General features: G+C 41.2%; 2 protein-coding genes across 4 annotated transcripts; both read left to right on the top strand.

The window, feature by feature from the left end:
- Window positions 1–15,034: 15,034 nt before the first annotated feature.
- Window positions 15,035–47,244, top strand: LOC147608046 (short-chain dehydrogenase TIC 32, chloroplastic-like). 3 transcript variants are annotated; one of them, XM_086789669.1, is made up of 8 exons: window positions 15,035–15,263; window positions 15,454–15,685; window positions 15,782–15,861; window positions 15,937–16,090; window positions 16,193–16,271; window positions 16,518–16,599; window positions 18,236–18,282; window positions 46,022–46,147. In XM_086789669.1, exons 1-8 carry the CDS (start codon window positions 15,143–15,145, stop codon window positions 46,130–46,132), a joined length of 906 nt encoding a protein of 301 aa, XP_086645795.1. In that variant the 5' UTR covers window positions 15,035–15,142; the 3' UTR covers window positions 46,133–46,147. The 3 variants fall into 3 exon arrangements, with proteins under 3 accessions (XP_086645795.1, XP_086645794.1, XP_086645796.1); XM_086789668.1 differs by lacking the exon at window positions 46,022–46,147 and adding an exon at window positions 46,910–47,244 and having other exon boundaries at window positions 15,036–15,263; XM_086789670.1 differs by having other exon boundaries at window positions 15,036–15,263; window positions 46,033–46,110.
- Window positions 47,245–90,842: 43,598 nt separating this feature from the next.
- LOC147608045 (uncharacterized) lies at window positions 90,843–94,372 on the top strand. The gene is made up of 2 exons (XM_086790173.1): window positions 90,843–92,002; window positions 93,503–94,372. Exons 1-2 carry the CDS (start codon window positions 90,971–90,973, stop codon window positions 94,061–94,063), a joined length of 1,593 nt encoding a protein of 530 aa, XP_086646299.1. The 5' UTR covers window positions 90,843–90,970; the 3' UTR covers window positions 94,064–94,372.
- The last annotated feature ends 23,128 nt before the right edge of the window (window positions 94,373–117,500 follow it).

The following is a 117,500-nucleotide window of genomic DNA, read 5'->3' as shown; positions in this document are numbered from 1 at the left end:
TGCTTTCCGTGAATGAGAGAGAGTTTTGGAAGAGAGACAGAGTGGGCCTTAACATCTTTGGAATTGTTGCCCACCAGGGAGGCAGTCTTGCTTCCTCCATTCTTTTTACATACTCTTCATAATGTGCGAGTAACTTTTCCCTTAGCCATTGTTACATGAACAGTGTTGTGGTGGGTTGAAAAGTGGATATGGGTGAGCGTGTTGAGTGTCTTGCTTTCAATCTTATCTACAGAAGAAGGAAGGGGGAGAGCTAATCAATAAGTAGCATTTGGCATAGGCTTGCTCATGAAAGGAAGGGGTTGCACTAGTGCTAGCACACCCCCCCAACTTTGTGCACACAAGGAATTGAATGTGATTATGTACACACAGTCATGGGGTGTGTTAGGCCCCTAACTGTGTGCATATAAGGACCTCTCTTAGCCACCAAATAGACATGCGATGGGGTGAGATGGGGGTGCAATTACATGCTGGGGAAGTGATGGGGGTACAATGCAATGAGAAGCATATGGGATGCACTGGCACACCCCCTGCACACATGGTGGGATTGACTATTTGAACAACTATATGGGGGTTCTATTCATGGTGCACATAATGCACACAATGTAGATGATGCCCATGATGTAGATGATGCACACAATGCCCATGATGCACATAATGCCCATGATGCCCCTCCACATATTTTAAGAGAAGAGAGCCAATGCACCCCCCTTGGCTATGGCTTTCAATGTGCCCCTATGAACAACACACAATGGGACTATTTGCCCATGATGCACACGATGCACATGATGAACACAATGCCCATGATGATCCTCTACATGTTTTAAGAGAAGAAAGAGAGGGGGTGTGTTGGTACACCCCCTTGGAACTATGGCTTTCAACGTGCCCATATGAGCAACACATGGTGGGATTGTTTACCCATGATGCTAATGTTGCTCCTGGAGGGAAATCAAACCCGTCCACTGGCTGGGGGGGTACAGTGGGCTACTTAAAAATAACTAAAAAAAAGTGATTATTTCTTAATCATCTACTAATCCTAATTAGTTAGATAATGGGCTCATAAACTTGATGGATTCTAGGCTAGGCTCTGATACCATGTTAAAATTACAGCAATGTGATGAGCTATGGTGGATCAAATGCTAGAATCAACATCATTAACAAAGAGATTAGATGATAATTAAGATGTGATTAGTGAGCAATTAACTGATAGCTTAATGTAGGCATGGATAATCAAAAACTAGCAAATTCTCATTAGGCCAATGCCTCAATTTATAGAGCTTACATTCAAGCATCCAATCCCACTGATTTCTCCTTGATTCTCTCCACCTCTTTTGCTTGATTCTCTCCACCTCTCTCCCAGAATATCTCCACACCTCCTAAATCTCCTCATGCTACCCTTTATTCTCTCCCAGACACCTTTTCACAGGTTCTCTCACATTTACAGATTCTCTTTTACAGCCTCTAGCCAAGGGCTTGTTCCCGCACACACCCTATTCACTTGTATATTTCAACAGTATGTCCCCCCCAACACCTCTGCTAAGAGTTCGCATTTTTCTTGAGATGGTGGTGTCAGTGCTATCCGTTTTGGGCAACCTGGGCTTGCTCGGTTCTCTCTTCTGATGCTAAGTTCAACCGGCCCTTAAAGTAAGGCTCCTTTACTCCTTCTCTATTGCGTGTTCCTCAAGGCTCCTTTATTGCGTGTGCCCCTTTGCTCGTACTTTCTCCTTTACTCGTTCTCTGCTGCATGTAACCTCTATCACCCTTACCCACATTGCTAGCAACTACGTCTCTAGACATGGACTTGGAATATCTAATACTATTGTAATGTGTCTTCCCTTTATTGCCCTTGTTGCATGTGCCTCTGCCGCCCTTACCCACATTACCTACACTATTAACAACTACATCTTTAAAGCACGATGGAGTTTGGGAGCTACCATGTGGCAATCTAATAAGGAATTATAGATAGATATAAGCACATTAAGAATCAATGTATAATTAGAATTATTAGAAACACATTTATTTTTTATTATCATGATTCCTTTAATATTTTATGAAGACTACCATCATTTGTGACCTTGATGGGATGGCTCTTGTCGTCGTTTTAATGGCCCGCTTATACACAACAATTATTGTTTGGTGGGCCCTTTTAAAGGCACACATCCACCCCAGTGTTCAATGAAAACCCACAAATAGCAATGACACTACAAAATTTGTGGTTTCACTTGTGAATATTCAAATATTAATTTTTAAAATCTTCAAATTTATATACATTTTAGTTATAATTTAGCAAGAAAGTTTGCAATGCTAACCACTCTGTTGGTTAACATGGTTTCACCCGCCCAACCTACTATGCTTTATAATCTTACCTACTCGAACAAGCACGTATCTTTTATAAGATGATGCTGCAACACATAAAGCGACCTTACCATGTGCTTAATGATAAATAAAGAAAGTCTACAGACTCTGTGATATACTTTCTTCAAACTAGTAATAGAGTTTGGACTATTTTTAAGTTTGGTCGACCTAGTCTAAAAACTTGTTACTTATATATAGGACACTTTTGATAATAAGCAATTTGTTAACCCCATTTTGGGTTAACTAGATGCTCTCCACCACACATGAGCGTTAGTAATAAGTGTCATAAAAAGGCACTCTAAAAGTTATAACTAGACAAAGCTAGCCACATGACCAAGCTCACTTAGTAAACCTGTGGGTTTTGGGCACCCAAGGACTAGTTATATATAAACTATTTTTTATAATGAAAGGAGACAATTCCCCATTGAGCTAATGGAGTTCTCTGGTTATGCTTGCTCTTATCTATGTGTGTGTGTGTGTGAGAGAGAGAGAGAGTTGAGAGTAGAAGCTAGAGTGATTCTTAGTGTGTGTTCCTTCCTATTGTTTGTGTGAGAGAGAGTAAATAGTGAGAGGAATGCGAGTCCTTTGTAGGAGGTGCAACAACCTCCTTAGTGACGCCTCGTGATAGCTTAGAAGAGAGATCTTAATGGAGAGGATCTAGCAACCGCTAGTTGGGTTTGGATATCTTCAAGAGACCTGAGATGCTCCAAGGCAAGGTAAGTTTCCCATGACTGTTGTTTTTGCTTTCCGTGAATGAGAGAGAGTTCTAGAAGAGAGATAGAGTGGGCCTTAACATCTTTGGAATTGTTGCCCAGGGAGGCAGTCTTGCTTCCTCCATGCTTTTTACATACTCTTGATAATGTGCGACTAACTTTTCCCTTAGCCATTGTTACGTGAATAGTGTTGTGGTGGGTTGAAAAGTGGATATGGGTGAGCGTGTTGAGTGTCTTGCTTTCAATCTTATCTACAGTAGAAGGAAGGGGGAGAGCCAATCAATAAGTAGTATTTGGCATAGGCTTGCTCATAAAAGGAAGGGGTTGCACACATCCCCCCCCAACTTTGTGCACACAAGGAATTGAATGTGATTATGTACACATAGTCACGGGGTGTGTTAGGCCCCTAACTGTGTGTATATAAGGACCTCTCTTAGCCACCAATAGACATGCGATGGGGTGAGATGGGGGTGAAATTACATGCTGGGGAAGTGATGGGGGTACAATGCAATGAGAAGCATATGGGATGCACTGGAACACCCCCTGCACATGGTGGGATTGACTATTTGAACAACTATATGGGGGTTCTATTCATGGTGCACATAATGCACACAATGCAGATGATGCCCATGATGTAGATGATGCACACAATGCCCATGATGCACACAATGCCCACGATGCCCCTCCACATATTTTAAGAGAAGAAAGCCAATGCACCCCCCTTGGCTATGGCTTTCAACGTGCCCCTATGAACAACACACAATGGGACTATTTGCCCATGATGCACACGATGCACATGATGAACACAATGCCCATGATGATCCTCTACATGTTTTAAGAGAAGAAAGAGAGGGGGTGTGTTGGTACACCCCCTTGGAACTATAGCTTTCAACGTGTCCATATGAGCAACACATGGTGGGATTGTTTACCCATGATGCCCATGATGCACACGATGCATATATGATGCACATGATGTCCCTCCACATGTTTCAAGAGAAGAAAGAGAGGGGGTACGCTAACACACCTCTGTTGGTTAGGGTTTTCAATGTGCCCACCATGTCCACTATTCCTAGCCTTAAGCAAGTATATACACAAAGTCTATGACTTTGGAGTCAAGCGGCACAAGGTAAGGATGCTTCACATATTCCAACTTCGTCTTACAAAAGATATGATTTTATTTCATATATGTGTGTCACATACGTGAAACAATGTTAATTGGAATGGAAATCAACCCGCGAAGGCCGGGTCTGGGCCACGCGAGAAGGGGAGGAGGCAAGGCCCAAAAACTACATTTCTTTAAAAGCCTTATAAAGGTTAACATAAAGGCCTTCAAGTGCCCAATATAGAGCTTAAATGCATATCCATACTAATGAATAAGATAATCCAAAAGCTTTCTTAGAGTTTCTTGGTCTTCATCTCCTCTTTTTGTTGCCTTCTAAACTTGCAAAGCATTTAATTGACTATCATGACTCATGTAAGCCCATTTCACTCTCTACTACTTAAGCAAACAAAACCCAAAATTCCATTTCCTAAAATGTAATTGGGTTAAAAAATCCCATGTTGTTTCTTACCTTCTCTTGTTGAGTGCTTTTTTTAAGGTTTACTACATTTACTTGCCTAGAAATTTCTTAAAACAACTCATAAGAAAATGACCTTACATTGAGATATGGATAAATTGATTGAAAAATATATGACAAGGCAACAATAAGAGGTGTGATGAAGACCAAGAAACTCCAAGAAAGTTTTTGGATTATCTTATTCATTAGTATGGATATGCATTTGAGCTCTATATTGGGCGATTGAAGGCCTTTATGTCAACATTTTTAAGGCTTTAAAAAGAAATGTAGTTTTTTGGCCTTGCTAGCTTGGCCTTAGGAACCTCTCCTCAATTCAAAGCAGGAACTCATCTCATCTCTCTCTCTCTCTCTCTCTCTCTCTCTCTCACACACACACACACACACGCGCGCGCGCGCGCATGTGCATGCAAGTAGCATAGGGGCTCACATATCAAATTTGAAAGCTCAAGCTATCCACGTGGCACATGCACAAGAATAGTAGTAAAATTTCAAGAATAAAATGCAATTGTGCAGGGTTTCTACCTTCTTCATAACCAATTTAATACATGAAACACACACAATTTCTTCCTCAAGTGACCTGTTGAATCTCTTTTCCACAATCTAGTGCCTTTTTGAGATCTTTACTTGGTTTTGTCAACGGAGGTGTAATAACGGCACATAAAAATTCATACGGTTTACATGCATCTATAGGGTTGGTTGGCTCCATTCCACAACTTCAAGTAATCCATTTTGCTTCTAACTTTTGATAGTATACTCACAAAACATATTTAGCTTAAACAAACATTGATGCTTTGCCTTTGAAATTTTCTCAAATTAGATAGCCTTAAAAGAATACACACATACACATACACATATGTATGTATGCACGCATACACATACACATGCAATTTACTTGCACATAGTATATGTGTGTATGTATATGTACATGTATACATGTATACACACACACATATACATACATACATACATACATATATTTATACGTAAATTCCTCTTATACACATATGTATGTATGCACGCATACACATACACATGCAATTTACATGCACATAGTATATGTGTGTATGTATATGTACATGTATACATGTATACACACACATATACATACATACATATATTTATACGTAAATTCCTCTTATACACACACACACACACACACACACATACATTATATATATATATATATATATAAAAGAGGAATTTACGTATAAATATATGTATGTATGTATGTATACATAAATTCCTCTTATACACACACACACACACACACACACACACATACATAAATACCTTTATATATATATATTCAATTTATTATAATTTAAACACATTATACTCTTTTTATAGTAAATATATAACTATATATATATTCATATACATATTTATTATATAATACATATATATTTATATGTACTTATAAGTCTACTATATATGTATCTATATGGATATTTGTTGTATACTTAGTATATATACATTTTTATTATAAAATAATTAAATATTTATTATATAATAAATAGATATAAATTATATAAAGTATGTATAATATGTAGGTAGATGTTTATTATGTAAATAAATAGATGTTATATACATCGATATAAAAAGTTTTTATTTACATACTATGCATAAATATATATTTATTATATATTATATAAATATATATGTACTTATTTTATAAATATATATATTTATTATATAATAAATAAAAATATATTTTTTAAATTTTAAAATAATTATAGTTTTAATAAAACTATTTATTTATTTACGTCATAAACATATAGATTTATTCTCTCTCTCTCTCTATATATATGTGTGTGTGTGTGTGTGTGTGTGTGTGTAGATAAATACACCCATATACATATATATATACAAATTGTTTTATATTTATTTTATAATAAATATATATTTACTATATAATAAATATATATTTATCATCTAATAAATATATATTTATATTCAATTTATTATAATTTAAACACATCATGTTCTTTCTATAATAAAAAGAGCACTTAATGCATGTACGGGCTATGTTGGATGCCTTAAGAGCCGACAACTTGTATGCAAAGGAGAGCAAGTGTACATTTATGGCACAAAAGGTTGAGTATCTTGGATGCGTTGTCATGTATGTGGGCATGTACATGCATGGCAATCGGCTTTTAAGGTAGTTAACAACAATATGCATGCAAATTTTGGCTTCCCATACATGGTGTAAGCATGAGCTTGAAGTTTGACATGACTCCATTATCACATACTCCATCCATGTGGATTGTGGTTGTACATATCAATGGTTTCGAGGACGAAACCTCTTGGGTGGGGATGGTTTGTAACAAATAGTCTCATATGAATAATGGGCCCAAGGCCAATGGACCATGCCCATGGAAAATATTAATGATAGTGTGAAAGGGGTGGTCATATATATATATATACCAACATTGACCATAATTGGGGACAACTTTGATACTAATTGAAATATAAGACATTACTCTCTTTTCTCTCTAAACATAGGTTAATCTCCTTAATCTAGATTAATCTAAGACTAATCTAGACTAATCCAAAGCTAAGCAAGATGTTACTTTCTTTCAATATGTATTTAATATATAAATATATATTTATTATATAATAAATAAAAATATTTTTTAATTTTAAATAATTAAAAATTTAATATAATATTTATTTATTTACTCATAAACATATAAACTTATTCTATGTTAAATATGTATAGATGTGTGTGCGTGTTTGTGTACCCACACACACATATATATACACATTCTTTTATATACAAATAAATATATAATTATAATAAATTCACATGCAATTTTTTCAAACACTTTTTTGCAAAGCCACCCAAGTAGCCCTTCCTATTACCTTGTATAGTTAGTGTTCACACTTAGCCGACCATAACTTAAAAATGGTCCATGTCCACTATTCCTAGCCTTAAGCAAGTATATACACAAAGTCTATGACTTTGGAGTCAAGCGGCACAAGGTAAGGATGCTTCACATATTCCAACTTTGTCTTACAAAAGATATGATTTTATTTCATATATGTGTGTCACATACGTGAAACAATGTTAATTGGAATAGTTGACATACCCCTCTTCCTAATGGTGACCATGTCTTTGTGTCACCAAGCTTGGGGGATGAATATTCTATCGGTTTCAAAGATATGTTGATAGTCAAAGATGCAATCGGTGGTAAGGGACTAATCCACTTACTTCTTCGAGGAATGCTGGAGATAGATTTTTATTGGCCCTTTAGATATAAGCGTAGATACTCTCCATTTTGGGTTGACTAGATACTCCCCACCACACATGAGCTGTAGTAATAAGTGTCATAAAAAGGAACTCTAGAAGTTATAACTTTTATCAAAAAGCTAGTCATGAACAAGCTCACTTAGTAAACTTATAAGTTTTGGGCACCCGAGTCATATATAAACTATTTTTTATAATGAAAGGAGACAATGCCCCATTCAGCTAATGGAGTTCTCTAGTTATTCTTGCTCTTATCTATGTGTGTGAGACGACAGAGATAGTTGAGAGTAGAAGCTAGAGTGATTCTTAGTGCATCTTCCTTCATATTCTTTGTGTGTGAGAGAGTAAATAGTGTGCTTATATATAAAAGCATGGATAGGTAAGATTCTATGAAATGATATGGATGTAGAGATGGAATCTCTTTAGAGAAGAATGAAACTTGGGTTTCGATTTCATTGTCACTAACAAAGAAATCTATTGGTTACAAATGGATTTACAATAAGGTAAGATTCTATGGAATGATATGGATGCAGAGGTGTAATCTCTTGAGAAGAATGGAACTTGGGATTGCCACCTACTAGGGGTAGTTTGGAGCTCATATATGTGTCCATCTTCTGTATATACCCGTATTTGTGTGTACGCATTTGTGTTCTTATGTGAGCTACCTCTCCAAAAGAACTATGTATATGTAAGTGTGTGTGTGATCTCTGTTCTACAATTGGTATCAAAGCTAGCTGCTCTCGCTTCTGCCATGCATTAAATACGTTGTAGTAGCTACCTAACATTGACATCAACTACTACTAATAGTGTTGCCTAAACATGTGCTATTAACACCTCCACAACCTAATGATGACCTACTCAACACCGGGCCCACATTCACTTCGTTGACCATAGCGCCTTTGCCGCCACTTCATTTTTTTGGCTGACACGCTCGCATAGCATTAAGCCTTTATTTTAAGGCTTGCTAAGCCTTAATATAATAAGGCTTTAATAAGCCTTACGCTTGCTGCGCAATATCGTGCCTATGATTTTAATATATTTACTTTATGTTCCAAAAAAAAATCACCATCTCAGCCAACTGCCACTTGTGCACTACCATCATCGCCCATTTCAACAACATCATTACCCTCAGCCACACAGAACGTCGCCTATACTTAACAAAAAAATGGGGTTTTAAAAATTTGGAGCTTTTAATATATCGTGCCTATGATTTTAATATATTTACTTTATGTTCCAAAAAAAAATCACCCTCTCAGCCAACTGCCACTTGTGCACTACCATCATCGCCCATTTCAACAACATCATTACCCTCACCCACACAGAACATCGCCTATACTTAACAAAAAAAAATGGGGTTTTTAAAATTTGGAGCTTTTACAAATTCAGGTAAAAATCATCAAATTGAGGCTACGTGAACTCCAAAAACTAGGGCTTTTTAGAATCAGGGTAAAATCTACCTAATTAAAGCCTTTGCAAGTTTTAAAATTTAGGCTTTTTCGACATTGGGCTAAATTTTACAAAATTTAAGCCTCCCACAGTGGGGGGGGTTTCACATAAGTAGACTAAAGTATGTAGTTGCTATGGTGGGTGGAGCTCAGTGGGGGGGGGGGTTCACGAGTAGACTAAAGTATGTAGTTGCTCTATGGGTGGAGCTCCCACAAATCAAGCCTAGAAGGGAAGTTTTGAGACGTAGGTACCTTGATACCCTAGACGTATGAGCCTCTAGTTATGCTTGAATGTAAAGCCAAGGGTGTGCTTAGTTTAGCCTCTGAACCATGCTCAAACTTAATCCTTTAAGTTGGCATGGGAAACACGTATAGTAGGAGACATGGTACAATCCAGAGGCCATCATAGAGCATGATGAAGGTTATCATAGGTCACTCCACCTTTGCTCTAAAGGGGAGTTTGTTGGATTTTTCAGAGTTCGTATTCGTATGTGTGTCCATCTTCTGTATGTACCCATGCTTGTGCACTTGTTTGTGTTCACGTGTGAACTGCCCCTAAAAGGACTATGTATATGTGTGTGTCCACCCTTTGTGTGTGTGTGACCTTGTTTATATGTAAGTGTGTGAATAGCTAGGAGACTTCGATTAGCTAGGATGGCACCTCATCTCAATCCACAAGGATAGGTTCCACATGGTGTTCTTTAGATACTCCCCAAGAAGACACGATCGACCCTCAATCATGCTTTTATGGCATGCTTTTCCTTTCTTCCCGTACTTCTTGGAACCTGACTAGGTGTGAACACACCTTTATATCTAGATAAGATAAGTGCGTGCCATGTGGCATTAGTCGATTGTAGTGTGTAATTTGATTAAGTCAAAAGAGAAGGATCTAAACCTACAGAAGCAAGGTTCTAAACCTACAGAAGCATGTACTCATTTTGAAGTAATACATCACATCATTTGAAGCATGTTCTCACATCAAAAGATAAGGTTCTAAACCTACAGAAGCATGTACTCAATTTGAAGCAATGCATCACATCTTTCTCTCTCTCTCTCTCTCTCTCTCTCTCTCTCTCTCTCTCTCTCTCTCTCTCACCACCCTCCATAGCTGTAAGTGTAAAAACCCTAGATTTCTACACCACCAACAAAGAATGTTATTGCGCGTACCAATGGATTCACAGCAAGGTAAAGCACAACTAGGATGGCACTACTAACAGGTACAAGGCAAGACTTGTAGCAAGAGGGTATGCATAAAGGTATGGTCAAGATTATGAAGAAACATATGCGCTAATAGAGCTAAAATGATTATCGTAAGGTTTGCCATTTTACTTATATGAAGCATTGTTGGAATTGATATCAAATGGATGTTAAATAATAATTTTTACATGGAGATCTCCAAGAGGAAGTGTTTATGTATCATCCGGAAATATAGGTCATTAAGGGTAAAGAGCAGCTTGTTTGTAGGTTGAAAAATAGTTTGTATTGAATCAATTAGGAAACCAAGGGGTTGGTATAGGATTGGTTCCTACTTTACTAAAATGGGGTTTAATTATAATCATTCTTTCTGCTAAGACATCAGATTGTCTTTGTTCTTTTGTACGTAGGTGACTTGATTATTTTTGAGGTGTACGAGTCGCATGATGTATGGTTTATCTCTCAACAAAAGTATGCAGATTCTATCTTAAAGAAGTTTAATATGGCAGATTGTAATCCTATTGGCAGATTAAAGAAGTTTAACATGGGAGATTGTAATCCTATTGGCAGATTAAAGAAGTTTAACATGGGAGATTGTAATCCTATGGTAGATCAAAGAAGTTTAACATCCTATGGCACATTGAAGAAGTTTAACATCACATATTATAATCCTGTGGGGCAGATTGTAATCCTATGCAAACTCCCATGAAAACAAACATGAAACTTTAAAGGTGTGAAGATGAAAGTTCAGTGAGAAGCTTTATAGGTAATTGTTTGGCTCACTCATGTATCTTACTCTTCCTAGGCCAATAGGTGCATTATCATATTTCATGCAAGCACCAAAATCAGTATCATTGGAAAGCAACTAAAAGGGTTTTGAGATACCTTAATGGCACAAGAGGCTGTACGATGTCTAGCAAGATTCTTATGTACTCTCGAATGCCTCAAAAACCATAGTGTAGACACTACTACCATAGTAAGAAGTTGGTTGAAAAACACAATGGGGGGGCTGCTGTTCACTCGCATTTCCATGTGTGCCGATGGCCAGTGGTGGCCACAATCCATGGGCATGCCATTGCAAGCTTGGTCACTTGGTCTCGGTGCTTGGTGGTTCGTTGAATTTAAATCCTCTAAAATAGGGCTTAGAACCCGTGCGCAAGCCATTGATGGCCCTCAGCACTATGTCCATGCCTTCTTTAATGCTTGTGAGACGAGGGGATTGATTGCGCAGAGCATCATAAAGCTTTGGAGAGCTGACTACCTTATGAGAGGCCTCCAAATCCATGGACAGCTTGCCCTCTAACATCCATTTTGTTCTTATCATACTATGAAGATGAGTACTAAAGGGAGGTTAGCAAAAGTCTTACATGAAGGTCTTTCCCCTATTATGCATAACCCACTCATTTATATAGATCCAATGTATAACCTTCCTATAATAACTATGTTTTTATGATATCATACTCTCAATTGATCCTTTGTGTAGTTGTAGTAGCAAAAAGGATGTATTTAATAAGGAAAATGAAGTTTTCTTTATATACCAATTAAATGGAAATGATTTCTCATATAAAGGAAAATGACTTCTCAACTTGCAAGGCATTCAATATACACATTAAATGGAAATGATTTCTCATATAAAGGAAAATGACTTCTCAACTTGCAAAGCATTCAATATACACATTTAATGGACATGACTTCTCATATATGAAAGGAAAATAATTTCTCAACTTTTAAGGCATTTAATTTAATATCACGATTGATGTAAGCCCAATCTACATATAACTCATATAAAGGGGAATGACTTCTCAACTTGCAAGAGGCATTTAATTGAATATCATGATTGATGTGAGCCCATTCCAGCCTTTATATACTCATAATAAAGGTAAATTACTTCTCAACTTGTAAAGCATCCCACCCTTATATACTCTTTATATACTTATAGAAAGTAAAATGACATCTCAACTTGCAAAGCATTTAATTGAATATCATGACTCGTGTAAGCCCATTCCACTCTCTACTACTTAAGCAAACGAGCAAACCCAAAATTCCATTTCCTAAAATGTAATTAGGTTAAAAAATCCCATGTTGTTTCTATTGTCAGTAAACCTTCTCTTGATGAGTGATTTTTTAAAGGTTTACTACATTTACTTGCCTAGAAAACAACTCATAAGAAAATGACCTTACATTGAGATATGGCTAAATTGATTGATACATATGTGAGAAGGCAACAACAAGAGGAGATGAAGACCAACAAACTCCAAGAAGGTTTTTGGAGTATCTTATTCATTAGTATGGATATGCATTTAAGCTCTATATTGGGTGCTTGAAGGCCTTTATGTCAACCTTTTTAAGGCTTTAAAAGAAATGTAATTTTTGGGCCTTGTTAGCTTGGCCTTAGGAACCTCTCCTCAATTCAAAGCAATAGCTTATCTCATCTCTCTCTCTCTCTCTCTCTCTCTCTCTCTCACACACACACACACACACACACACACACACACACACACACACACACACACACACACACACAGGTAGCATAGGGGCTCACGTATCAAATTTGAAGGCTCAAGCTATTCACGTGGCACATGCACAAAAATAGGAGTAAAATTTCAAGAATAAAATGCAATCGTGGAGGGTTTCTACCTTCTTCATAACCAATTTAATACATGAAACATATAGGATTTCTTCCTCAAGTGACTTGTTGAATCTCTTTTCCACAATCTAGTGCCTTTTTGAGATCTTTACTTGGTTTTGTCAAGGGCGGTGCAATAACAACACATAAAAATTCATAGGGTTTACATATATTTATTATATGAAATATGTATAATATGTAAATAGATGTTTATTATGTAAATAAATAGATGTTATATACATTGATATAAAAAGTTTTTATTTACATACTACACATGAATATATATATATATTATATATTATATAAATGTAAATGTATTTATTTTATAAATATATAATAAAAATATATATTTTAAATAGTTAAAATTTTAATATAAATACTTATTTATTTACATCATAAACATATAAATTTATTGTATGTTAAATATGTATATATATGTATGTGGGTGTGGGTGTGGGTGTGTGTGTGTATACATAAATACACCCACACACATGTATATATACACATTCTTTTTATAGTTATTATATAATAAATATATGCTTATCATATAATAAATATATATTTATCATTATATATATATATATATATATATATATATATAATTTAAACACATTATGCTCTTTTTATATCAAAAATACATATTTATTATATATTAAATATATATTCATATACACATTTATTATATAATACATATATATTTATATATACTTATTATAAATCTACTATATATATCTATATAGATATTTATTATATACTTAATATATATACATTATTTATTTTAAAATAATTAAATATTTATTATATAATAAATAGATATTTATTATATAAATAAATATGTATGATATGTAAATAGATGTTATATACATTGATATAAAAAGTTTTTGCACATTCACTTCCAGGTTCTCTATCTTGGCCCATGTGCCTAAAATGATGGCCCAAGCATCGATAGCTTGGAAACGACACCAAAAAGGATCTTTGAGGGGGAATCTTCCTCAATTTATAGTTTCTATTTTATGATGAGTCATGGGTTCTCTACTTGGTCTTTTCCTGGGTATGTAGTCCATTGTGTTTCAAATTATTGGTCAACTTGTAACCAAAGGGCATCCCATTTTGCTCTCACATCATCTATCACAAGGATCTCCTTTCCATCATGAGAGTACACATAAACAATGAATGTCCTTCTTATTTATTTACACCATAAACATATAAATTTATTCTATGTTAAATATGTATATTTATGTATGTATGTATATGTGTATATATATATGTAAATACATCCACACACACATATATATACACATTCTTTTTATATTTATCATATAATAAATATATATTTATCATTATATATATAATAGATATTTATTATTAAAAAATATAATATATAAATAGATGTTTATTATATAAATAAATAGATGTTATATACATTGATATAAAAAGTTTTTTATTTACGTTCTACCCATAACTACATATTTATCTATGTTAAATATGTATATGCCCACAAAGAGATATATATATACATAAATTTTTATATACAAATAAATATATATTTATTACATGATAAATATATATTTATAATATTGCATATTTCAATTGAACCATACAATGATATAGGCTTTCTAGCCTTATCTCACTTTACACATCATCATCCATGTGGCACTCCCTTTTCCACTCATTTGGTCAATACTCACCCGGTCAATATTACATGTGGCATTCTTATCTTACCACAATATCTTGCACCTGTAGCTTGCTTTTCCACATACACCCTTTTTTCACACACTTTTTTGGAAAACCACCCAAGCAGCGCGCAGATGGAAATAGGGGAGGCTACCACGTGGCACCTTTCCCGAAGAAGAAATATTAAAGAAGATCCATGAAATTAAACCCCAGTCTAGGGGGTGGGTAGTGTGTTACGAGGGACCTGACGTGGCATGTATGTATTGTACCATTTTGACACACTCGTACGCGGAACCTGTTGAGTTACCGTGGCTATGGCGTGGCTTCTGGGGCGATCATCTCCTTCCCGCCCTTCTTCGGGCTTCTCGTCATCTTCCACAGCTGAGGAGGTTACCCATGGCATCGACGCTTCCAACCTCACAGCCATTGTCACAGGTCAGCAACATGAGCAACGTGTGTGTGTGTGAGAGAGAGAGAGAGAGAGAGAGCTTTTCACTGTAGAAACGCAGAAGATCTGCAGAATGGAGATGGAGATTACTTGATCTTTGTTGCAGATTTCCATTACACTGTAGCAGATATTTACATGCAGATATTCATTTTTCTTAATGGTGTTCTCCTTTTCTAGGAGCAAGTAGTGGTGTGGGAGAAGAGACGGCTCGCGTGCTGGCCATGCGCGGCGTACAGGTAGTGATGGCCGTTAGGACGGTTTCATCTGGTGAGGCAGTGAAGGAGAGCATTCTTCAAGAGGCCAGCAATGCATCCTTGCATGTGCTGCAGCTTGACCTCAGCTCCATGGCATCCGTACGAAAATTTGCAAGCGAGTTCAAATCCTTGCATCTACCTCTCAACATCTTAATGTAAGTATGGAGCTTGCATAAGTGTGCTCTTACTCTGGCTACTATCTCCATATGCTTGACTTGCACTAAATGGCTCACATAAAGTTTTTTGTACAGCAATAATGCAGGAGTCATGGCATGCCCATATCAGCTTTCCACTGATGGCATCGAGCTGCAGTTTGCCACCAATCACATCGGTATGGCACGCTGCCTGCCGCTAAAGTTGCTTGAAGCAGTATTTATTTTTGATCTGATTGCCATCTTCCATGCAGGTCATTTTCTTCTCACAAATCTTGTCTTAGATAACATGAAACGGACTGCCCAGGAGAGTGGCATCGAAGGCAGAATTGTGATCGTCTCATCTGACGCACATAGATTATCATATCGTGGGGGTATTTGCTTCGACAAGCTTAATGAAAAATCAGGGTCTGCTCTCCCTAGTAGCTTTATGTTGAAGCTTTCATTTGTGAGTGCTTTCTTCAAGGCTCTATATCCTTTGATTATTATATCCATGGTATAATTTTGCAGCTATGTGGCATTCTTAGCCTACGGTCAATCAAAGCTTGCAAATGTTTTGCATGCAAAGGAGCTTGCAAAGAAACTTCAGGTACTCTGAAAGGCAATCTATGTGGAGACTGAATGTATTATGGAGATTCACAAAATGTAGATGCATCATAAGTAGCACGTGTATGGGTACTACATGTGCTGTGCGAGTAACACACATGTGAGTCGTACATGTGTACGTGCCAATTTGATTGAGGGTAATCAATAATGTCTTGTGAACAGGCAATTTATTCATTGTCATTTTTAATCCTAGCATTGGCAATCTTACCTCCGCCTATGTTACTTGTAGGAAGAAGGGGTCTGCATCACTGTGAATGCTCTTCATCCTGGTGCCATCTTGACCAAGCTTCAGAGGCACACTCAAATCATAAGTGAGTCAACCTTTATTTGTATGCTCGCTGCCAGTTGACAAGATGTTGGTGAAGCTAATGTTACATTGTTGATATTTATTTGCATTTTGATTGATTAGAAGTCACACTGATTAAGCAATGACTAAGCTAAGCTGTATTGATTTCCTCTTTGCTACCTCTCCAAATTCCCTCCCCTTATAATTCAATGTGCTTACTTCAAAATGCCCCTAATTCTGGTGACCTCCTTGAATAGATGACCTTTTTATGCTTAAGGTATTGAGCATTGGCTACCTTTCTATGCTCAAGGGAGTGAACATTAGCCTAGAATTCTAGTGCAATACTCTTCAAAAAATGCAAGACCTTCGAAACGTTTCGGTACATGGGCAAAACTCTCGGTGAAAGTTTGTTTTGCCAAACTTTGGGCAAAGTTTTTTTCTTCTTTCTTTTATCTTTATCTTGCATGCTTGCTTTTGATTCCACTTGCTATTTTTACTGCTAATGGGTCATTTTCTTGTACTGGTCCTTGTATGACCTTCTACTTCCCTGTTCTTTTCCTCTACTTTGGTGCAGCCAGCTGCCACAAGTTCTCCTCACCTCCTTGTCCCTATCTTTTCCTCATCTTCTTATTCTCTTCTTCTTGCTCTTCCTCCTCACCTTCACCTTGACCTGTTTCTTTTCCTTTTCCTTTTTTGCAGTTCCATTCTCCTTCTTTCTTCTTTTTCCTTCCTTATTGTCTTTAAGCTCTTCCTCTTCAATTCTGTTGTCCCTCTTGTCTTCCTTCTCTTTTCTAACTTGTCTAATCTTTCTTCTGATCTTCAAGTTAACTAAAAATGTAGTAGATGAAACCTTTGAAACAAAACCTCAAAAATCTTGAATCTGAAGAACCTAGAAATGTTTCTTGTGATTGTGTTACAAACTTAATGAAGAGAGTAGAGAGGAGGGAGATCAGCTAATCTACTGAATGTATTAATTGCAAAATTAATCATGAATATATACAATGATGATAACTTAGATCTGGCCTGTTGAATGATGTGTGTTAAACTACCAATGCATGCCTATGTGCTGTTCAAGCTCGTGTAACAATGTTGCTTTGGGAGCGAAGGCATCCCTGCACATGCGAAATCATCAACGTAACATAGTGGAAATTCTAGAAGATAGGAAACATAGGCAGCTGTAGGGTGCAGTCTCCGGGATGACCGATAGACGTGGCTATATAAAGCCAGCATTTTGTAAACATTGTATGGGGGTGTCCTTCGTTTTCAGCCATGGGAGAGGCTGCCACTTCCCTTTTGTTTCTTTAGTATTGTACTTTTGACCTCCTCAAGTTTTGTAGCGGGCTACAAGGGAAGGTTTTTATTTTAAACTAAAGAAGGATGAATTTATGGGAAAAGGAAATTTTTTTAATCAACTCCTAAAGAAGAGCAAGTCAGTCTCAAAGAAAAAACGATAAACAAGAATATTTCACATACTGGGCGTTGTAATGTTTGATATTATTATCATGTGCATCTTTAAATCGATCCATGTATTTTAGCTTTTGTTTAAGACTTTCTAATGGCATTATTTTGAACATACTTTTGCTATAATGACTATGTCGTGAAATTTGAATAGGAGTGGGTGGCACTACAATATTTGATATACCATTTGTTATATTTTGCAGCTAAGCTACATCCCTTCACTAAGTATTTTTGGAAGACCATCCCTCAGGTTAATCTCCCTTTTTCAAAAGTTGTGGTTGTTTTTGACCTACTCTCTTTGTGAGTTGTTGTAGAAATGTCTCGTGAAATTATGATGCTAATCTCATGGACTTTTACTTTTGGGTAGAGAGAGAAAGAAAGATTTATTAACATCTACGAAAGATCTGCAAGGTCAAAAGATGTTACATGTGATCCATGAGTAAATTGGATGTCGACAACATGAAAAATAAAGAAACTAACCACTGAAAGAGAATAGAGGGCCACCAAACAATCTAGGCCGCAGGTTTATAATATAGTAGACATATGTGTCCAAACTCATAATGTGTGATCCTCCTCATGGACCGAGGACATGAGTGAGAGAGAGAGACTATGTTGTCTTTTGAGATTGAATACTGCCTACAAGCCCCAATTACTCTTATACTTATGTCTATACAAGAGTGAAAAAGTGACAATTGTTATGTGAGTACGTCATGACACTATTAAACAACATATGCGTAAATGTTGCCAGTGACTCGGAATTGTCCTATACTCGAAGAATCTTTGGTGTGGGTTTCGACGGGAGTAGTCACAGTCAATCCTGGGATGAAGGCTCGCGAGGTGGGCGCGGATTCTGTCCTCCATGTGTTACCACTCTATCTGAGCTTGAGAGTAAGCATACTCTGAACTCCATCAGTCACGATGTAGATATCTACAAGAGGGGATACCTGGTGACTCTAGTGGGAGAGCCCTCATTGGGGAGGTGGCGATCATCTCTTCCCCCCCCCCCCCCCCCCCCCCGCCCCGCCGCGAGAAAAGATCCTTTCATTAGTTATAAAAAAAAAGCCGTAGGGCTACAAAAGATCCTCTCCTGCTCACAAGAGAAAACAGAGCAGAGAGAAAAGCAGGGCAGCCAGGGAGACTCTCCCTAGGTGCCAGAATACGCAGCATCCGCAGCCAAATCTGCTGCGCCTGAGGACAGTCCCAAAGGCAATGTCTCTGTGTCTCCATAGGGTGGCCGCATCGGATGCGGGCCGCCGGAAGACCACTGTAGACAAGCCAGGTGCCAACTGCTGAGCCCCTGTGGTGGGCGACCAGCCACTGGAAAGTCGAGATCCTGCGGGCCTATCGACTAGCCCAGAGCCGGGCCCAAAAATCCTCCAGAAACTCCTGTGAGAGTCCCTGTAGCCGCCAGTGCCCCGCTGCAGCTGGAGAGACCATCCTCCTCGCCGTCAAAATATGCCGTCCCAACCGAACAATATACTGAAAAAAGGTAATCTTTGTGGCCTCAAGGGATGCATAAGGATCGTGAGTCTCTTAACCCACATGATGAGAATCATTCATGCATGTAGAGTCCTTAGAAGCCTAAGGGTTTGCATCAAATCATGGTATGTGTTTGCATAGCATTCATCCCCATGTGCATGTACACCATTGCAAAAGCCTTACAATATTATTCAGTATTATTAGTATGTTTTTACCATATTTATTAGCATTATTTTAGCATTTCTATCATATTATTTCAGCAATTAGCTCATGAGGAAGTTATGTAGCATTTAATGCTACAGTCGGCCAGCTCTGTAGCCAGCCGACCAGCACCATAAGCTGATATAAATAGCATTGTCTGCATCTCGTCATTCCACATCAGCATTCAAGCATAATCAATTCAGCATTCAGTCCCTTGGATCATTATCGCTTGGAGCATAGAAGCATACATCAGCATAAAATGCGTCATCAACCAGCCCAATGAAGAAGCGCTTCAGCCGTTGCGTTTCTTAGCCTACAGCAGATTTCAGCATACGCATTCATAATCGTTTGCTCCATCCTCTTGGGTGAAGGTAAACGCAGCATATTCATTTATTTATCTTGCATATTCACAGCCTAGAACAATCCCAAAATAGTCCATCTCTCAGTCATATTTTGCAGCCTTTCTACAGCCCCTTGGAAGAGTGCATTGGCCTTGAGATTGGACATCGTTGGTGCTTTTACAGCCGTGTACAGTTCAGCCCGACTCTTTGTCTTCCAAAGGTCTTGCGTTTGGCTTATCTACAGTCCAAAGTCAGTCATTCTCTTGAAAGTAATAAGCAAATACTCCTAGCAATAGGGGGGGTCCTTTAGTGGGTAATTTGGGACACCAATAAGGTGTACAGATCTCTACCACTCTCTCTCTTCTCTTAAAGTGTGAAGTGATAAAGTGGATTGCTAGACTCGTGCGAAACTCAAGATTAAGAAGGCAGTGTGGGACTTTGTGTGACCGGATTTTATATCTACGCATAATTTTGCTGTATGTTACATTGGTATCAGATTCAGGTTGTCCACACACACTGCATCCTATCGTGAGAGCATCCTTGGATGGTCATACTTCGCTCTGGCACAACCACCGACTTCAGTAAAATGTCTTTAGAGAAAAGTACACATCAGCGGCGGCGGGAAGGCGTCTCCCTCCAAGGAGATCATGCTCTTCCACCAGCAGGAGATACCATAGCTGTACTTCGAGGACAAAACTAACTTCACATGGAGCGTATAACTCTTGGAGGCAAGCCGTAGCAAAACCCTTTCCATCAGCTATCCCCAACTTCATCTCCCTCTTCTTTCAGATGGAACAGCAAACACGAGAGGATGAGACTAGATAGCGGGAAGAAAAAGTTGAAGTAGAAGCAAGAAAACAACAACAAGAAAAAGCAGACAGGTGGGACTATGAGGAAGTCCAACGCAGGCTTGAAGAAGACCGTCGTCAGGTTGAACTCGCAGCTCGGTAGTACCAACGAGAGCTCGATCGAGAGCGAATGTTACTTGAACACAAGCGGGAAAAGGAGGCCATGTATCTGCAATTTCAGCACACCTCTTTAGTTTTTCTACCCATAGGTGCCCCCAACCAGACTCCCGCGACATCAACGATTGTTATTCGAGCTCAATCAAATTTTAGTAAGTATGATGGTAAGTGTGATTATTTAGCTGTCAATTAATTTATTCATTAGTTTAATGCATATTTTCCTTAGGTAAAGCTAACATATCCTCAAGATAAAGTCCACGTAGTGGCTCCCCACCTTATGGATGAGGCAGTCACTTGGTGGCAACATTGGTCTAGTTTACATACAGACTAGACCACAGGTGTCGTAGCTTTTTGTTGGGATACCTTTGTCCATGACCTAAAAGGCCAGATTTCTCCCTCCCCAGTATTTGACTAACCTGGTAGATGAGTTCTATGAACTCAAACAGAACGGGTCACCCATGCTTCAGTTTTTCGGAAAGGTTCTCACTTTAGCACAGCAGCTAGGGTTATTTGAGCATGCTAATAAGATGGATCAATTTATTTGTGGATTGGATCCTAACATTAGTTTATAGTTCATAACTTTGCACCCAACACATATGACCGGGCTTTGGCTCTCACTCAAAATGAAGAAATGAAGATGAACGGAGGCAAGTCCAAACAACTGGTCACCAGCCTCGACATTTCCCAGTATGAAAGGGATTTGGTGGATTCCAAGATGTCTAAATATTTGGAAAGTACAAGCTTTGGGAATGGGGGATTATCCTAGAATACAAAGGACCACACTCCTAAAATTTAGGAGAGTTGCTATTTTTGGCTTGACTCCGATGGAAATTTTGTTCGCGTCATTACATCTGGAATTGAGTAGATACCAAGAGTTGGCAAAGTGCCTATGTTAGAATGTCTACTAGTTGGGATATTTTTAGAGGTAAAGATTATGGGAGAATCCATCTCTTAGATTGGGACATGTGGCAAGGAAGTGGATCAAAGTGAGACAAGTGGCCTCACACTTGTCACTTTAGCTATTGTGTGGCTCTCCACTTGTCATTGTAGCCTTCTCTTGCCATTTTAGCTCATGGGAGACCCAAATCTATAAATTGGAGCCCTCTCTCTTAGATTGGGACATGTGGCAAGGAAGTGGATCAAAGTGAGACAAGTGGCCTCACACTTGTCACTTTAGCTATTCTGTGGCTCTCCACTTGTCATTGTAGCCTTCTCTTGCCATTTTAGCTCATGGGAGACCCAAATCTATAAATTGGAGCCCTCTCTCTTAATTAAGAGAGAGACTCTTGCTGCATAGTAGCCTCTACCACCGTTATAGGCTTCCCTAATAATGGCTACTCTCTTTCTCTCTCTCTTGAAGGCTGCCCATGAAGAATACTGGCTGTTGGGGACTGTTTTGGAGGCTTCCATCGTGGAGAAATACTGAAGGCAAGGGTATTTAATCATTTATTATGATTTCTAGCCATTGTACTTGTTGTACCAGTCCTTGTACTTGTTGTACCAGCCACTGTATTGGTTGTATCAGTCCTTGTACTCGTACTTGTTGTACCAGCCATTGTATTGGTTGTACTAGCTTTTGTACTTGTTGTACCAGCCATTGTATTGGTTGTACTAGCTTTTGTACTTGTTGTACCAGCCATTGTATCTACTGGACTAGCCACTGTACCTGTTGTACTAGCTGAATGGAGAGTTGTACTTGCTGTACCAACTCTATTGCATGAAGACATGTGGTTTTTGGGGAAGAATCAATACCCACACGGAGGTATATGGATTATATTGTTGGTTCAGCACTTCTACATCCTGTGTTTTGGCTCGGTTGCCTCGTGTTGGGCTGTGTTATGGCATTTTTATATGGATAATCCGGCATCTCTCTTGGGGAGAGTAAGGCCCTTAAAGCTTGTACATGATATTATTCTCCTTGGGTAATAAAATACTCCAAGGGGGTGGGGGGGGGGGTCGGCCCATTTCGGCCTCTATGCGGTGTCACACGTGCAAGCTCCACTTTCAGCATTTGTGGATGTTTTTATGTTTCATGTAAAGTGATGATGGATATATGTTAAGGCTGTGGCCATGTTTAAATGTTTTAATATGCATTGATGGTATCAACAAGTGTGTCAAAGGCCCTAGTCCCCCGGTCACCCGCCGCGAGTTTCATTGGTATCAGAGCATAAGCTTTCTTGGAAGCGGAGGCTTCCTTCTATCAATAAGGAAGAGAAAAGATCTCAAGTGGAGACCATACTTACCATCATTGCTGTTAAGCATGGCCAGCCGCTTCATAGCTTATGAAGCAAGAGCATGAGCAGTAGACAGCTTGTTGATCTAAGGATTTATGAATTCACAAAATTTTATCTCGGAAGTGTGGAGTTGGCTTTATGTGCACACGTTTAGCACTCTTTCCATATGGATATTGTGGATTATATTATCAAGCTTACAGGTAAACTATATGGAGATATATCTCGGGATATCTTAAGGATATGGTGAGGAGATATTTCTTCTGGCTTCATGACCAACCTAGCAAAGAAATGCTAAGTATACTTTGAGTTTGCAAAGTTGGTGCTTTGGCTATTTACTATGAAGTGTTTTTGATGTTCACTAACCCTTGTATAGCCATGCAAGGAGAAAGGTGGTGTTGTTTGCCTTGAGATGGTTTCAGGGAAACATTGTTTATGGCCCCCTTTATTGGGATGGATTATATCTATGGAGATTTCTTTCTTGGACAAGATTATGGACGAATCTGTCCCAGTTTATAGAGAAGAAATATTTGGATATCTCATGGATATAATGCTTTTATGGATAAAAGTCCACCTCTACTCCAAGGTGTGTGGTTAGCACGGAGTATGTGGTAAGAGTTACGGTATACAGGTCTATGGATTCCTGGACTTCTTTTCTAGGGATTTGGATCCATCCTCAAGTTTATGGATTATGTTTATGACTCCCTTTTATTTTGATGGATTAATTCTTTTTGGCTCCCTTTATTTGGGATGCATTGGACTTATGAAACTCATGGTTCACATACCTTGTGTAGTGTTCTCTTGTCCTATGTGCTCTCTTGAAGATTGTTTCTACCATGTGTGGGTGGAACAATAGAGAGTAGATGGAAGGGAACATGGGCACTTCAGAGTGTAGTGTCGAGCACAACATGCCGTGTGTAGTGTTCTCTTGTCCTACGTGCTCTCTTGAAGATTGTTTCTACCATATCTGGGTGGAATAGAGAGTAGATGGAAGGGAACATGGGCACTTGAGAGGGTCGTGTGAGTTGGTGGCTGAAATGCCTACAAACTATTGGTGGCCGAAATGCCTAACTATGTGTAGCAGAAATGCTTATGGAACACCAGGTTATCTATGCCTGCGAGTGATTGTTTTATCTTGTTACTTGAGCCCACCTCTCATCCAAGGTGTGTGGTCAGAGTACCAACACGGAGTGCAAGTGGTAAAGTGGACATAACGTCTGGCTGGCACGGGACTTATGTCTATGCCAAGGGTCATGTGGACTGATGCCTTGTTGGCAGGAGACTTATTTTGTCTCGCCCATTTACTTGGGACATGGATTATGATATCTGGACTTATTCAGCATTCAACCCCTTGGATCATCATCGCTTGGAGCATAAAAGCATACATCAGCATAAGACGCATCATCAACCAGCTCAAGTGTCAACAGCCTAGACATTTCCCAGTCTGAAAGGGGTCTGGTGGACTCCAGGATGTTTAAATATTTGGAAAGTACAAGCTTTGGGAATGGGGGATTATCCTAGAATACAAAGGACCACACTCCTAAAATTTAAGAGAGTTGCTATTTTTGACCCGACTCCGATGGAAATTCTGTTCGCGTCATTACATCTGGAATTGAGCAGATACCAAGAGTTGGCAAAGTGCCTATGACAGAATGTCTACTAGTTGGGATATTTTTAGAGCTAAAGATTATGGGAGAATCCATCTCTTAGATTGGGACATGTGGCAAGAAAGTGGACCAAAGTGAGACAAGTGGCTTGACACTTGTTATAAAGTAGATCAAAGTGAGACAAGTGGCCTCACCCTTGTCACTTCAGCTATTGTGTGGCTCTCCACTTGTCATTGTAGCCTTCTCTTGCCATTTTAGCTCATGGGAGACCTAAATCTATAAATTGGAGCCCTCTCTCTTCATTAATAGAGGCTCATTTGCTGCACACTAGCCTCTACCACCGTTACAGGCTGCCCTAATGATGGCTACTCTCTTTCTCTCTCTCTTGAAGGCTGCCCATGAAGAACCCAGCTGTTGGGGACTGTTTTGGAGGCTTCCATCACGAAGAAATACTGAAGGCAAGGGTATTCAATCATTTATTATGATTTTTAGCCATTGTACTTGTTGTACCAACATTTGTACTTGCTGTATCTATTGTACCAGCCACCGTACCGACTGTACTTGCCCTTGTACCGACTGCACCAGCCATTGTACCTACTGTACTGGCCACTGTACCTATTGTTCCGGCTGAATGGAGAGCTGAACCTGTTGTACTAGCTCTATTGCATGAAGACCCGTGGTTTTTTGGGGAAGAATCAGTATCCACATGGAGGTATATGGATTATGTTATTGGCTCGGCATTTCTACAGCCTATCTTCCGGCTTGGTTGCCTCGTGTTGGGTTGTGTTATGGCATTTGTATATGGATAATCCGGCATCTCCCGTGGGGAGAGTAAGGCCCTCAAAGCTTGTACATGATATTATTCTCCTTGGGTAACGGCCCATTCCGGCCTCTATGCGGTGTCACACGTGCAAGCTCCATTTTTAGTATTTGTGGATGCTGTTGGGTATAAAGTCCCAGTTTCGCCTCCGGACCTTGATCATCGCGTAGCTCTTTTCAAGAGCTTCGCGGCCATATATTTACTTGTACATTTGGCCCCCATTTGGGCCTTGTAACGGCATTCTTTGTATTTGGTCCGCCGGGCGCCCCATAAGTTGGGCGCCCGCCCATACCCTTGTATCACTATAAATACGAGGTCTCCCTTGAGCCTCAATAAGACATTCAAGATATTCTTGAGCATTGTGTGAGTTCTCTCTCTCTCTCTCACTCTCACTCTTCTCTATCTCCTCTGCACTTCCTTGGCTAAGGCTCTTGTGTTTGAGTCATTCTCCTCCAACAACTGGTATCAGAGCTATGGAGGGAAGCTGTATGCAGAAGCTATGGAGTTAGAGGTGTCTTCCACCACTTGACTACGGGATCGTCTGCGTTTTTCGCGTCAAACACCTCCCTTTTTATCATCAAGATGGTGCGTTTTTCTTTCTAGAGTGCTGCGTTTTTTTTTTTTCTCTCCCTCTGCTGCCCCCTTGTGCTGCGTTTCTTCTATCCCTTGCTGCCCCTTGTGCTGCGTTTTTTTTTGCTCTCCATTGCTGCGTTTCTGTGCTGCGTTTTTGGTGCTGCGCTGCTGTAAACAGCAGCGTTTCTGTGGTCTTGTTCTCTGCCTGCTGTACGGCTGCCATCAGCAGCAGCTAGGGCTGCAGCCAGCAGCCCCACGACTACCAGCAGCAGCTAGGGCTGCAGCCAGCAGCCCCACGACCACCAGCAGCAGCCAACGCTGCAGCCAGCAGCCCCAAGGCCACCAGCAAACAGTCCGGGCTGCAGCCAGCAGTCCCACGGCCACTAGCAGCAGCCGTCTCTGCCTCCAGCAGACAGGATCTTCGAGCAACACCAAAGACAGCAACTTTCTGCCCCTCGGCGAGTTTACATCGACATCCGGTGATTCTCTTCCGCCGTCACCTTCACTTGAAGTTGTTTCATCAATCTACGAGCATCCTACAGTCAACCCATATCTGGTACATAACATCTTGCTATTACTTACTTTCTGAAGTGTCAGTTTGATAAGTCATGGCGTCTACAAGTGATCTTAAGGGTCTACTAGAGATTAAGAAGTTTGCAGGCACTGGGTTTGATCTTTGGAAGGTGAGGATTCAGAATATCCTCTATCTGCGGGAATGTGATACTGCACTTGAGCAGTTCAAACCCGCTGCTATGACAGATGATGAATGGGGAATCCTGAACAGAAAGGCCGTTGCCTATCTCCAGATGGCTGTTGCTGATGAGGTTCTAGTAGACCTCAAAGGGCTGACAACAGCCTATGCCGTCTGGGAGAAGCTGAGAAGCACCTATGAAATCACCACGCCAGTGAACCAGGTACATCTCATCAGGAAACTCATGAATATGCAACTTGATGATTCTAAGAATGCAGTAGAGCATATTACTACTTTCACAGGGGTGCTTAATCAGATGCAGGATTCTGGATTGCCTGCTTTTGATGATAAGTTGAAAGCTATCTTTTTGCTCACTACTTTGCCTGACTCTTGGGAAACACTTGTGGTGTCACTTGGGACAAATCCCAACCTAACTTTTGATGGAGTCAGGGGTGCTATTCTCAATGAAGATATCCGGAGGAAGACCTCAGAGACTAGCGGTTCTGCAAATGTCTCACGAGGGAGGACGACCAAGCGGGGAAATACTACTACCAATTCAAAGGGTAGAAGCAAGAGCAAGGGCCAGCAGTCTGATGTTACATGCTACCAGTGTGGTCGTAAAGGCCACAAGAAGCCAGATTGCAAATTTTACAAGATGGAGCAAGACCGGAAGAAGAAATCCAGTCATTCAAATGACAAAAAGAAGGAAAAAGAGAGTAATTCCAGCAAAGCAGAAGAGTTCGAAAAGGACAAGAGCAAGGCCAATGTGGCCTCTGGGGTTGTCATAGAGGAACTGTCTGACTCAGATGATGTGCTATGTGTTTTTTCTGCACTTGATGTTCATAACTTGCATGTCACAGAACCAGATGTTATTCATGCCTTGATGTATGAATCTGATGTGCTTTCACAGACTTGGATTATTGACACAGGTGCCTCTTTTCATGTAACTCCTATCAAGGAGTGTTTTGCAACTTTCACTGCAGGCTCCCGAGGAAAGGTGTTCTTGGGGAATGATCATGCTTGCAATATTGAAGGTATGGGCACCGTGAATTTGACTTTGCAGGATGGTAGTGAGTTTGTGCTGCCAAATGTGAGGTATGTGCCTGGTTTGAAAACCAGTCTCCTGTCTGTGGGCCAGCTTGATGCCTTGGGATACACGGCCATATTTGGAAATGGCACATGGAAATTGACCAAAGGCACAAGGCTGATTTCAAAAGGATGCAAGAAAGGAACATTATATAGCCTTCATGGTCAGGCTTTGTCTGGTAAGTTTATTGCTTTTGCAGAGGTACGCTCCCACATGGAGCTTTGGCATAAGAGACTTGGCCACATGAGCCAAAAGGGTCTCTCCATTTTGTCCTCTTTGAACAAGTTTGATGCAAAAGGAAGCAAGCTTGATTTTTGTAATGATTGCTTGTACGGGAAACAGAATAGGAGTTCTTACTCCTCTCGTGCCTCTCGCAAGGCTGAAAAGTTGGACTTGGTCCACTCTGACATATGCAGCATGCCCATTAAATCTAAAGGTGGTTCAAAGTACTTTGTGTCTTTTGTGGATGATCACTCACGAAAAGTATGGATCACTTTGTTGAAATCTAAGGATGATGCTTTTGCTGCATTTCAAAAGTTTTATGCATTTGTTCATACTCAAACAGGAGTGAAGATTAAATGCTTACGCACTGACAATGGGGGTGAGTTTGTTAGTACTAAATTTCAGAAATTTTGTGATGATAATGGCATTAAGAGGGAACTTACACCCCCCTATAGTCCCTCTTCAAATGGTGTGGCTGAAAGGTATAATCGTACACTGTGTGAAAGAATTCGATGCATGCTGTCCACAGCTAATCTCTCTCAGGATTTTTGGGGAGAAGCCTTGAAAACTGCAGTTCATGTTTGCAATCGATCTCCACACACAGCTTTGAAAGGTGGAATCCCTGAGGAGGTTTGGTCTGGCAAACCGTCCTCATATGCCCACTTACGCATCTTTGGTTGTGATGCATATGTGCATATCCGCAAGGAAGACCGGAACAAGCTTGATGCTAAGTCCGAGAAGGGCACCTTCGTTGGCTACGGTGATGAAGGTGAGATGGGCTACCGTGTGTGGTTGCCATCAACCAGCAAAGTGGTTCGCAGCCGGGATGTTGTATTTTATGAGGCAAAGCTGCTCCGTAATGTTTGTGCCTCTCATGGTGATCAGAAAAAGGTCAAATTTCAGCAAGGGCAGCCACCCATTGATGCTGAAAATGAGCCCCAGGATGCTTCACAAAGGGCTGAAGATAATGAGTCCGTGATATTTGAGCCAGAAGAGGTTGGACAGCCGCTTCATGCTCCTGGAGGTGTAGGGCAGCAACCCCTATATGCTGAAAATCAGGCTGTTCGTGAAAACCCGCAGCCTTTTGATGCTGAAATTATGATTCCTCCCGATATTGACCCCCAACCAGCCAATGATCATTGGGTACGGAGGTCTACTCGCTTTCGGAGGGAACCTCAGCGTTTTGATCCCTCTTTGCAACATGTTTTGCTTACAGATGAGGGTGAGCCTCTTACTTTCAAAGAGGCTAAGTCTTGTGAACTCCGAAACAAGTGGGAGCATGCTATGCAGGAGGAGATTAAGTCTCTACATGCAAATGACACTTGGGACTTGGTTGAGTTGCCCAAAGGAAGGAAGGCTATTCCTAACAAGTGGGTGTACAAAGTCAAGACAGTTGACGGCCAGCCTAAGTATAAAGCCCGCCTTGTTGCTAAGGGCTATGCTCAGAAGGAAGGGATTGATTTTCAGGAGGTCTTCTCTCCTGTGGTCAAAATGACCACCCTTCGTGTTTTGTTTGCTCTCACTGCTGTTTTGGATTTAGAACTGTATCAGATGGATGTAAAGACAGCTTTCTTACATGGTGATTTAGATGAAGAGCTGTATATGAAGCAGCCTGAAGGCTTTGTCATTCCTGGCAAAGAACATCTGGTTTGTAAGCTGAAGCGTAGTCTCTATGGGCTGAAACAAGCCCCGAGGCAGTGGTACAAAAAGTTTGATGCTTTCATGCTTAACCAAAAGTTTAATCGTAGCCATGCAGATCATTGCTTGTATACTAAAACTGATGCAGATGGCAGCCCAGTGATACTTGTGCTGTATGTTGATGACATGCTTCTTGCAGGGAAGAATAAGAGCATTTTGGAAGCTCTTAAGGACCAGCTGAAGTCAGCTTTTGCTATGAAGGACTTGGGTTCAGCTGAACATATTTTGGGTCTTCGGATTAGACGGGACAGAGCACAGAAGTTGCTTTTCCTCTCACAGGAGAAGTATATCCAGAAAGTCCTTGATAGATTTAACATGGCTGATTCTAAGCCTTTGGGTGCTCCATTGCAGCCCTATGTTAAACTATCCAAGGATGATTGCCCAAAAGATGATGATGCAGCCAGTACTATGCGTGGGATCCCTTATGCTTCTGCTTGTGGATCTCTTATGTATGCTATGGTTGCTACACGGCCAGACATTGCTCATTCAGTGGGAGTAGTCAGTCGTTTTATGTCCAACCCTGGCAAAGCACATTGGGATGCTATAAAGTCTATTTTGAGGTACTTGAAGGGGACACAGAAGAAATGCCTTATGTATGGTAAAGGTCCACTTGAGGTGCAGGGTTATTGTGATTCAGACATGGCAGGTGATTCTGATACCCGCAAGTCTACTAGTGGGTACATCTATACTCTTGCAGGTGGTGCTGTTTCTTGGTGCTCTAGACTCCAGAGGATAGTAGCACTTTCTACTACTGAGGCCGAGTACATCTCCGTCACAGAGGCTTCTAAGGAGGCCATTTGGTTAGCACGCCTTGTCACGGAGTTTGGATTGCCAGAGAGGGCTCCGGTCCTTGGTTGTGATAGCCAGAGTGCCATATACCTGGCTAAGAATGCCATGTTTCATGCTCGTACCAAACACATTGATGTACGGTACCACTTCATCAGACAGGTGCTAGATGATGGTTTTGTCGAGCTTTATGTATTATGCAAAGTGATGATGGATATGTGTTAAGGCTGTGGCCATGTTTAAGTATTTTAACATGCATTGATGGTATCAACAAGTGTGTCAAAGGCCCTAGTCCCCCGAGCACCGTCGCCACGAGTTTTATTGGTATCAAAGCATAGGCTTTCTTGGAAGGGGAGGCTTCCTTCTATCAATAAGGAAGAGAAAAGATCTCAAGTGGGGACCACACTTACCATCATTGCTATTAAGCATGGCCAACCTTTTCATAGTCTATGAAGCAAGAGGATGAACAATAGACAGCTTAGTCTAAGGATTTATGAATTCACAAAATTTATCTTGGAAGTATGGAGTCGGCTTTATGTGCACACGTTTAGCACTCTTTCCATATGGATATTGTGGATTATATTATCAAGCTTACAGGCAAGCTATATGGAGATATATCTCGAGATATCTTAAGGATATGGAGAGGAGATATTTCTTTTGGCTTCATGACCAACCTGGCAAAGAACAGCTAAGTATACTTTGAGTTTGCAAAGTTGGTGCTTTTGCTATTTACTATGACGTATTTTTGATGTTCACTAATCCTTGTATAGCCATGCTCTTTTCTAGGAATTTGGATCCATCCTCAGGTTTATGGATTATGTTTTTCGCTCCCTTTTACTGGGATGGATTATTCTTTTTGGCTCCCTTTATTTGGGATGCATTGGACTTATGGAACTCATGGTTCACATACCCTGTGTAGTGTTCTCTTGTCCTACGTGCTCTCCTGAAGATTGTTTCTACCATGTGAGGGTGGAACAATAGAGAGCAGATGGAAGGGAACGTGGGCACCTCAAAGGGTAGTGACAAGCACAACATACCCTGTGTAGTTTTCTCTTGTTCTACGTGCTCTCTTGAAGATTGTTTCTACCATGTGTGGGTGGAACAATAGAGAGCAGATGGAAGGGAACATGGGCACTTAAGAGGGTAGAGTGAGTTGGTGGTCGAAATGCCTATAAACTATGTGCAGCAGAAATGCTTATGGAACACCAGTCTATTTATGCCTGCGAGTGATTGTTTTATCTTGTTACTTGAGCCCACCTCTCATCCAAGGTGTGTGGTCAGAGTACCAACACGGAGTGCAAGTGGTAAAGTGGACATGATACCTGGTTGGCAAGGGACTTGTGTACGCCAAGGGTCATGTGGATTGGCACATGTTTGTGTGCTTTGAGCTTGGATTATGATATCTGGACTTATGGGACTGTTTTGTCTCGCCCATTTTTTTGGGATATGGATTTATTTATCTTTATGCCATATTAGAATCACTATCTGCCCATATAGAGGCCAAGAGGTTCATTGTTCATCTCACCATGCATGTGGCTTCATGTTGGGATTGTGAGAGGGTAATTCAATGAACACTCCACCATACACATGGATTCGTGTTGCGATTGTGGAGTGAGTGTTTCATTGTTTCCACACCATGCTTGTTGATCAGAGTTGGGATTGTATGGGAGAACATGGGAACTGTTGGGATTGGGAGAAAGGATTGCCAGAACTATGGAGAACCAGGTTTTCTGTCACCATGGTTTGTGCTCTTGAATGGCACCACTTTGTGTGCATAGCACATGTTTCTGTGTGAGGCACTAGTTTCATGTGCATGGTACTTATTTAAGTGTCTTAGCACCTGGTTGGTGATTTTCATTGGTATATGATTATCTCATTGATATTGGTGATTGAGACACAATTGGCTCTTGTGCCTGTGTCTAGCATATCTTCCATGGAATTCTCGCCCATTTATTTTGGGACATGATTTTGATATTGGTATTATGGAGACTTATTTGGTCTCACCCATTTCTTTGGGACATGGATTCTTCAGTTATATTGGATTTTTGAGACTGTCTCGTCTCGCCCAATCGATGGGACATGATTATATCTTGAATATATGGCTTGAAGCTTAAAGTTGCGGACAACTTTTAAGAAGCTGGGGAGGATGTCACCAGCCTAGACATTTCCCAGTTTGAAAGGGGTCTGGTGGACTCCAGGATGTTTAAATATTTGGAAAGTACAAGCTTTGGGAATGGGGGATTATCCTAGAATACCAAGGACCACACTCCTAAAATTTAAGAGAGTTGCTATTTTTGACCCGACTCCGATGGAAATTCTGTTTGCGTCATTACATCTGGAATTGAGCAGATACCAAGAGTTGGCAAAGTGCCTATGACAAAATGTCTACTAGTTGGGATATTTTTAGAGCTAAAGATTATGGGAGAATCCATCTCTTAGATTGGGACATGTGGCAAGAAAGTGGACCAAAGTGAGACAAGTGGCTTGACACTTGTTGTAAAGTAGATCAAAGTGAGACAAGTGGCCTCACCCTTGTCACTTCAGCTATTGTGTGGCTCTCCACTTGTCATTGTAGCCTTCTCTTGCCATTTTAGCTCATGGGAGGCCTAAATCTATAAACTCTCTTCATTAATAGAGGCTCATTTGCTGCACACTAGTCTCTACCACCGTTACAGGCTGCCCTAATGATGGCTATTCTCTTTCTCTCTCTCTTGAAGGCTGCCCATGAAGAACACCGGCTGTTGGGGACTGTTTTGGAGGCTTCCATCACGAAGAAATACTGAAGGCAAGGGTATTCAATCATTTATTATGATTTCTAGCCATTGTACTTGTTGTACGAGCATTTGTACTTGCTGTACCTATTGTACCAGCCACCGTACTGGCTGTACCAGCCACTGTTCTGGCTGTACCAGCCCTTGTACCGGCTGCACCAGCCATTGTACTTACTGTACTGGCCACTGTACCTATTGTTCTGGCTGAATGGAGAGCTGAACCTGTTGTACTAGCTCTATTGCATGAAGACCCGTGGTTTTTTGGGGAAGAATCAATACCCACACGGAGGTATATGGATTATGTTGTTGGCTCGTCATTTCTACAGCCTATCTTCCGGCTTGGTTGCCTCGTGTTGGGTTGTGTTATGGCATTTGTATATGGATAATCCAGCATCTCCCGTGGGGAGAGTAGGGCCCTCAAAGCTTGTTGATATTATTCTCTTTGGGTAATAAAATACTCCAAGGGGGGGGTCGGCCCATTCCGGCCTCTATGCGGTGTCACACGTGCAAGCTCCATTTTCAGCATTTGTGGATGTTTTGTCCAGCTTTATGTTTTATGCAAAGTGATGATGGATATGTGTTAAGGCTGTGGCCATGTTTAAGTGTTTTAACATGCATTGATGGTATCAACAAGTGTGTCAAAGGCCCTAGTCTCCCGGGCACCGCCGCCGCGAGTTTCACCAAGGAAGAAGCGCTTCAGCCCTTGCGTTTCTCAGTCTACAGTAGATAGTGCAGTCTGACTCTTGGTCTTTAGAAGGTCTTGCGTTTGGCTTATCTACAATCCAAAGTCAATCATTCTCTTGAAAGTAATAAAGCAAATACTCCTAGCAATAGGAGGGGGCTCTTCAGTGGGTAATTTGGGACCCAATAAGGTGTACATCTCTCTCTCTCTCTCTCTCTCTCTCTCAAAGTGTGAAGTGACAAAGTGGTTTGCGAAAGACTCGCGAAACTTAGGATAAAGAAGACGGTGTGAGACTTTGTGTGACAGGATTCTACATCTATACATAATTTTGCAGCATGTTACAACTGGCCTCACTGGAATTTGAGAACCTGAGAAGGAATCTTGATGGGATAACGGCCTCCAAACCAGAGAAGCTAGAGGTGGGACCCTCGAAGTGATTAGGGAGGGAGGGGGGCGGGGGTGTGGGGCATCACCGAACAGGTGGATGTTTCGATAAATGCTCGAAATGGTTCTGTGACAGACCCGAATCCTCTTGTACTCTGCCAGCTTGGCGCGCACGGTGATGCCGCTGAGCTTTGGAAGTCGGTTGGCGGCTCTGGCACGGGCCAATGGTTTGCCACTCTCTGGTAGTAGAGTCGTCTGCGGCCGGGTCCTGGTGCTCTGCTGCCTGAGGGCCTACATCTCTCCCGGCCTCCTCAAGATGATTTGAGTTGGGACTAGGGGGAACCATTGGAGGCGGTCTCGTGGAGTAGTGACGAGGACAAGCCCTAGCGAGATGTCTCATTTTCTTGCATATGAAGCATTGGTCTGGGAGGTTTGAGTACTCTATTCTCTGTAGAATGGGGTCTCCTTGGAGGCAAGGAAGGGATATGACATGAGGCACTGTCTTCGGCGAGGCAATATATATGCGAAAGGATGGAATCTCAGTTGCCTTGTGAGGGCCAAAGTGACGGGGGGGGGGGGGGGGGGGGGTTCCATCACTCTCCCAATGGGTCCACCATTCAATGGGAGAAGGGGAAGGGCAAGAGGGAGCGCAGGTGGGAACAGTGTGGAAGGTGGAGACGGAGTGAAGGTGGGGGCAGTGCAGCTCAAAGGGGGGTGCCCAGGTAGACATCCCTCACTTTTGCTTTGAATCGTTGAAATGATCAAAAACTTAGTTTTTAGCTTCCAAAACATATATCCAAACCTTCCTTGAATAGTCATCAACGAAGATTATGTAATATCTCGCTTCTCCAATGCTTTGTGTTTGTGTTGGACTCCATAAATCCGTGTGTATAAGCTTCAAAGGCTTTTGATGAATATATTCTTCTTTGTTGAAAGGCTTTTTTGATGACTTTGCTAATTCACATGGTTCACATAATCCGGATAATGATTGTTCTTTGAGAGTTGGCAATCCCTTTACCAAACCTTTGTAAGCTATCTCCTTCAATGGAGAGATACTATCTCTGACATTCTTGTATATGTACATGTCTCTGATGTAGGTGTAACACGCGGAAGCTCTGGGAGTCTTCTTTCAGCCCTAAACACCATCTAGAAAATGCTGATGCAAAAACGCAGACATAAGGGAGAGAGAGAGAGAGAGAGAGAGAGAGAGAGAGAGAGAGGCTGGAAATTCAGTATATTCTTATGGTACAAAAAGGTACCCTAATCTACAGCCATAGGCTGCCTTACATAATAAAAGGTGGAATACACCAAAATCTATCCTACTCTAATAAGGACCCAACTCAAAGGAGTTGAATGATTAACACAATGAGCACATATGTCTATTTATAGGCCTCTTGGACCCCTTGGAGTGCTGGCCGACTGCTGGTCGGCCAGCCGACTGGACCATATATCAAAAACGTTGATGTGCCTGTCTTCCTTGCAGTCAACAGTCTTCTCTTGCAGCCGACAAGTCTTCTGGTTCTTCTCCAAGTCCACACTAGCCACTTCTGCACCTTATGCTCCAACTTCTGGTTCTAAATGCTCTTTTTTTGGTTGCTCCTTCTGGATCATATTCTGAGAATGTCCATGGCAATTCACATGACATCCCCCTCTGCTAAACTTGATGACGGGATTCCAACTTTTTCCTTGGATGACTGTCATCATCCCATTCTGTTCCGGGAGTCCCTCTGTCACCCATCCATCCCTGGCAACCCTTTTCTCTCGAAACCCGGCCTGGTCTCCAAAACCACTCTGACTCTGAATAAGATCTATGCATCTGTTCCATCCAGTCCCCTATCCGCTCGTGCCCTGACTCTGAACACTGTCTTGGTCTTCATTCCTGAGAAATGAGTCTGGCACTCTCACATCACCCCTTGGAGGATAATCCTCGAAACCTATCTGGCTCACAGGACTGCCATCCCCTTTGGCTTTGTGGAACACCACCAACAAACCTCTTGGGAGCTCTTCCTGTTCCTGTGTTTCTTGCCTTGGGCTTCGTATCCGTGTTCTTTCCTGTACCTTGGACCTGTACACCATCATATGGGACTGAATCAGTGTTTAGCTTTGCTGAGCCTGACGCTCTGATACCAGTGTAATGATGGGGAGAAACCTGAATTAGGGTTACAGTTCATTCATGGGAGACATACACAGAGAAGCAAGGGAGAGAGAGAGAGAGATGTGGGGATAAGTCAACTCATGAGAAGCATGAGTGTGTGATTCCCCTATCACACATGTATATTGCACTAGTACACATAGTGCACTTAGTACATTAAAAGTACTAAGTGTACTATGTACTATAACTTATGGGCTTGTACACACTATAAGGGTGGGCATAACGCCTTTACCCCAACAACCTCCCACTTAAAGGCAAAGTGCCCTTAAGTAAAGGAAAAGAAAAAATCAGCATGTACATGATAATATACAAGGCCATATCAAGGCTGAAAATGGCCTCATCCAATGCCCATCAAGTGTCTGCAATGAGCAAACCGCTCCGAAGGCAAACTCTTCGTCAACAGATCAGCCGGGTTGTCATCCGTGTGAATCTTAACAAGCTGAATTTGCTTGTTCTCTATCACCTCTCTGATGAAGTGATACTTCACATCCACATGCTTCGTCTTTGCATGAAAGACAGGGTTCTTTGCCAACTGAATGGCACTCTGACTGTCACAATGCAACAATGGAATATCCCCTGTATAGCCCAAATCAACCACTAACCGAGATAGCCATAATGCCTCCTTGCAAGCCTCTGTGGCTGCAATATACTCGGCCTCTGTAGTAGATAAGGCAGTGCACTTCTGCATCCTGGATATCCATGACACAGCACCTCCTGTGAATGTAAATACATAACCGGTAGTAGACTTCCGGTTATCTGGATGACCGGCATAATCCGAATCCGTGTAACCATGCACTAATGCATCCTGTTTGCCAAAGCAAATGCACAAATCCTGTGTGCCCTTCAGGTATCTCATGACACCTTTCACTGCTTCCCAATGCTTCTTGCCAGGGTTGGCCATGTATCTAGAAACCACTCCCACTGCAAATGCAATGTCCGGCCTAGTAGCAACCATGGCATACATGAGACTGCCACAAGCTGAAGCATACGGAATCTTGGCCATATCAGCCCTGTCTCTATCTGACTGTGGGCTGTCCATAGCACTGAGTTTCACATATGGAGGCAAAGGAGTACTAGCCTTCTTCCCCCCGTCCATATTGAACCTCTGCAAAACTTTGCCAATATATTCCTTCTGAGACAAATACAACACATGCTGATTTCTGTCCCGAAGTATCCGCATACCCAAGATGTGATTTGCATCACCCAGATCCTTCATATCAAAGGTCTCATGCAGCCTCTTTTTCAATGCATCCATCTCTTTATGAGATTTCCCGGCAATCAACATATCATCAACATACAAAATGAGAATCAAGAGACTGCCATCCAAAGCTTTCTTGGTGTACAAGCAGTGATCTATGTCACTTCTCCTGAATTTCTGAGATTTCATGAATGTATCAAATTTATGATACCATTCTCTTGGTGCCTGTTTGAGCCCATAAAGACTCTTTTTCAGCTTGCATACAAGCTTCTCCTTTCCACTCACTGCATAACCCTCTGGCTGCTGCATATATATCTCCTCATGGAGATCACCGTGAAGAAAAGCAGTCTTCACATCCATCTGAATCAAGTCCAGATCATCATGCGCAACCAAAGCCAACACAGCTCTAAGTGTGGTCATTTTGACCACTGGAGAGAAGATCTCATCAAAGTCCACACCATATTCCTGCTTGAAGCCCTTAGCCACTAACCTGGCTTTGTATCTTGGCTTTGCATCTGGTGCAACTTTGAGCCTGTATACCCACTTGCATGGCAAAACCTTCTTGCCTGCAGGCAAAGGCACCAACTTCCAAGTTCCATTTTTATGCAGAGAATCCATCTCTGATTTCATGGCACGCTCCCATAGAGCTTTGTCTGCCCTCTGTAAAGCCTCTTTGTAACATGAGGGCTCCCCACAGTCAGTAAGCATCAAATAGTCAACCCCTGGAACAAACCTGTCAGGGGCTCTGGAGGGTCTTGTGGACCTCCGTACCCAATGACCATCATTTGCAGGTTGCTGTCCAGCCTGCATATCACCCATTGGTGGCTCCTGTTCCATGCCATAAGGCTGAAAAATCATGCCCGGTATCTCCTCTAACTGTGGTATATCCATAGGGATATCTTCTGCCATCTCTGGCTGTCCATTTGGACCATTTTCAGCACCATTTAAGGGCTGGTTTTCCTGCTGTAATGGCTGATTTACAGCCCTTTGTTGTTGTCCATGATGTCCATCATCATCAAAGATGACTCTGCCAGGCTCCTGTTGCCTTGCAGGCTCCTTATACATGCATGTTTCATCAAAAATGACATCATTGCTGCGTATGATCTTTCTATTTATGGGATCCCAAAGTCTATACCCCATTTCACCTCTGTCACCATATCCTAGGAATATGCATTTGTGAGACTTGGGATCAAGTTTGGTGCGCATTTCCCTGCGTATGTGCACGTACGCAACGCAACCAAACACTCTCAAGTGCTTGTATGACGGAGGCTTCCCTGTCCATACTTCTTCTGGCACTTTCCCACCAAGCCTCGTGTTAGGTGACCTGTTTATAAGGTGAACGGCTGTCATAACAGCTTCAGCCCAAAAACCATGAGGTAATGCAGCATGTGACAACATAGAACGGACCTTCTCCTGTATGGTCCTGTTCATCCTCTCTGCTGTCCCGTTTTGTGGAGGATCATAAGGAGTAGAGAGCTCCCTCTTGATGCCTTTAGCATCACAAAAGTCCTGAAACTGTTTGGACGTATACTCTCCACCATTGTCGGAACGCAAAGCCTTCAGTGTTTTGCCAGTTTGATTCTCAACAAGAGCAACAAACTTCTGAAACACTGAGAATGTATCACTCTTCAAGCGAAGAGGATAGACCCACACCTTGCGTGTGGCATCATCAATAAAAGACACAAAATATTTTGCCCCTCCCAAAGAAAGCTGAGGCATCTCACATACATCTGTATGCACAAGCTCTAACTGAGCATCTTTCTGTCCAAGAGCTTTCTTATGGGGGCACTGTAGTTGCCTACCATATATACAATGCTCACAAAACTGAAAACTTGAAAACTTTAGAGAAGGCAAGTAACCCAAACGAGACAATTGCTCCATTCCCTTGACACTCATGTGTCCCAACCGGCTATGCCACATAGAAATTTCCGGCAGCTCGGTTGCATTTACATTCGCATGGTGACAAACACCTGCATGCATAAAGTAAAGAGTGTCCACCTTAGAGCCTCTGGCAACAACCAGTGAGCCCTTACTAATCTTCCACTTTCCACTACCAAATGTGGTAACATAATCAGCATCATCAAGCTGTCCAGTAGAAAGCAGATTCTTCTTGATCTCAGGCACATGCCTGACATCATGAAGCATAAGCTGTGAGCCATCTGAAAATACAAGCCTCACATCACCTCTGCCAAGAATTTTGCATGCATGGTTATCACCCAAATAAACCACTCCTTCATTGCCAGCAGTGTATCTGACAAACAAGTCTCTGCAACCTGTGACATGAAAGGAGGCACCTGAATCAATGATCCATGAGTGCATACCATGACCACCTGTAAGAAGTGAATGGGCATCAAGTGAAGACGTAAAGAGGACCTCATCCTCACTGCTACCTGCATGTGACACATTGATTTCTTCGATCTTGACTCCACTTTTGCCCTTTGGCTTTACATCTTTGGCTTCATCCTTCTCTTTGTCTTTGCCTTTTCCCTTTTCTTTTTGATCATTTTTCCATTTGTAGCATTGCTTTTTAATGTGTCCCTTCTTGCCACAATAATGGCATTCCAAATCCTTTTTGGAGCGAGACTTGCTCCTTCCCCTTTCTTGGCTTTTCCCCCTTTGCTGGGATCTCCCACGTGCATTCATTGCATTGGACTTTCCAACAGAGTTGTTTTTCCTGTTCATCTCTTCTTGAAGAAGAGCACCCTCAACATCTGCATATGACAGCATAGCATTCGAATTGCTAGTGGCTGTCCTGAATGTGTCCCAACTCTCTGGCAAAGTGCATAACAAAAAAGTGGCTTTGAACTCATCGTCCATTGCCAACTTTTGATTGATGACTTGGCTGACAATACCATTAAACTCATTGAGATGGGCTGTCATAGAAGCCCCTTCCTTCATCTGAAGACCTATGAGTTTCTTCAACCAATACACTTTGCTTGAGGCACTTTGTTGGGCATACAAGTCCTGCAATCTCTGCCACATTCCCCAAGCTGTCTTCTCTTCACGAATGCTGAAAAGTAATGAGTCTGACACAGACAACATGATAGTAGATCTTGCCAGCTCATCCATATCTTCCCACTCTTCAGCTGTAAGAGAAGCGGGCATCACACCCCTTTCTTTGATAGGTTTGTGCTGCTTTTTCTGGAGCAACACATTGTAGCACTGGGTTTGCCAAATATCATAATTATGCGAGCCTTCAAGCTTCTTGATGTGAAGCAATGAAGAGCTCTCACCTGTGGTTGCCATAGCAAAATGCAACCTGTCAATGCCTGACTCCCTGCAAATGTGCAAACACTGCACCAAAAGATGTGCAAACACTGCACCCAAAGCACACAAAGTGCTCACAAATGTTCTCCCAAGCTTTATCTCCCACTGCGGAAGCAAGAATGCAACTTTTCTCCCACTTTTTGTGATGAAAACACCAAAATCTGGTTGCTGCAGATTTTGGACAGCACCTTAAATGTGCTCTTTTGCCCTTCCGAAGTACTGTACAACAGTACCAAGTGCTTACAAATGATGTACCAAACCTGTACCGGCAATTTCAGCAGCTGAAATTGAATCTTTTGGTCACTCAAAACAGTGTACAGTCATGCCAAAACATGCACAAAGCTGTGCCAAATCTGTACCAGCAGGTACAATAGCAATAAATGCTCTCCTGGCTGTCCAAATGAGTGAAAATCAGATTTTTACAGTCACGAACACTGCATACAACAGTCCCGAACAGAAATTGGGCAAAAGCCCCTTGATTGCAAGCTGATTTTTGAGGATTCAAGGCATAAATGTCTTGCCTGCTGCTTTGCCAAGCTCAACAAGCATACAAACTTGAAAAGCCCCTTGATTTGAGATCAATTTCTGATCATGCATGGTACATTGGCGCACATGAAGGCATCCAGAGTGTTCACGATGCTTCCCCCTGGCCACATATACATCAAATACATGAAAGCCCCTTGATTTACAGGCATATTGAGTGCTTGTAAGGCATCAACACATTATCCATAGCATCAAATGCGATTGCCTGCATGCAAATCAACCAAATCGGCACAAAAGCCCCTTGATTTGCACTGCAATTTGCTGCAATTTTGCCCAAATGTGCGATTTTTCACATCATACAGCATGTATGAGTGCTTAATTGCACAATTACATCAAAAGCCCCAAATTTCGACATCCAATTTCTTGCAAATTGATCCTGATTTGACCAATTTCCTGCAAATTTATCCTGATTGTGACCAATGTCACCCAATTTTGCCAATTTTGCTCAAAAATTGAGCAATTGGGCACCTGTACCTGCTCAATTGTTGATTGTACTTGCTCAATTGCAAATCCCAAAAAAAAAATTGAGGCAAATACCTTGTAATTTCTGATTTTTGTTGCAGGGAAGGAGGGCGTCGATTTTGCTGTTGATGCTGCTGCTCGTCAGGCTTCTGTGCAGGTGGGGGGGCACTTCTAATGCTGGTGCTTTCTTCTGAGATTGTATTGGTGCCAGTCTAAGCGATAGTGCGACTTCTGGGCAGTCTCGTCGATTGAAGACAGGCGTGGGTTTCTCTGGCTCCCACTCTCTCAAGATTCTTGGCGGTGAGAGACGACTGTTTCTGGCATAGCCATAGCTGATCGATTACTTCCAAATCGTCTGGGCCCTCCTTTGCTTTGGCTTCTTGTTGCAATGGCTTTTGCTTGGTCTGGTTCTGGTTCGCTCCACGCTTACGCAGCCTGTGTTCGCTCCACGCTTATGCAGCCTGTGTTCGCCTTGTTGACGTATTCGCATTCTTCGCCAATGTTCGGCTGGCTGCTCACGCTCGACGCCCAGCGCTACAAGCCTTAGCTAATGCTTCGCCGTGCGCTTCTATTCGCTTGAAGTCGACGGGCTTGCTGCTTTGTAGAGCTACCCGCTTAGCGCCAGTGGGCAGCCCGCCTGGCTGCTGGGCAGCCCTCGCTTGGCTGCTGGGCAGCTGGGGCAGTCCACGCTGCTGGCTGCTCTCTCAACCCACCTGTCTGCGACTGGTCACACAGTCGACCAGTAACCAGCGCTGCACAAGGGCGACCAGCGACAAGTTCTGATGCAGCACGCGACTGTTCTCTGCAGTGACAAAACCCTAGAAAAATAACTAGCTCTGATACCAGTTGATGGGGAGAAACCTGAATTAGGGTTACAGTTCATTCATGGGAGACATACACAGAGAAGCAAGGGAGAGAGAGAGAGAGATGTGGGGATAAGTCAACTCATGAGAAGCATGAGTGTGTGATTCCCCTATCACACATGTATATTGCACTAGTACACATAGTGCACTTAGTACATTAAAAGTACTAAGTGTACTATGTACTATAACTTATGGGCTTGTACACACTATAAGGGTGGGCATAACGCCTTTACCCCAACATGTAACACGCGGAAGCTCTGGGAGTCTTCTTTCAGCCCTAAACACCATCTAGAACATGCTGATGCAAAAACGCAGACAGAAGGGAGAGTAGAGAGAGAGATATGCTGGGAATTCAATATATTCTTATGGTACAAAAAGGTACCCTAATCTACAGCCATAGGCTGACTTACATAAAAGGTGGAATACACCAAAATTTGTCCTACTCTAAGGACCCATGAGCACATATGCCTATTTATAGGCCTCTTGGGCCCCTTGGAGTGCTGGCCGACTGGACCATATATAAAAAACGCTGATGCGCCTGTCTTCCTTGCAGCCGATAGTCTTATCTTGCAGCCGATAGGTCTTTTGGTTCTTCTCCAAGTCCACACTAGCCACTTCTGCATCTTATGCTCCAACTTTTGGTTCTAAATGCTCTTTTTCTGGCTGCTCCTTCTGGATCATCTTCTGAGAATGTCCATGGCAATTCTTGCACATGACATTCTTGTATATGTACATGTCTCTGACGCAAGCATCCATACAAAATAAACATTCTTCCAACCTTTTCACCTCTTGCTAGAACCTTAAGTGTGCTATAGTCTTGCACAAAACACCCATCTCGATTCATTGTTACTTGCATATTTGCTCCACAATCTATCCAAGTGACACCAAATTCTTTGTAATGCCTCAAAACATAAAGAACATTGCTTAAATGTTGAACTCCTCCTTTGGGATTTACTCCCAATGCGAGTAGTAGGATGTGGTGTATCATCTCCAGTGGATACACTGGTCTTCTTAGTGACTTCTTGCTTTGATGTAAACAAGTCTTCTCTTCACTCATGTGATTTGTACATGTTGAATCTATGTACCATTTGTCTTTTTCCAAAGACTTCACCATTGACTGATGACGCATAGTAAACAAGTTATATTTGTCTTCTTCTTTTCTCTCTCCTTTTGTCGAGGCATAATTCCCTTGCTTCAAAGTGCCATAACTAATGTCTCTTTTCTTCGAAAAACAATCTCGAGCCCAATGGTCTATCTTGCCACAATAATTGCAAGCATCTTTAATGTTTTTTCCTCTTTCGCCATTATAACCTCTTGGATGTGAGGATCGTCTTCCACCTCGTGTTCCTTTGACTCCCATTATTTGTGGAGTCCTCATGGCTATTGTTACCTTTGCCTCTTCCGAAGTTGCCACCTCTTTGGCCTTGACGACCTCATCCTTGGCCTCTTCCTCTAGCTTTTGATGAGCTTCTCTCGAGTATTTGTTCTTCAAGAATCATCTTTGCACAAGTTTCTCAAAGTTCGACAACCTATCTCGAGATAAGATAGATGTTCTGAATATCTTGAAGTCTCTTCCAAGACCTCTAATAATGCATGTCTCTACCATTTCTTCGTCTTCAATTGGCTCACCAATCATGGCCAGATGATCACATATATTTGTGATCTTTGCAACATAGTCAAACACTGACAAGTTCTTCTTCTCAATCGTATGCAACTCTCCTTTGAGTTGTATCTTGCGAGACTTTGACACACTTTTAAACATAATTGAGAGTGTATCCCACATATCAATAGCCGATTCATAATGTTTGATGTATGGAATTATTGTTTGACTCCTGTCTGAGCAATAATACTCATCACCTTCTTCCCCTTTAATTGCCATGCTTTAACATGTATTTCATACTCTCTTCGTAAACTTTGTTGAGTCTCACGAATTTGATCATCTCTTTCTTCAGCTTCTCTCCTACTAGTAGTTCTAGTGGCATGTTTGGCATTGCATCGACTCTAGTGAGTATATCCCAAAGATCATAAGATTGAAGGAATATTTTGATTTTGAAACTCCAAGCTTGATAGTTGTTCTTTTCAAGCTTTTCAATGGTGTTAATTTGTAGCTTTGCCATGATGATGAGGATAAAGTGCCAACGTAGAGGGTAATAGAAGTGAAAGATTTAAAGAAGAAGTTGATAGGGTGGATGAGAGGGGTGCATCGAGGATTGATTTCTGAAAAAGTAACAAGACTTCCAAAAGCAAATCCCTTTGTGTTGATTTCTCATTCTCCCTCCTTTGTGAAATCACCTTGTGAAATGCTTTTTACTTCTTCCCTTGAAGTGCTTTTTGTTTTTAATGCTTTCGAAGTACAATAATGTACTTTTTGCCTTTTTATGGCTGTCGAAGTTTGGTGAGTCTCTTGAATTTTTTGAAATATGCAAAAATATATTTTTGTAAACAAAACACCAAAACGGCCGTGCGGATGTCCGCTAGGGCCCGGCCAAGCCCGTTGGATTCATGTGGAAACCGCCCACAAGAGTCGCAGCAGCGCCACGGGCAACCAATCAAGCCACAAGCTACCACAAGGGCTCAACTCAATGTGTGTACAAAAGCGCGAGCAAGCTGTAGCGGGACTCGAACCCACACCGGTAGATGGCAAGCCAACAACCACGAGCTAGCTAAGAAGGCCATGCGACTTCATGTGCTGAGGTGGACATCTCATCATCTCTGTCTTCCCTCCCTCTCTAGAAGTAGGTGGCCCTCTTCATGAGCCTCTTTGGCTGTATTTTCTGCCACTCTCTCGTTTCCAACTCCATATCCAAGCTTGCTAGTGTGTTTTCCAAGCTTCCCAAAGTGTTTCCAACTGGTGTTCACTCTCCTACACACTCCCACTGTCTGAAATTCAGCAAAACAGCTCTTATATTTGTTGTAATTTTTGGTCTTTTGGCTGAAAAACCTAATTTCAGCCTTCCTTTCTCAAGTTGAACCATAGGGGAAGCTTTCCAAGGGTTCTTTTCATCCTCTTGAAGACTTTTGTCGTAAAGGATTGCGATAGATTGAAGATTTCAACACTCCAGATGCTTCTATCGTGAAGACTTTTGTTGCCATCAACTCTACTTGCAATTGGTAAGCTTTAATGTCCAATTATGAAAGCAAGTAGTAGGAGGGAGGAGGAGGACTCCATGTTCACATACCCTGTGTAATGTTCTCTTGACCTACGTGCTCTCTTACAGATTGTTACTACCATGTGTTGGTGGAACAATAAGTAGACGGTAGGGAACATGGGCACTTGAGAGGGTAGTGTGAGTTGTAGATCTACACTGACAACCATATTGTTTGCAATACTGTATTCATATACATTGGTATGGAAATTTGGTCAGAAATGCCCATGACACTATGTACTTGATTCTCCCAAGATGAATATACACTATTTGAGGGAGGGGTCTACCATTCCGGCTTATTGTGCGTCTCTTGTCAATTCAGCAAATTACATCTTGTATTGAGCATGTTTTCCATTAAGTCGGTGTGTATTATTTAAGTGTATTGATTAGCATTGTAGCATTCCACACCGATTGGTGGAATTACATTTAAAACTTGATGAAGCCTGAATCTCGACTTGGTTATTATGCTTGGCTCAATTGCCTTATATACATGTTTACAAAAAAGCAAATTGCTTTACTCAAAAAAAAAATAAAAATCTAAAACATGCTTTCTTATTTTACAATTGCTTTAAAAAATAACTAGCTAAGAGCTTTTTTCTATGCTCTACATTACTTGAGCTTGTTTTCTTTAACATATGAGAGAGAGAGAGAGAGAGAGAGAGAGAGAGAGAGAGTTCTTACTTGTGCAGCTTCTTGATATTGACTTAGGGTGCTGCAACACAATGCTTTCTGGCCCTGCATCCTTTTGTCAAAGGTGTTAGTGGCAAGTTTTTTACCAATTGCAACGAGTCAAAGCCTAGTGGCTATGCAAGCGACCCAAAACTGGCAAAGACTTTGTGGGAGTTTAGTGAGAAGATAACTTCTGGAGAATAGGGAAAATAAAGTGGAATTGGAGGCTTGGATGTTTTTTTTGTGGTTTTTTTATCAAGTATGTTGTACAAAGGCAGGTCGGATGTAAAACCAATGTTTTTTAGTTTCAATCCTGTAGTTATGGATTTGTTTCTTCAACTTAAGTTTCAATGCTTAACTAACTCATTGGTAGAGATGGTCTAGAACATTACACTGCATGCTAGGCTCTCTTGAATTTCTTGGCTTTAATAAGTTTTTGCATGTTGTTAATGGACTAAATATCTTCTTTTCTCTTTCAAAATTGTATCCTTTTCTTTTATCTCAAAAATAGGATTATGGCTACACTTTTATTGTGAATTCCTCAAGTCTTCAAAAAGAAAGGATTATGGTTATGATTATGCTTTTATATTGAATTCCAGAAGTCTTCTATCCAATTTGTGTGGATGGATAGTTCACTCTGGATGCTAACTCAAGCCATGATGTAAACAGTGAGAAAATTCTTTGTTATTTAGTATAGAAAGGACACATTAGACAAAATATGCAGTGAAAAATCTTTACCAAAAGAGCTGGCAAATCCTTTCATGGCTTGGTGCTCGAGAGGGAGATGACCTTAAAGGGGTTGCCTAGAGCCTCTTTGTGGTTTGTAATGGTAGCAAAAAACTTGTCTGGAAGCAGAAACTTGTTTGTAAGTGTGTTAACCAGACTTGGATTTCTTGGTCACTCAAGAACTTCTTCTGTCCTAGCTCTGAGGGTGTTCAATAATAGTGCATGGATAGAAGATGTCCAATCATTGTACATTTCTTGTTCACCTAACGTGTCAAATGACATCAGATTGAACTGAAGGGGCCAAATCATCACTTGTATTTTCGTTAGCTGTATATTCAAGTTTCCCAAAGCCATATTAATGTAGTCTTATTGTGAAGATCTCTTCTATATGGTCTTTGTCTTTGAGTCTAGGTACTTAGAGAGTAATCCAACAATTCTTGTTTTGAGTGAGGACAATATTCTTGGCACTTGTAAAATGGAGAGTGCACATTAATTGGACTAAGTTGAGTGGGATCAAAAGGTTTCACTCATCGTATGCTTGGCTCTTCTAGCTTCAAATTCTTGAAAGATTGAAAAATGCATTGTTATGTCAATCACAAAAATAGTGCAATCTCTTGAAACACATTGTAGAGGTTTTGTTCCTCACTCTTGTCATGTAATCTCATGAGAAGGCTTGTTTGAACTTACAATGATTTTGTTTGCTTCACTAACATTGTTTTTATTGTTCGTTGTTTACTTCTTTTTCCAATCAAGCTCAAATCCATTAGGGAGTGGACTCTTTCGAAAGCCATGTAGCAATTTTTGCTTGGGTGTTCGCTTGTGTGCTAGAGGTTGTATTTACCCTCCTCCTTTGTCTCTCTCTCTCTCTCTCTCTCTCTCTCTCTCTCACACACACACACACACACACACACATATACATATGCGTGCACACCCTCATGTCACACACGTGTACATTTATCTCTATGTGCGTGTATGAGTGTGCACTCATATTGTAAGGGCCCAAATCTTAACCCTAGAATTTAACCCTCAAATTTACTCCCAAAAAGCAAGAAACCTTGAGCTTGATCTATTCCAAAACCAGTGGACTCTTAGTTCCAATCACTTCCATGTCTCTAGGGGTTTTGTGTCTAAAAATAACTTAAGTCTTTTCCACCCTTAGAATAAGGAACAAACGAATTGTATTATGCATGTTTGCACCTTCTTGGTGATTTCGTCCTAAATAGCTTGCTTGGCTTTACAAAATCCACTTGACTACAACCTTTTTGCTAGAATTCATATACACCTTGCATAAGTGTTTTAGAAGCTTTTTTTGTATATATGTTATTGCAACTTGTGGTCTTTTATCAAAGTATCACTTGCATATCATCGATAGGTCACTCACAATACCGTCATATGGGACACACTTCCCCACCTTAACAATAACAATGCACATTGAGAGTAATTACATTAAAGTATTCGTTAATGTTAATGTTGTTTAACATAAATTAAGGAACCTTATTGACATTTTCTTGCTAGCAAGGTTTAATATACCAAACTTAATTAGGAGAATTACATTATGCTCACACTACGAGATAGTCTTGGACAAGAGATGGATGCGAGGAAGTGTGATTACACATTGACTCTTTAAATAAATACATAATTGAATTATCATTAAAAAATAATAATCAATGTGTTGTAGATATAAGATATTTGTATTGCATGCGATGTCTAATTGTATACAAAGTCATATAAACTTATGTATGCATATATTATTCATATTGCCCAGCAAATGTCCTTGAACTATTGCATAGGAACAACCGTTGAAGAATCTCATGCATTAAGAGTTAGGTCCACACACCCCCACCTCCTCCTTCGCAAGAAGTGTTATCCTGATGACATGGATGTATGCGTGATGGTGGCGATAGATACTATCACGCCTTGTCTTGGGTTGCAGTGTTTGGGTGCTATGGCGCTGGCTGGTCTACTGATGTTGGCCAAATAGGGGCCATCAGACCATCAATCAAAAGCATGTGATAAAAGCTTTCTTCTCACCAAGAGTAAGTGTTCAAACCCTAATCCTAGAACTCAACCCTCAAGCACACACACATGTACTAGAAAGTGACTTCCCATGTGCACCTTAGTGGCCTCACATACATGTCTTTGTTAACTCCATTTTGGATTAACTTGACGGTCTCCCGCACGTATGAGAGTGAAGAATAAGTGTCACATAGGCATTATAAAAGTTATAACAATCATGAGAAATTTGGCTACACATGCTCATTTAGTTAAAAGTTTTGGCATCCAAGTGTGAATAAGGGCCAATTGTATATAATACATTATCTCATAATGAATATACCCAATCTCCCTTTGTTTGCTAAACATATTCTCTAATTCTCTACTTGCTCTTTATGTGGGGAGAGAGAGAGAGAGAGAGAGAGAGAGAGAGAGGGAGTAGAAATTAGACTAGTGTTGCTTAGCACATGTTCCTTGAGAGGTGTGTGAGTCCTTGTAGTAAAGTGAAGTAGCTTCCTCTATGACAGAGAGGAAAATAGGGCTTGAAGGAGAGAAGATGGTAACCATCGATTAGGCTTGGATGGCTTCAAGAGACCCAAGCTTTGAAGCAAGGTAGGTACCCAATGACTATTGTTGCTTGTTTGTACATTTCTATGTAAATGGTTGAGTTCTAGAGGACAAAAATAGGCCATATCATTTTTAGCACCTTGTTGAGAAGCATTCTTGCTTGCTTCACTCTTTTTAGGTCTCTACTTCTTTACGCAAGTATCTTTTCCTATAGTTGCTGTTTGTGTGTGGAGAGAGAGAAGCGCACTCCAAAACACAATGGAATAGCAAGAGGACATTTTGCTGGTGATGTAATTGCTTGCAAGGTTCTCCAATGAGAACTATGGTAGCCAATGTGGAGAACTGTTTAGCATTCATAAATCCTTAGTGTGAGTCACCTCCCATTGATGTATGGGAGGTGGAGTAAATGTAGGAGAGGTGGAGGAGATTGTGAATCTAGGCACCTTTCTTGGGAGTGCTCCTTCTTTATATGAGATAGAGTACCTTCCTTGGGAGTGCTCCTTCTTTATATGAGATAAAGCACCTTTGTGTGTGGATAGTTTGGGGTTTTTCTTGCTTAGTGAAGTCCATTATGGAGTTTGATTTTTCTTTATTGTTTCATTTGAGTGGCACAATGGAGTGAAAGAGAGGGAGTCAAATCAGTCCCCAAATCGTTTTTGTGAGTGTGTTTACATTCACCTATGTTTTAGTGCTTATATTACTTGTATTAGTATAAACTTTTGACTAATGTGGTACAAAATTTTACAAGATTGTGTTACTTTTTGAGTCCAATTTCTCCTTTACTTACAACTTGTGATCCACACACCCTACATGATTAACATGGTTTCACCTGCTCGACCTACCATAAGGCGCTTTGCCTTCTTATCCGCCCGAACAAGCACCTATCTTTTCTAAGACGATGCTAGATCGTATAAAGTTGCCTACCATGAGCGTATGACCCTTTCATATAGGGGATGATTTGATTAATCCAAGTAAGACTTTAGCCCCATAAAGTGTATTAATGTTGAGGATTAAAACCCCTAGAATTGACCTTATAAATTGTAAGTAGGATGCCATATATAGTCACTCTAAAATCCTTTTTCTAGAATGGAAGCTTAGAGAGGTATATTTTTAAGGGAATCCCATGATTTGAGAATTAATTTGATAATTTTTGAGGATAAGTTTTGGCTATACTCTATTTGGATTCTAGAAAAATCCTAGAGAGAGAGAGAGAGAGAGAGAGAGAGAGAGAGAGTCTTTCTAGTACATTAGGTAGCCTTTGGACATCTTTTGGGCCTTGTGAGGCTAATTTTGAGCATTCTTAAAGAGACAAGGGCAATAAAGAGACCTACTTGGAGCCTATAGTTTACCCTTTCTAGCCTATAATTTCTAACCAAAAGTTTAGGGTCTAAAGTAGTCATTTTTTCTCTCTTCACTTCTCTTTCTAGCAAGCACTTTCCACATTACCACGCCCGTAACTAAGGGGGACATAAAATAGTGATTTTTTTTTCATTTAGCAAGTTTATTTAGCTTTGAAACTTATCCCAAACCCCATATATATGTATCAAAAAAGTAATTTTCAACCTCCATTTCTCCCCAAAACCTCCTCTATCCCCTTAAATGTGACATCTTTTTCTCCCTCATTTATTGCCTCCACTTCCCCACCAAATCACCCTCATTTAATGCCTCTAAATTATCCTATCATTTTCCACATCATCATTGGGGGCCAAAAATAGTGAATTTGTTTTCATCTTTTTTTGAATTCTCCTACTTTAAAACTTAACCCAAACCCATGTATATAAATAAAATTCATTTTTTAAACTCAATTTTCACCTAAAACCATCTCTACTCTACCTTTTTCTCTCCAAATCAGCCTCCTCTCTCTCTCTCTCTCTCTCTCTCTCTCTCTCTCTCTCTCTCTCTCTCTCTCTCTCTCTCTCTCTCTATTGTGAGCTAATGGCCTACATACATAGTCCCTCTCTCTACTATCAACTCCCTCCCTCCCTCCCTCCTCTCTCTCTCTCTCTCTCTCTCTCTCTCTCTCTCTCTCTATTGTGAGCTAATGGCCACACAATCCCTCTCTCTACTATCAACTCCCTCCCTCCCCCCCCCCTCTCTCTCTCTCTCTCTCTCTCTCTCTCTCTCTCTCTCTCTCTCTCTCTCTACTATGAGCTTATGGCTTGCATACTCACTTTCTCTCTCTCCCTCTCTCTACTGTGCTTTCGTGCCATTGTCACTCTCTCTCTCTCTCTACTGTGATTTCATGGCTTAACATGAACATAGAGCTGTTAATCCAACATTACTTGGCATATTAATTCTTTTCTTCACTGGAGCTCATTTGGTTGTGTGACTTGTCACACCTAAGTAGAATCATGGCCTTGCGCGAAATCACCAATGCGAATGTGCCATTGCAATGATGCAAGGTGGATTTGCATATTCGAGTGTTGGAAGAGTATGCATCTTTGGGAAAGGGTCATCGCATAGAACAAGAGAAGATTGCACGGAGACAAGGTGGTTACATAAATGTGGATCTGTGGGTTCATGAAAATCTATACCCAGTGGACCCTTTTGCGGGATACCCACCAACTTTCAGAGACTTGCCCTCACTTATTCAGTATATGGGAGATGGTAACAATGGGATGCTTAGGTATTGCAAGAGATTATCAACAAGTGATGTTGGTAGAGTATTCTACTTATACTAGGTTGGTACGTTAGGTGGTTTTCACCAAGCGCTACTTCAGTCTCATGCCAAGGTTAAGGAGCTCGAGGATGAAAATTGAGAGGGTGCAACATGCATTGAAAAGCTAAGGCATGAAAAGATGCAGGAAGGGAGAAGAGAGCTTGAGCTCTTGCAAGCACACACACACTCACAAAACCCTAAAAGAGAACACACAAGGTGAGAGGCTGAAAATCTTCTTCTTCTTCACACAACACTCAACACACCATATACAAAGATAAGAGTCCACACAATGAAAAGGTACTCAACCAAATACATACTAGGGTTCTCTATAGTGTGAACCCAACTAAATGAGCTGGCACTATAACTATGCCAGTCTCTAGAATGGCTGTCACCACACAGCCTGTCATCCCACTGGCCGCATATCACCCATGATCTCACCAACCATGCCAGTGGTGTAAGTGTGGGGCCTATCCCTCAGGCGGGTCATCAGTGTCCACCGCCTTACTAGATGAGCTAGATATCTCAACACTCCCCCTCGAGCTTAACTCCATCTCATGTACACCAAGCGAAGCCCTGAATCTGCGGAGCTTCTCTGTATCCAATGCTTTGGTGAAGATGTTAGCGACCTGATCCTGTGTGCTGACATAAACAAGGTCAATGTCTCCTGCCAAAACCTTCTCTCTGACAAAATGGTAGTGGACCTCTATATGCTTCGTGCGAGCAGGGTTCCTTGCCAACTGTATACTACTAATGTTGTCACAGAAAATGACAACTTGTCTATCCACTGCTGATAGACCCAAATCTGCAAGTAGCTTTCTCAACCAAGCTACCTCACATGCTGCCATAGCAGCACCTCTGTACTCGGCCTCTGTAGTAGTAGTAGTGGATAGAGCAACCGTAGGCTACTTCTTGCTGCTCCAAGTCATAGCAGCACTCCCCAAAGAAAACATGAAGCCACTAGTAGATCTTCTATATATGAGATACTACCAGCCCAATCAGCATATGTGTACCCATGTACATATACTCTGTCCCAGTTTCATAAAATAGTCCACAATGCAAAGTAGACCTCACACATCTCAGTATGCGTCTCAATGCATCCAAATGCGGCTTCCGAGGAACCTGCATAAACTGACTCACCAACACAACAGCATAACTCAAATCTGGCCTGGTGATTGTCATGTAGATCAAGCTTCCTACTATGCGCCTATACATAGTAGGATCCTCCAAAGTCTCTCCTGAATCTACACTCAACTTGCCATTCTGATCTAATGGCACTGAGATAGGCTTACATTCTCTGTCATACCATACTTGGACAACATGTCCAAGCCATAGTGTCTCTACAGTAATCCAATACCATGTGGTGACCTAATCACCTCAATGCCCAAGAAATGTCTGAGCTCTCCCAGATCCTTCATCTCAAACTTCTATCTAAGCAAGATCTTTACATCAAAGATCTCTGCAGCATAGTCCCCCCCCTCCCCCCCCGTAAATGATCAGGTCATCTACATAGATGACAACAAGCACAACCCCTCTATCACTGTGTCTCACATACAACGAGAAATCTGCATTGGCTACATGAAAGCCAATAGTGACAAGATATTCAAAAATCTTGTCAGACCATGCGCTTGGTGCTTGTTTTAAGCCATGCAAGGCCTTCTTCAACCTGCAAACATGCTCGGGGTGACTCACATCCTCATAACCAAGGGACTGTAACATATACACCTCTTCCTGCAAATCCCCATGCAAAAATGCATTCTTTACATTCTTTACATCCATCTAATATGTAAAGACCATTGCTTTGACGTAGCCACTGCTATCACAACTCTCACTTGCCATCTTGGCAATTGGGCTGAAAGTTTCCTCATAATCAATGCCATATTTCTGTGCACATCCTTTGGCTACCAATCTAGCCTTGTACCTGCTTATGCTTCCATCACTATTATGTTTTACTTTGTACACCCATGTGCATCCAATGGCTTTCTTGCCTTCAGGCAATTGCACTAAATCCCAAGTCTCATTTCCATATAGTGCATCCATCTCCTCATCCATAGCTTTCTCCCAACACACATTTCCAACAGCCTCATCAATGCATGTGGGCTCTACAACCTGTACAACTTTTGCCATGTATGCATAGTGATGTGCCACATAACCATCATAGGTAAACCTCTGCATAGGATTCTTCACTCTCCCCAGATCTTCATAGCTTTGCATTCATGGCTTCCATAGCCTTCTTTACACCAGGTGTTCTCATAGTAGCTGGTATCTCAAGATCCTGATCAAGGCTCATCTCTCTATCCAACCACTAGACTCTCCATCAACATGAGAATGCCCTATAGAAATGCCAGGCATACTAAGGGGCTCAACCACTTTCTCTTTGCCTTTATTATGTGATGTACTAATCACATTTTCAGGACTGGTATTATGACGCAGTTTGCCACTCCATGGTCTATCAACTGAACCACTAGATGAGGACTCTCCTGGTCAACTCAAAGACTGTGATTGCTGACTTGCATTCTGTGCAACCACATTTCCACTCACATCAACCCTAACAGCTTCTTTTTCAGCAGCATACCAGCTGCTCATCTCATCAAAAACAACATCCCTGCTTACCCTCAACTCACATGTAGCAAGGTGTTAACACCTGTATCCCTTTTGCTCAAGGGAATATCCAATAAACACATTTTTCAGCTTTTGGATCCAGCTAAGTTCTCAGCTCATCTGGCACATGCACATATGCAATGCATCCAAAGACTTTCATATGAGACAAATCAGGTTTTCTGCCAGTAAACCTCTCCTCTGGAGTTACATCATGTATGGGTGCAGTTGGAGTCCTGTTCATGATGTGAACTGCTGTAGAAATAGCCTCAGCCCCATAGCTATGCGACATATTCTTCTCTCCCATCAATGCTCGTGCAATCTCAGCAATGTGCATGTTTTTTCGCTCAGCAACTCCATTTTGCTGCGGAGTGTATCTGCATGTAAACTGTCTCCTCCGAATACCATTCTTCTTAAAAAATTCAGAGAACTCATTGGAGAAGTACTCTCCCCCTCCATTTGACCTTAGGCACTTTACATATTTCCCTATTTGCTTTTCAACCATAACTCTGAAATTCTGAAAATGAGTGAACGCCTCACCCTTCTCCTTCATGAAGTATATCCATACTTTCCTTGTGTGGTCATCAATGAATGTCACATAATACCTGCAGCTCATAGACATGGTCTTCGTAGGACCCCATACATCTCAATGCTCAACATCTAGTGCATTTCTGCTCATATTTCTGTTAGTGGAAATAAATGCTTTGTTTGCTTTCCAAATTGGCATGCTTCACATATTTTCTACATACCTTCAACTTTAAACTTTGGCAGCCCTGTCACAATTTCCTTAGTATGCATAGACTTCATTCTCTGCACATTCACATGTCCAATTCTTTTATGCCAAATGTCTGTGTTTGCAACAATTCCTGAACCATTTGTAAACATCGCAGCACTCACTTCAGGCATGTTTACATTCAATGTAAACATTCTGCCCACTCTCTGTTGCCTTTTGCAACCAACCTGCACTTGTCTTTAAAGTATTCAACATAACAACCATCAGGGTTAAACCGAACTTGCAAACCCTGCTCAAACATCTGGCCAACTGAAACCAGATTCTTTGTTATGTTTGGAACATGAAGTACATCTGCAAGGTACTTCACTTTGTCATCCTACATAGACAATGGCACATCTCCAACATGGGCAATTGGATGAGCATAGTGTCATCCCTTGTTTCCACAAAACCTGGTCTTTCAAGGTTTTTCATCTCCTTGAACCACTCCCCATGACTTGTCATGTGGTTCGAAGCACTTGAATCAATGTACCATAAATCATCTTTATGTGCTGCTTCAATATTTTCAAACATGGCATTAACGACATGCTGCATAACAAATAACCTTTCATTATCCTCATAGTTTTTGCTCGAGGATGCATAGTTGTTTTGATGACAGGCTGTGTGACAGCCGTTCTAGAGACTGGCATAGTTATAGCGCCAGCTCATTTAGTTGGGTTCACACTATAGAGAACCCTAGTATGTATTTGGTTGAGTACCTTTCATATTGTGTGTACTCTTATCTTTGTATATGGTGTGTTGAGTGTTGTGTGAAGAAGAAGAAGATTTTCAGCCTCTCACCTTGTGTGTTCTCTTTTAGGGTTTTGTGAGTGTGTGTGTGCTTGCAAGAGCTCAAGCTCTCTTCTCCCTTGCATCTTTTCATGGTATTAGAGCCTGGTTCATGCTAAGGGCGACTGAGTTGCTGCAAGCAAGAGAAGCACACGAAGCGGTACGAGGGTAAGAGCTTCAACTACTCTTCCCTATTTGTGTTGGCGACTACACCCTTGTCAGGAGCTCTACGGGAGGCACCGGCAAACGATCTCTGATTGAGGAGCTTTCTTCCTGGGAGTAAAGCTATAGGGCAACTATATTGTTCTATCGGACGAAATTTTTTGGGCCAAAAACGCGTTGCGGGTGCGCTACGACCTCCATTTTTCAGAAAGCAGGCAACTTCGAGCACTGCGGGTAAGTCATCGATTCTCTGCAGCAGCAGAACTCTGTTTTAAGAACTGCAAGAAGACAGATTGGTTGTGCAGACATTGTGTGTGCTGCAAGGAGGTCAACAGTTGTTGCCATTGGGTGTATGTATGCACATTGAGGTCACTGGTTGTGACATTTGAGTGTCGTACCAGTATCGCTGTAGAAATAGAGCAGTTTGTGCAGGACAAACCCGAGTGCTGTTTCTGGTAAATTTGTGTGTCTGGCAAGATGTCAAATGATGGCATAGACCAGATTGTTGCTGAGAAGCTTGATAAGAACAACTTCCATGCTTGGAGGTTCAGGCTGACAAATTTCCTGATGGAAAAGGATTACTGGGACTATATAGAAGGTGAGCATGAAGAGGCACCGGAGATATCGGAGATCAATCCGATTGCTGCACATGTGAAAGAGTTCAAGGATTGGAACCAAGGAGCTAGAAAAGTTATGTATTAGCTCTCTATCAGTATACAGGACACCATGATTGGGCACATACAGGATGCTAAGTCCCCCAAGGAGGCATGGGACACCTTGGTAAAACTCTATGAAACAAATACCAAGGCACGAAAGATACAGTTGAAAAATGAACTTCATATTGTGGAGAAAAAGAGTATGTCTGTGAATGACTATGCATTAAAGATCAAGGGTATTGTGGAATCCCTTCCATCTATTGGCGTTTCAGTAGAGTAGATGATGATGATAAGTCGGAAGTCTGTCTACGTGGTCTCGGGCTACAATACAAGGCATTCAAGACGTCTATTCAGACTCGAAAAAACATTCCCAATTTCACAGATTTGGTGTCTATGTTGATTATAGAAAGGAAGAGCTTGGGTGGAGACCAACAGTCTTCACAAAACAAAAACAGTTCAGAGCAACAGGCCTTCTACACAAGTTCAGGAAGAGGACGAGGTAGAGGAGGCCATGGACGCGATCAAGGAGGTGGTCGAACAAGTATAATCAGAATTATGGGCAACAGCAGCAACAACAACAGTCCCAGAATTCACAACAACAACAACAACAACAACACGCAGGTGGAAGAGGCCAATTCAGAGGCAGGGGGAGTCAAAGAGGTCGTGGAAATTGGCAAAGGCAGTATAATGATACACGTGGATGCTTTTATTGTGGTAAGCCTGGACATGTGCAGGCAGATTGTTAGAAGAAGCAGGCTGACATGCAAAATGGCAAATTGCACAGCAAAACAACTATGCATCCTCGAGCAAAAACTATGAGGATAATGAAAGGTTATTTGTTATGCAGCATGTCGTTAATGCCATGTTTGAAAATATTGAAGCAGCACATAAAGATGATTTATGGTACGTTGATTCAAGTGCTTTGAACCACATGACAAGTCATGGGGAGTGGTTCAAGGAGATGAAAAACCTTGAAAGACCAGGTTTTGTGAAAACATGGGATGACACTGCTCATCCAATTGCCCATGTTGGAGATGTGCCATTGTCTATGTAGGATGGCAAAGTGAAGTATCTTGCAGATGTACTTCATGTTCCAAACATAACTAAGAATCTGGTTTCAGTTGGCCAGATGATTGAGCAGGGTTTGCAGGTTCGGTTAACCCTGATGGTTGTTATGTTGAAGACTTTAAAGACAAGTGCAGGTTGGTTGCAAAAGGCAACAGAGAGTGGGCAGAATGTTTACATTGAATGTAAACATGCCTGAAGTGAGTGCTGCGATGTTTGCAAATGGTTCAGGAATTGTTGCAGACACAGACATTTGGCATAAAAGAATTGGACATGTGAATGTGCAGAGAATGAAGTCTATGCAGACTAAGGAAATTGTGACAGGGCTACCAAAGTTTAAAGTTGAAGGTATGCAGAAAATATGTGAAGCATGCCAATTTGGAAAGCAAACAAAGCATTTATTTCCACATAACAGAAATGTGAGTAGAAATGCACTAGATGTTGTGCATTCATATGTATGGGGTTCTACGAAGACCATGTCTATGCAGGTACTATATGACATTTATTGATGACCACACAAGGAAAGTGTGGGTATACTTCATGAAGGAGAAGGAGGGTGAGGTGTTCACTCATTTTCAAAATTTCAGAGTTATGGTTGAAAAGCAAACAGGGAAATATATAAAGTGCTTAAGGTCAGATGGAGGGGGAGAGTACTTCTCCAATGAGCTCTGAATTTTCGAAGAAGAATGGTATTCGGAGACAGTTTACATGCAGATACACTCCGCAGCAAAATGGAGTTGCTGAGCAAAAAAACAGGCACATTGTTGCTGAGATTGCGCGAGCATTGATGGGAGACAAAAATATGCCGTATAGCTATTGGGGTGAGGCTGTTTCTACAGCAGTTTACATCATGAACAGGACTCCAACTGCAACCATACATGATGTAACTCCAGAGGAGAGGTTTACTGGCAGAAAACCTGATTTGTCTCATCTGAAAGTCTTTGGATGCATTGCATATGTGCATGTGCCAGATGAGCTGAGAACTAAGCTGGATCCAAAAGCTGAAAAATGTGTTTATTGGATATTCCCTTGAGCAAAAGGGATACAGGTGTTAACACCTTGCTACACGTGAGTTGAGGGTAAGCAGGGATGTTGTTTTTGATGAGATGAGCACTTGGTATGCTGCTGGAAAAGAAGCTGTTGGGACTGATGTGAGTGGAAATATGGTTGCACAGAATGCAAGTCAGCAATCACAGTCTTTGAGTGGACCAGGAGAGTCCTCATCTAGTGGTTCAATTGATAGACCATGGAGTGGAAGAGCCTGCATCATAATACCAGTCCTGCAAATGTGATTAATACATCACATAAAGGCAAAGAGAAAGTGGTTAAGCCCCTTAGTATGCTTGACATTTCTGCAGGGCATTCTCATGTTGATGGAGAGTCTAGTGGGTTGAGAGATCAGCCTTGCGAAGGAGCTTGGGATACCAGCTACTATGAGAACACTTGGTTTAAAGAAGGCTATGGAAGCCATGAATGCAAAGTTGCGAAGATCTGGGAGAGTAAAGAATCCTGTGTAGAGGTTTACCTATGATGGTTATGTGGCACATCACTATGCATACATGGCAAAAGTTATGCAGGTTGTAGAGCCCACATGCATTGATGAGGCTGTTGGAAATGTGTGTTGGGAGAAAGCTATGGATAAGGAGATGGATGTACTATATGGAAATGAGACTTGGGATTTAGTGCAATTGCCCCTGAAGGCAAGAAAGCCATTGGATGCAAGTGGGTGTACAAAGTAAAACATAATAGTGATGGAAGCATAAGCAGGTACAAGGCTAGATTAGTAGCCAAAGGATATGCGCAAACATATGGCATTGATTATGAGAAAACTTTTAGCCGAGTTGCCAAGATGGCAATAATGAGAGTTGTGATAGCAGTGGCTGCGTCAAAGAAATGGTCTTTACATCAAATGGATATAAAGAATGCATTCTTGCATGGGGATTTGCTAGAAGAGGTGTATATGTTGCAGCCACCTGGTTATGAGGATGTGAGTCACCCCGAGCATGTTTGCAGGTTGAAGAAAGCCTTGTATGGCTTAAAACAAGCACCAAGAGCATGGTCTGACAAGATTTTTGAATATCTTGTCACTACTGGCTTTCATGTAGCCAATGCAGATTTCTCGCTGTATGTGAGACACGGTGATAGAGGGGTTGTGCTTGTTGTCATCTATGTAGATGACTTGATCATTATGTGTTGTCCAAGTATGGTATGACAGGCTGTAAGCCTATCTCAGTGCCATTGGATCAAAATGGCAAGTTCAGTGCAGATTCAGGAGAGATTTTGGAGGATCCTACTATGTATAGGTGCATAGTAGGAAGCTTGATCTACATGATGATCACCAGGCCAGATTTGAGCTATGCTGTTGGGTTGGTGAGTCAGTTTATGCAGGTTTCTCAAAAGCTGCATTTGGATGCATTGAGATGCATACTGAGGTATGTGAGGTCTACTTTGCATTATGGACTATTTTATAAAACTGGGACAGAGATATATGTACATGGGTACACAGATGCTGATTGGGTCGGTAGTATCTCAGATAGAAGATCTACTAGTGGCTTCATGTTTTCTTTGGGGAGTGGTACTAGAGGCCGAGTATAGAGGTGCTGCTATGGCAGCATGTGAGGTAGCTTGGTTGAGAAAGCTACTTGCAGATTTGGGTCTATCAGTGGATAGACAAGTTGTCATTTTCTGTGACAACATTAGCAGTATACAGCTAGCCAGGAACCCAGTTTTTTATGCTCGCACAAAGCATATAGAGGTCCACTACCATTTTGTCAGAGAGAAGGTTTTGGCAGGAGACGTTGACCTTGTTTATGTCAGCACACAGGATCAGGTCGCTGACATCTTCACCAAAGCATTGGGTACAAAGAAGCTCCACAAATTCAGGGCTTTGCTTGTTGTACATGAGATGGAGTTGAGCTCGAGGGGGAGTGTTGAGATATCGAGCTCATCTAGTGAGGCGGTACACTGATGACCCACCTGGGGGATAGGCCCCACACTTACACCACTGGCATGGTTGGTGAGATCATGGGTGATATGCGGCCAGTGGGATGACAGGCTGTGTGGTGATAGCCATTCTAGAGACTGGCATAGTTATAGCGCCAGCTCATTTAGTTGGGTTCACACTATAGAGAACCCTAATATGTATTTGGTTGAGTACCTTTCATATTGTGTGTACTCTTATCTTTGTATATGGTGTGTTGAGTGTTGTGTGAAGAAGAAGAAGATTTTCAGCCTCTCACGTTGTGTGTTCTCTTTTAGGGTTTTGTGAGTGTGTGTGTACTTGTTGCAAGACCTCAAGCTCTCTTCTCCCTTGCATCTTTTCATCTACCTCGTCCTCTTCCTGAACTTGTGTAGAAGGCCTATTGCTCTGAACTGTTTTTGTTTTGTGAAGACTGTTGGTCTTCACCCAAGCTCTTCTCTTCTATAATCAACATAGACACCAAATCTGTGAAATTGGGAATGATTTTTCCGAGTCTGAATAGACGTCTTGAACGCCTTGTATTGTGGCCCGAGACCACGTAGACAGACTTCCACCTTATCATCATCATCTATTGAAACGCCAATAGATGCAAGGGATTCCATAATACCCTTGATCTTCAATGCATAGTCATTCACAGACATACTCTTTTTCTCCATAGTATGAAGTTCATTCTTCAACTGTATCTTTCGTGCCTTGGTATTGGTTTCATAGAGTTTTACCAAGGTGTCCCACGCTTCCTTGGGGGAGTTGGCATCCTGTATGTGTCCAATCATGGTAACCTGTATACTGATAGAGAGCCAATACATAACTTTTCTGGCTCCTTGATTCCAATCCTTGAACTCTTTCACATCTGCAGCAGTCGGATTGATCTCCGGTGCCTCTTTATGCTCACCTTCTATATAGTCCCAGTAACCCTTTTCCATCAGGAAATTTGTCAGCCTGAACCTCCAAGCATGGAATTTGTTCTTATCAAGCTTCTCAGCAATAATCTGGTTTATGCCATCATTTGACATCTTGCCAGACACACAAATTTACCAGAAACAGCACTCTGTTTGTCTTGCACAAACTGTTGTATTTTCTGCAGAGCGGTACTCTACTACACTCAAATGTCACAACCAGTGACCTCAATGTGCATATATACACCCAATGGCAACTGTTGACCTCCTTGCAGCACATACAATGTCTGCACAACCAATCTGTCTTCTTGCAGTTCTTAAAACAGAGTTTTGCAGAGAATCGATGACTTACCCGCAGTGCTCGAAATCGCTTGCTTTCTGAAAAAACGGAGGTCCTAACGCGCCCGAAATGCATTTTTGGCCTGGAAAATTCAGTCCAATAGGAAAGTACAGTTGCCCTATAGCTTTACTCCCACGAAGAAAGCTCATCAATCAGAGATCGTTTGCCGGTGCCTCCCGTAGAGCTCCCGAACAAGGGTGTAGTCGCTAAGACAAATAGGGAAGAGTAGATGAAGCTCTTACCCTCGTACCGCTTCTTGTACTTCTCTTGCTTGCAGCTCAGTCCTTAGCATGAACCAGGCTCTGATACCATGAAAAGATGCAGGGGAGAAGAGAGCTTGAGCTCTTGCAACAAGCACACACACACACACAAACTCACAAAACCCTAAAAGAGAACACACAAGGTGAGAGGCTGAAAATCTTCTTCTTATTCACACAACACTCAACATACCATATATAAAGATAAGAGTCCACACAATGAAAAGGTACTCAACCAAATACATACTAGGGTTCTTTATAGTGTGAACCCAACTAAATGAGCTGGCACTATAACTATGCCAGTCTCTAAAATGGCTGTCACTACACAGCCTGTCATCCCACTGGCCGCATATCACCCATGATCTCACCAACCATGCCAGTGGTGTAAGTGTGGGGCCTATCCCCCAAGCAGGTCATCAGTGTTCATCGCCTCACTAGATGAGCTCGATATCTCAACAAGGCAGACCATCGACCACATGAAGATCACCCTTGTTGGAGCTAGGGAGCGTAAGAGACCACGCAACCACATTGAAACACTTGCTGTGGGAGGGGGTACTCGTCGTAAGTGAAGAGTTTACGTAGCATGGTATGTCCACGACACCCTCTCCATTGCAGCATGGGGGAAAAAGAAGACCGCACATGATATGGTCTTGTTCCCTTACAAGAAATTCAACAACATATTTGTGGACCTCCAGATGCTACAAAAGGCTATGATATTATTCTATGGATTGCCTTTGCAGGATGTAAGTGGGGTTTGTAACATTATAATGTTTTTGTTCGTGTGCACGTTTTCGCTAAGAGCATAACATTGTGTTTGTTTGTGGATTTCATAGGTCAAACAATCTCATTCATTTTGAAGTTGGATTAGTGTCAGATAGTGAAGGGAAGGAGGCTACAGAGAGTGAGTATTACACTTGTGATGGTCGAGGATCTAGAGAGTGATGGAGCTGGTGATGGGGAGATTGATGGAGCTATTGATGAAGCTATTAATGAAGCTGGTGATGAGAGCAGAACAAACACTAACTTTTCGTTCAGTGTTCAATCAGAGAAAGAGATATGGTGGTTGGGAGCCTTTAAGATTCCCAAGGAGACACACGAGGTGCTAGCATGGGTCTTTGAGAGATTGCCTTGGGTTAGTAATGTGTTAAGGCACAAATAGAGGGGGAGCACTTGGATGTTGAGGGTCTAGGAAGTTTTGCCATTGATTGGCATCTAGGCGGGGACTTGAAGATAATCAAGTGTATGCTTGGTTGCACTCAAGTGTATGCTTGGTTGCACTTAAGGTGCAAATACTGCTCATCCATGCCCTTGGTGCATGCATGGAGTGAAACAAAAAGGCAAGAAGAAATGTAAGGGGAGGGACATTGGTGAAGAGGAATGTGATGAAATGGATAGTTGTGAGGGTGAATGGGATTGTGGTGTACTTTCATCACCTATGCTAGTGCCTCTAACGAGGGATTTGCGAGATAATAGTTGGGAATCCATTCTTCCTATTCCTCTCAAGAATGTTCACTTTTGTACTTTGCATGCTTTCATGTGTATCTTTGACCGCCTCTTAAAGTGTCACATAGACTATACTTTCACTATTCCTGGTAAAGCTCGGCAAGATGAGGCGATTACAAAATTAGAGAAAATTCTCAATGAGATTGGTTGTCATAGTGGTAACATGGAGATTGGAGTGAACCAAAAGACCTCAGGAGGTTTTCATATGGTTGCGCAAAAGGTTTCAATGAGTGGTGCAAAGGCCAAAAGGTTTCTCCAGCGGCTTGCAAATGTAGGCAAGAAAATGCATACAGGGAAGGTGTGGAAAGCATATCTCCAAAGAGATGGGAGCCGTTTGAAACACCTTTGTGCTTACACTACCTCAGACTCTTGGATGCAAATATTATTGTCTTGTGTGATAAGGTGTGGGCAGATTTCAACAAGGTTGTGTGGTTGATGAATCTAAATAGCACAACTAAGGAAACAACATAAACAATTTCAAGTGGAGTTGCAAAGCTTCATTAAAGCGGTGGTCAATACATGGGGTAAATTGAATATCGTGCATTACATGTAATTCCATATATTTCTAAGGTATGCAATAAAGATATCTTCTATTAATGCATTTTACAGAAATGTGGTTTTGTTCTCTAACTACAGCATATATTGTACGCTCATGGTGGCGCATGGTTCATGAACACATATGGCTCCCTTGACATGTGAAGTACCCAAGGAATGGAGAAGAGTCATTACCATGCAAGAGGAGTGTACTTTAAGAACACATGACATGTACCCATTCTAACTAAAGAGGAGTCCACCTCCCTATCCCAAGAAGCACGCTTGGAGAGAGGGAAATTGCATTCTCACATCTAGGATTTGCAAAACCTTGGCGGCCACATTAGCCATACGTCTTGGGTAAGTAATGTATAAGAGCCTTAGAGAATCATTTGTGTCATTGTGTAAAATTTTGATGATTGAAAAACTTGTTTTGCGGGTTTGCAGTGTAAACCAAAGTGCATTCCACCACGTCATAGGTGGTAGAGCCCCCAATGACCTTGCAGTGCTGCAAGAAGACTAAGCCTTGGCCTTGTGCTATGCCGCAAACATTGCACAACACCACGAAGCTATGGTGCATAACATTGTCCAAGTACTGGAGTCCCTTGCTGTTTCAAGCACAATTAAATACAGTGTAGCTCTAAGCTTGCTTCGAATGATCTATTTCCCTAGTAAGGATCTTGTAAGGGATGGAATTTCGATTACCAAATTTTGGCTTGTAATACTCACTTCTACCCTCTATGTAATACGATAATAATAAATGAGAATTTCATTTTTTGCCATATATGGATTCAAGTGTCATTTTGCCACAATTTTTGTTTTTTGTTTTTCCAAGTGCCATTCAATGTCAAAATTGTGGATTATCAAGCGAGGGAGATTGTCAAGTATTGTAGAGTTGAGTTTTTTGGACAAAAAAAATGTGGACCAAAAAGGTGTGAAAATGACCTATGTGCGAGGTGCCCGTATACTGGGCATTTTCACACCCTTTTGGCCCGTGTAAAATGCCTCCTAAAATTAGGGTTTCTTCTTGCAATGATGTTCTTTTGAATTCTATATAAGGAGATTTTCCTCTTTGGGCCATTTCATACATTCGACGCAATGGTGCGCACTAAGTAGACTGTGAAGAGAGTCACAGAAGAGGAGATGAGAAGGAGGGAAGTAGCTGCCAAGGACATTGTGGAGGAATTTAATGCCTCCATTAGTAAAAAGAAAAGGAGGGTGCTTGTGGATTATCACAACACTGACAACAATAGTGACACCATGTCAAGGAGTGACTCCAAATCAAAGAGGATTGAGTCGGAGGATGATAGGCCGATGGGGGAGCACACATGGGCTCGCATGGAGATTTCACCACAACGAAGTAGCCTTGAAGATTTTTCCCAGAGGTCTTGCCCCTCCTAGATAGCCAGCTAGTGAGACTCCCAAACGAGCCCGAACAGCCAGAGTCACCTCCGCAACACCACCGTCGAAGGAGCAAGTTTTTTAAGCCCCTGCACGCATGGCCCGACCCCCCAAAACTCTTTCACATGGTCCATGACAAAAAACACGCTCCAGCTTCAAAGTATTATAGGAGATACGCCATTACCAGAAGTCAAGGGAGCTGCTAATTCGGAGGGCGCCATATGCACGGACATGTAAAGAAATTCTATGGGATTATAAGATGGAATGTTGCATGCAGTCCATTGTCCTCAAAGTGTTGTAGGAGGCGGTGAAGGCTTACCTAGTCTCTCTTTTTGAAGACACTAATCTCTATGCAATTCATGCTAAGCGAGTGACCATCATGATGAAGGACATGCAGTTTGTGCGGCAAATTCACGGAGAAAAAGGGCCGCAAAAATAGATCATCTGACTTTTAATGTAATTGGCATATCAAGTACAAATGTAATATTTCTACAATTGTCAATGCAAGATAAATTTTTTATCTTTGTTTCATAGTCTGCAATTGAGTGTTTGATGCGATGAACGTCTCCTATACTCGGTTTATGAATTTACACTACACTTGATTGATGTATTTACGCTATGGTTGGTCTATGAGTTTACCCTACACTCAATTAATAAATTTATGCGATTCTCGGTCTATGAGTTCACTACATTTGTTTAAATGGAAGAGCAACGTATGCAGAAGATGGGCCAGAAGGGTGTGAAAAAGGCCTATGGGGGGGGCCCTCACCGAACCTTTGCGTACCCCTCTGTTCCCTTTGGATTTTGATGTTTGGTGCAATGTTTGTGTATTGTTTTGTGCATATCAATGCTATAATACGTGACCAAAGATCACTATACTTCATTTACTAGCAAGAAGACCTATCCACATGATGGCCAGAAGGGTGTGAAAAAGGCCTGTGCGGGAGGCCTGCACATGGCATTTTCGCACCCCTTTGGCCTCTTTGGATTTTGATGTTTTGTGCAATGTTTATGGCTTTTTTTTGTGCATATCAATACTATAGTACATGTCCAAATATTTCTATACTATTTTTACTAACAAGAAGATGGGCCAGAAGGGTGCGAAAAAGGCCTGTGCAGGGGGCCCTCACACAGGACATTTGCGCACCCCTCTGTCCCCTTTGGATTTTGGTGTTTTGTGCAATGTTTGTGGATTTTTTTGTGCATATCAATGCTATAATACGTGACCAAAGATCACTATACTTTGTTTACTAGCAAGAAGACCTATCCACATGATTGGTCAGAAGGGTGTGAAAAAGGCCTGTGTTTGTGCGGGAGGCCTATACATGGCATTTTTGCACACCTCTGGTCCCTTTGAATTTTGATGTTTTGTGTAATGTTTGTGGATTTTTTTTGTGATGTGAATCGGGATAGATGTGAATGGATGAGATGCAATGTGAATGGATGTGATGTGGATATGGATAGATGTGAATGGATGAGATGTGATGAGGATAGATGTAATGAGATGCAATATGATATGACTAGATGAGAATGGATGAAGGACGATGGGAATACATATGATTGGATGTGGATTAAGCAATGTGAATTGATGTAGAAGAATGTAGAATAATGAGAAATGATGTGGAACAATGAGGAAAGATGAGAGTTTGTTAGAAACTGTATTTATGACCTGTTTTTAATGACTATTTTATGTCAAGAATGCTGGGGAAGCATTTTGACCATCTTGTGAATGAGGTCGTGGAGACCTAAGTGATAAAGTTGCAACAGCTGAGACGGAGAGTCAACGGAGAACATCTCGCGTAGCAAGGTCGACCGAGGTCTTGACCAGCCTCGGTTTGATTTAACGGTGGATGAGGGACCAAGGAAGCGGCCTATGAGTGAAGCGCTAGGTAACCTGCGAAGGAGCCTAGAGGGTGGATGAGGGACCAAGGAAGCGGCCTATGAGTGAAGCGCTAGGTAACCTGCGAAGGGGCCTAGAGGGTGCTCGGGCTCTAGGTCGCCGAGCGAAGATACCCACACGTGCGTCGAGGAAAAAAATGGAACAAGGAGTTAGAGTTGTTTTCTAAACTCGGGCATGGATCTGGTTGAGTGGCCTTGCTGGTCCTCAACGGATGAGTCCATGGCTCTTTTATATGGATTTGTTGGTTGATCTTGCTGATCTTCAACGGAGAGTCCATCTAGATTTTTATATATTTTTGGGTACTATGAGCTAGAAAAACTATTGAAAAGGCCATTAAGTGAACATGTGGTGACTGTTCTAGTTGCCAATGATGCCATAGGTACACCGATGAAGGAATGATTGGAAATTAGAATTCAAGCTGGATATTTTGGAGGATTATGATCAATGATACTATGGTTACATTAAAAGATTAGAACAGGCAATTTCATATTAGGTGTGTAAGTGGTGTGACTATCTTGAAGTTTGCATGAAGCGCCGGCTAGGGAGCCTGGGAACTCTTTTCCCTACTACTCAGGGTAAAACATAACCAATTTCCTAAATGGATCCTATCACTATAGTGGTTGGGTGGTTAGCTAACCCATGGGACTAGATGGGGTTAGGATGGATCCCTAAAATGAGACTCAATTCCGTTATGGTACGATAGATAAAGTAAATCTCGGATAGTCCTTGTTCTATGGAAAAGAATCAACGGTTGTGCCTCTCGATGAGGAAAAAAGCATTGGTCTCAATGATCCAAGTGCAAGTCTTTTCCTTGATCTGATCATGTGACTTACGGGTTTGGTCGGTTCAGTTTGGTTAAGGGATTCCACGGGAGTTGGAAAGATAGATTTAGGAACCACTAAGGAATGAGGAAGAAGATCACTAGGAGCCACCAAACAGGAGGCATGAAGCTTAGGAAGGCGAAGAACTAGCAGATGTGGGAAAGATGTCACTCAAGTATCCTAAATTCAAGGGCAAGAGCAAGGAGGATCCAGACGCCCATATCTTTGCCTTTGAAACCATGTTCCTAGCCACCAGAGCTTCGTTGTTGCAAAAGATAGAGTATTTTATGATAACGTTGGGTGGCAAAGCCACTAGCTGGTACGTCCAATATGGTTTGGAGCACTTCCTTACATTTGAAGAACTGAAGAAGGCTTTCTTGTTGTTGAAAAGATTTAGGAAAGACAAGACCATAATAGAGGTGCTCAAAAAGCTACAGAGGAGGCTAACACAGAAAAAGAGGCCAGCAAAAGACTATGCAGCTGAATTCTGAACAATGTTGATGTGCCTGGATCAACCCAATTGTCCTGCTCTCCAGCCACTCTGAGCCAGTGGTTCGTGAGAGGACTGAGGAAAAAGCTCTAGAAAGTACTATCCTCATACAACTTGGATGCCCTTACGTTCAAACAAGTAGTGGCAGGAGCTACCAAAGCTGAAGGGATCCTAAAGTAGACAAGCAAAGACTCCAAGAAGAAGAAGAAGGATAAAGAAGAAGAAAGAGGTAAAAACCTTAGAATCGGATTTCAAAGAAGATACCTCAGAGTCAGAGTCCAGTTAGGAGTCAGATGTCAAAGAGCAGAAGCCCCAAAAAAAGAAAGGCAGGAAGCAAGCAGTAAATGTTCAAGAAGAACTAAAGGCCACCCTAGCCAAGATTGTTGGAGGACACGTAGGATCTGGACTCAGACTAGACGTCTGGTGCACAAGGTGCAACAATCAAGGGTACATGAAAGAAGAGTGCGAGTTAAGAAACACTCAGCAAATTATTCACTATCTGTGGGAGGAACAATCACTCGGCAGAGATGTGTTACTATAATACCTAGAACAAAAATCTAAGGGTGGTGGAAAGGAAGCAATAGTAGGAAGCTCCAGTTGTTAACTAGGTTGCCATAGGACCTCAAGTCAACAGACCTTATGGGAGAGGGGGTGGTAGATTTGGACCAAGGAAAGCGTGCTTTTAGTACAATGTTCTAGGGCATAGACAAAATGACTATACCATCTTTCAACGCCATCACAACAGGAAGAGGCAAGGCCGCACGAGGAGGCAAACCCAATAGGAGATGATGCTGCTAAACATGGTAAAGGCGGCAGACCATGGGACAAGAAAAGAATAAGATAAACCACCAGAGACGATGGATGTGACAAGATTGCAAATGGACTTGTCAAGATGTTGATAGGCAGGAATGCCGAGCCGAAACAGAAAAGAAGCCAGAACAGTGGGTCATTAGGCAAAATATGGACTCTCATTTTTGCTCCTTAAGGATTTCCACACCTCCTCTCTCTAGAAAAATGGGCTCATGGTGGAATTTTTACAAATCAAATAAAAAGTTGGTGGAGATTGCACATTTGGAATCTACTCGTCGAGACCTTTCCAAATGTTATATAGCATAATGGAAAAGTTTGATTATTCAAGAAGTCCTCAAATTGGTGTGATGACATGGCATGTAGCACATTTTTGTAAATCAAATCAAAAGTTGGTGGAGATTACACATTTGGAATCTACTCATTGAGACCTTTCCAATGATATATAGCATGATGGGAAGTTTTGATTATTCAAAAAGTCCCCAAATTGGTGATGAATAATTAAAACTTCCCATCATGCTATATATCGTTGAAAAGGTCTCGATGAGTAGATTCCAAATGTGCAATCTTTGCCAACTTTTGATTTGATTTGCAAAAAATTTACCATGAGCCCATTAAGGGGAAATCCTTAAGGGGAAAAAATGAGAGTCCATATTTTGCTAAATGAGGGTAGTAAAGGGTCTAAGAACAAATCACCAAGTTAGTGCAAAGCGCACAAGGGATGGTGAGGATAATGTAGGAAAGCCCGCCCTTGGGAGAGCATCTTGAGAAAAATATAGATAGAAAAACCTGGTTAAGAGAAGAGAGGAGATTAGTGCAGGAAAGAAACCAATGCCGAACTGCCAACTTGAGCCAATTACAACCCAGAGTAGTAAAAGTGTTTAGAGAGAAGAAAAGGAAGGAAATTTGGAAGGAATCCAGATTGGAAAACTGACAAGAGGAAGTCAGGAATTGTGCGAAGACCTCATAAAGATGAAATTGAACATCATGCTGGATTAAATGTTGAATCTAGTTCCCAATTACATGCAAAAGTTGCTTCAAGTCATAGTGCCAAATGAGAATTTGGTGCAGATGCCCTTGCAAGAATTGGAAAACCTGACAGCTGAATGTAGGAATGTGGAAACAGTCCAGGACTGTGATACATCCGGCCTCATGATAGCTGTAGTAGAAAGACTCTCTGTGGAAGAATCAGAGCTGCATAGGACTCAAGCTAGACGAAAGGAGATTGCAGAGTGCATGGATAGCCGAGATTGTGTAGAAAAGGAGAAAGTTGCAGGTGGACAGGAACACTAAATTCAAGATATTCGAAGAAGGAGATGCAGTCTTAATGTTCTCATCAAGAATGGGACCCCACCCAGGAAAGTTAAAAATGAGATGGACTGGCCCATTCAGAACTATCAAGAAAATGGGAGTAGAAACATTTGAGTTGGTAAGTGTGGATGGACAAAGCTTAAGGAAACTAGAGAATGGGTTTAGGCTAAAGCCTTATTATGGGATAATGCCATAACCAGCAAGACAAGCATGTCCTAAAGGAAAAGTATGTCCAGATTCGGATCCAGATCTAGAGAACATAAGGGTAGTGTGTCCAGGTCCAAATCTAGAGAACATAAGGGAAGTGTGTCTAAACGAAGATCCAGATCTGGAGACTGTCCAACAAGTTGAAGCATCCAGTTAGGATCTGGAAGGTGCCGAAGAGGAAGAGTCCGAGTTCTGTTAGGATCGGGAATCAGGATAGGATTCTAGAGTAGACAGAAGTAGAAGAAAACAAAATCCAAAATTAGGATGTACATATGTAAATGTGATCTCAGTATGCATAGAAATAGAGGAGCCAACTGGCACTAGCATGGAAATGGTGCAAAGAGTGGGGTTGCCACCTTAAAAAAGAGTGCATGAATGGAAAGAGACATGTCATGTTGCCATTGCCTATTTTTGGCCCAACATTTAATGACCTTGCAAAAGGCTCCGCAAGCACTCATGGCTAGATTGTGAAAGAGATTTGGGAAAATCATAAAGAAGTCGGGCATCATCGCATACACAACAGGGAAAGCGTGCACAACAACGGTTGACTACCTAATTTGAAAATTACTGTGCAATGAGTTCTTGCTACCTTGTGTTCTGAACTACGATGCTTCTGAGCTCTACTTCCGCCCTTGCCTTCTCTCTCTTAAACCTAGTGCAATTTAGCTCGACAAAATGGTGGAGTTCTGCTACCTCTCATCCACCTTGTACAAGGAGGCAAACAAACACACCCAATGCAATTTAGCTGACAAAATGGTGGAGTTCTGCTACCTCTCATCCATCTTGTACAAGGAGGTGAACAAGCATGCCCAGTGGCTAGAGAAAATGGATTTGAAAGAGTTTGCAGAGCTTCCCTAGGAGGAGCTCCAACACAACTTCAAGACCACCGAGCAATTGGAGCAGTTGCAGAAATCCAACATCATAATGCTCCGATCAGGTGAGAAGAGAACATTTGACCCCCTTTTTCTAGCTAAGGTGTTAAAATTGCCAGGAGCTAAAGGGGAGGCTGAGTTCAAGCTAACCAAGGATGATGATATGATAAAGGAGTTCAGCCCGTTGGAGTGGAAGGCCAAGGAATTCAAAATAACATGCACTGGAGATGAGGAGCAACAAAAGAAGATACGCTTTGTGGTGGAGGTGATAAATCTCACACACAAGCCATACTACATGTCAAGGAAAGCCTACGGAATGGTGAAGGCGGTAGAAGCAAGAACCAAGATGGCATGGGCCGAAGTGTTATACAATAATTTGAAGGATCAAATTGGAAAGATCAACCACCCAAACACCAAAACCTAGATTGGCCCTTACTTGAAAGATTTGTTTAAGGGGCAATCAGGAGCCGAAAAGAAGGAGGAGGGCCAAAAAGAAATGGCTGAACAAAAAGAAGAGGCAAAGCCTAGAGCCGAGAAGCCCCCAGGGTCAATCTTCTAGATAGGGAAAGGAGTATGCTATGTTAGGAGAAAAGAGAATCTCGGAGTTTGGCGAGAAAAAGTTCGGAAAGAAGGGAAAGACGTGTAAGGAGGGGAGTAGTGGGCAGGCTGAACCAAAAAGTAGCAAAAAGCTAAAGGAGGACTTGGCTGGCATTGGCAAGTCCATCCTGGTGCACCATAAGAGTAGGAAGCACTAACAAGCACAAGCATGTAGTTGGAGTATAAGTGTAGCTAGACATCCCTGTTACCAGTGTTGTGAGCTTTTTGGAAAACATAGAAATAGACTGGGTGTAGGGGGCCCTCAACTATTTGCAGAGATGCATGACGGATATCTTGAAGGAGGTGAAAAAACTACAGGCCATAGTAAAGCAAAAAGGATGTCATCATCAAGATGATGAAAAGTCAACAAGAACCCCTAGAGGAAGAGTTGCGCAGGATGAGAATGGAGGCAGACCAACTAGGAGAGATGCAACTACAAATCAAGGACCTCCAAAAGGCCAACAAGGATTTTAAAGAGGATATGGAAAGAATGAAACATGTCATGGCAAGGAGGGAGCAGGAGGTTATGTGGCTACAAGGGGATCTAGATAGGGCTAGGGAGAGCTAGGCCACAACACAAGGCGAGGTTGCTAATGTTGGGGGTCAATGAACCGTCGGTCGGCATCTAGCCTTGCGCCAATTTTGCCGCCTAGTATATCCATTGGGCAACAAACTCTTGGGACATGAATCTTATTTCTTGTAACAACCTTGTAACTGAATCTTTCCAACGGGTAGTACCCGGGTAGATGTAAAAGGGAAAAGGGAAACTATCCAGAGAGAGATATACGGGATAGAGGGAGAGTAGAGAAAACAACTAAGAGTGTGATATGGCATTGTACTTTAGCTAAGCCTTTGATCTAGTGATACAATTGATTTGTCTTTGCAATTCTCCTTTTTCTATACTATGTAAGTCTATTCGATACATCATCTGTGTGTCGAGCACTTTCTTGTTTAAGATATGCCTTCTTACTTGGGTCTTGCACTTAGAGTCATTCCTATCTGGATGTGACTCCTATCTAAAAATAGGATTGAGAGTTACATCAGGGATCTTGACAGATGCAGGAACCAACCTATGTGCTGGTATGATGAACTCTCTTCATCAAGGTAGTGGCGCAATGCATTAGCATTAGCTTATCTCATTGGACATAGTTGCATTAGTCGCATCTCCTCCGGAGTCTCGACTAGGTGGTCTAGAACCATGCAAGTGCCGAGTCTTGATCGAACATCAACACTTTTGGTGATCCCACTGGGGAGAAGTGCACTAGGTAGGGGAGTAGAGATATAGAGGCCAGTATAGGTTAAGTCTTGCATGGTCAGTAGAGTGAGCTAGTCAAAAGAATCCTCGAAAGAAAGCACACGCTAACTTGCACCAGGAATGCTAACTAGAGATTTATAAGAGCACAATGGAGCAGGCATGGAGAATGATGGAAGCTTAAATAGGGAAATGTGGTACCGCTGTAGAGAGGCTAAAGCTGTAGAATAAGAAGCATCATTGCACTATCCACTAGACCGTTCAAGAGTTTAAAAAGGAAGTAACTTTTGATAAAACGCATCCAAATGGGCATGCGTGGAGTAAGTGTGTATATGTGAGGGCGGCAAAGAAAGAGCTCTCAGGAAAGCAATGAGCAAGAGCCGTTGAGTCATCCACAAACAAAAGGAACAAGCTAAAAGCCTTTGAGTCCAATGTGAAGAACAAGCCAAGGAGCCCAACAAACGAAGGTCACCAAGAGTGCTAGTGAAGAAATGGCATGGCTCCTAACCCCTAGTTTTAACCCCACTCTCCCAATGTGTAAAGTGTTAAGACAAAGCCAACATTGTAGCTCATAGAGCAACCTAGACAAACCGTTCCAACCTTATGAGTATGGAGTATAGGTCAAGTCAATGCATGTTAGGTGTTAGACCCTCATCACATTGAGGGGAGGTGTTGAGAAATGTAATGCGTGAGGGTGCAACATGTGTAGAGCAAGGGGAGGATCATGCACATTAGAAAATGAATAGACTAAGAGTACATTGGCAAAGGTTAATTTGTATGGTCATTTGTAAAAGGTGAAGTCAAAGGTCAAAAGGTTAGCACACGGAAAGTCCAAGGAGGCACATGTAGTGTGAGCATTTATGGACATTCACAAGCCGGGGCACCGGCAGCTTTCCACAAAGCAAGGGTGCCATTGGTATCATGGATGATGGCAGCTTTAAAATCTAACAAGATTAGCACGCTACGAGATGATGCTGGAGGAGGATTTGGTGGTGGTAATCATGCTGCTACATTGAGCAGCGTGAAGAGGAGGGCAGCAGCATGTATCCACACCATGACTCCCCCTGAGACTTAGACCGAAGAAAAGAGGTAGCATTAAAAAGGTGTCAGTTTTGAGATTACTATGTGTATTGTCCTAAGTCAACAAAAATAAGTGGGCCAAGGATAATAGTATGTATTGTCTCTAATCAGCAAAAAATAAGTGGGCTGTGAACGCCACATGGAAAAAACATGAAAATTGTCCCTAATGAATCAAAATAAGACCTAAAACATTGTCACCTAGTCCTAACAAAAAGAAAGAAAGGCATTACTTACATGGCCAGTCTTTTCTTTAAAAATCTATGCATCAATAGGTTTCTTCTTTAGAAATCCAATCCTCCCTGTGTCCCATCACCCATGTCTCCCTAATGACCGGCCATCTCTGTAGAAAAAACATGAAACACTCAGTCGTTGCTTGTTGTCCCCTCTTCTTTTCATCTTTCTAGGCTCCATTATTATGGCAGGTGTAGATTAAAAAATCCAAGTTGTCAACACCTTTATAATTGATATTAGCTCTTTTATAAAAAAACACAATTTTCTTAAACAATTCCAAGGGGTAAAAATTACATCAATTTTGGAAAAGGCTTTACTCATGCGTAAAGGAGTTTTAAAAAACAGGTCAAAAAGAGTTTTTTTTAGAGGGAATCTTTTAAAGATGCCAAATGTTTCTCGTTTTGAAGAAATGTTACCTATTCAGCTCGCAAGTGTGTTAGAGGCCATAATCCACTATGGACCTCACGTGGTGTAGTGTGCACCTCACACTATCCAAATGCATCTTTCTGAGGAACTTGCATAAACTAACTCTAAAACCCAACTATATAGTTCACGTCTATCCTGGTGGATCATCATGTAGATTAAGCTTTCCCACCACTATCTTCCTGTACATAGTGGCATTCTCCAAAATCTCACCTGTGTTTGCACTCAGCTTGCCATTCTGATCATCCAATGGTACAAACTACAAAAATGGGCTTACAACTAGCCATACCAATTTGGAAAACATGTCCAATGCATACTACCTGTGATAACCATATGCCCTTAGGCGTCCTATGATAACCTCAATGCCAAGAAAGTATCTTAGCTCACCTAAATTCTTCATTTCAAACTTCCTCTTGAGGATACCATTTGCATTCTCAAATTCCTCTTTATTATCACCCCTAACAATCAAGTCATCCACATAGATGGTGATGACCATAATCCCCTTATCACTCTTTCACACATAGAGCGAATGATCATAATCTCAACTTTCTCTTCATTTATCACCCCCAACAATCAAGTCATCCACATAGATGGTGATGATCATAATCCCCTTATCACTCTCACACATAGTGAATGATCAACATCTGCCATATGAAAGCGAATGGTGATAAGATACTATGTAATCTTATTATGCCATGCTTTTGGTGCCTGCTTCAAACGATACAAGGCTTTATGTAGCTTGCATACATAATCTGGGTGGCTCAAATCCTCATAACCAAGTGGTTGTTCTAAATATACTTCTTCTTGTAACTCACATGCAAGAATGCGTTCTTTACATCCATCTAATGTAAAACCTAGCCTTTTGATTGATGTAGCACCACTGTAATAATAGCTTTTTTACTTGGCAACAATAGGACTGAAGGTCTCCTCATAATCAATGCCATAGGTCTAAGCATAACCTTTGGTAACCAATCTTGATTTGTACCTACTAATGCTTTCATCTACGTTGTGCTTCACTTTGTAGACCCACTTACATCTAATAGCCTTTTTGCACTCATGTAAAGGCACCAATTCCCATGTCTTATTTGTATCCAATGCAGCTACTTCTTTATCCATGGCTTCCTCCCAATGTACATACCCTCCAAAACATGTGGGTTTAACCTCCTACACAACCTTTGCCATGTATGCATATAATGGTGAGCTACATAGCCATCATACATCAACCTTTGCCATGTATGCATATAATGGTGAGCTACATAGCCATCATACATCAATCTCTAAATAGGGTTTTTGACCCTACTCGATCTGTGTGGTCTTGGGTTTGTCCATAGTGTCCTTGTGGCTACCTTAGCCTTCCTTGCACCATGTGTCCTAATAGTTGGAATCCCAAACTCCTCATCAAGTCTCTACTCTGAGCCACTAGACTCTCCATCAACATATGAATGCCCTACTAAAATGTCAGGCATACCAAGAGATTGATCCACTTTCTATTTACCTTTATATGATGCACTTGCACGACCTACAAGACTGATTTTTTGATGCAACCTTCCACTTCATGGTTTATCAATAGACCCATTGCTAGAGGACTCTCTCATTCCACTCAATGACTATGATTGTTGACCTATATTCTGCATAACCACCTACACTTACACATCACCTAGTCTTTTACAACATCATACCACCTGGTCATCTTATCAAAAGCATTGCTGCTCATCCTCATCTCACATGTGGTAGGGTTATAACATCTGTACCCCTTTTGCTCAAGGGAGTAACCAATGAACACACAATTTTTAGCCTTCTTTGGATCCAACTTACTACGTAGCTCATCAGGAATGTGGAGTCACACCATGCACTACCGTTATGGGAGTCATGTTCATAAATTGCAGTCACACAACTACTTTAGCCTAATAATGGTGAGGCATGCTCTTCTCACCATCAATGCATGAGCCACCTCTCCAATGTGCTTCCTCTCAGCAACATCATTTTGCTACCAAGTATACTTATATATGAATTGCCTTTGAATTCCATGCTTTCTCCAGTACTCACTGAACTCATTGGAGAAGTACTCTCCCCATCCATTTGACCTTAGGCACTTAACCTACAAACCTATTTGCTTTTCAGTCAACATTTTGAAATTATGAAAGTGAATAAACACTTCACTTTTCTCTTTTATGAAATAGACCCATATCTTCCTTATGTGGTCATCAATGAAAGATACATAGTAACGACATCTTCCCATTAAAAGTGAGTAAACACTTCACCTTTATCTTTTATGAAATAGACCCACACCTTCCTTGTGCGGTGATCAATGAAAGATACATAGTAACAATATCTTCCCATTGATGATGCCTTTGTTGACCCCCATACATCCGAGTGCACCCATCAAGTGCTCTCTTACATTCATGTCATATGGAAATACATTCTTTGTTTGCTTTCCAAACTGACATGCTTCACATACTTTATGCATTCCATCCACCTTAACTTTAGTAAACCTGCAACAACAACAATTTCTAAATTCTGCATAGACGTTCATTTATATCACCAATATGTTAGCGCCAGATATCTATATCAGCCAACCACAACACCTTCACCTTGTACAAAACATAGCAACTTTTACCTCAAGCATGTTTACATCCAAAGTAAACATTTTGCCCTACTCTTTTTCCCTTTGCAATGAAACGTCTTTTTTTAAAAAAAGTCCTTAACATAGCATCCCGCATGGTTAAAGCGCATCTATAAACCTTGCTCAACCATATGCCCAATATAAACCAAATTCTTTATTATGTTAGGTACATGAAGTACATCAGCCAATAAGTACCTCATCTTGCCATCCTACATAGCCAATAGCACATTCCCAATATGAGCAGTAGGATGAGCCATGTCATCATCCTCCATTTCTACATAACCTAGCTTTTTAAAAATTTTGACATCTCTAAACCACTCACCACCATGACAAGTCATGTGGTTAGAGGCTCTCAAATCCATATCCCATACATCATCATCGTTTGTGGATACATCTACAGTCACTAAATTTAATATGTGCTACATAACAAACAACTCCTCACATCTATCTTTAGCCCACTTGCTCAAAAATGCATAATTATTTTGTTGCAACCTGCCACTTCTTATGTTGCTGCTGTTGTGACATTCTGCTACTGCTGCAAAGTGACCTGGTTTACTATAATAAAAGTAATCCTTTGAACCTGATCCCAATTGCTATCGTTGCCAATTTCCTTGGCCTCTTTGGCTCTCCCTACCTTGATATTGTCCTCTTCCACCTGTGTGTGCTTGTTGTTGCTGCGAATCATTGGACTGCTACTGTCCATTATTCTAATTTCCAAAATAGCCACCACCTTGGTTGCCTTGACCACATGACCTCTACCCCTACCTCTACCTAAGTTTGAGTAGAAAGCATGTTTTGAAGTGTTCTTGTTTTGTGAGGAAGACCCAAAGGCTTATCTTCTCTATGATTAACATAGACACTAAATCCCCAAAGTTAGGAACATTCTCTCTTACAACAACAACAATAGAGGTCTCAAATGGCTTTTATTCTTTGTTAAGCCCATTTAAATAGATGCTCTCACCAAATCATCGTCTTCCCATTGAGACATTAATAGATCTAAGGTATTTAACAATACCCTTCAGCTTCAATGTATACTCATTGATGGGCATGTTCTTCTCCTCCACTGTATACACCTCCTATTTTAGCTGCAACTTTCTTGCCTTTGTGTTTATCTGGAATGTCTTCACCAAGTTTTCCCATGCAACTGTGCTAGAGTGTTGGCATCTTATATATGTCATATCATAGTGTTTTTCACACTCACTAAACGCCAATACATGACTTTCCTTGCACCCTGGTTCTAGTCTTCGAATGTCGAGATCTACTCAATCTCGCATCGCACTGTGGATGATCTACTCGCCCCACTATACAATACCAATGGGAGATCTACTCAATCCCCTACTATCAAAAATATTAAGGAATCTACTCACATCGCCAATGTATAAACTAAGGCCACATGCCTCATTAATTTGTACATGGAATGAGCCACTTCAGCTTGAGAGGAATTGGGGTCTCAGAGGAATGCCTTTATGTGAAGTCTGGAGTAGGCGACAACTACATGTCATTACACCCACCTGTGAGAGATACCATCATAGGCCACCACTATAGACAAAAGAAAAACAATTCTTTCACAAACAAAATAATTCTTCTTGAAAAGAATACACAAGGCATAACTAAGATAAATCATAGCGGCATGGAACCTTTGTAAAATGAGGCGACATTTCCCCTGTTCAAGAACTCACATCATAATTTTAGGGCAACTCTCAATTCTATGTTTCAGAACCTAAGTTTACATGGATCGGAGAGCAGCATGAGATTATATTCTTAGCCAATTTACATGTTTAAAAACCTTAAACTATGTCATATTAACTACTATAATCTTATTCAATGCTATTAAAGGTCACTACTCTTCTAAAAACATGGACATTAAAATTAGAATAAAAAGAAGTTAAGGTTCGGGACCCAACTATGTGTGAACGAAGGTTTATAAATTATTAATAGACCATAATTAGCAAGTGAACCTTAAACCTAGTTAAATCTTATATGACCATTAATGATCTTAGATCATTACTAATGTAATAACTTTAATTAAATCTTATATAACCTAGAATTAGCTTAGAACTATTAGAATACACTCTTAGTCATAGATTAATTAATCCTATTTGCCTAAGATTAACTAAATAATTTGGGTTCAAGCTAAAAGTAGTAATTTACCAAGAAAAGTTTTTTGGATACTATTCCTAAGGTTTTAAATCATAAAACCTTGTGGGAGTGGTAGACTATGGTTTTTAAAGGTTTGAAAAAATGGTTTTGGGCATATAATAACTCTACAAAGGCTAAGGCAAAATTTTATGCTTTTTGTCATTTCTAAAATTATACAGTTAATGAAAAATACAAGGATTTGGTCAAGAAAAATAACAAACAAATAGAAAATTTGAAAAAAGGCGAATAGTACATGTCATACTTGGTTTGTACAAAAACCATGCAAAATTTGAACTTGATAAATATGACTAACCTTGAGTAAAGGTCAATTTTACTGTACTGCAACAAATATCAATGAAGGAGAAGCCCCAAACCTAAGGAGAAATCCACGAATTTTTCTCATAGCAACTCTATGACAACAAGTACTCAAAATTTGAAGCAAAACCACTCCCAATCATGTAGAAAGGAGGCATGTGAAATTAGAGGGAATGGGGGTGTATTTATAGCCCCAAGGCCCCCCCATTCTTTCCTTGTATTCAATCAATGACCACCTCTGAGCATGTATCTCACATCGATGTTTGGTGAACATTTGTAAAGGCGCCCATTATGAGGAGAAGCCATTGGTGCACATGTCTTTGGTGGGAACCCTGTCTTAAACACTGATGGGGTCATCATTATGACCATTAATGGTTAGGAGATGGTCAAGGGTTCGAGCATTAGTTGGGGCTTGGGGTGTTAGCCTCAGCTGGGGGTCCTAGGTGGCTAGCAAACACCCTCACTGGGTCTAGGGGTGGGAGCCCCCAGCCCAATGGTATGGGTTCATTATTAGTGGGCAATGTGACCGCGTTAAGGGTGGTATGGGTTCATTATTAGTGGGTGGTGGGGTCACATTAAGGGGTGGGAGTCACCCAATGGTATGGGTTCATTATTAGTGGTCGGTTGGCTATGCTGAGGGTGGTGGACTGTGTTTATGCCATGTAATCACTCATTTTATAAACATGCCTACTACCACACCACTTGCAGCACTATATATCATAAGCTAAGGTATCCAATGATTTTGAGTATCCACACCTTCTACACTTAGTACATCCTCCATCCGGAGTCTGTCTAGATCACCATCTAAGCTCTACTTGAGAGCCACAGGCGGACAATACCATCACATTATACCTATCTTTGAATTTTAAATTCTCTCCATTCTCTATCTATTGCACTTTGTTTTGCTATGTATCTTTTTGCTATCCTATATTCTTATATGCTTTTTCTAAAAGTATGCACAAACCCCATATAATTAGGCAGCTTTAGTTTTTTTTCTTTTGCAAGCTAGGATGGATGACATCTCTCTTTCGAATTTAACCCCAGGCTTTTCTGCTTTCAATCTTACCCCAATTAAATTTGTCTTGGTCACATATTTTTGGCAAAAATAAGGCTAAATATGTAAACATGAGTTCTCCATACACCATAATATTTTTGGATCCTTTCTTTTCTTCCTTTTTCTAAAGGCCATCTAATGTCTCCACTATGTTTAAAAATAATATGTAAACATTAAACTAAAACCATATTTATTTTTAAATATTATTATTGAAAATTCCCATGGATTTAATTTATGTGATTATAATGTTTCTCTTTTTGCACAAACAAATATATTCTAGCTTGTGGATGTTCTCCTCATTTTCACTATCATCACCTTCATTATCTATAGTAATGTTGTTCTCTTTCACTATCTCTTTCATTATCTATAGTAATGTTGTTCTCTTTCACTATCTCTTTACCAGGTTTATATGTTTGCTCTTTCTCTCTCTCCCCCACCATCTGACCTCGTGCACTTTATTTGAATTCTTTTTTCCTTCTCAACCAAGGCTTTAAACATTTGAAAGTGAGTAAGCACCTCACTTTTCTCTTTTGTGAAATAAACCCACACTTTTTTAGAGTGATTCATCAATAAATGTAACATAATACTCAACTGCAACCTAAAACTATTGTAGCCTTGGTTAGTCCCTATACATCTGAATGTATAGTACCCAATGGCCTTGCACTAACGTGATTTTCATGATGTAAGAAAGCATGTTTGGCTTACTTACCAGGTTGCCATGCTTCATACTTTATGTATAAAGCTTTACACAACTTGCATACAAAATTAGGGTGACCCATAGCTAATCCATATACACTTCTTCTTGCAAATCACCATGCAAGAATGCATTCTTAACATCCATTTGCTGTAAAACCCATCCTTTTGATGCAGCCATAGCAATAACAGCTCTCATAATTGCCATCTTGGCAACAAAAGGTTGAACATCTCCTCACAATCAATGGCATAAGTTTGAGCATAACCTTTGGCAACCAATCTTGATTTATACCTACTAATACTTCCATCTGAGTTATGCTTTATTTTGTACACTCACTGGCATCTAATAGCCTTCTTGTCCTCAGGCAATGGCACCAATTCCCAAGTCTCATTTGCATCCAATATAGCCATTTCTTCATCCATGGCTTTCTTACAGCTTCTTCAAAACATGTGGGTTTAACATCTTGCACAACTTTAGCTATATATGCATAATGATGAGTGACATAATCATCATATGTCAACCTGTCCAACAGGTTTTTTGAATCTCCCTAACCTGCGTTGCCCATGATCATTGCCTGGTATTTTTGTAGCTTCTTTTGCCTTCCTTACATCAGGTGTTCTAATAGCTGGAATCCCAAGCTCATCATCAAGGCTCTGCCCTGAGCCACTAGACTCTCCATCAACATAAGAATGCCATGTAGAAATGTAGGGCATACCAAGAGGGTCACCAACCTTCTGTTTGCCTTTTTGTGATGTACCAACTGCATTCTCAGGACTGGTATTTTGACGCAGCCTGCCACTCCATGATCTATCAACAGACCCAACACAAGAGGACTCTCTAGGTCCACTCAATGACTATGATTGTTGACTTGCATTCTATGCAATTACATTTCCAGTTACATCAACCCCAACAACATCTTTTTCAGTAGCATACTAGCTACTCATTTCATCAAACACATCATCTCTGCTTACCCTCAACTCACATGTAGTAGGGTTATAACATTTATATGCCTTTTGCTCAAGGGAATATCCAATAAACACACATTTTTCTACCTTTGGATCCATCTTCGTACAATGCAACTCATTTGGCACATGCACATAGGTAATACATCCAAAAACTTTCAAGTGAGACAAATCAAGTTTCTTGCCCCACTGAATTTCTCCTCTGGTGTTACATCATGTATGGCTGCAATAGGAGTCCTGTTCATGATATAAACTGCTATAGTATCTGAATGGATGTGAAGTAATGTGAATGGATAGATATGATGTGGATCTAGGTAGATGTGAATGAATGAGATGTGATGTGAATGGATGTGATGTGGATCGGGGTAGATGTGAATGGATAGATATGATGTGATGTGATGTGGATCTAGGTAGATGTGAATGGATGAGATGTGATGTGAATGGATGTGATGTGGATCGAGGTAGATGTGAATGGATAAGATGTGATGTGAATGGGTGTGATGTGATGTGGATATGGTTAGATGTGATGAGGATGGATGTGACGTGATGTGATAAGGATCTGAATAGATATAATTGGATGTGATTAGGATCTGAATAGATGTAATTGGATGTGATGAGATGTGATGTGGGTGAATGTGATGTGATGTGGATAGATGTGATGAGATGTAATATGATATGATTGGATGAGAATGGATGAAGGATGATGGGGAATAAGTAATATGAATTGATGTAGAAGAATGTGGAATAACGAGAAATGATGTGGAACAATGTGGAAAGATGACATGTTTTACGTCAAGAATGCTGGGGAAGCATTTTGACCATCTTGTGAATGAGGTCGTGGAGACCTAAATGATAAATTTGCAACAGCTGACGGAGAGTCAACGGAGGACGTCTCGCGTAGCAAGGTCGGCCGAGGTCTTGACCAGCCTCGGTTCGATTTAAATGGTGAGCTTCCGGTACGGTGGATGAGGGACCAAGGAAGCGGCCTATGAGTGAAGCGCTAGGTGACCTGTGAAGGAGCCTAGAGGGTGCTGACCATACGGTGGTCGGGCTTTGGGTACTATAAGCTAGGAACTATTGAAAAAGGCCCCTGAGTGAACAAGTGTGGTGAGCGTTCTGGTTGCCAATGATGCCATAGGTACATCGATGAAGGAATGATTGGAAATTAGCATTCAAGCTGGATATTTTGGAGGATTATGATCAGTGATACTATGGTTTCATTAAAAGATTGTTTTAAAGACAGTTGAATCTGTGAAACAGGCAATTTCATATTGGGTCTGTAAGTGGTGTGACTATCTTGAAGTTTGTTTGAAGTGCCGGCTAGGGGGGCTCGAAACTCTTTTCCCTGGTACTACCCGGGGTAAAACATAACCAAATTTCTAAATGGGTCCTATCACTACAGTGGGGGTTGGGCGGTTGGCTAACCCATGGGATTGGATGGGGTTAGGATGGACTGATGGATCCCTAAAATGAGACTCAGTTCTCTTAAGTTACGATAGTTGAAGTAAATCTCGGATAACCCTTGTTTTATGGAAAACAATCAATGACTGTGCCTCTTGATGAGGAAAAAAGCGTTGGACTCTATGATTTAAGTGCAAGTCTTTTCCTTGATCTAACCAAGTGACTTACGGGGTCGGTCAGATTAGTTTGGTTAGTTAAGGCTCTTGACTACGTTAGAATAAAAATATCCTGGAGGAATCGCCTATGTCTGCTTGCTGGGCAAGGGAAGTTTTTTCTTGTTCGGTTTTGGAAGAACCGAGGGATTAGTCTCTTGTCCGGATATCTGTGGGCGAGGCCCCAAGTGAGAGGTTCTGCCTTGTGCAAGAAGTGCTACTTCTGCTGCTAGCACCCTCGAAATTCGTTGCGCGGAGGGGGCAAGGATCTTTCAACCATTATATATAGACAATGGCACATTTCCAATATGGGCAATTGGATGAGTAGTAGCATCCCTTATTTCAACAAAACATGGTTTTTTAGGATTTTTCATATCCTTGAACCACTCACCACCATGACTGGTCATGTGGTTCTAAGCACTTGAATCCACATACAATACATCATCATTGCATGTGAATACATCATTTTCTGACAGAGCATTAAGCACATGTCGCATAGCAAGAAACCTTTCATTGTCCTCATTACTTCGGCTAGAGGATGCATAATTATTTTGATGCACTTTTTACTTTTCATGTCATTTTGCTTCTTATAGCAATTTTCCTGCACATGCCCAGATTTGCCACAATAAAAACAGCCTTGTGTATCATTTTGCTGCCTTTGCCAATTTCACTGTAGTAGCTGGTGTAGTCCAACTGTAGAATCACTAGCGAAGATCTATCGTGTCAGCATCCTACCAAACACGCCAGTGATGTAAGTGGCAAAAACGGTCACCCAAGCATATCATAAGTGGCAGCTCGTGTTGAGCTTAACATGTTAACAAAAGACACTTTCAGTCTTTTGCCCTTATCACTCTCCTCTATCAATTGTCTTGGTTGTTTTGATGCACTCCGACTACAGCCGAATGGTCACATTTTATGCACGATTTCTTAATACTACAAAAAATGGTGCCTAATATGTGGGACACCTCCTGATTTGCGTACATGGCAATAATTGCATTCTCACTCCATAAATTTGCCACACAAATTCTTACATTTTTTTTCTTCCCAATGTTGTGCACCTGAGCAGATGTTCCCTGTGTCATCGAACATGTAGATATATCAATTGGAGAAGCCTCACATTGCGGCACATGTGGATCTGAGGTGTTGGAATCCATTACGTGCTAGAAATATGTACTCATGTTCGTAAGTTTACAAAAAAATATATATGTTATAAATATAAGAACAAGACTCAGATGACATTATACACACTAATCTTGTAAGTTGTATAAAAAAAACACTTTTACCATTTATACCTCTAAAAGACTTCCATAAATATACTACATACTCTTCGCCAATTAAACTAAAAAAACCTTTCAACATGATACAACCAAGATGTAAGATAATATAATACAAAAGCATATCATACATGTCCAACAACCTATAAAAAATAAGAACATACCTAAAAAAAAGAGATGAATAAGACATGAATCACCACTAGCAAGGACCATTACAGCCCAACAAAGGACTCATAGTCCAAGCTACACCCTGCAAAAAAATAAGTCATATCAAATAAGTAGCTTACACCAAGGGAGTAGCACAACCCATTGAAGGAGTATTGAAAATAAGTCATATCAAATAAGTGGCTTACACCAAGGAAGTAGCACAACCCATTGAAGGATCAATACTCCAATGGCTTACACTTCAAAACAAAATAGAGATAACAAAAGACAGAAGGACCAATGCTGCCCAATAGTAGGACAAATGGTCTAATCAATCATATTTGCTTTTATATGGCGAGTGATGCAGCACAAGAAAGGATCACAACTTTCCAATAGTAGGACAAATGGTCCAATCACTCACATACACAATAATCTTGCTCTATAGTGAAGACTAGCACTGTCCAATAAAGGACTACTAGGTCCAAGGTAAAGTGCAAAGTAATCACTAAGTCTAAACTAAAGCGCGCACAAATAGCATACAAATGTAAATCAAGGACAACCACCACCCAATGAAGGACAAGATATCCAATACATACAGTGTACTCTATATGCGAAACGTAAGGTGTGCTATCTATATTAAGGGCCAAAACAATCCAATAATAGGACTAATAGCCTAATCCACAAGCAGCACATGGATTTTCTCAAGGATAGCACTTACCCAAGTTGCCTAAACAAGGGTTGACTATCCGAGAGAAGCACCCTCTAGTGTATCGCTACTATGAAAACACGAGATGTAACACCATGAAGAAGAACCTTTATAGATATAAATAATAGCCCACCAAGCTTTTCCTATTTCCCAGCGGGCTTGCCCATAAATAGGAAAAGACCGGCGAGAAAAAGGAAAAGCCCGGTGAGAAATATGAAAACCCTAGCAAGCTTTACCTATATTCTAGGTCAAATATTGACAACGTTACCAATGTTAATTTTATGCACTATTGTTGAGTTAATAACTTATTGATGCATTTGTAATTACGTCAGTGAAATCCCTACCAATGCCACTTGGCTCCAAAGGAAAATAGAGTTGGCAGGATGTTTACATTTGATGTAAGCATGTTGCCCTGAATTAAAGGCTGCAATGTTTGCCTAAAGTGGAGACTCCAATGTTTACACATGGTATAGGTGTGGTTACAGATATTGATATTTGGTATAAATGCATTGGATATGTTAATATTCACAGCATCAAAGAATATGCAGGCCTAAAGAATTATTACAAGTTATCAATGTTCAAAGTGGATGGAATGCATAGAGTAGCATGGTGCCAATTGGGCAAGCATGCTAAGCATACATTTTTACATAATAAGCATGTAAGTCAAAGATCTATAGATCTGATGCATTTTGATGTTTAGGTACCAACAAAGATGGCATCAATCAAAGGACGTCATTATTTTGATGAAGGTGCTTCTTAAGAAGAAGTTTGAAATAAAAGATCTAGGTGAGCTACAATACGTCTTGGGTGTAGAGGTGATTAGATTATGCGATGGATTTGGCTTTTGTAGAAGTAGTATGCTTTGCACTTGCTGTCCAAGTATGGGGGATAATAGGGTGTAAGCCAATCTTAGTCAATCTTAGTGCCCTTGGAGAGCAAAGTTATCTATAAGGGTGATCTCTTGGAGGACCCTACTATGTACATGCATGCATAGTAGGTAGTTTGAATTACATGACTATCACCATGCCAGATTTGAGTGGCGGTTAGACCAGTGAGAGTCAGTTTTTATGCAGGCCCCAAGGAAGCCACAATTAGGTGCGGCTAGGAGAATACTTAGGTATATAAAGTCCACAGTACAGTATGAACTTCTCTATAAGACTAGGATACATGTATAGGTACATGGATACGCAGATGCAGATTGGGCAGATGATGTCTCAGACAAGAGAGCCGAAGTAGCCCGACGGGTGCTTTGTCTAGTACATAGGCTAAGTACAAGGGTGTTACTACTATGGCGATATGTGAGGTAGCTTGGTTGTAGAAACTACTTGTAGATATGGGTGAGCGCATGTCTAGGGTAGTTGTCATCTATTGTGGCAACATGAGAAGCAGAGTAACCTAGTGTATCATGCTAGGATGAAGCACATTGAGGTGCATTATCATTTGGTGAGGGAGAAGGTTCTAGTAGCAAGTGATGTGTGGATCTGCACAGGGAGGATCAATAGGTGACTTACATCTTTACACGAAGGTATTGGGTACAAAGAAGCTTCGAGATATCGAGCTCAACTAGTGCGAATATAGATGTGGATGACACACCAGATTTATGAATGTGGATGACACCTCCACACTTATGCCACAGGCATGGTTGGTGATATTATGGTTGATAAACCACCAATTGGTTAATATCTGCCTTTACTAGCAAAGTAACTCCTCAATGCAAATATCTCCCTGTACTAGCACACCTGTACTAGCACAGTAACTCACCAATGCCAATATCTATCTTTAACACCCCAACGCAGATACATTTTTTGAGCCGCCAGTGGGGTTAATGTCTGCCTTTACTAGCAAAGTAACTCTTCAATGCCAATATCTCCATAGTAACTCACCAATGTCAATGTCTACCTTTATTAGCACACTAACACCCCAACACAAATACATTTTTTTGATCAAAAGAGGTGAGTTGTGGTGATTTCATTGGTGAAATGCAACACACAGTTTCTATAGATACGCTCCCTTTTTTGGCCGAGTCACTACTTTTCTACTCTTAAAATTAAAATTAGCGAGAGGAACACTTATGATTTCCCTCGTGCGTGAATTGTAAGTTGGCTTATGGGAGAAATACATGAAGATAGATCTCTTTCTCTCTCTCTCTCTCTCTCTCTCTCTCTCTCTCTCTCTCTCACTACACACCACGCACACACTCTCTTAGCCTACGCACATGTCTCCGACCGGTGGGCTCTGTCCCGCACACGAAAGTCTGACCGGTGGGCTCCGTCCCGCACACGAAAGTCTGAAGGCCTTATATACGTGGCAACTTGTGATTGGAGGCTGTGAATCGATCGTTCGTTGGATGCTTGAGCAATAGGTAAAGTTCATCTGGTCGGTGTGCAGCGGTCGGGTCGGTCGCCTTCGCTTCATGTGCGAAGGCTGGCGCTCTCTTTCACACACACACACGCACACACATACACACCCACACACACACACACGCGCGCGCACACACACGCACACACACATACACACCCACACACTTTTGTACGTTTTAACGGTGCTTTCACCAATTAAAGCGACCGTTCGAGACCGTAAGGTAGCCTCAAAGGTTTAAGGGCCAAGAAAAAGCAGGGTAGGGTTTGCTTCGTCGGTAGGTTAGGGTTTGCCTTCTCGGTTGTCTTCGCTGCTGCGTACGAGGTTTCTGCAGCTTCCATGGATCCTCAGCGCAGTCTTTCATTTGATCCTCTCCGCGACTACGCCCGTGATCCATACCTACGCAGCATCAGCAGCAGCAGGGATGTTCTCGGCCATACCCCCTCGCAGCAGGCCATGGCTCTGGCCACCAGCCTCTCCTCGGGCCAAGGCTTCTACACTGTCGAGTCCCTCGAAGGCGCTACCTCCCTTCCTCTTCCCAAGCCTGGTCCTCCTCTCCCTCGCCCGGAAATTTATCCTGCCTCTGCTGCTCTTTCAGCTGACCGGGAAGCTCTTCTGCGTCTTGATGCTCAAACCAGGGCTTTGTTGGCCGACAGAGAAAGCCTCGACACCCGGGCGCGGCTTCTCGCTGCCGAAAGAGAAGCTCTGCTGAGGGCTGTGCCAGGCGAGTCCGAAACCCGGGCTAGGGTTTTGTCCGACGGTCTGCCGCCGCCTCTCGACCTCCGGGGGAGAGACGGCCTCCAGCCTCTTGACGCCCGCGCGAGGTCTCTCTCCGACGGTCTCCAGCCTCTTGACGCCCGCGCCAGGGCTCTCTCCGATAGCCTGCAGCCTTTGGACGCTCGCTCCAGGGCATTCATAGACAACCAGCGTCAGCCTCGCGAAGTCCGTGCCGGGGTCTTTTCAGATGGCCTCGATGGTAGATCTAGAGTCCCACCCCTTTCCGTGGGCTTTGCTCTCAAAGGCCAGGAGCGTTTACCTCCTGCTGAGTTACTTCCTCCTCGTGAGCTTGGTGCAGGGGCAAGGGGGGGGCTGCCCCCCTTCCTACCAGCAGATCCAATGGCCCCTGCTCCTCTACCTCGCCGAGAAAGTTTAGAGCTTCGTGGCCAAGAAAATCTTCAGCTCCTTGGCCGTGGAGGGAGCCTAGATCTTCGGAGAGACAATCTAGAACTTCGTGGGCGTGGCGCCAATCTAGAGCCTCGTGGGCATAGAGAAAATTTGGAGCTTCCTGGGCGTGGTACTCAAGCAAGGCATGATTGGGTAGTGGCCAACGGCAAAAGAGAGGTGGACCATGGACGCTCTGAACCGCTGGAGGTGAGTGCAATAACTAGAAGCGACTGGTATTATGTTTATTGTCCTAAATCTAATCTCAAGAGCATCCATATTTCTGATCACATTGATTTGCACTTGGGAGCATCATGCCATGTAGCATCTCTTTAGTTAGTGTGTGAATTTGGACACGACTAGTACATTGATTTGCACTTGCTTAGGGCTGAAGGAGCTAAGGCTGGGTCATCTCTTTAGTTAGTGTGTGAATTTGGACACGACTAGTACATTGATTTGCACTTGGGAACATCATGCCATGTAGCATCCTTAGGGTTGAAGGAGCTAAGGCTAGATACATCATGGGTGGCCACCAGCACAGTCTGCCATGGAGTTTGCTAATCCTATTCCAGCCGTTTAATGGGTGGGATCGTTCTGCATCCAGCCTTTGGCTACGGCTATCTCAAAAGTCATTAAAAGTTTGTGAAGGTGCTAGGTCTATCTCAGTTGGTAATACATGGAGGCTGTAGGGAAAGTGGTTTGAAGATTAGAAACATACTTGTAAGCCTGCCGAGCGAAAAGAGGATCTTTTGTATTGTGTGCCAGTTAGTGTAGGGAATTCCCGGTCAATTATCATGGAGTCTCTTTGCTCTTTATAGCAGCCACATCTAAGTGGTGTTGCTGACCGACCAATGATATTGGGTGCTGATGATGTGAATGGGGATGGCATAGCTACAGGTCTATGCAATACATGATGTAGTCTCTTTGCTCTTTATAGCAGCCACATCTAAGTGGGGTTGCTGACCAATCAATGATACCGGGTGCTGATGATGTGAACGGGGATGTCATAGCTACCTGTCTATGTTCCTTGTGACTAGATTCTTATGGAGTCAAGTTTACACTCTGGTTTCTATTACATCTGGGAAATGACCTGAACTTTCCATCGGTATATCTTTTTGCCTTACGAGCAGACGTGTGGATTTGTCTTGAATTTTTCTTATAAGTTGCAATTTATATTTAGTCTTTCTAACCAAAGTGCTCAATTGCCCAACCTGTCGTGTGGATTTGCTGTATTAGCAGATATGTGGATTTGTCTTGATTTTTTCCTCCAAGTTGCAGCCACATGGTTTATATTTATTCTTTCTAACCAAAGTGCTGCAATTGCCCAAGCTGTCACCGTGCGTGCGTGCTCTGTAGTGCTTGCCTTATCTGGGCCAAGTCTGCTAATCGCCTGCGGAGAAGTGTGAGGAATGCAGTTCGATGGTTTATTTTTTGAATGTTTGTCTACTAAGTTTACATTTACTTATCTTTATGCATGAATCTTGGGCGTTAGTGATATAGAGTGGGGACAACAGGAGTTGTCGGTTTGAAGCTTTGTGAGCAGACTCTCATGGAGTGAAGTTCACACTTGGGGTTTTTGTTAAGTTTGCAAAGAAACCTGTACTTTCCCATTGGTATATTGGGGTTTCATACCCTGTATTTGGATATTGGTGTTTTTGGTTGAAGCTCTGTTTCTTACGCTTGTCTTGCACTTTTGTTACTGTGATGCAGAACTTCAGAGTCAGAAAGCAAGCTGAAAAAGGTAAGCCCTTTCCTAGCTCATATCCTCCTCAAAAATTGCCAGCAGGCAAGACAAAACCTCCTCCTGAAGAATCAGAAGGATGGTGTGGTGTATGCAAGATAAATTGCTTCAATGCCAAAACACTCGGAATTCATGTCGCTGGCAAAAAACACAAATTGGTACTAGAAGAAAAAAGAATTACCGTCAATGCAGGTGAAGCAATAAAGTTTACAGCTAAACAGGATGCCAAAGCTGTTCCCTCAGAGAAGGGTGCTACAAGTCTAGCTGACAGGAAAAGAATGAAGGATGAGAAAGTTGAAGACCCTCAGAGTGCTAAACGTTTGAAGGCTTCTGCATCAGCTGATGCAAGTAACACAATGGTTGCAGCTGCAGCAGATGCACGAAAAGGAAATGGGAACGAGGCACATCCAGTTTGTGAGATCTGCAACATCTCTTGCACCGGCAAAAAAAATCTAGATTCTCACTTAAAAGGGAAGAGGCATGCTGCTCGTCTCAAGGAGCTCGCAGAGGCTTCAAGTGGTCAGAAATGAGAGTAGAAGAGGGAGCATTTACTTAACGAATAGCACCTGGACAAGTTTTCAAAACTGGGGCATAATCTTTTGAAAGCAGGGTGTGGCTACAAGCTTTTTTAGGTGTAATGTATCTTGTTTGGTGGCCTGACCTTGGCTTGGTTATGCCACGTGGTGGTAACATTAGCACTCTCTTATTAGTCTAGGTTCTTATTGTAGGAGGGAGAGTCCAATGGTAGCTTTCTAATAACTCAGTTTGGTTCCTATTTGAAGTTTCATCAGTAGAAGAATTTTTAGTGCAGCTTATGCATTATGATTCTACAAGTGCTCTATTGCATGTGTCAGGTTTTTTTCGTGCCAAACTGTTCGCAAAGTTTTTCTGCCTTCAAATGCTCTAAGCATTTATGCCTGAAGTTCGAGGATAGTGGGGCAGTTGCATGTGTAAGGGCTCTTTTCGTGCCATACTGTTTGCATGTAAGTTATTCTGCCTCCAGAAATTAGTGTTGGGTGTGTTTTGTGCTTCAAGTATTTTCCCTTTTAAGTATAATGCGAGTGGGGCTACTGAATGTCTAAGAGGCCTCTCAACTGTTTTGCATGTAAGTTATTCTGCCTCCAGAAAGTAGTCCGAGTTTGTAATTCTTTAAAAACATGGAAAGTCATGCTTTGAGTCAGCCTTAAGGAGCTAATTTTGAGTTCAAGTGTTGTTCTGAAAGAGTCTGGCAAGTCAGTCATTGAATTAATGGATTTTCTCTGTATCCTGGAGAATCTGTCATTTACTGTTTGACTCTAGTCATGAAGCTTTGAGTTATAATTTGTAGTGCTTTTGCCTGAATACACATACAAGCTGGATCGAATTATCAACCCCTGAATGTGAAGGGGTTTGTGGCAGGTAAAAGCTTGTAGTGTAAAGTTTTTTTTGATAGCTTATGTTGTAATGTCTTGTTTTAAGGCTCCTAGTGTTTATATCAAAACTTGAGTGTTTGTTTTCAGCACAATTATGTCTGTATGGGGAATTTCACTGAGCTTGCAAGGGCGTTGAAAAGATGCATGGAGGATTACATCTTGGGAACCTTGTTGAACTGCAAGCTACGTGTATAGTAAATTCACCATCTTGGGAACCTTGTTGAACTGCAAGTTACGTGTATAGTAAATTCACCACCTTTTATTGAAGCCAATACAGGATGCACCTTTTATTGAAGCCAATACAGGATGATTATCTTACAAGCCCTTGTACAAGCCCCTATTGATTCACCTGCCATTACTTCGTTTTCCTTGTATTATTCTTTGCTGCCTCACCGTCACACCCTAGTGTGTTACAGTGGAGTCCCGCAGTAATTTACTGATATCCATCACTTATTGGTGGGTGCTTTTCCTCAAAACTATATAGGCACACGTGTGTGTTTGAAAGTGGACAAATTTTTGGATATGAATTATGTAATATCCATCACTCATGGATGGTGCTCCTCGAAATGGTGTAGGCATGTGATCGAAAGTTGATTTTTCAAAATCAGATTTGAACTATATAACGATGATAACTACAGTGTAATCTAGGTTGTTTGCCCATACTGTACTTTAGGCCTTCTTGCGTCGACCCTGGCCCTTAGATAATTTAAAGTTAAGGCCTCTTTTGTAAGGTCTTGAACTAGGCCTCGTTTTACCTACAATTGCCCCCTCCTGCTTGTGTCCCTCCCCCTCCTAATGTAATCGTTGATGGGCTAATTAATCCCTTGCCCGGACACTCTATGGTAGGGAAACCTGTCAATAAGCAGTTATGGGCGACTCTTAAAAATACCCAATTTTTTCATGTAAAATGGCTACAAGTTTGGGAGATACAGCTTTGTTAGCTAATGGGATCATTAGTGCTTGCTCCTTGTGGATCAAACCTATTAGGCTGCAAATGTGGCTGAACAATATATAGCATAGTTAACATATATTATTCTGGAAATTTTAACAATTGTAGCCTTTTCAAAAATGGATAGATTGTGACAGACTTATGTGCAAACGTTATATGCCAAGAAACAACATGGAGCATGATTACTGCCATAATTATGGACAAGTACATAAAGTACAAATTACAATGAAAATGCTCAAATTGAAGTATATAACAAGCACCAAAGCTAACACACCTTACTGGTTGTAGAAAAACAAGTATTATAAAAAATTGTACATGCATGGATGTGAAGCTTCTTAGTGTGCTTGGCAGGTTCACTACAGCAAAAGGGTAGCAGTTAAGACTCATTGTACTATGAAGAGGTAATAAGGCTAAGACTCACTGTTCCATGAAGAGGAAAGAAAGAGATAAAAATGATGAGGTTTTGAAAAGAGAATCGAGAGATACACTAGAGAGATGCACCTTACTTGCTCTCATTTCATCAACACACACCAAGTAGAGAAGCTCCATAGCTTTCCTTCATTGCACTCCACAAAACACAGCACACTTTCCTAATGATAAGTTCACATCGAAATAACCTAAAGTTAATGTCCACACACTTGGCCAGCTTGACACGACCATTATTGTCCACACACACTGCTAGACTGGTGTTTACATACTGCCGCTATCCACCAGATCCGGATGAGCTTGCATTCTTCTCTTTACCAAGTGGTTTGGTATAGCTATCTTGACTTGCTCTTCAGTCTTCACATATGTCAACTCTATCTGACCATCCGACCCTCTCCTTGATGAAATGATAGTGGGCCTCTATGTGTTTGGTTCTCGCATGATAAACTGGATTTCTTGCCAATTGTATGCTGCTCATGTTGTCAAATGTATGACAACTTTCCCATCACATTGATGTCCCAAGCCATACCACCTCACATGCAGCCATAGCTGCTCCTCTATACTCTGCCTTTGTGCTAGATAAAGCAACTATGGGTTGTTTTTTGCTGCTCCAACTTACCATTGCACTTCTCGGTGTGAAAGCATAGCCACTAGTAGATCTTCTGTCTCATAAGAACTACCTGCCGTCATACTCATAAAAGAGTCCATGATGTACTGTAGCTTTCACATATCTCAAGTATCTTATCATTGCATCCAAATGTGGTTTCCTTGTTGCATAGCATAAATCTGTCTAGTGATAGTCATGTATATCAAACTACCAACCACCTTTCTATACATTATCACATCCTCAATCTCTTCACCACAATCAGCCCGTAACGTCACATTTTTCTCCAATGGTGCGCTCATTGGCTTATAACTTGTCATGCCATATTGTGCTAGCACATTCAATGCATACCGTCTTTGAATTAACCAAATGTCTTTCTTTGTTTTCACTACTTCAATAGCAAGAAAGTATCTCAATTCTCCCAAGTCTTTCATGTCAGATTTACCACACAATGAAGATGTCACATAAGCAATATCCTTGCTTGAATCACCTATCACAATCAAGTCATCTACAAAGATGACAATCATAACAATACCATGTGCTATCTTCTTTGCATATAGTGATGAATCTAATGTTTCCACATAAAAATCAATGCTTATGGGATACCTACTTATCTTGTCTGTCTAAGCACGTGATGCTTGCTTTAGTCCATACAAAGCCCTCTTCAACTTACATACATGTCTGGGATAATTGGGATGCACATAACCTGCCGGGGCTACTCCATAAACACCTCTTCTTGCAATTCACCATTTAGAAATGCATTCTTTACATCCATTTGATGTATTTTCCAACCATTTGATGCCATCAATGCAATCATAGATCTCACTGTTTCCATCTTAGTAATGGGGCTAAGTGTTTTATAATAATCCAAACCATGTGTCTATGCGTATCTCTTTGCGAACAGCCTTGCTTTATGCCTTTCTATTGATCCATCTGACTTACATTTCACGTTATACACCCATTTGCAACCAATGACATTCTTTCCACTTGGTAATGCAACCAAATCCCATATATCATTGTGTACCAAGGCATCTATTTCTTCGTCCATTGCTTTCTCCCATACATGCTTTCCAATAGCTTCTCCAAAACATGCTGGTTCCACATGCAGCATCATTGACGTCATGTATGCATAATGCATTTCATACCCATCATATTTCAATCTCTCCACTGGATACCTAATTCTTTGTGACCTTATCAAAACCTATGGATCACTTTGTACACCCTGCGCTCTATTATGTGGAGGAACATATCTCTCTTGCCTTACTGGAGTACGTAAGGTTAAGAGGCCAAGTTCTTTATCTAGACTTTCCGAGCTAGATGACTCATAATCTGTTATGCCAATTCCTTCAACCTTCTTTTGCCTTTGTCAACAACACTTTCACTTGTGCTCACACTACCATGTCTCAACCTTCCTGACCGTGGACTTACATTATCACTTTCACCAGATGTTTCACTTGGCCCAGATAATGAAGTAGAACTCTCTTTTAGCAAGTTCACATGCACATCTGCATCTATGTAATCAATGATAAAATCATCTTTATTTCTCTCCAGCCTGAGTAGAATCGCACACTCCTATAGAACACCTTTGTAGCTCCAACCAACCCCAAACTCTCGCTCGAGTTGTGTGAGGACAAACTTCTTTTGCTGACCTCGTCCTCTGGTCCCTACATTTAAATGAAAACTCTATGTTTATTAATCAATTCAATTACAATTTACAACCATCTCATATTATAATCAAAGATCATTTATTGCTCCATAGCTTGTGGACCTCACGCATATAGAGGTCCACAAGGTCTCAAAGCCACCGACGAAAAACCTTGCCTTTGTCTCGATCCACTATGTGTCCCCACTCGTTGATGGATCACTCTATGCTCACGTCCCCCATACAAGATCGTGGCACCAATGATGGTGGGACTGATTGCTCAAGCGAATCTATGACACTCCACTCGTCACTCCTAAAAGAAAATTAAACAAAATAGTTATTAGACATTGAAATTAAAACAAATAGTTATTAAACATTGAAATAACTAGTATAACATACAAAACATACTTCATACCTACGTTGACGACGCCTCTGTGGAGGCTCTTGGGGGGTGACATAACTAGGCCCTTGTTTACCTCTCCTCTGTGTCTTGAACAATTGACCAAATATAAGTATTATAGCCATTTTTAAACAAATTTTAGCCAAAAAAGAGAGATTATAAAAATTATACGCATACTCATCAGGTTGCATAGCGCCACGTCCAGCTCTGGATCCTGATCCTCCACGACCAGCTCCAGCTCCTAACCTTGACCCTCCCACTGACCCTCCTGCTTTGGATCCTCCTCCTCCTTCGGCGGATCTAGAGGTGCCCTTGCCAGGGACTACGGGCCACAAGGAGCAAGAGAGTTGAGTTAGGGTAGCCTCCAACTCATCAATGCTCAACATAGAATACTCGCCCATGTCTTCCTCTATCTCCTCTCTACTCAAACCCCGACTCCACAATACTCTCTTGATGCGCTATCAAGAGACCTAACTTCCTAGAGTTTCCATGGATGTCTATACACATGCAGAAGGAGATTGTATCTAAACCTATAAAACATACACTCACAATATTTAAGTACAACTCCAAATGCCACCAATGGCAAAAACAATAACATAATGTATCTCACAACATCAAGAACGACAACAACATAATATCGAACTATCAGGGATATAAAGCCGATAGTTCCATTAAACTATAGAAACAATATATTATAAGAGATTACTTTAAATTGATAGTTCCTAAACATTCCACTATATCAGCGAGCTCAACACGAGCTCTTATTTCTTGAGTGGAATCAATTAGCTGATTTTGTTTCCACTCAGTGATGGCCTCTGAAAGCTTTGTCTGTGCTTTATTCACATCAACTAGAGTTGTGCCACCATGCACTAGTGTGCCCCGACGAACAAGATATTGTTTTCTGAGAAGAGTTGTGCGGTAAGCATCGATATTGTCTTCATATGTGTAGACCAACAGTATATCATTGACAATCTTTATGAGTGTCTTGGGTCTGGCCATTGAATATAAACCTATGCAAATTAACTACCTTGATTAAGCATTGATGGTTTTTCCCACATAATATACTATGATGACCACTAAGTTGCACTACTCTTGCACCTTATTGCTCACACTCTGATCTCTCTCTCTCTCTCTCTCTCTCTCTCTCTCACACACACACACACACACACACACACACACACACACACACACACACACACACACACACACACACACACACACACAACACACACACACACACACACACACACACACACACACACGCACACGCACACGCACACACACACACACATTCAAATAAGTGCCCATGTGTCCATGGTGCAATGATAATCTACTCCAACGTTGATGTAAGCCCTGATTCTTATGCTAAATATTCTTTATGGAGGAGTGATGCTCTCAATGAAACGATGGGTTTAGCTTATATGCAAGTAGGAGTATTTGTTATGCTGACAGCCCATGGGGAGGCTGTAATGCTAGCTAGCCAAGCATGTGTAGGGCAATCCACTAGCTAACCAAGCCCTCCTATGGCCTGGAAGATATCCTTTATGGGTTGGCCATGTCATGGCCTGCTGGTCCAAGGCTTACCTAAATGCTCCTAATGCAAACAACTCCCTCTTAGACCCATTCTTTTAGGTCGTCGTGGCTCTTGCAAGAGCCCCCATTTTCTAGACCTGGCTTATAATAATCCGTTGACTTCAGACCAAACCCTCAAACAACTTAAATCCCATAATGATTCAGCACTACAGTCCCTTATCTAACATCAGATGACCTCCAGCTGATCCTGTTTGACATCCTCCAGCTTCACAAAACTTTGAGACTTTTGGCTATCATATTTGACCCTAAATGGCTTCCTCTCAGTAGAAAAGTCTTATTTCTACCCTTCTATACTTTCAACTGACTACCCTGACAACAACTGACCACTGTTGACCCTTAGTTCACCCTGTCCCTAATTTCTACCCTTCTATACTTTTAGCTCTGACAACTGACCACTATTGACCCTTAGTTCACCTTGTCCTTAGTCGAGGTCATTTACTAGAGACATCATAACCACCATAACCAAAACACCATATCTCGACACGACATTGACATCGAGGTCTGGACCATATCACCTAGAGCACTATATGGTTTTTGCAGTCACTCGAGTTTGGGGCTTGCTCGGTGTCTTGTAACACTCATGAACATTTAGCATGGCATTCAAGCATAAGGAGCATCTCCAGCATGTACCACATACTAACCAAGCATTTACAACAGTTAAATCATGTACCCAAGCATAGATCACAGTATTTACAGCATGTGCAGCAGTGTATGGGGCTTCTACAGCACCTACATCAGTACATAAGGCATTAAAAGCATTTAGGGAATGCATCATAGCAGGTGGGGTCATGTGGACCATCCAACAGCATAGAAAGAGGCTTTTGGGAATTTATGACCCAAACTAACATGCTGACAGCATTATCCTGGCCGAGACCAACATCATAAATCCTGGCCGAGACCAGGATTATCCTGGCTGAGACCAACATCATAAATCCATATAAAAAAAAAACACATCATTCATTCCAATCATCTCCTTCTTCTCAATGTTTCTAGCCATCCGAAACAGAAGCCTATTATTTGCTATTGTACAACACATCAGCGTTTTATCATTAGTACACATCTTGGGACAACAACCCACTCTCTGCTATAGCACATCATTGTTTTTCTTCTATAGTTTACCTTGGGATAGTAGCCCTCTCTGCTCACCATCTCACATCATCGGGACGGCAGGCCTCTCTACTTATCTTCACCATCGACACCACTTGGGGACGGCATCCCTCTATTGCAGCACCCTTGTCAACCAGAGCTTACACTAATTGGGATATCAGCCCTCTCTACTCTTTATCACCATTCAGGTAGTACTGTAGCACCCTTGTCACTAGAGTTTGCATCATTAGTGTTTCCAACCATCCAACAATAGCCCACTCTCCACTATTGTACAGCACATCAGTGTTTTATCATCAGTACACATCTTGCGACACCAACCCACTCTCTGCTATAGCACATCATCATTTTTCTTCTTCAGTCACACCTCGGGATAGTAGATCTCTCTGCTCACCATCTCACAGCATCAAGAGGGCAGCCCTATCTGCTTATCTTCACCATTGACACCACTTGGGATGGAAACCCTCTCTTCTCCTCACCACCCCTCAGGTATTGCAGCACCCTTGCCACACCCAAGCTTTCACCACTCGGGATGGAAACCCTCTCTACTCTTCTCAAGTACCGTAACACCCTTATCACTAGAGTTTACATCATAATCACTTCATCATCCACTACCCACTACCACCTCAGAGTGCCTCTGCATCCACTGTGCGAGCCTTCGACACCAACCACCTCACGGAGGGCCTTTGCCTCACATCAACCACCTCACGGAGGGCCTTTGCCTCACATGAATGGGAGCCTTCCTCATCGATCGTGCTTCAGCTCCAACATCATCTCTGCTTATGCATAGGTCTTCTACTTAGAGTCTCCTCACATCAAAGGACCTCTTGTACATATTTTCACTCACCATCATATATACACTCACTCACCCATTTCATGCTATGTTCTTTTGCTCTGATCTCTCATATATCTGGTCCTTTTGTCCTTTTTCCCTCACATTCTCCTTTCTCGTAAAACAATCTTAGTGGTCCCATACCCCCAGAGTTGGGAAACCTCACTAACCTTATAGATCTTCTTATGAATGATAACAATCTAATAGCCACCCTTCCCCCCCACACTTGGAAATTGCTCCAGTCTCTCTACCCTCTACCTTGATCAAAACAAGCTAGAAGGCCATATCCCCTTGAAAATTAGAAACTTGAAACTTCTCAACAATCTAAGGCTCTTCTTGAACTCTTTAATTGGCCACATTCCCATCTCCCTGTATAACTACATAGACCTTGTGACACTACATCTTCAAGTGAATCAGCTTAGCACCTTGCTCTGCTAGAGATCGGAGTATTCAAGAGCATGGATTATTTTTCTGATATCGAAAACCGCCTAATTGGAAGCATTCCCATTGAGATTGGAGCTTGCGAAGGCGTCCAATCCCTATATTTACAACAAAACAAATTGACTGGCACTATACGAAGCACCTTGGGCTCATTGACCTTGTTGAAGGGCTAGATCTAGGGAAAAATGCACTTAGTGGGCCCTTAAATGACACCATAGCTAGGCTCAGTAACCTCAATTGGTTGTCTTTACCATTCAACAACCTTGATGGTGGTATTTCATCCCAAATCATAGCTTTGTCTAAGTTATAGTACCTTAATCCAAGTGATAATCAATTCATAGGCGGGATACCTGCAGGCATCAACAACAACAAGGATCTAATATTTCTTCGCCTCAATCAAAATGTTCTTACCGAAACTATACCTTCAGAGAGAATATTTTGTTTGGTGACATCTTGCTAATATTTTTTCTAACGAAGGACAATTCGGCAGACCTCTTCACAAAGCCTCTACCTCAGCAGATGCTCTGTCAGCACTCCAGCTCACTGGGATTGGTTCCACATCTAGGAGCTGAGAGGGGGTGTTAGCAGTCATCTCTTGTCTATACATATTACTCAGTAGGGAGTGAGGTCCATTGTTGTGGGTGCGCCTACTGCTTGTGTAGGAGTTTCTCCATTTTTTTCCTCATTGTCCATGTTTTCATAGTTTTGCTCCACATAAGGGTGCTGTAGTTTTTTCCCTGGTTGGCTGTAGTAGCTTGCTAGGAGGGCCTGTTGGCTGTAGTCTCCATTTTTTTCCTCATTGTCCATGTTTTCATAGTTTTGCTCCACATAAGGGTGTTGTAGTTTTTTCCCTGGTTGGCTGTAGTAGCTTGCTAAGAGGGCCTGTTTTTTTGCTAGCCGACCAAACCTAGTCAATGTCACGTGCACACCTAGTTGGTGTATAGGTGACATAGAATTCTAGGCATTCAAGCATTAATCCAGCATTTACTAAGCAATTAAATTAATGTTAACAAGCTTAGATCATAGTAGTTACAATGTGTATAGCATTGTATGAGGCTGTTGTAGCACCTACATCAATATTATACAAGGCAACAACAGCATTTAAGACATGCATCACATCAGGTCAAGGCATGTGGAACTAGCCGCGACAGAACAGCTCTGGGGCATATATGAAGTTGTGAAGATCTTGACATGCAGGCCGACAACATAAGCCTGGTTGACCAGTAGCATCATTCCATATGAAGTCGTGAACATCTAGACATGCAGGTTGACAGCATAAGCCTAGCTAGCAGCATCATTCCATGTATATAGAAAAGCACATCATTCATTTTAGTTATAGTCAAATTTACAGCAATGTGATGAGCTATGGTGGATCAAATGCAAGAATCAATATGATTAGCAACAAGTAATTAGAAAGTGAGTAAGGTAAGTATAGTGCAAAATTAATATAATAGTATAATGTAGGCATGGATACTCAAAAACCAGCAAATTCTCATTAGGCCAATGCCTCAATTTATAGCTTTTACATCCACAAGGTGCTAAGCACCCATTCCCACTGATTTCTCCTTGATTTGTGCCATCTCCCCTACATCTAAGGGGCACCTTTTCCTAGAATCTTTCCACACCCCTATATTCACTCATGCTACCCTTGATTCTCTCATCCAGTAGATTCTTCTCGCCTTCTCACTACTACCCACTCAATTATTGACTCCCTTTTACAATCTCTAGCGTAGGGCTTGTTCCTGCACACACCCATTCACTTGCATATTTCAACACCTCCCCTCAAGTGAATAATTCTAGCACACCTGGACCCTATACCAAGTTTCTCTCCTACTTGGTAGCCCGACGAGTGCCTCAAATCTCTAACTCATAGTCCTTGACACTCTCTCTCTATGTGTCCAAGGCTACTACAAGTACCCATAACCTTGACTAAAGTGATCACACATACATCTACCACATGGCCTACATCATCGGTGCCTCAGAGGTGGTTTTACTCTATTGGGGCAGGTTACATTGGGTTTTGGGGTTTCTCTCTTCCTCTCTCGGAGAAGATATTATGACTCCTCTACCTTAGGAGTCTCCATGAAGTTTGTCGATGTCGATCCTTCTTCATTTGGTTTGCTGTAGTAGTCTTTAGCCATGTGTCCTCGCTTCCCACAGTTGTGGCAAGTGAAGATCCTTGCTCCTCCCCTGCCTCTTTCTCGTTCTTCTCATCCTCGTGCAACGCCTCATCGGGTGTAAAGTTCTTTCTCCTCTCCAAAAGTTGGGTCCAATCCTTTCTTCTCTTTGACCTTGTTCTCTTGCCTCTAATAGAGCTCCTTCTATCTCATGCAACTTCAAATCTGGTACATTCTTTAAGGTTGCCACAATGTTCTCATACTCTCCCTTGTCCACACTCTTTAGAAGCATTACTAGTGCCTCGTCATCTTCTACTTTCTTCCCAATGGCTGCAAGTTGTTGCTTGATGCTTTTGTATTTGTTCAAGTGACACGGTTAGAGGTTCAATTTCCTTCATGTCAAGTTTATACAATTGCATTAGCAGATTTATCTTTGAATTCTTTGCTTGAGTGCCAAATAATTTGTTAAGTTCATCCCATGCATCTTTAGCTTGTTGTATCTCTGAAATGTGGTGAATGATTTCATCACTTAAAATAAGTGCAATGAGTCCTAATGCTTTCTCATTTTTGCTCTTCCACTCATTCTCCCCATTCTCCTCTGGACATTCATCTCTTCCCTCAAATGCTATTATTGATAATTCTCATTTTTTTTCTAAAGAATAAAATCTTGTAATGATAATATGATAGTAGTTCCTCTTTTATGCTTAAAATCAAACTATTAATTTAAATCATAATTTTAACCATAAAATTAAACATAACTATGATTATCCCACTAGATTGATCTAATTTCAACATTCTTCTTTTCCCAATTTGTTACGATAATCCATTTCTCATTTAGAATGAATTTAGAGTAGTTTTTAATTACTGATAAATAATCTAAAAGAATTTACCATTATTTTAATAGCACAAAATCATGAAAATATCATTTTCTTAATCTCTAGCTTATCAAGTCTAGAGTTTAGCTTTGAATTAAGAGACTATCATTAAGAAGCATCCTTTTCCAAGGGATTTAGCCATAAAGATGGCTATTCTTTGAGAGAGAGAGATTTACTTAAAGAAAGTATTACAATTAAGCATAAAGATTAATTTTTTCTTAATTAAACATTAATATTTTTAGAAAAATCTTGATTTGAATTAAAACAATAATTTTGAGAGCTTCTCAAGCTTGAGAGGGGTTGAGAAGAAGAAAGTTATTGAGAAAATTGGAAAAAATGATAAAATTTGATTTTACCTCCAAGTTTGGCTTGATTCTCTAAGTGTGCAATGAAGCCCCCGACCAATCAATTAGTCTACCAAGAGGAGAAGAGTAACTCCAAGAGTTGTTGTAAAAAGAGAGAGCTCCAAGCTCCCAAGAGAGAGAAAAATTTAAGGGATAATAGAAAATATGATTATTTTAATATAATACTGGCATGGTATAGCTCCAATATTTTATTACAAATGATTGAGGGTCTATTTATAGGTGAGGGAGGCCACTAACCAAGTCCAACTGGGTTCTAGAATTTTCCAGGTTCAGTTTGACTCAATTTGGACAAGATTTGGACCAGTTTGGCTCCCTTTTTTATTTGGTTTGATCCAGGAGAGAGGAGAGATAAAAATATCACAAATTTTTTGAATTAAAAACCCTTCCACACATGTGAAAGAGAAGCCTACCTCAAGAGTCCCCCTTTCCTTACCAAGGTGTCAAAAATGCATCATTATTCTAAAATATCTCATAAATTTTTTAGTAATATCTCATAATTTTTAACTAATAAACCTTGTACTCAGTCAACTCTTCATCTTATATGAGCATTTGCTCATTTTTGGGTAATTTCTTTTATTCTTTGGATTTATCTCATTCCAACACTTGGATTAATCTAATTGGCCCATTGGAACCTTAATCTAAACATTTCTAAAAATGTAGACCCTTAGGCTAAGGTCCCTTATACCATTTTCAATTAATTCCTAATGCACATTGGAAAGTTCATTTTGAACTTTTGTTTCAGGGGAATCCATTTTAGACACTAGGAGGATTTTTATATCCAAAGATATTTCAATTTTGGATTATTTCTCTCTAGAAATTTTCTCTCTTTAGGCCAAAACAGGGTAAACCAAGATCTTTCTTCTATTTCAGAGAGGGGAATAAGTGCAAGAATAGAAGGGGAGGTTCTTACACCTTTACACCTCAAAAGCTGGAGGGAGGAATCTTACATCCTACCCCACTTAAAAAACGCGAGATTTCCTCATCTCACAGTTGGAGAATAAACTCTTTTACCTTAAGATCCAACTGATTCTGGGGTTCCTTATAGTCTGGTCAACTCTTTCACCTTAAGATCCAACTGGTTCTAGGGTTCCTTATAGTTTGGTCAACCCACACAAAATCTTGGGATAAAGATCCCTTCTACACTGAGAAGAACATACAGAACTCATTATCAGAGAGAACAGTTCATTCAGAACATGCAGAACATTCATATCCTTAACACAATAATGGTACAAGGCACCGCAAATTCTATCTGAATATTCCCCACGAAAATTTCAGTTATGCAAGTTCTCAATTTGTCATTCCTTAATTAGATCCATTGGGTCAAAGGTCAAACAGCAGCAATCTGCCACCAGCACAATCCACTAATCTCATAGTGATTGCTGAAGTCATAATCGTCTTCCAGTTATACTAACATCATCACTAGGATTCTCCCCATTCATTCTTATTGTGGCTTTATTCAACTTATCTTCTTTCAACCAGAATTCAGAAATCATCATCTTTCAATCAGAATCCAAATCAATTCATCAATTCTCAACTAGAATTCAAAAATCATATCAACTAGCATTCGAATTCATCATCTGGATAGCATTTTTGCTTCTTGTATATATTGTCAGTAAAAAGAGTTGAAGATATACCCATGGTATATACGGGTAGTCACGGTCCTTGGAGCTATAAGGTAAATACCATCATATCTAGGCCTCAAGCAAGTCAAGGATTCCATATAATTGCAGTACTTCCATCTGAAGACCCACTTTCCAATTTATGAATCTTCATTCTGAATATCAATTTGTATGAATTTTATCACACAATTACAATCTTTTACTGGTACTTCATAAAAAATATCATTTCTTGCTTCTCAGTTGATCCACTTTAGCCAATTCGCTCTGATACTAGCTGAAAGATCCCTTCCCCCTCTGCGCAACGAATTTTGGGGTGCTAGCAGTGGAAGTAGCACTTCTTGCGTAGGGCGCAGAGCCTCTCACTCGGGGCCTCGCCCACGGATATCCGGACAAGAGACTAATCCCTCGGTTCTTCCAAAATCAAACTCGAAAAAACTTCCCTCGCCCAACAGACCGCCCACCAGCAGACATAGGCGATTCCTCTGGGATATTTTATTCTAACGTAGTCAAGGTCTTGACTAACCAAACTGATCCGACCGAACCCATAAGTCTCATGGTCAAATCAAGGAAGAGACTTGCACTTGGATCATAGAGTCCAACACTTTTTTCCTCATCAAGAGGCACAGTCGTTGATTCTTTTCCATAGAACAAGGGTTATCTGGGATTTACTTCAACTATCGTAATTTAACATAATTGAGTCTCATTTAAGGGATCCATCAGTCCAGCCTAACCCCATGCAACAATCCCATGGGTTAGCCCAACCACTGTAGTGATAAGATCCATTTAGGAATTTGGTTAAGTTTGGCCCCGGGTACCAGGGAAAAGAGTTCCCAGGCCCCCTAGCCGACGCTTCAAGCAAAGTTCAAGATAGTCACACCACTTACACACCCAATATGAAATTGCCTTTTTCATAGATTTAGCTATCTTTAAAATAATCTTTTAATGAAACCATATTATCACTGATCATAATCCTTCAAAATATCTAGCTTGAATTCTAATCTCCAATCATTCCTTCATCGGTGTACCTATGGCATCATTGGCACCAGAACGCTCACCACCTGCTCACTCAGGGGCCTTTTCGATAGTTCCTAGCTCATAGTACCTAGAAATATAATCAAGTATTACATTCATTTCTTCCCCAGCGTACCTATGGCATCATTGGTATGCTCATCTTTCCACATTGTTCTGCATCATTTCTCGTTATTCCACATTCTTTTAAATCAATTCACTTTGCTTATTCCTCATCCACTCATATCTATTCCCATCATCCTTCATCCATTCTCATCCAATCACATCATATTACATCTCATCACATCTATCCACATCATTCTCATCCAATCACATCATATTACATCTCATCACATCTATCCACATCATATTCATCCACATCACATCTCATCACATCCATTTACATCTATTCAGATCTTCATCACATCATATTACATCTCATCACATCTATCCACATCATATTCATCCACATGATATTCATCCACATCACATCTCATCACATCCATTTACATCTATTCAGATCTTCATCACATCACGTCACATCCATCCTCATCACATCTCATCCATTCACATCTAACCATATCCATTCAGATCCTCATCACATCTCATCCATTCACATCTAACCATATCCACATCACATCACATCACATCACATCACATCACATCTCATCCATTCACATCTACCCCGATCCACATCACATCACATCCATTCGTATCACATCTCATCCATTCACATCTACCTAGATCCACATCACATCACATTCATCCACCTCTTAGTTTTTGGAAATTGACATTAGGAAGTGTTTTGGCACCATCGACCGACATTGACTCATTTCAATCTTGAGAGGGGAGATCAATGATCCTAATTTCTTTAGCCTTACTCACAAACCATTTTTAGCTGGACGTGGCACTTCCCTCGATTTATGAGTTGAATGGGCACCGCGGGCAGTTACCTTGCCGATTGAGAGAGAGGTGCGAGGGAGCTGCGAAGGTGGAGAACGCATAGCGTTCTCTGGGCACAAAGAATCAAACGTAAAGCGCTGGAGAGTTTTTGGTAAAACAAAAAGAGGATTCTCAAACCTAAGCATAACTTTGAGGGATGGTCAGAGGTAGATGAAAGGCCGAGAGATAAGGCGTGTAAAGTAGATTGTACAACTTATGTGCGACCCGTTAGGATGGAGATGGTGTGTGAAAGGATTCCACAGACAGGTCAGTGGTGTTTCAAGTTTTCCAAGCGAATTTTCAACAAGTTCAACAATTTAGCAGAGGGGAACTTCACATGCACACCCAGTCGGGCAGTCCTCAATGTTCATCACCTGAAAGCTTTGAAAGCATGTGACACATTAATTATGATGTTTGAAAGCTTTGAAAGCATGTGACACATTGAAACTAGGGGAATTATTACAAAAGTAGGATTATACCTAAGTTTCAAAGGACTAGACAACTTGGGAAAAAGTCAATGTAAAAGAGTGGTTTATCGTCGTGCTGCTTGCTAGCTTCTTGTAGTTCCTCTTCCATTAGGTCCAGCCTAGGTGATATAGGGAAAGTTGACGTTACAAGCTCAGTTACCTCCTGAATGAAACTCAGGTAGGTCTTCGTTCCCCTCGTCCTTGTCTTCCTCCTCTCGTTCCTCATTCACATTATATGGTCCTGGTCTATCTCCTTGAGAAATCACCATCACGGGTGAGGTCGGGATGTGTATACTCTTCCTGGGCCAATGATGTATCTTCTTGGATATCAATATGGTTGCTATCCTCAAGCAAGGAGGCTAGTGTGTTATCAAAAATCCATCAACCTTGAGGATTGACTTGCACAATTTGCGACCATGGATTGCCATTTGGATTCTTGTAAAAGACTGCTTGTTCTCAATGCATTGGAAAAAGGTAAGGTTATTTTCTTGCTTATAGCAACTTGAAGGAGTACATAAACCAAAAACCCATGGGCTCTCTTTTCACGGCAGCATCTTTGCCTCTGTATTGTTGTTAGGGCTCTACTTACAGTACCATAGATTACTTTACTTTGTTTTAGTTTTCAAGTTTAGCAATTCCTTTTTGTAAGTCTTTTTGCAAAATACTTTAGTCGGACTTTCATTATGTCTTGGGGACATTCCGATGAAGGAATGCGGTTATAACTACTTGTAACTGATGCGGGCTTTTAATTAGCCGCACTATTGTGTTTTTGATATGATGAATTAAGGAGTTTCGTCTGCGTTCTGTAATGGCATTCAGACTCATTTCTGTCATCTACATGTGTATTTTGATTTTAGTCTTACTTCTATGTATCCGAATTAGGTTTAGTGAAAGTCTGATTTGAGTCAGGAATATACACTGGCGATCCTGCGGGTTTCTACTTTGAAAAGGGTAGATTAGGAACAAACCTAGGGTTTTTCGGGGATGAGAGAATTTTTTCTATATGGATGGGTTGCTGTACGATTTCCAAAGCTGGGTAACAGATGAGGAGGAAGTAAATGCTTATGCAGAAATATTCTTCAACTAGAATTTCTCTGACCTTCCTAGAGATATTATCTCTATCATCATCAGGAAGGAGGTCTGGATTCATTAGTTTCGAGATTTGATAGGCAGAAGGAGAATCATATCTAGGGGTTTGGAGTATGTCCTGAATGCTCACTATGAGTATTTTTTTTTATCAAGGCATTCTTGAAGCTTGGGGGGTGATGCACGGAATGCATGAGTGAAGAAGGCAGAAGGGCTTCTAGGGTTTATTTCACAAGATCACGGTCCAGAGGTGGACAGTAAGAAAATGATTCAGAGAACAATGATTCAAGTCAGTTAGGAGGACAGTCCGCAAGAACACCGGAGGACTGGGCAAGGGGTGTTACTCAGTTGGTGGGTATCACTGCGGTACGACCACTGTTTTTAAGAAAGCGGTTACAGTTTGATCCTCTTCTGGTAAAAGGAAAACCTAAACCTAAGGTAGTTCCAATAGCACTCGGAATGGCACATCGAGGGGCAATCGCTGATGTCAAAGCCAAGTTCGAAAAGTTCAAGGGGCCGGAAAAGAAGGACCCTGATTGTCATGTTGCTGAATTTGAAGCAGCTTGGCAGGCTAGCGGATTGGCTGGAGTATATGGTGATGCTGACAAGATGCATCAGTTTGAGGCTACTTTTGGAGGAAAAGCTATTGAATGGTTTAGCCATTTTGCCCCAAATCTCTTTGCAACATACAATGATTTGAAGGGAGCATTTTTCGCTAGGTTCAAAAAGGAAAAGACACCGAATGATGTGTTGCGCAAGATAACGAGAATTGAACAGAAGAAGATGTTGGTGCAGGATTATGCTCCTCCAAGAAAGATACATAGATAATCAAATTTTGATTGGTTGTTGCTATGTTTGTTGACTCGTCTAACATTAAGCTAAAAATGGTGATTTTTTAACTCTTTTAAGTTGTGACCTAAATAAAGACTCGTTTATATAGTGAACAAACATAGCACATGCCGTATCATTATGATATGTATTACTTGGAATAGAAGTGCAACCAATAGACATCACAAACATCAATAAAGTCAAGACTAATGTGTACATACTAAATGAAAGACCTTGCTTAGAAACATGATATGAAGTAGTAAATAGATGTAAAGATGCAAGTTCTACCTTCTCTTTATTCTTTTCTAAGGAGTCAGTAATCAATAACTCTATTTGTACTATGTCAACTGATATGCAGCCAGTCTATGCGCTTTTGACTTTGCATGATTCAAAAGTGCACTAATTTTCATATTAATTGAGCCCAACTCACTCTTACACTTCAAATCACCTTTATAAAAATTACAAAAGATACGGCCACATCGTGATCAAAAAGTGCCAAGTCGAAAGTTCTCACCCATGCCTCATTCCAATCTCTTCAAGCTTTTTGGTGTTGCGCACGTATCACCAGCAAGATTGTCCTTCTCTTTATACTCCTCATTAACTAAGTCCACTATCTCATCATTGACAAGAGTAGATGCATGCTTGCTTCCACTTAGCTTTCTCTTCTTTGAACTTGAAGGCGTGCCTTTCATGGTGAAGCCTCGCATCCTCAAAAGACTCGATTGCACAAAGTTTGACATGGTAATACCTTATTAATGATATTATTCTTAGAAAGGATTGAAACTTCTTATGTCGCATGGAGTGCCATGGACCTAATTTCTAACCATGATATACAAAAGCTTGCATACAAGCCACACACAATATAGCCCTAGTACTTGACATGTTAGAGATTATAATTACGTTTACATAATTATGTAAGAATAAAAATAGGCATAATAAAGTCTTTCATCATGCACGCATTATAAAGAACTTAACTCTAAAGCAATTAAATTGAGAAAAAGAACATGGCATCATAACTTATGGGTCAAAGATATTACTCTCCTTCCCACGAGAGACATCAACTATGCCACCCACATCTGTGATATCGTAATATGATATATCACCATGATGTGGTGGTGACTCTGAAGAACTATCCCCACCCCCAAAGCACTGCCCTAGGCATCCTCTATCTCCTCTACCTCCACTCTTAGTGCTAGTGCGGCGTGAGGTACGACCGCCACTATCTCCATGACTACCCTCCCTAACGACGACCGCTTCCACTCTCATGAGAGCCATGATAACTGTGAGGTGTCACATCTCCTGAAGGTGGAGGTGTAGGAGATGCTGTAGCACTAACTGGGGTTGACGGATGAGAGGTGAAGGTAACTACAGCATCTCCTACACCTCCACCTTCAGGAGATGTGACACCTCACAGTTATCATGGCTCTCATGAGAGTGGAAGCGGTCGTCGTTAGGGAGGGTAGTCATGGAGATAGTGGCGGTCGTACCTCACGCCGCACTAGCACTTACTGGGGCTGACGGATGAGAGGTGAAGGTAAAGGCAGTAGGTGAAGTGCCTGGCAAGGAACTCTTTTGGAACTCTTTTGGGATGTGGACGGACCCGATGGTAAAGGGGTGCCTGCTGCATAGGCTGCCAACTGCTCAAGAGTGGGAGTATAGCCAAAGATGCCCTCTACCTCCCTAGCAAACCATTGTTGAGACTCGATAAGAGCCTCAACCTATGGGTATGTGGTGGGACAAGAGAACGAGGACCCATGCCACATCTATACGAACAAAGAAAATATTAAAAAAATATTATGAAATGAAGACTTCCTGGCTCTTTAAGTCAATTGACCCCGAGAATCATCTCATTCCTCAAAACACAAAAAATAATCAAATATTAAGGAAATATTATTAAATGGAGACTTCTCGGCTCTTTAAGTCAATTGACCTCGAGAATCATCTCATTCTCTAAAACAAAAAAATTAAACAAACCAAGAAAAGATATCGAGCTCAACTAGTGCTGTAGACATTGATGTCTTGCCTGGGTGATAGCTTTCACATGTATGCCATAGGCATGGTTGGTGAGATTATGGGTGATATGATGCCAATGGTTTATAGGCTATGTGTGATAGCCACTTTGGTGTATTAGAGTTATGTGTTTATAGTGCCACCTCATGTATTTAGGTTCACACTATGGATCAACCATTTTATGTTATAGGAGGAGATTAATTTTCCTAATAGTATGTACTCTTATCTGTTTATGTTATGGTTGTAGAGAAGAGAAGAGAATAGAAGAAAATTTAGTAATCCATCTCTCTTGTGTGCTTGTCTATTTTTGTGTGTGTGTGTGCATGTTTACTTGTAAGGAGCTCAAGGTCATCCTCTTCCCCATATTCTTCTATCGACTACCTCTACAAGGTTCTCCGAGCTGAACTATAGTGGCCTACACTCTTTGGAGACATAGCTGAGCTTGTCAAATGATACGATGAATGCCATAGTCCAAGAGAAGGACTAAATGCCTACCCTTAACCCTTGTAATTTTTAGATTAAAAAATGGAGTTTAGACTTTGTGGGGTCCCATTATCCCAACTAAGGGAACCCAAGCACGTTATATTATAGTCTCCACCCCATCAATTGAAAAAGTGGGCTAAGGCCAACGCTATGTAGAAGGCTATTGATGGCGTAGATCTATCATGAAGTTCCTTTATGAGAATGTGATTACTTGTTTTGGTATCCCACTAGAAATAGTGAGCAATCGGCATGTTGATTTGATGATGGCAAAAAGCAAGAACTTTTAGTTAATTGATCTGCTTGATGATTTTCACCATGGGAAATATGCCAATCGATGTCTCTACTACACTTCTGGGCTTGCTCATCCACCATCTAGCCACCTTTGCGTCTCTGTTGGGCCTTGCTCATGACCTTCTACATAGCGTCTAGGACCTAGCTGTGACAATAATGCTCCATTTCATGAAGGCATTGGGTATAGAGAATCTCCACAAGTTTACACGTTTACTTAGAGTGTAGTGTGTGGAGTTGAGATTGAGGGGGAGTGTTGAGATATTGAGGTCAACTAGTGCTATAGACATTGATGTCTTGCCTAGGTGATAGCTTTCACATGTATGCCATAGGCATGGTTGGTGACATTATGGGTGATATGATGCCAATGGTTTATAGGCTGTGTGTGTGATAGCCACTTTGGTGTATTAGAGTTATGTGTTTATAGTGCCACCTTATGTAGTCAGGTTCACACTATGGATCAACGATTTTATGTTATAGTAGGAGATTACTTTTCCTAATAGTATGTACTCTTATCTCTTTATGTTATGGTTATAGAGAAGAGAAAAGAATAGAAGAAAATTTAGTAATCCATCTCTCGTGTGCTTATCTATTGTTGTGTGTTGTGTGTGCATGTTTACTTGTAAGGAGCTCAAGGTCATCCTCTTCCCCATATTCTTCTTAGCAACTACCTACAAGGTTCTCGAAGCTGCTATGGTGGCCTACCCTCTTTGTCTAGACATATTTGAGTTTGTCAAATGATACAATGAATGACATAGTCCAAGAGAAGGACTTAATGGCTACCCTTAACCCTTGTAATTTTTAGATTAAAAAATGGGGTTTAGACTTTGTGGGGTCCCATTATCCCAACTAAGGAAACCCAAGCACGTTACATTATAGTCTCCACCATCAATTAACAAAGTGGGCTAAGGCCAAACCTATGTAGAAAGCTAATGATGGGGGAGATCTACCACGAAGTTCCTTTATGAGAATATGATTACTTGTGGTATTCCACTAGAAATAATGAGCAATAGTGGTACACATATTATTATAACCTATTCTAGAGAAAAGGGTTGGTAGTATTTTTCATGGGTTGGAAAAGTTCGAGGGATATGAAGAATGCCTAAAGAATTTGGAAACATTATAGGATATTAAAAGTTACCAGAGGAGATTGATATTTCTAGAGGATTAGGATGGAGGCAACTCCACTACTGGTGCTTTTAGATCATCTTTCAGCACATTTTTCCATCTAAGTTCTTAAGCCTTGGTAACATCTAGATTCCCTAGATCTTCAAACTTTGATCTCCTCTTTATGGAATTTGAGAGGCCATTTATGAAGCTCTTCTTGACTAATGGTTCCACTATATCAACATGTAATGGAAAGGCTTTCATTAACCTTAAAGTAGTGGTAGTCCCATCATCATAATTTTCCACAATTTGAAACTCTCTAACAAACCTCCTAGTTAAAGATTCCCAAGTTCCTTTGCCCTCTTCATTTAGCCCTTCATACCAGGTTAGTGTAGGGCCTTCAAAGAAATCTAGAAGTAGGTTAAGCCATTGTACTTCAATTATATCTCCATGAGTTTTGTTAGTACCTTTTAAAAGTCCTAAGGTACTTCTCAGGATCTTGGGTGTCCCTCCCAATCAAGATATATAAACTTGTCATGGTGCCTAATCCTTCCTGCCTTGATCCCTCCAAAATGTCCTTGCATAGTCATGAAAAGTTCAACAAATAATTTGATGGTACCTTATTATTGAGGTTGTTGTTGTTGTTGGGCTCTTCTTCTCATTAGATTGTTGAGGATGGTAAAAACGATTCCCAAGATAAGTACCACCAAACTCAAAGCTTGTGTGTTTCCTTTAGCTTCTTCAATCTCCTCTAGACTCTAAACTATCACTTATCCAATGTTGATCTGTCATTGGGCATGTTGATTTGATGATGGAAATAAGCATGCAATTTTGGTTAATTGATCTTCTTGATGATTTTCACCATGGGGAATATGCAGATTGATGTGTGTACTGATTCAAGCCACTTGGTGATCTCCGAAGTCCCAAAGCTTATTAATGAAGTGATCCAAGTGATGAACTTCTTACTTTCCACTCCCCTTTTATTTTTTTGCAAATTAGCTATGAATCACCAAATACATTTAATCTTTTAATTTTTAAATCCTTGAATACCAAAGATGAGAGCTTGGTATTTTTCTTGGCTCCAAGTTATAGAGGAATTTTTAAGAATCTCCAAAAGTGAAGATTTCACCTTCTTGGGATTTAAGAACTACTCCAACACCCCCTTTTTCTTTGATCTAGAATAAGCCCCATCGAAATGCCAATTAAAGTGTAAGGACCATTCAGTCATTACAATAAAACGAGGATGGTGATGTCCCCAGTGACATTTTATTTTACCCCAACAAGAGTGTTATTACTTGCGTTGTAGCAATAAGTGTGGATCACCAAAATTTGATGATGAGTGGCTTGATCCCTAATGTAGTAACCTCCT

The sequence above is a fragment of the Cibotium barometz genome, chromosome 54 (genome assembly GCF_041138505.1).
Source record: "Cibotium barometz isolate CiBa-2024 chromosome 54, ASM4113850v1, whole genome shotgun sequence".
Classification (NCBI taxonomy): Eukaryota; Viridiplantae; Streptophyta; class Polypodiopsida; order Cyatheales; family Cibotiaceae; genus Cibotium; species Cibotium barometz.
This window is presented reverse-complemented; position numbering and strand designations above follow the sequence as displayed.

Bases quoted from the DNA above. Each gene is read 5' to 3' on its own strand.
- LOC147608046 (XM_086789668.1), top strand. From the start codon at position 15,143: ATGGCGTGGCTTCTGGGGCGATCATCTCCTTCCCGCCCTTCTTCGGGC. The intron at 16,600-18,235 runs GTGAGTCAACCT...TATATTTTGCAG, and splicing joins GAGGCACACTCAAATCATAA to CTAAGCTACATCCCTTCACT. The intron at 18,283-46,909 runs GTTAATCTCCCT...ATATTGACTTAG, and splicing joins TTTGGAAGACCATCCCTCAG to GGTGCTGCAACACAATGCTT.
- LOC147608045 (XM_086790173.1), top strand. From the start codon at position 90,971: ATGGATCCTCAGCGCAGTCTTTCATTTGATCCTCTCCGCGACTACGCC. The intron at 92,003-93,502 runs GTGAGTGCAATA...ACTGTGATGCAG, and splicing joins GACGCTCTGAACCGCTGGAG to AACTTCAGAGTCAGAAAGCA.